The sequence below is a fragment of the Lipophrys pholis genome (genome assembly GCF_963383615.2).
Source record: "Lipophrys pholis genome assembly, chromosome: 17".
In the NCBI taxonomy this organism is placed as follows: Eukaryota; Metazoa; Chordata; class Actinopteri; order Blenniiformes; family Blenniidae; genus Lipophrys; species Lipophrys pholis.
In genome coordinates this window covers 26572790-26700216 of record NC_137643.1, presented here as the reverse complement: position 1 = coordinate 26700216, position 127427 = coordinate 26572790, and the positions used below count along the sequence as shown (strand labels likewise).

Sequence of the window (127427 nt, the reverse complement as noted above, 5' to 3'; positions counted from 1 at the left end):
CAGACAATGAGTTAATTGTGAAGACATCAAAGACTTGCCTGACACGATCCGACTTCCTGACCCTGGGCCTATCGCAAGACATGGAGGCCACTGTGAGTTTATTAACAACATATTTAAAATATGGCAGCATGCATGTTGTTTTCCAACTATTCGCAAACTTTTGTTTGTTTGTTTTTTTAGGTTGGAAATGCTTGCCTTGAGTTCATAGAGAAGATTGCTCTTTCTAAGGTACTGTGTCCACTTAGTGAGTTTATTGTAAATCTGTATGAATTGTAAGATAAAACTTTATTCATCCCACATGGAGAAATAGTATAATGGCGTTTCCTTCAACTGCTTTGCAACTGTTGCATTTTCTCTGCAAATATATATGTGTATATATATCTATTTTTTTTTTGTTTGTTTGTTTTTTTAATGGGGGCTCAGGGCAAGAATATCTACATAGTGGATCTGTATATCCCTCCCCCCTGGCTGCCACCCTGTAATAATGATCCCATGCCAAGTCTACCCCTAAGTATACTTTGTGCATTTTCGATGTTATACTTGACATTCACATATTCATCTGAAATATTTCACTGTTATCCTTTAACAGAATGATGCTCATCAGAAAGATGCCATTTTTATCCCTCTGTGGATACCTGGTCATTTCCAGCTGTGTGTAAGTCACTGTTTCCATATTTGGGTATTGGTGCTATGTTGTTTGTTCTAACTAAAGTGAATACTTTGCTGGGGAAAAGGCAAAATATAATTTCTGTTGTGTTTGTTCATTTTCACTTTTTTCTAAAATATTCAGTGGTCCATAAAGTCTCAACTTTGGTTATGGGCCCTTTCTCCTCAAATGCACTGTGAATCACTGTATCATTATGCTGATGTTCCTTGGCTATAGGTCATCAGGCCAGCTCAGAAAGAGCTCTTCTTTCTGGACTCTCTTTACTCACAAAGCGAGTCAGGATTTACAGGCCAGCAGTACAAACCGCTCTTGAGGTTACCCATCCACAATGAAAAGAGAGCGTTCTGGTGACATCTGCATGTTGTTTGGTCGCGTTCTGGTGACATTTGCATGTGTGTGGCACACATTCTTGAATCCTCTGAATTTGGAGGGACTGCTGGATTATTGACTGATTTGTGTTTTTCTGTTGTCGTCACAATTTACAGGAATATTGCTGCAAAGATTGTGTCGGGCACCTGGACTGTGAAAACGGGCAAGGATTTGAAGGTACTCATATTTCACTTGGGAAGAAGGATATTGTATGTGGAAAAGGATTTGTTTAGATTTTTGTTTTTCTCGAATCAGGATTACCCGAAGCAAACGTTTGGACGGGACTGTGGTGTGTTCATGCTGATGGTAGGTCACAGGTTCCTTGTTTCACAAAATGTTTCTTTGTTTGCAAATTAAAGTTGACAATTCTTTTGTTTTTGTTACAGTCCACTTCATACATCTCTTTGGATGCACAGTTTGACTATACAGTTGTAAGTGTATTTCTCCACTTAATTTGCATATGCTTGCATTGTGTGTTGTGCACTGAGGTTGATTGCCAGTTAGAATTTCAGCAGGACATGCCAGTTTTATGGAAGTGGTGGTGCCTGCTGCTCCTGGAGAACTGGGCGTTGAACAGGTCTGCTTCTACATGCATGCTTTGAGTGCTCTTGCCCTATCAGAATCCAATAGAATGATTAAAAACTGTTTCTGAAAACTTCTTAGGGCCTTGTCTTTAGTTTCTCCCCATCTTTTTTCACTTTTTATTGAATAAGTGTATTTAGGACATCATGCAATTTTGGAGTTTACTCAGATGTCTGTCTAGTCACTGTAAATGGGATATTAAAATAAAAACCTTGGAAAGTAAATAAAAAATTTACTTTGCAATGTCTGTATTTTGTTTTTTCATGTAATATCTTTTCAGTTATGGGAAAGTATTTGCTCATTGGACAAATGAATGCAAAAAACTTCTCAAGGGGCAACATTCTCCGGTCTTCAGGCTGAAGAGAAAGCTAGACCACGACACTGCGGTTAGTTAACACACAAATGAGATATTAGAAACTTAAGTACTATGAACAGACAGTTTGACATGATGTATTCCTTAAATACAGAAGATTATTATGATTATGGTTTTTGTTCCGTGTATGTAAGATAGACGTGGATATAAATGGTTCAAACTGACTTGTTCAGGCAACCATGGCAAAGAAGGCCGCTTCCAGCCAACGTGAGTGCATGGCTGACGTGATGCAGTTCTGCATCTTCCAGAAGTCCAGGAGCACAGGAAGAAGGTGGGTTGAAAAGCTGTTTGTTGAAAATAAAAGAAGTGGCAAAAGGACCTTCTCACTCCTTCAACAGCATCACTCAGTCCTCCAGCATGGAGCCAGACTCTGCTCAGCCTGGTTGGCTTTTAGTTTGAAATAACAACATGTAACACCTGAACCATCACTCCTCCACCTACATATCTCCCATGAACCATCACTCCTCCACCTACATATCTCCCATGAACCATCACTCCTCCACCTACATATCTCTAATGAACCATCACTCCTCCACCTACATATCTCCCATGAACCATCACTCCTCCACCTACATATCTCCCATGAACCATCACTCCTCCACCTACATATCTCTAATGAACCATCACTCCTCCACCTACATATCTCCCATGAACCATCACTCCTCCACCTACATATCTCCCATGAACCATCACTCCTCCACCTACATATATCCCATGAACCATCACTCCTCCACCTACATATCTCCCATGAACCATCACTCCTCCACCTACATATATCCCATGAACCATCACTCCTCCACCTACATATCTCCCATGAACCATCACTCCTCCACCTACATATCCTCTGATAAAAAGATCACACCTAGTCCATCTCATTCCTCAGCCTCGGCCTCCTGAAATGATGTTAGAGTATTACTTTGTCTCCAGCCATTGGTTCATAGTGTGTGTGTGTGTGTGTGTGTGTGTGTGTGTGTGTGTGTGTGTGTGTGTGTGTGTGTGTGTGTGTGTGTGTGTGTGTGTGTGTGTGTGTGTGTGTGTGATTCAGATAACTATAAAATTGTTCTTCTCTCCTTTTCATCCATTCATATTAAGTTTTTTGTCTGTTTCTTTATCTATAAGACATAAAGGAAACTTTTTTTTGAAATTACGTGAACACATCTTTTGTTTTGCAGGATTTTATATCCAAACGTTGACATTGTGGAATGGGTGGAGAATGGGTGGAGAATGGGTGGAGGTCACAGTTTGCAGAGGCTGGCTTCATGTCCATTGTGCTGGAAAATCCACCAATGTTCCCAAAGCATCATTCAGCTGTGGATCAACCCCCAAACAGAGAGTACAGGTACTACAGTAGTTGGTTCAGTACTTCAATAGATGCAGGAGGTACGGCAGAATGAGAGAAACACCTGGTGACATATTGAGCTGCTCTCCTTTATGTTGACTAGAACAGTTTGATGATCACCTTGTGAAAACAACATGTCAGCTGATTCCTGTTGTTAAATGACAGGAAGAAATAAACTCCAGTAGTTTTGACTTTAATCAAAGTGTAAATGTCACAGTTGGAGCTGCTTTTTAACTCATTTTAACTCATTTTAATCTGCAGGATGATTGAGGTGTAGAAGGGTGGAGATCCTGACTGGATTCTCCAGAGAGCAGATCAAGGAGAGTGAAACTAACTGTGCTGTTAGTGGTTCTATTCTCTAGAGCTGCTCTATGTTCTCTCTTTGCTCTTTGTCTTCAGATCTTCCATGATGATGTCATGGAGTCGAGGGTCTGTTCAGACAGAATAAACCTCTGGAAGATGTCGTCAGCATCACTTTCCCTGAAGCAGCAGCTCAAACTGAGGAGGTTTCCTTTCAGTTTCTACCTAACATAAGCTGGATTTGTCTACTTGTCTTCCTCTGTATTGCAGCAGATGTTGGAGATGCTGAAGGAGATGGAGGAAGTCCCAGGAATCCGAAGGAGGACCAGAGACTCGTCCGTTACCTTTTGATGTTTTGCTCCCAGAAGTAAGATGATGAATGGAATGGAGGACATCATAGAAGTAGAGTACTCAATACTGTGAGTCTTTGTAAACCTCTCTACCTGCACCTTGTCAAGGTCTTTCAGATCCTCATCATCATCCTGATGAAGGTCCTACAAGGCCTGAGGCAGAGGTCATCATAGCCAGAGGGAGAACGTTCTAACATGTTCTCACAGGGGAACCGACCGGACATGATGAAGAGAGTCTGAAGGCCTCAGGGGAGGTAGTAGTAATCCTATATCTTCCTACTACATCCGGTGATGTAGTAGTAATCCTATATCTTCCTACTACATCACCGGATGTAGTAGTAATCCTATATCTTCCTACTACATCACCGGATGTAGTAGTAATCCTATATCTTCCTACTACATCACCGGATGTAGTAGTCATCCTATATCTTCCTACTACCTCCGGTGATGTAGTAGTAATCCTATATCTTCCTACTACATCCGGTGATGTAGTAGTAATCCTATATCTTCCTACTACATCCGGTGATGTAGTAGTAATCCTATATCTTCCTACTACATCCGGTGATGTAGTAGTAATCCTATATCTTCCTACTACATCCGGTGATGTAGTAGTAATCCTATATCTTCCTACTACATCCGGTGATGTAGTAGTAATCCTATATCTTCCTACTACCTCCGGTGATGTAGTAGTAATCCTATATCTTCCTACTACCTCCGGTGATGTAGTAGTAATCCTATATCTTCCTACTACATCCGGTGATGTAGTAGTAATCCTATATCTTCCTACTACATCCGGTGATGTAGTAGTAATCCTATATCTTCCTACTACCTCCGGTGATGTAGTAGTAATCCTATATCTTCCTACTACATCCGGTGATGTAGTAGTAATCCTATATCTTCCTGTGTTCATCTGATAGTAGAGAGAAGCTGCACTGCTGTCGCTCATCACCATCTAATCTACTGGAATCTGTACATTATATTTACATAATGTCTCTAAAATCAAGAATATATTGATAGAGTGACACTGAGAAGTTAATCCATGTATTTACTTCCAGAGTAACTATTGTACCTCCCTATTATCAGGGGGTCCAAGTCACTGCTTAAAAAGTCTTCAACTAAATCTAAAGATCTTAAAGACCTGCTGGTCCCAGATCTCCCCAGAAGAACTCTTGGTTCTCAGAGTGCTGGCTTACTGGAGGTTCCTAGCTTTTCTAAAAGTAGAATGGAGGCAGAGCTTTCAGCTTTCAGGTTCCTCTGATGTGGAACCAGATCCAGTTTCAGTTAAAGAGTCTGACACAGCCTCTCATGTTCAGGTTAGGATGAAGACTTTTCTATTAAAGTTTCCAGTGAGAGCTGCTTCAGGACACCTGAGACCATTTTCTAGTGAAGCTGCCAGAGGTTCAGACTGCTGGAGGACCGAAACTGAGCTTCTGTCCTTTTTATTCACCTCTATTACATGTCACTATTACATGTCACTATTACATGTCACTATTACATGTCACTATTACACGTCACTATTACATGTCACTATTACATGTCACTATTACATGTCACTATTACATGTCACTATTACACGTCACTATTACATGTCACTATTACATGTCACTATTACATGTCACTATTACATGTCACTATTACACGTCACTATTACATGTCACTATTACACGTCACTATTACACGTCACTATTACATGTCACTATTACATGTCACTGTTACACGTCACTATTACACGTCACTATTACATGTCACTATTACATGTCACTATTACATGTCACTGTTACATGTCACTATTACACGTCACTATTACATGTCACTATTACATGTCACTATTACATGTCACTGTTACATGTCACTATTACATGTCACTATTACATGTCACTGTTACATGTCACTATTACACGTCACTATTACATGTCACTATTACACGTCACTATTACACGTCACTATTACACCTCACTATTACACGTCACTATTACATGTCACTATTACACGTCACTATTACACGTCACTATTACACGTCAATATTACACGTCATTATTACACGTCACTATTACACGTCACTATTACATGTCACTGTTACATGTCACTATTACATGTCACTATTACATGTCACTATTACATGTCATTATTACATGTCACTATTACATGTCACTGTTACATGTCACTGTTACATGTCACTATTACATGTCATTATTACATGTCATTATTACATGTCACTATTACATGTCACTATTACACGTCACTATTACATGTCACTATTACATGTCACTGTTACATGTCACTGTTACATGTCACTATTACACGTCACTATTACATGTCACTGTTACATGTCACTGTTACATGTCACTATTACATGTCACTATTACACCTCACTATTACATGTCACTATTACATGTCACTATTACATGTCACTATTACACGTCACTATTACACGTCACTATTACACGTCAATATTACATGTCATTATTACACGTCACTATTACATGTCATTATTACATGTCACTGTTACATGTCACTATTACATGTCACTATTACATGTCACTATTACATGTCACTGTTACATGTCACTGTTACATGTCACTATTACATGTCATTATTACATGTCACTGTTACATGTCACTATTACATGTCACTATTACACGTCACTATTACACGTCACTATTACATGTCACTATTACACATCACTATTACACGTCACTATTACATGTCACTATTACACCTCACTATTACATGTCACTATTACACATCACTATTACATGTCACTATTACACGTCACTATTACACCTCACTATTACATGTCACTATTACACGTCACTATTACATGTCAATATTACATGTCATTATTACACGTCACTATTACATGTCACTATTACATGTCAATATTACACGTCACTATTACATGTCACTATTACATGTCAATATTACATGTCACTATTACATGTCACTATTACATGTCAATATTACACGTCACTATTACACGTCACTATTACATGTCACTAACATTTACCTTTCTCTCCTGTAGTCTGTCTCTCAACCTCCCTGCTGGATGTCTGACAGTGGAGCTGAAGGTGGATTGAAGCCTCCTGTCCTGATCAGTCTTCACAGAGTGGATCTCTCTCTTATCTATCTGTCTGTCCTCTCCTCTCTCCTCTCCTCTGTCCTCTCACCCCAACCGGCTAGCAGAAAGCCGCCACCTCTGAGTCTGGTTTCTGCAAAGGTTTCTTCCTGTTAGAGGGAGTTCTTCCTTTCCACAGTCGCTCACGCTTGCTCATGTGGATTTGTTGGGTTTTCTCTGTTAAAGTGATTGTATATATAAAAGAATAAAACCATCATAAATCTTGTCATTGTTCTTTATTAAACAGATGTGAAATGTAAATGTAAAGCAGAATTTAGAATCGAGCAGAGAGGAGTTAGATGAGACACTTTTCTTATTTTGACCTGAAGGTAAGGAAACATGACAAATAGACATCCTGAACTAATTCTACCTTGTTTCATTGTCATACATTAAGATAAGATAAGATATCCCTTTATTTATCTCGCATGTGGAGAAATGTGCAGTGGTACAGCAGGATAGTACAGAGAAAGAAGCACACATAGCAGGAACTAAAAAAAAAAGCAGATAAAAATACAATATAGAAACAATATGCACACGGTGCCTACAAGTGTGGACATGTACAGAGTATGGGGGTGGATGTATTATACATAGTAAATACGTTCTTATAGTTCTAGCACCACTTCTTGTCCAGGGGGCAGCCCAGGACAGAGCTGGCCTTCCTCACCAGTTGGTTCAGTTGGTTCCTGTCTGCAGCCGTAGAGCTGCTGCTGCTCCAGCAGACCACTCTATAGAAGATGGCTGATGCCACCACTGAGCCATAAAAGGACCTCAGGAGCGCCCCCTGCAGTCCAAAGGACCTGAGTCTCCGCAGCAGATGGAGTCTGCTCTGGCCCTTCTTGTAGAGAGCGTGGGTGGTGTCAGACCAGTCCAGTTTATTGTTCAGGTGAACACCCAGGTACTTAGAAGAGTCCACTATCTGCCTTTTAAATATGGCGGCAACCATAAACAAGTATGACGACACCCTTACACCGCCATTATTTGATACCGCACTGGCGGGGTTTCAATTTTGAGAATAGTATGGCGCTGTCCGTGCGCCATTATGGCGGCGACTGCTAACAAGTATGTCAGCGCCCGCCAGCCACCATACTGGCGGGGTTTCAATTCTGGAGAAGCAAGGTCGCACTGCGGATCATGTACTCCTGCCTCCCACCGACGGTGGCGCTGTGATTGTGCTTTGGAACAAAATGGCGGCGACCTGCAGGAAGCGGCCATATTTCATGTACTACCGCCTCCCACCGAGAGTGGCGCTGTGGTGGTGATTCAGAACAAAATGGCGGAACAATGTGGCGGCGATCTCAAGGAAGCAGCCATATTGTTTTAAATAGTGATATTTTGGATTCCCCACTGGCAGCCTCTCGATATTTACATTCTGTCACTAAGCTAATGTCCTGGTTCTGGATACGAACTCTGAATTGTTGCAGGTTCCATTTTCTAACTGAGAAGCACATGGACAGTGTTTCCTGGAGGTTCAGAAGTAGATGGTTCCTGCTGGAGTCTGGCATGTAGACTTGTACTGCAGACTGACCCACTGTAGACTGGGTTAGGCTGGGTTAGATTGCTAACAGGGGTACAGACTGCTAACAGACGGTACAGACTGCTAACAGAAGGGACAGACTGCTAACAGACGAGACAGACTGCTAACAGAGGGGACAGACTGCTAACAGAAGGGACAGACTGCTAACAGATGGTACAGACTGCTAACAGAGGGGACAGACTGCTAACAGACTGCTAACAGAGGGGACAGACTGCTAACAGATGGTACAGACTGCTAACAGAAGGGACAGACTGCTAACAGACGGGACAGACTGCTAACAGAGGGGACAGACTGCTAACAGAAGGGACAGACTGCTAACAGATGGGACAGACTGCTAACAGATGGTACAGACTGCTAACAGACGGGACAGACTGCTAACAGACTGCTAACAGAGGGGACAGACTGCTAACAGATGGTACAGACTGCTAACAGAAGGGACAGACTGCTAACAGACGGGACAGACTGCTAACAGATGGTACAGACTGCTAACAGACGGTACAGACTGCTAACAGATGGTACAGACTGCTAACAGACGGGACAGACTTCTAACAGATGGTACAGACTGCTATAAAAGGGGACAGACTGCTAACAGATGGTACAGACTGCTAACAGAGGGGACAGGCTTCTAACAGATGGTACAGACTGCTAACAGACGGTTCAGACTGCTAACAGAGGGGGCAGACTGCTAACAGACGGTACAGACCGCTAACAGAGGGGACAGACTAATAACAGATGGTACAGACTGCTAACAGAGGGGACAGGCTGCTAACAGATGGTACAGACTTCTAACAGAAGGGACAGACTTTAACAGATGGGACAGACTGCTAACAGACTGCTAACAGAGGGGATAGACTGCTAACAGGGGTACAGACTGCTAACAGATGGTACAGACTGCTAACAGAGGGGACAGACTGCTAACAGACGGTACAGACTGCTAACAGAGGGGACAGACTGCTAACAGATGGTACAGACTGCTAACAGAGGGGACAGACTGCTAACAGATGGTACAGACTTCTAACAGAAGGGACAGACTTTAACAGACGGGACAGACTGCTAACAGGGGTACAGACTGCTAACAGATGGTACAGACTGCTAACAGAGGGGACAGACTGCTAACAGAAGGGACAGACTGCTAACAGATGGTACAGACTGCTAACAGAGGGGACAGACTGCTAACAGAAGGGACAGACTGCTAACAGACGGGACAGACTGCTAACAGATGGTTCAGACTGCTAACAGAGGGGGCAGACTGCTAACAGACGGTACAGACCGCTAACAGAGGGGACAGACTAATAACAGATGGTACAGACTGCTAACAGAGGGGACAGGCTGCTAACAGATGGTACAGACTTCTAACAGAAGGAACAGACTTTAACAGACGGGACAGACTGCTAACAGACTGCTAACAGAGGGGACAGACTGCTAACAGGGGTACAGACTGCTAACAGATGGTACAGACTGCTAACAGAGGGGACAGACTGCTAACAGACGGTACAGACTGCTAACAGAGGGGACAGACTGCTAACAGATGGTACAGACTGCTAACAGAGGGGACAGACTGCTAACAGATGGTACAGACTTCTAACAGAAGGGACAGACTTTAACAGATGGGACAGACTGCTAACAGGGGTACAGACTGCTAACAGATGGTACAGACTGCTAACAGAGGGGACAGACTGCTAACAGAAGGGACAGACCGCTAACAGACGGTACAGACTGCTAACAGATGGTACAGACTGCTAACAGACGGGACAGACTTCTAACAGATGGTACAGACTGCTATAAAAGGGGACAGACTGCTAACAGATGGTACAGACTGCTAACAGAGGGGACAGGCTTCTAACAGATGGTACAGACTGCTAACAGACGGTTCAGACTGCTAACAGAGGGGGCAGACTGCTAACAGACGGTACAGACCGCTAACAGAGGGGACAGACTAATAACAGATGGTACAGACTGCTAACAGAGGGGACAGGCTGCTAACAGATGGTACAGACTTCTAACAGAAGGGACAGACTTTAACAGATGGGACAGACTGCTAACAGACTGCTAACAGAGGGGATAGACTGCTAACAGGGGTACAGACTGCTAACAGATGGTACAGACTGCTAACAGAGGGGACAGACTGCTAACAGACGGTACAGACTGCTAACAGAGGGGACAGACTGCTAACAGATGGTACAGACTGCTAACAGAGGGGACAGACTGCTAACAGATGGTACAGACTTCTAACAGAAGGGACAGACTTTAACAGACGGGACAGACTGCTAACAGGGGTACAGACTGCTAACAGATGGTACAGACTGCTAACAGAGGGGACAGACTGCTAACAGAAGGGACAGACTGCTAACAGATGGTACAGACTGCTAACAGAGGGGACAGACTGCTAACAGAAGGGACAGACTGCTAACAGACGGGACAGACTGCTAACAGATGGTTCAGACTGCTAACAGAGGGGGCAGACTGCTAACAGACGGTACAGACTGCTAACAGAAGGGACAGACTGCTAACAGATGGTACAGACTGCTAACAGAGGGGACAGACTGCTAACAGAAGGGACAGACTGCTAACAGACGGGACAGACTGCTAACAGATGGTTCAGACTGCTAACAGAGGGGGCAGACTGCTAACAGACGGTACAGACCGCTAACAGAGGGGACAGACTAATAACAGATGGTACAGACTGCTAACAGAGGGGACAGGCTGCTAACAGATGGTACAGACTTCTAACAGAAGGAACAGACTTTAACAGACGGGACAGACTGCTAACAGACTGCTAACAGAGGGGACAGACTGCTAACAGGGGTACAGACTGCTAACAGATGGTACAGACTGCTAACAGAGGGGACAGACTGCTAACAGACAGTACAGACTGCTAACAGAGGGGACAGACTGCTAACAGATGGTACAGACTGCTAACAGAGGGGACAGACTGCTAACAGATGGTACAGACTTCTAACAGAAGGGACAGACTTTAACAGATGGGACAGACTGCTAACAGGGGTACAGACTGCTAACAGATGGTACAGACTGCTAACAGAGGGGACAGACTGCTAACAGAAGGGACAGACCGCTAACAGACGGTACAGACTGCTAACAGATGGTACAGACTGCTAACAGACGGGACAGACTTCTAACAGATGGTACAGACTGCTATAAAAGGGGACAGACTGCTAACAGATGGTACAGACTGCTAACAGAGGGGACAGGCTTCTAACAGATGGTACAGACTGCTAACAGACGGTTCAGACTGCTAACAGAGGGGGCAGACTGCTAACAGACGGTACAGACCGCTAACAGAGGGGACAGACTAATAACAGATGGTACAGACTGCTAACAGAGGGGACAGGCTGCTAACAGATGGTACAGACTTCTAACAGAAGGGACAGACTTTAACAGATGGGACAGACTGCTAACAGACTGCTAACAGAGGGGATAGACTGCTAACAGGGGTACAGACTGCTAACAGATGGTACAGACTGCTAACAGAGGGGACAGACTGCTAACAGACGGTACAGACTGCTAACAGAGGGGACAGACTGCTAACAGATGGTACAGACTGCTAACAGAGGGGACAGACTGCTAACAGATGGTACAGACTTCTAACAGAAGGGACAGACTTTAACAGACGGGACAGACTGCTAACAGGGGTACAGACTGCTAACAGATGGTACAGACTGCTAACAGAGGGGACAGACTGCTAACAGAAGGGACAGACTGCTAACAGATGGTACAGACTGCTAACAGACGGGACAGACTTCTAACAGATGGTACAGACTGCTATAAAAGGGGACAGACTGCTAACAGATGGTACAGACTGCTAACAGAGGGGACAGGCTTCTAACAGATGGTACAGACTGCTAACAGACGGTTCAGACTGCTAACAGAGGGGGCAGACTGCTAACAGACGGTACAGACCGCTAACAGAGGGGACAGACTAATAACAGATGGTACAGACTGCTAACAGAGGGGACAGGCTGCTAACAGATGGTACAGACTTCTAACAGAAGGGACAGACTTTAACAGATGGGACAGACTGCTAACAGACTGCTAACAGAGGGGATAGACTGCTAACAGGGGTACAGACTGCTAACAGATGGTACAGACTGCTAACAGAGGGGACAGACTGCTAACAGACGGTACAGACTGCTAACAGAGGGGACAGACTGCTAACAGATGGTACAGACTGCTAACAGAGGGGACAGACTGCTAACAGATGGTACAGACTTCTAACAGAAGGGACAGACTTTAACAGACGGGACAGACTGCTAACAGGGGTACAGACTGCTAACAGATGGTACAGACTGCTAACAGAGGGGACAGACTGCTAACAGAAGGGACAGACTGCTAACAGATGGTACAGACTGCTAACAGAGGGGACAGACTGCTAACAGAAGGGACAGACTGCTAACAGACGGGACAGACTGCTAACAGATGGTTCAGACTGCTAACAGAGGGGGCAGACTGCTAACAGACGGTACAGACTGCTAACAGAAGGGACAGACTGCTAACAGATGGTACAGACTGCTAACAGAGGGGACAGACTGCTAACAGAAGGGACAGACTGCTAACAGACGGGACAGACTGCTAACAGATGGTTCAGACTGCTAACAGAGGGGGCAGACTGCTAACAGACGGTACAGACCGCTAACAGAGGGGACAGACTAATAACAGATGGTACAGACTGCTAACAGAGGGGACAGGCTGCTAACAGATGGTACAGACTTCTAACAGAAGGAACAGACTTTAACAGACGGGACAGACTGCTAACAGACTGCTAACAGAGGGGACAGACTGCTAACAGGGGTACAGACTGCTAACAGATGGTACAGACTGCTAACAGAGGGGACAGACTGCTAACAGACAGTACAGACTGCTAACAGAGGGGACAGACTGCTAACAGATGGTACAGACTGCTAACAGAGGGGACAGACTGCTAACAGATGGTACAGACTTCTAACAGAAGGGACAGACTTTAACAGATGGGACAGACTGCTAACAGGGGTACAGACTGCTAACAGATGGTACAGACTGCTAACAGAGGGGACAGACTGCTAACAGAAGGGACAGACCGCTAACAGACGGTACAGACTGCTAACAGATGGTACAGACTGCTAACAGACGGGACAGACTTCTAACAGATGGTACAGACTGCTATAAAAGGGGACAGACTGCTAACAGATGGTACAGACTGCTAACAGAGGGGACAGGCTTCTAACAGATGGTACAGACTGCTAACAGACGGTTCAGACTGCTAACAGAGGGGGCAGACTGCTAACAGACGGTACAGACCGCTAACAGAGGGGACAGACTAATAACAGATGGTACAGACTGCTAACAGAGGGGACAGGCTGCTAACAGATGGTACAGACTTCTAACAGAAGGGACAGACTTTAACAGATGGGACAGACTGCTAACAGACTGCTAACAGAGGGGATAGACTGCTAACAGGGGTACAGACTGCTAACAGATGGTACAGACTGCTAACAGAGGGGACAGACTGCTAACAGACGGTACAGACTGCTAACAGAGGGGACAGACTGCTAACAGATGGTACAGACTGCTAACAGAGGGGACAGACTGCTAACAGATGGTACAGACTTCTAACAGAAGGGACAGACTTTAACAGACGGGACAGACTGCTAACAGGGGTACAGACTGCTAACAGATGGTACAGACTGCTAACAGAGGGGACAGACTGCTAACAGAAGGGACAGACTGCTAACAGATGGTACAGACTGCTAACAGATGGTACAGACTGCTAACAGAGGGGACAGACTGCTAACAGACGGTACAGACTGCTAACAGAGGGGACAGACTGCTAACAGATGGTACAGACTGCTAACAGAGGGGACAGACTGCTAACAGATGGTACAGACTTCTAACAGAAGGGACAGACTTTAACAGACGGGACAGACTGCTAACAGGGGTACAGACTGCTAACAGATGGTACAGACTGCTAACAGAGGGGACAGACTGCTAACAGAAGGGACAGACTGCTAACAGATGGTACAGACTGCTAACAGAGGGGACAGACTGCTAACAGAAGGGACAGACTGCTAACAGACGGGACAGACTGCTAACAGATGGTTCAGACTGCTAACAGAGGGGGCAGACTGCTAACAGACGGTACAGACCGCTAACAGAGGGGACAGACTAATAACAGATGGTACAGACTGCTAACAGAGGGGACAGGCTGCTAACAGATGGTACAGACTTCTAACAGAAGGAACAGACTTTAACAGACGGACAGACTGCTAACAGACTGCTAACAGAGGGGACAGACTGCTAACAGGGGTACAGACTGCTAACAGATGGTACAGACTGCTAACAGAGGGGACAGACTGCTAACAGATGGTACAGACTGCTAACAGAGGGGACAGACTGCTAACAGATGGTACAGACTGCTAACAGAGGGGAAAGACTGCTAACAGATGGTACAGACTTCTAACAGAAGGGACAGACTTTAACAGATGGGACAGACTGCTAACAGGGGTACAGACTGCTAACAGATGGTACAGACTGCTAACAGAGGGGACAGACTGCTAACAGAAGGGACAGACTGCTAACAGATGGTACAGACTGCTAACAGAGGGGACAGACTGCTAACAGAAGGGACAGACTGCTAACAGACGGGACAGACTGCTAACAGACGGGACAGACTGCTAACAGATGGTACAGACTGCTAACAGAAGGGACAGACTGCTAACAGACGGGACAGACTGCTAACAGACTGCTAACAGAGGGGACAGACTGCTAACAGATGGTACAGACTGCTAACAGACGGTACAGACTGCTAACAGACTGGACAGGCTGCTAACAGATGGTACAGACTTCTAACAGAAGGGACAGACTTCTAACAGAAGGGACAGACTTTAACAGACGGGACAGACTGCTAACAGACTGCTAACAGAGGGGATAGACTGCTAACAGAAGGGACAGACTGCTAACAGATGGTACAGACTGCTAACAGAGGGGACAGACTGCTAACAGAAGGGACAGACTGCTAACAGACGGGACAGACTGCTAACAGACGGGACAGACTGCTAACAGATGGTACAGACTGCTAACAGAAGGGACAGACTGCTAACAGACGGTACAGACTGCTAACAGAGGGGACAGACTGCTAACAGATGGTACAGACTGCTAACAGAGGGGACAGACTGCTAACAGATGGTACAGACTTCTAACAGAAGGGACAGACTTTAACAGACGGGACAGACTGCTAACAGGGGTACAGACTGCTAACAGATGGTACAGACTGCTAACAGAGGGGACAGACTGCTAACAGAAGGGACAGACTGCTAACAGATGGTACAGACTGCTAACAGAGGGGACAGACTGCTAACAGAAGGGACAGACTGCTAACAGACGGGACAGACTGCTAACAGATGGTTCAGACTGCTAACAGAGGGGGCAGACTGCTAACAGACGGTACAGACCGCTAACAGAGGGGACAGACTAATAACAGATGGTACAGACTGCTAACAGAGGGGACAGGCTGCTAACAGATGGTACAGACTTCTAACAGAAGGAACAGACTTTAACAGACGGACAGACTGCTAACAGACTGCTAACAGAGGGGACAGACTGCTAACAGGGGTACAGACTGCTAACAGATGGTACAGACTGCTAACAGAGGGGACAGACTGCTAACAGATGGTACAGACTGCTAACAGAGGGGACAGACTGCTAACAGATGGTACAGACTGCTAACAGAGGGGAAAGACTGCTAACAGATGGTACAGACTTCTAACAGAAGGGACAGACTTTAACAGATGGGACAGACTGCTAACAGGGGTACAGACTGCTAACAGATGGTACAGACTGCTAACAGAGGGGACAGACTGCTAACAGAAGGGACAGACTGCTAACAGATGGTACAGACTGCTAACAGAGGGGACAGACTGCTAACAGAAGGGACAGACTGCTAACAGACGGGACAGACTGCTAACAGACGGGACAGACTGCTAACAGATGGTACAGACTGCTAACAGAAGGGACAGACTGCTAACAGACGGGACAGACTGCTAACAGACTGCTAACAGACGGTACAGACTGCTAACAGAGGGGACAGACTGCTAACAGATGGTACAGACTGCTAACAGAGGGGACAGACTGCTAACAGATGGTACAGACTTCTAACAGAAGGGACAGACTTTAACAGACGGGACAGACTGCTAACAGGGGTACAGACTGCTAACAGATGGTACAGACTGCTAACAGACGGGACAGACTTCTAACAGATGGTACAGACTGCTATAAAAGGGGACAGACTGCTAACAGATGGTACAGACTGCTAACAGAGGGGACAGGCTTCTAACAGATGGTACAGACTGCTAACAGACGGTTCAGACTGCTAACAGAGGGGGCAGACTGCTAACAGACGGTACAGACCGCTAACAGAGGGGACAGACTAATAACAGATGGTACAGACTGCTAACAGAGGGGACAGGCTGCTAACAGATGGTACAGACTTCTAACAGAAGGGACAGACTTTAACAGATGGGACAGACTGCTAACAGACTGCTAACAGAGGGGATAGACTGCTAACAGGGGTACAGACTGCTAACAGATGGTACAGACTGCTAACAGAGGGGACAGACTGCTAACAGACGGTACAGACTGCTAACAGAGGGGACAGACTGCTAACAGATGGTACAGACTGCTAACAGAGGGGACAGACTGCTAACAGATGGTACAGACTTCTAACAGAAGGGACAGACTTTAACAGACGGGACAGACTGCTAACAGGGGTACAGACTGCTAACAGATGGTACAGACTGCTAACAGAGGGGACAGACTGCTAACAGAAGGGACAGACTGCTAACAGATGGTACAGACTGCTAACAGAGGGGACAGACTGCTAACAGAAGGGACAGACTGCTAACAGACGGGACAGACTGCTAACAGACGGGACAGACTGCTAACAGACGGGACAGACTGCTAACAGATGGTACAGACTGCTAACAGAAGGGACAGACTGCTAACAGACGGACAGACTGCTAACAGACTGCTAACAGAGGGGACAGACTGCTAACAGGGGTACAGACTGCTAACAGATGGTACAGACTGCTAACAGAGGGGACAGACTGCTAACAGATGGTACAGACTGCTAACAGAGGGGACAGACTGCTAACAGATGGTACAGACTGCTAACAGAGGGGAAAGACTGCTAACAGATGGTACAGACTTCTAACAGAAGGGACAGACTTTAACAGATGGGACAGACTGCTAACAGGGGTACAGACTGCTAACAGATGGTACAGACTGCTAACAGAGGGGACAGACTGCTAACAGAAGGGACAGACTGCTAACAGATGGTACAGACCGCTAACAGAGGGGACAGACTAATAACAGATGGTACAGACTGCTAACAGAGGGGACAGGCTGCTAACAGATGGTACAGACTTCTAACAGAAGGAACAGACTTTAACAGACGGGACAGACTGCTAACAGACTGCTAACAGAGGGGACAGACTGCTAACAGGGGTACAGACTGCTAACAGATGGTACAGACTGCTAACAGAGGGGACAGACTGCTAACAGACAGTACAGACTGCTAACAGAGGGGACAGACTGCTAACAGATGGTACAGACTGCTAACAGAGGGGACAGACTGCTAACAGATGGTACAGACTTCTAACAGAAGGGACAGACTTTAACAGATGGGACAGACTGCTAACAGGGGTACAGACTGCTAACAGATGGTACAGACTGCTAACAGAGGGGACAGACTGCTAACAGAAGGGACAGACCGCTAACAGACGGTACAGACTGCTAACAGATGGTACAGACTGCTAACAGACGGGACAGACTTCTAACAGATGGTACAGACTGCTATAAAAGGGGACAGACTGCTAACAGATGGTACAGACTGCTAACAGAGGGGACAGGCTTCTAACAGATGGTACAGACTGCTAACAGACGGTTCAGACTGCTAACAGAGGGGACAGGCTGCTAACAGATGGTACAGACTTCTAACAGAAGGGACAGACTTTAACAGATGGGACAGACTGCTAACAGACTGCTAACAGAGGGGACAGACTGCTAACAGACGGTACAGACTGCTAACAGAGGGGACAGACTGCTAACAGATGGTACAGACTTCTAACAGAAGGGACAGACTTTAACAGACGGGACAGACTGCTAACAGGGGTACAGACTGCTAACAGATGGTACAGACTGCTAACAGAGGGGACAGACTGCTAACAGAAGGGACAGACTGCTAACAGATGGTACAGACTGCTAACAGAGGGGACAGACTGCTAACAGAAGGGACAGACTGCTAACAGACGGGACAGACTGCTAACAGATGGTTCAGACTGCTAACAGAGGGGGCAGACTGCTAACAGACGGTACAGACCGCTAACAGAGGGGACAGACTAATAACAGATGGTACAGACTGCTAACAGAGGGGACAGGCTGCTAACAGATGGTACAGACTTCTAACAGAAGGAACAGACTTTAACAGACGGACAGACTGCTAACAGACTGCTAACAGAGGGGACAGACTGCTAACAGGGGTACAGACTGCTAACAGATGGTACAGACTGCTAACAGAGGGGACAGACTGCTAACAGATGGTACAGACTGCTAACAGAGGGGACAGACTGCTAACAGATGGTACAGACTGCTAACAGAGGGGAAAGACTGCTAACAGATGGTACAGACTTCTAACAGAAGGGACAGACTTTAACAGATGGGACAGACTGCTAACAGGGGTACAGACTGCTAACAGATGGTACAGACTGCTAACAGAGGGGACAGACTGCTAACAGAAGGGACAGACTGCTAACAGATGGTACAGACTGCTAACAGAGGGGACAGACTGCTAACAGAAGGGACAGACTGCTAACAGACGGGACAGACTGCTAACAGACGGGACAGACTGCTAACAGATGGTACAGACTGCTAACAGAAGGGACAGACTGCTAACAGACGGGACAGACTGCTAACAGACTGCTAACAGAGGGGACAGACTGCTAACAGATGGTACAGACTGCTAACAGACGGTACAGACTGCTAACAGACTGGACAGGCTGCTAACAGATGGTACAGACTTCTAACAGAAGGGACAGACTTCTAACAGAAGGGACAGACTTTAACAGACGGGACAGACTGCTAACAGACTGCTAACAGAGGGGATAGACTGCTAACAGGGGTACAGACTGCTAACAGATGGTACAGACTGCTAACAGAGGGGACAGACTGCTAACAGACGGTACAGACTGCTAACAGAGGGGACAGACTGCTAACAGATGGTACAGACTGCTAACAGAGGGGACAGACTGCTAACAGATGGTACAGACTTCTAACAGAAGGGACAGACTTTAACAGACGGGACAGACTGCTAACAGGGGTACAGACTGCTAACAGATGGTACAGACTGCTAACAGAGGGGACAGACTGCTAACAGAAGGGACAGACTGCTAACAGATGGTACAGACTGCTAACAGAGGGGACAGACTGCTAACAGAAGGGACAGACTGCTAACAGACGGGACAGACTGCTAACAGATGGTTCAGACTGCTAACAGACGGTACAGACCGCTAACAGAGGGGACAGACTGCTAACAGAAGGGACAGACTGCTAACAGATGGTACAGACTGCTAACAGAGGGGACAGACTGCTAACAGAAGGGACAGACTGCTAACAGACGGGACAGACTGCTAACAGATGGTTCAGACTGCTAACAGACGGTACAGACCGCTAACAGAGGGGACAGACTAATAACAGATGGTACAGACTGCTAACAGAGGGGACAGGCTGCTAACAGATGGGACAGACTGCTAACAGACTGCTAACAGAGGGGACAGACTGCTAACAGGGGTACAGACTGCTAACAGATGGTACAGACTGCTAACAGAGGGGACAGACTGCTAACAGACGGTACAGACTGCTAAAAGAGGGGACAGACTGCTAACAGATGGTACAGACTGCTAACAGGGGTACAGACTGCTAACAGATGGTACAGACTGCTAACAGAGGGGACAGACTGCTAACAGAAGGGACAGACTGCTAACAGACGGTACAGACTGCTAACAGATGGTACAGACTGCTAACAGACGGGACAGACTTCTAACAGATGGTACAGACTGCTATAAAAGGGGACAGACTGCTAACAGATGGTACAGACTGCTAACAGAGGGGACAGGCTTCTAACAGATGGTACAGACTGCTAACAGACGGTTCAGACTGCTAACAGAGGGGGCAGACTGCTAACAGACGGTACAGACCGCTAACAGAGGGGACAGACTAATAACAGATGGTACAGACTGCAAACAGAGGGGACAGGCTGCTAACAGATGGTACAGACTTCTAACAGAAGGGACAGACTTTAACAGATGGGACAGACTGCTAACAGACTGCTAACAGAGGGGATAGACTGCTAACAGGGGTACAGACTGCTAACAGATGGTACAGACTGCTAACAGAGGGGACAGACTGCTAACAGACGGTACAGACTGCTAACAGAGGGGACAGACTGCTAACAGATGGTACAGACTGCTAACAGAGGGGACAGACTGCTAACAGATGGTACAGACTTCTAACAGAAGGGACAGACTTTAACAGACGGGAAAGACTGCTAACAGGGGTACAGACTGCTAACAGATGGTACAGACTGCTAACAGAGGGGACAGACTGCTAACAGAAGGGACAGACTGCTAACAGATGGTACAGACTGCTAACAGAGGGGACAGACTGCTAACAGAAGGGACAGACTGCTAACAGACGGGACAGACTGCTAACAGATGGTTCAGACTGCTAACAGAGGGGGCAGACTGCTAACAGACGGTACAGACCGCTAACAGAGGGGACAGACTAATAACAGATGGTACAGACTGCTAACAGAGGGGACAGGCTGCTAACAGATGGTACAGACTTCTAACAGAAGGAACAGACTTTAACAGACGGGACAGACTGCTAACAGACTGCTAACAGAGGGGACAGACTGCTAACAGGGGTACAGACTGCTAACAGAGGGGACAGACTGCTAACAGACGGTACAGACTGCTAACAGAGGGGACAGACTGCTAACAGATGGTACAGACTGCTAACAGAGGGGAAAGACTGCTAACAGATGGTACAGACTTCTAACAGAAGGGACAGACTTTAACAGATGGGACAGACTGCTAACAGGGGTACAGACTGCTAACAGATGGTACAGACTGCTAACAGAGGGGACAGACTGCTAACAGAAGGGACAGACTGCTAACAGATGGTACAGACTGCTAACAGAGGGGACATACTGCTAACAGAAGGGACAGACTGCTAACAGACGGGACAGACTGCTAACAGATGGTACAGACTGCTAACAGACGGGACAGACTGCTAACAGATGGTACAGACTGCTAACAGAAGGGACAGACTGCTAACAGACGGGACAGACTGCTAACAGACTGCTAACAGAGGGGACAGACTGCTAACAGATGGTACAGACTGCTAACAGACGGTACAGGCTGCTAACAGACGGTACAGACTGCTAACAGACGGGACAGACTGCTAACAGACGGTACAGACTGCTAACAGAGGGGACAGACTGCTAACAGACGGTACAGACTGCTAACAGAGGGGACAGACTGCTAACAGATGGTACAGACTGCTAACAGAGGGGACAGACTGCTAACAGACGGTACAGACTGCTAACAGACGGTACAGACCGCTAACAGAGGGGACAGACTGCTAACAGATGGTACAGACTGCTAACAGACGGTACAGACTGCTAACAGAGGGGACAGACTGCTAACAGACGGGACAGACTGTTAACAGTAGATACAGACTGCGAACAGAGGGGGCAGACTGCTAACAGAGGGGACAGACTGCTAACAAGGGGTACAGACTTCTAACAGAGGGGGCAGACTGCTAACAGTACATACAGACTGCGAACAGAGGGGGCAGACTGCTAACATGGGGTACAGACTTCTAACAGAGGGGACAGACTGCTAACAGTACATACAGACTGCGAACAGAGGGGGCAGACTGCTAACAGACGGTACAGACCGCTAACAGAGGGGACAGACTGCTAACAGAGGGTACAGACTGCTAACAGAGGGGACAGGCTGCTAACAGACGGTACAGACTGCTAACAGACGGGACAGACTGCTAACAGACGGTACAGACTGCTAACAGAGGGGACAGACTGCTAACAGACGGTACAGACTGCTAACAGAGGGGACAGACGGCTAACAGATGGTACAGACTGCTAACAGAGGGGACAGACTGCTAACAGACGGTACAGACTGCTAACAGACGGTACAGACCGCTAACAGAGGGGACAGACTGCTAACAGATGGTACAGACTGCTAACAGACGGTACAGACTGCTAACAGAGGGGACAGACTGCTAACAGACGGGACAGACTGTTAACAGTAGATACAGACTGCGAACAGAGGGGGCAGACTGCTAACAGAGGGGACAGACTGCTAACAAGGGGTACAGACTTCTAACAGAGGGGGCAGACTGCTAACAGTACATACAGACTGCGAACAGAGGGGGCAGACTGCTAACATGGGGTACAGACTTCTAACAGAGGGGGCAGACTGCTAACAGTACATACAGACTGCGAACAGAGGGGGCAGACTTCTAACAGAGGGGGCAGACTGCTAACAGTACATACAGACTGCGAACAGAGGGGGCAGACTGCTAACATGGGGTACAGACTTCTAACAGAGGGGGCAGACTGCTAACAGTACATACAGACGGCGAACAGAGGGGGCAGACTGCTAACAGAGGGGGCAGACTGCTAACATGGGGTACAGACTTCTAACAGAGGGGGCAGACTGCTAACAGTACATACAGACTGCAAACAGAGGGGACAGACTGCTAACATACATACAGACCGCGAACAAAGGGGGCAGACAGCTAACAGAGGGGACAGACTGCTAACATGGGGTACAGACTTTAACAGAGGGTACAGACTGCGAACAGAAGGGGCAGACTGCTAACAAAGAGGACAGACTCCAAACAGAGGGGGCAGACTGCTAACGGGGGGGCAGACTGCGAACAGAGGGGACAGACTGCTAACAGTACGTACAGATTACTAACATGGGGTACAGATTGCTAACATGAGGTACAGACTGCTAACAGTACGTACAGACTTCTAACAGATGGTACAGACTGCTAACAGACGGTACAGACTGCTAACAAAGGGGGCAAACTGCTAACATGGGGTACAGACTGCTAACAGAGGGTACAGACTGCTAACAGAGGGGACAGACTGCTAACAGTACGTTAAGATTTCTAACATGGGGTACAGACTGCTAACATGGGGTACAGACTGCTAACAGAGGGGGCAGACTGCTAACATGGGGTACAGACTGCCAACAGTATGTACAGACTGCTAACATAGGGGGAAGACTGCTAACAGAGGGGGCAGACTGCTAACATGGGGTACAGACTGCTAACAGTACATACAGACTGCTAACATTGGGTACAGACTGCTAACATGGGGTACAGACTGCTAACAGAGGGGGAAGACTGCTAACAGAGGGTACAGACTGCTAACATTGGGTACAGACTGCTAACATGGGGTACAGACTGCTAACAGTACGTAGACTGCTAACAGAGGGGACAGACTGTTAACAGAGGGGACACACTGCTGACAGAGGGGACAGACTGTTAACAGAGGGGACATACTGTTAACAGAAGGGACAGACTTCTGACAGAGGGGACAGACTGTTAACAGAGGGGACATACTGTTAACAGAAGGGACAGACTTCTGACAGAGGGGACAGACTGTTAACAGAGGGGACAGACTGGTAACACAGGGGACAGACTGCTGACATAGGGGACAGACTGCTAAAAGGGGGGGCAGACTGCTAACAGAGGGGACAGACTGCTAACAGAGGGGACAGACTGTTAACAGAGGGGACATACTGTTAACAGAAGGGACAGACTTCTGACAGAGGGGACAGACTGTTAACAGAGGGGACATACTGTTAACAGAAGGGACAGACTTCTGACAGAGGGGACAGACTGTTAACAGAGGGGACAGACTGCTGACATAGGGGACAGACTGCTGATAGAGGGGACAGACTGCTGATAGAGGGGACAGACTGCTGACAGAGGGGACAGACTGCTGATAGAGGGGACAGGCTGCTATTTGAACCAACAGACCGCTAAACGAAGTTACAGACATTGAAAAGCTGGAGGAGGGTGAAACGTGTGCTCCCCGGCCCCCCCCCGTGCCCCACCCAGGGGGAGGATCCAGGAACAGCCAGCTGCTGGCAGAGCCGCTGATCCACCGACACTCAGCAGCAGCAGCAGCGCGACGCACCTCCGAACCGAACCGAACCACCGCAGACATGAGTCAGGTAAGAAACATTTATTCCCGGGACACATAAAACGAGGCGCTGGACGTTTGCGCTCGCTTACAGCTGGAGAACAGACTTCCCGGTCGGTTCTGCTGGTCGGTTCTGCTGGTCGGTTCTGCTGGTCGGTTCTGTTTGCGCTCAATAAAAACGCGGATCTGAAAGCGCGCGGTGGTGATCGGACGACTTTTCAGCGAGTTTCAGGAAATCCCGTGTTTCACAACTCCAACAGAAAGTTTCCAGACGGCCCCGCCCTGAGAACAGGGAGCGCCCCGCGGCGCGCCACCGCTGCATGCACGCGCTTTTCGCGCGCTTTGACGAGGTTGAGCACGTGGCTTCTCACACTTCCTGGGTGTTCTGGCCTGGAGCGGGAGAGTCCAGTGAGGAAGAGGATGGAGTGAGGAAGAGGATGAGAGCAGGAGTGTCCAGTGAGGAAGAGGATGGAGTGAGGAAGAGGATGAGAGCAGGAGTGTCCAGTGAGGAAGAGGATGGAGTGAGGAAGAGGATGAGAGCGGGAGAGTCTAGTGAGGAAGACGATGGAGTGAGGAAGAGGATGAGAACAGGAGTGTCCAGTGAGGAAGAGGATGAGAGGAGGAGTGTCCAGTGAGGAAGTTGATGAGAGCAGGAGAGTCCAGTGAGGAAGAGGATGGGGTGAGGAAGAGGATGAGAGGAGTGTCCAGTGAGGAAGAGGATGAGAGCAGGAGAGTCCAGTGAGCAAGAGGATGAGAGCAGGAGAGTCCAGTGAGGAAGAGGATGGGGTGAGGAAGAGGATGAGAGGAGTGTCCAGTGAGGAAGAGGATGAGAGCAGGAGAGTCCAGTGAGGAAGACGATGAGAGCGGGAGAGTCTAGTGAGGAAGACGATGGAGTGAGGAAGAGGATGAGAACAGGAGAGTCCAGTGAGGAAGAGGATGAGAGCAGGAGAGTCCAGTGAGGAAGAGGATGAGAGCAGGAGTTTTGTCTCATCATTCTGTGAGACGTTTCCCTGAGAGCACAACACCTTGTCACTCTTCTTCTGTGGTGGATCGCTGGGCGTCTGTAAAGTCTTTCTTCTTCTGTGGTGGATCGCTGGGCGTCTGTAAAGTCGTTCTTCTTCTGTGGTGGATCGCTGGGAGTCTGTAAAGTCTTTCTTCTTCTGTGGTGGATCGCTGGGCGTCTGTAAAGTCTTTCTTCTTCTGTGGTGGATCGCTGGGCGTCTGTAAAGTCTTTCTTCTTCTGTGGTGGATCGCTGGGAGTCTGTAAAGTCTTTCTTCTTCTGTGGTGGATCGCTGGGCGTCTGTAAAGTCTTTCTTCTTCTGTGGTGGATCGCTGGGAGTCTGTAAAGTCGTTCTATTGCTCGTCAGACTAAAGAAGAAAACATTTTGTCACATTTCCCTGAACCTGTTTGTTCCTGCTGGAGGCTGAACCAGGAACCTGTTTGTTATTTGACTCCCAGGGGGCTTTTCCTCTGAAAAGAACCAGGTTCTAGTTCTGGTCCAGGACCAGCCTTAGCACCGGTTCTTTGTGTTTCCACTGCCAAAGAGTTATCTCTGGAGTTATCTCTGGAGTTATCTCTGGAGTTATCTCTGGAGTTATCTCTGGAGTTATCTCTGGAGTTATCTCTGGAGGTATCTCTGGAGTTATCTCTGGAGGTATCTCTGGAGGTATCTCTGGAGGTATCTCTGGAGGTATCTCTGGAGGTATCTCTGGAGTTATCTCTGGAGGTATCTCTGGAGTTATCTCTGGAGGTATCTCTGGAGGTATCTCTACCTAAAAGGCGGAAGTGAGGTTGAACCAGCTTTCTGAAAACTCATGTTAACACAGAGCCCCAGAGTGGTTCTAGAGAAAAGAACTTCTTTCTAATGAAGCCAGACTTCTGGTTCCTCAGGAACTACTAAACAAACTACAAACTACTGGAAATGAATCTTGGAGTTTCTAGAGCTAAAAAGAGCTTTTTAATGGCTTCATGTGAAAGAGAACTTTAATCAGAGTGGTTACCTAGGTTACCATGGAAACGGCTGTAGAGCAGTTCTATCATTCTACACCTCCATTCCTCCATGTTGAAGCTTTTGATTCAGACACGTCCAGAAATAAAGTGAAAGGAGCAGAAAGTCACTATGGAATGTTGGAACGGTGGAAAATAAGAGCCAGGATCTTTCACACCTTATTATTCCCCTCTATGTCCACTCTGGAGCTCTGGACTAAAGCAAGACGGACGTGAAAAAACCCCAACAGAGAGACAAGAGACATAATGTCTTCTGGCTCTTTGGTGCTTCAGAGGTTCAGGTCAGACTAGATGGAGCGACCCGGACTAAACCACTGGTCCAGTCCGTCTCCTGGTTCCTGGATGAGCCTTCAGTGCTACATTGGTGAAATCAGTGACGTATCACGTTTTGGAGTGACGCAGTGACGTAGCTCTACTGGCTCCGCTAACGGTGGAAAAAGAACCGGTTCTTTGGTGGTGCTCATTTAAGAACTGAACTAGAACCTGAACTAGAACCTGGTTCTTTTTGGTGGAAAAGCCCTAACAGAGAAAAAATTTAGAAGTAAGAAACTTCAGCTGAACCAGTTTTCAGCTGCTGTCATCCTCTGAGATGATGGTCTCTGTCTGTCTGTCTGTCTGTCTGTCTGTCTGTCTGTCTGTCTGTCTGTCTCTCTGTCTCTCTCTGTCTGTCTGTCTCTCTCTCTGTCTCTTTGTCTCTCTCTCTCTCTCTCGCTCTCTCTGTCTCTCTCTGTCTGTCTTTCTCTGTCTCGCTCTGTCTCTGTCTCTCTCGCTCTCTCTGTCTCGCTCTCTCTCTCTGTCTCTCTCTGTCTCGTTCTTGCTCTCTGTCTCTCTCTCTTTCTATGTCTCTCTCTCTCTGTCTGTCTGTCTCTCTGTCTCTTTCTCTTTGTCTCTCTCTCTCTGTCTCTCTCGCTGTCTCTCTCTCTGTCTCTCTGTCTGTCTTTCTCTGTCTCGCTCTCTCTCTGTCTCGCTCTCTCTTTCTGTCTCTCTTTGTCTCGTTCTCGCTCTCTGTCTCTCTCTCTTTCTATGTCTCTCTCTCTGTCTGTCTCCCTCTGTCTCTGTCTCGCTGTCTCTCTCTGTCTCTCTCTCTTTCTATGTCTCTCTCTCTCTGTCTGTCTCTCTCTGTCTCTCTCTCTGTCTCTCTCTCTGTCTCTGTCACTCTGTTTCAGCCGTTCACTGTCTCTGTTTCAGCCGTTCACTCTGTGTTTCAGCCGTTTACTCTGTTTTAGCCGTTCACTGTCTCTGTTTCAGCCGTTCACTCTCTGTTTCAGCCGTTCACTCTGTGTTTCAGCCGTTCACTCTGTGTTTCAGCCGTTCACTGTCTCTGTTTCAGCCGTTCACTCTCTGTTTCAGCTGTTCACTCTGTGTTTCAGCCATTCACTCTGTGTTTCAGCCGTTCACTCTGTGTTTCAGCCGTTCACTCTCTGTTTCAGCCGTTCACTCTGTGTTTCAGCCGTTCACTCTGTGTTTCAGCCGTTCACTCTCTGTTTCAGCCGTTTACTCTGTGTTTCAGCCGTTCACTGTCTCTGTTTCAGCCGTTCACTCTCTGTTTCAGCCGTTCACTCTGTGTTTCAGCCGTTCACTCTCTGTTTCAGCCGTTCACTCTGTGTTTCAGCCGTTCACTCTGTGTTTCAGCCGTTCACTCTCTGTTTCAGCCGTTCACTCTGTGTTTCAGCCGTTCACTCTCTGTTTCAGCCGTTCACTCTCTGTTTCAGCCGTTCACTCTCTGTTTCAGCCGTTCACTCTGTGTTTCAGCCATCAGACCTGGAGAATGCCATCAGCACCCTGGTCGGTCAGTTCCACTCTGCTTCAGGAAACAACAGCGGGACGCTGAACACCAACGAGTTCAAAGGCCTTCTGTCCTCACAGCTGCCCAACATGATGAAGGTGATTCACACGTTCACACAACCTGATGAAGGTGATTCACAGGAAGTGGCCAAACAGACTTTCAAAATAAAAGGAGTTCCAGGTCTTTAGTCTCAGTGGAGGAAGTGGAGCAGCTGGTGTTTCTGTGACCTCTAACCTCTGGCCTGCACTTGGTCCTGCTCCAGAGTCGATGCTGCGACTTCCTGCCTGAACCCGAGTCAGAACAGGGTCAGAACTCGGTCAGAACCGGGTAAGAACCAAGTCAGAGCCCATTTAGAACTGAGTAAGAATCGGGTCAGAGCCGAGTCAGAACCGGGTAAGAACCGGGTCAGAGCCCAGTCAGAACTGAGTAAGAATCGGGTCAGAGCCGAGTCAGAACCGGGTAAGAACCGGGTCAGAGCCCAGTCAGAACTGAGTAAGAATCGGGTCAGAGCCGAGTCAGAACCGTGTCGAGGGCAAACATTTAAACAACCAGTCCACAGAGCTGATGAGGGACCAGAATCTGAACGGGTCTTGTAGAGACCAGGTCTTGTAGAGAACCGGTTTGGTTTCAAGTGGTTTCAATTCCTTTGAGTCGTTTCAAAGTTCAACGCCCTTTTTGATCCCAACGGGTGTGAATGGCGTGATTCGCTTACAGAAGCTACGCCAGGTGTGTGATGACATCATTCCCTTGCGCCGCGGCAGGAAACAGAAACGCTCCAAAGAACCGGGACGTTTCAACATGGATAATTTGTTCTGGGCCAGCGTTGGTCACGGTTCCTGCTGGCATCTTGTCGTTGCAGGGCCCGAACCTAGAGATGGGGGACGTCCTGAGGAAGATGGGCGTCTGTGAGGGGGAGGGGATTTCCTTCAAGCACTTCTGGACCCTCGTCCAATCGCTCGCCGGGACCCAGTTCAAAAACGTGGCGAGTGAGCAGAGGGGCTGTACCTGCATGCTCCTGTGAGGAGGCTACTCCTCCGGTGAGGAGGCTCCTCCTCCGGTGAGGAGGCTCCTCCTCCTCCGGTGAGGAGGCTCCTCCTCATCCGTTAAAGAGGCTCCACCTCCTCCGGTGAGGAGGCTCCTCCTCCTCCGGTGAGGAGGCTCCTCCTCCTCCGGTGAGGAGGCTCCTCCTCATCCGTTAAAGAGGCTCCACCTCCTCCGGTGAGGAGGCTCCTCCTCCTCCGGTGAGGAGGGTCCTCCTCCTCCGGTGAGGAGGCTCCTCCTCCTCCGGTGAGGAGGGTCCTCCTCCTCCGGTGAGGAGGGTCCTCCTCCTCCGGTGAGGAGGCTCCTCCTCCTCCTGTGAGGAGGGTCCTCCTCCTCCGGTGAGGAGGCTCCTCCTCCTCCAGTGAGCCAGCCACCGGTCTCTCTCCACTCAATCTTAATAAAACACTACCAACATGCACGTGGCTCTCTTGATGTTATTACATCATGATGTGTTATTACATTGTAATGACATTCAATTCAATTCAACTTTATTATAGAGCACCAAATACAACAGAAAAACCTGCAGAACCAGACTCAGGGGTTGAGGCTTTCTGCTGACCAGTTGAGGGGGGGGGGGGGGGGGGGGGGGTTAGAGGAGATGAAAGGATTGGATAGACAGAGAGATGGATTGGGGGAAACAACCCTTTGGGAGGTAGAGAGAGGAAGGGAGGAATAGAGGGAGTGGAAGAGAGGTAGAGAGTGGGGTAAAGAGGGAGTGGAAGGGAGGAAGAGAGAGAGAGGTAGAGGTATGGAGAGGTAGAGAGGGAGTGGAAGGGAGGAAGAGAGAGAGGTAGAGGTAGGGAGAGGTAGAGGGAGTGGAAGGGAGGAAGAGAGAGAGAGGTAGAGGTATGGAGCGGTAGAGAGGGAGTGGAAGGGAGGAAGAGAGAGAGAGGTAGAGGTATGGAGAGGTAGAGAGGAAGAGTGGTAGAGGAAGAGAGAGAGAGGTAGAGGTATGGAGAGGGAGTGGAAGGGAGGAAGAGAGAGAGAGGGAGAGGTAGAGAGAGAGTGAAAGTGTCTTGAAACAGTCCTAACTTTAGTAAATAGAAAAGTCTTTAGTAGAACCTTAACAGTAGAGCCTGTTTCAGCCTCCCTAACTGAAACTGGATCTGGTTCCACATCAGAGGAACCTGAAAGCTGAAAGCTCTGCCTCCATTCTACTTTTAGAAAAGCTAGGAACCTCCAGTAAGCCAGCACTGTGAGAACCAAGAGTTCTTCTGGGGAGATCTGGGACCAGCAGGTCTTTAAGATCTGATGGAACCTGGTTGTTCAGAGCGTTCTAAGTTAGAAGGAGGATTTTAAATTCTCTTCTAGATTGAACAGGGAGCCAATGAAGCGAGGTTAGTATTGGAGTGAGCTGATCTCTGGTGCTGGTTCTGGTCACGACTCTGGCTGCAGCATTTAGAACCAGTTATTGTTCCACCCTGATTACAGGGAGTTACAATAGTTACTCTGGAAGTAACTAATGATGGATTACTTTTTCAGCATCACTCTGAGTCAGCATGTTTCTAATGTTGGAAATATTACGGAGGTGAAAAAAGGCAGTCCTGCAGATTGTTTAATGGTTCCCAGGTTCCTCACAGTGGTACTAGAGGACAAAGTAATACCATCTAGAGGTACTAGATCTTTACATCATTTCTCTCTCATGTTTTGGACCAAATATAATAATTTCAGTTTTATCAGAGTTCAGGAGCAGGAAATTACATCTCATCCAACCTTTATGTCTTCAAGACGGCTTCTAGTTTAGAACGTTTTATTACATCCAGCTAGTGAGACGTGATCTCTGTCTCACAGGTCAACATGTGGTCATCCTACCCAGCATGCTTTGCAGCAGCTCAGATTCAGCTGATTCAGACCCGGGTCTGATTGGGTCGGATTCCTGGAGCCGCATCCCTCCACTTCCTGCCAGGGTCCCTCCACTTGTCCCTCCACTTCCTGCCGGGGTCCCTCCACTTGTCCCTCCACTTGTCCCTCCACTTCCTGCCGGGGTCCCGCCACTTGTCCCTCCACTTGTCCCTCCACTTCCTGCCGGGGTCCCGACACTTGTCCCTCCACTTGTCCCTCCACTTCCTGCCGGGGTCCCACCACTTGTCCTACCACTTCCTGCCAGGGTCCCGCCACTTGTCCCTCCACTTCCTGCCGGGGTCCCGCCACTTGTCCCTCCACTTCCTGCCGGGGTCCCGCCACTTGTCCCTCCACTTGTCCCTCCACTTCCTGCCAGGGTCCCGCCACTTGTCCCTCCACTTGTCCCTCCACTTCCTGCAGGTTCAGCGTGCAGAGGATCGGTGTTTGACTTGTTTGCGGGGCTTCCAGCTCACTTCTACGTGGGATTCTATTTATTGACAAAGAAAGGCTTCATGTTGTTTGTAGAAAGAATAAAACCCGGCGGTGTTTCGTTCCTTCCTGCTTATCAGCTGCATGTTCACCGCCGAGGCTTCGGGTTTCGTCCTGAGCTGCTCTGCTTGGACGTCCTCAGCTGTGGGACAGCTCGTTCACAGACAGCGCCCCCAGAGGACAACTCGTCCATGGATAAGATTTCAGAAAATCAATCCTGTACAATGTACCTTTACATCTTGTTTTTTCTAATTCACGTTTTCTATATTTTCCATATATCTAGTACATGTCCATATATATCTAGAATGGTATCATATGGCTTTGTTTACCTTTGTTTACCATTCTCTTAATGGTAAACAAATTGAACAAGTGCATGTAAATATTTTTATGGGAATTACTTTAAATGAAACGCTCAGTGTGAAGCCACATACAAACATCCTGAAGTCAAAATTGAAAAAGAATATTGTCATAATGTGTAAAATCCGATGAGTATTCGATCAAAATTCACTCAACTTATTATATAAGGCCCTCATTCTGCCATATCTGAGTGATGTGAGGTAATCTGGGGAAATAATGATAAAACAAACACTAGTATTATTTGTTTTACTGCAGAAGAGCTTTGGAATCATGAATCAAGCTGATTATTATTTTGCTCCAACAAATCCTCTGTTTGCCAAATCAAAGACCTAAAAATACACAATATTGTCGACGAGCATGTCTTTGTGTCAAATGTACTTTATAATCCTTCCAAATGTGTCAAGTATACTTCGAAATTCTTCAAATCAATACTGCTGAAAGAAGTAGTCGTATGCGAGTTGTGGAGGGTTGCAGTTTTGAGGACGAGATGCTCGTGGACCAACTTCCTGTGGAGACAGACGGTGCTGACCGCCGCCGGCCACTTCTGTTCTGCAGTGAAACACTCGTGAGTCGATGTTCGTTTCAGGATCACAATCAAACCATCCACCAGACCTTCGTCTCCTGGACTCAAGCTGCTGCTCCTCTTCCTCTTCTGGAACCGCCACCACAACAAGGGCATTGAGAGAGTGTCCAGGGACTCTCAGCACCTGGTCCGTCCAATACTTGGTCTGTCCGGGTGACTTCCAGGTCACCTCCAGGTCACCTCCAGGTCATCTCCAGGTCACTTCCAGGTCACCTCCAGGTCACCTCCAGGTCATTTCCAGGCTTCTCTGCAGGAATAAGAAAAAGATCAGCATCAGACTGATGTTGATCATATTTGGTCCATCAATACTTCTTCAATACTTCTTCAATACTTCCAAACTGTCTGTCTGCTTCCTCTTATAGTTTCTCCCCTGACAGCTGCTTCCAGACGTGTACTTCCATAGTAAGGCTTTAACCAATCACAGTCCAGCCATCACCTGTTGCCGGGTAAAGAAATCTGCCTGAGGCCTGCAGTCTGCAGTGTAAAATAAGAGTCGGTCGCTGCTGCTTCAACCAATCAGATTTAGATATTCACGACTCAGGACCTTCTAGAAGGCCTAGGATGATGTCAGCATATTCAAGCCCTCTGATTGGATGGTCAGAGTTCACTCTCCAGCTAGCTGAATGCATCTGGAGCAGCTGCAGGAACAAAATATAGTTGTGTTGATTTAATAGAGGTTTAGTCAAACGACAATGGCTGAAGGAGAAGATGAAGACGTTCCATTGTAGAGTTATTGTCAAAACTATTTCCAAGAGGTCATTGAACGCACCGCGGCACTGGAGCGGAGGTCTGGTGCACTTTACTTGTGCTCACTACAAACTCCATGGCAGGATTCAGGATTCTATTATTTTCAAGACCATGAAAAGCTGACGTTTGTCTCCGTCCTCGACCCCCAGAAGTTTTTCATGCAGCTGCAGCAGGAGAGACGTGACCTCGGATTGTTTTCATCAGTAAAGGTATTTAGTCTGACTACACGAGTATCTATCTGTAATACAAAGGCTTTTTATTGAAAGGTAATAACAGAAAATAGCTTGTACTGTACTGTACTGTACTGTACTGTACTGTACTGTACTGTCCCCCCGCCTTAACAAGAACACTCACACAGGCCGCAAGACATCCAAACAAGAGTCCGGCCTAATCCAGAGGACCTCTAAGTCCCATTGTGAGGAGTAAAGGTCAAGGTCCACAGTACACATGTGTACAGACAATCCTTCCTACCAACTCACCTTAAGAACTATGTTGGGATGTGGGACGCAGTAAGACACACTAAACAGACCCCACCCATCAAAGTACTTGGAAGAAGAGAAAAAATTATTCAAATAAATAAATAGAAAAATGACAAAGAAAATGCCAGAAATAAATAAATTATATCCAGAAAAATAAAGAGAGAATTAAAAAAAGAAGCTAAACTAAAAGACAGTAGAAGACACCTCAGACAGGACAGAAGTGGGTCTCTCAAAGACTTTCAAGAAGAGGTCCCACAGCTGATGGAATTTGCTTTCCGTTCCCCGTTCCGTCTTTTCTCTAGATTCAAGCAGATCATCAGCCCTCTTATCCAGCGCGAGACGGACGGCGGGAGATGATCTGTCCACGAGACGTGAGCGCCAGGACATTGAGTTTGGCTTCCATCTGGAGACATGCCAAAGACAGCGGTCAAAGGGTTTGGCTGATATTGGTGGTGAAGTATCTCTGACATATTTTGGAAAAATGATGTCCAAAATAGATCAAGTGGGACAAGACCGGGACAAGACTGGGACAAGACTGGGACATGTGAATGAGTGGACCAGGAGCACCTCTACATTGATCACTAGTAGGGTCCACATCTGGAGACATGCCAGCCAGTTTGGTTTTACATATGTGAATGTGGTGAAGTACTTTAAACTGCAAAAGAGCACGACGGGCACATGAGGAAGTAGAGTGCTACTTCAGGGTTGCAGGGTTGAATCCCAGACGTTGTCTGGAAAAGAAAAGCCTGGGTCCAGTTCCCAAGTGGTTCTGACAGCAGCCATAGAGGGACGGTTCCATTTAGAGATCTGGTTGTATAGGTTAGACATTATCCCTTTAGACATGGGACAGAGAGACGGAGAGACAGAGACAGAGAGGACTGCATCAGCAGGATTGACTGGTGGCTGAGAAGGGAACCGTGGAATTAAACCCTCTACATAATCTGCCTAATCTGTAAAAAACAGACCAAATGTGTTCTCGGGATACCAAACATGCAAACTGATTATGGAGGAACAGATCATCAGAACATCTCAAGCCTTTATTAGGTCCAATCTGGAAGGGACAGAGGGACAGAGGGACAGAGGGACAGAGGAGATGAGCTGCAATCGGGCTTTGCAGAGAAAATGTCTGCTGTCCAACATGTTGAGGACATTTGGTCCAGATGTGCAGAGACTGTCTCACTGAGGAGTACTATCAGGAGGAGCAGAGACTGTCTCACTGAGGGGTACTATCAGGAGGAGCAGAGACTGTTTCACTGAGGAGTACTATCAGGAGGAGCAGAGACCTTCTCACTGAGGAGTACTATCAGGAGGAGCAGAGACCTTCTCACTGAGGAGTACTATCAGGAGGAGCAGAGACCTTCTCACTGAGGAGTACTATCAGGAGGAGCAGAGACTGTCTCACTGAGGAGTACTATCAGGAGGAGCAGAGACTGTCTCACTGAGGAGTACTATCAGGAGGGGCAGAGACCAGTGGCAGTGCAGCACCCAGAAGACAAAGAACCTGGAGCACCAACACAACACCCAACACAACATCCAACACAACACCCAGCACAACACCAAACACAACATCCAACACAACACCCAACACAACATCCAACACAACACCCAGCACAACACCAAACACAACATCCAACACAACACCCAACACAACACCAAACACAACACCAAACACAACACCAAACACAACACCCAACACAACATCCAACACAACACCCAACACAACATCCAACACAACATCCAACACAACACCCAGCACAACACCAAACACAACATCCAACACAACATCCAACACAACATCCAACACAACACCAAACACAACACCAAACACAACATCCAACACAACATCCAACACAACACCAAACACAACATCCAACACAACATCCAACACAACACCCAACACAACACCCAACACAACACCCAACACAACATCCAACACAACACCCAACACAACACCCAGCATAACACCAAACACAACACCCAACACAACATCCAACACAACATCCAACACAACATCCAACACAACATCCAACACAACATCCAACACAACACCCAACACAACACCAAACACAACATCCAACACAACACCAAACACAACACCCAACACAACATCCAACACAACACCCAACACAACATCCAACACAACACCCAACACAACACCCAACACAACATCCAACACAACATCCAACACAACATCCAACACAACACCAAACACAACACCAAACACAACATCCAACACAACATCCAACACAACACCAAACACAACATCCAACACAACATCCAACACAACATCCAACACAACATCCAACACAACACCCAACACAACACCCAGCACAACACCAAACACAACATCCAACACAACATCCAACACAACACCCAACACAACATCCAACACAACATCCAACACAACATCCAACACAACACCCAACACAACATCCAACACAACATCCAACACAACATCCAACACAACACCCAACACAACATCCAACACAACATCCAACACAACACCAAACACAACACCAAACACAACATCCAACACAACATCCAACACAACACCAAACACAACATCCAACACAACATCCAACACAACACCCAACACAACACCCAGCACAACACCAAACACAACATCCAACACAACACCCAACACAAAACCCAACACAACATCCAACACAACATCCAACACAACATCCAACACAACACCCAACACAACACCAAACACAACATCCAACACAACACCAAACACAACACCAAACACAACATCCAACACAACATCCAACACAACACCAAACACAACATCCAACACAACATCCAACACAACATCCAACACAACACCCAACACAACACCCAACACAACATCCAACACAACATCCAACACAACACCAAACACAACACCAAACACAACATCCAACACAACATCCAACACAACACCAAACACAACATCCAACACAACATTCAACACAACACCAAACACAACATCCAACACAACATTCAACACAACACCCAACACAACATCCAACACAACACCCAACACAACATCCAACACAACATTCAACACAACACCCAACACAACATCCAACACAACATCCAACACAACATCCAACACAACATCCAACACAACACCCAACACAACATCCAACACAACATCCAACACAACACCAAACACAACACCAAACACAACATCCAACACAACATCCAACACAACACCAAACACAACATCCAACACAACACCCAACACAACACCCAACACAACATCCAACACAACATCCAACACAACACCAAACACAACACCAAACACAACATCCAACACAACACCCAGCACAACACCAAACACAACATCCAACACAACACCCAACACAAAACCCAACACAACATCCAACACAACATCCAACACAACATCCAACACAACACCCAACACAACACCAAACACAACATCCAACACAACACCAAACACAACATCCAACACAACATCCAACACAACATCCAACACAACACCCAACACAACACCCAACACAACATCCAACACAACATCCAACACAACACCAAACACAACACCAAACACAACATCCAACACAACATCCAACACAACACCAAACACAACATCCAACACAACATTCAACACAACACCAAACACAACATCCAACACAACACCCAACACAACATCCAACACAACACCCAACACAACATCCAACACAACATTCAACACAACACCCAACACAACATCCAACACAACATCCAACACAACATCCAACACAACATCCAACAATATGAGCTGCTCAGGAGTAGTACTGGCAATGAGGGAGAGCCAGCTTCACGGTGATCATCCTGATCAATGTGATCACCATCCTAATCCCTCCAGCCCTAATCTTAATCTCTCCTATTCCAACAACTACCCGTTTTCGTGACGTCACAGAAACCACAAACAATTAAGTGACTCCGGCACTTCCTGTCAGGACCCGGACCAAGGAACTTCCTGTCAGGACCCGGACCCAGGAACTTCCTGTCAGGACCCGGACCAAGGAACTTCCTGTCAGGACCCGGACCCACTCATCACTTCATCCCTTCACTCTTCATCCCTTCACTCATCTCTTCATCCCTTCACTCCTCATCCCTTCACTCATCTCTTCATCCCTTCACTCCTCATCCCTTCACTCATCTCTTCATCCCTTCACTCCTCATCCCTTCACTCATCTCTTCATCCCTTCACTCATCTCCTCATCCCTTCACTCATCTCCTCATCCCTTCACTCCTCATCCCTTCACTCATCTCCTCATCCCTTCACTCATCTCCTCATCCCTTCACTCTTCATCCCTTCACTCCTCATCCCTTCACTCATCTCTTCATCCCTTCACTCTTCATCCCTTCACTCATCTCTTCATCCCTTCATTCCTCATCCCTTCACTCCTCATCTCTTCATCCTTTCTCTCATCCCTTCACTCATCCCTTTATCCCTTTACTCCTCATCCCCACATCCCTTCACTCCTCATCTGATCTCTTCATCTCTTCACTCATCTCTTCACACATTTTGATGATGAGGCCTTTAGTGACCAGGTGAACAGAATTCAGGCTGCAGTTTTTATTTCACCATTTTAGAAAAATACATTTCAAAGATTCTAAACTTTTGCAGAAACTAATTCAATAAACATTTTGTCAGATTTTTTCTTTCTACAGAAATGTGTGAACGTGTGAATCAGTGAACAGACAGCACTGTGCAGAGTGAACGGCCAGTGGACGTGTGTGTGCAAAGTCTGAACTCCGACGGTTTCAACGTTCTGCCTGAAGAGTCGGCTGGTGAGACTGAAGATGTTGTTTTTGCTTCCAAAGGGGAACTTGTGATTGCTCTGTTGCCCTCTGCTGGCGGCTTCAGGAACTGCTGCTCAGGCGGCGCCGCAGCAGCGAGGCGGTTTTGGTCTCCGTGTCCTCAACATCACTTTCACACTGTCTCTGCAGAACACACACACACACACACACACACACACACACACACACACACACACACACACACACACACACACACACACACACACACAGTCACAATGTGAGGAGTGTTGAGTCTCGATAACCCAATGTATAACTTAGAGAGGAGCATTATCACACGCAGTACACACAGTACACACAGTACACACAGCCAGTACTCTCCAGTCAAGATGTTTTTCCTTCTTTGAACCAGTGACGAGGAGACGAGCTCCTGAACCTTAAGGGTCCGCCATGCTACCAATGTCCGCGTGTGTCGCGAGTACGCTCGTGCCTGCGTGTGTCCGCGGAGCGCACACAATTGCATCCATATTGCATCCTCCACTCTGGTGTCACTTCCGTGCACGTTCCATAACGTAACATAAGGATCCATAACGTAACGTAACGATCCATAACGTAACGTTCCATAACGTAACGTAACGATCCATAACGTTCCATAACGTAACATAAGGATCCATAACGTAACGTAACGATCCATAACGTAACGTTCCATAACGTAACGTAACGATCCATAACGTTCCATAACGTAACATAAGGATCCATAACGTAACGTAACGATCCATAACGTAACGTTCCATAACGTAACGTAATGATCCATAACGTAACGTTTCATAACGTAACGTAACGATCCATAACGTGACGTTTCATAACGTAACGTAAGGATCCATAACGTAACGTTTCATAACGTAACATAAGGATCCATAACGTAACATAAGGATCCATAACGTAACGTTTCATAACGTAACGTAAGGATCCATAATGTTCCATAACGTAATGTAAGGATCCATTCCGTAACGATCCATAACGTAACGTAAGGATCCATAACGTAATGATCCATAACGATCCATAATGTTCCATAACATAACGCAACGATCCATAACGATCCATAACGTTCCATAACATAACGTAACGATCCATAACGTTTCATAACGTAACGTAAGGATCCATAACGTAATGATCCATAACGTTCCATAACGAAACGTAAAGATCCATAATGTAACGATCCATAAGGATCCATAACGTTTCATAACGTAACGTAAGGATCCATAACGTTCCATAACGAAACGTAAAGATCCATAATGATCCATAACGTAACGTAAAGATCCATAATGTAACGATCCATAATGATCCATAACGATCCATAACGTAACATAATGATCCATAACGTTTCATAACGTAACGTAACGATCCATAACATAACGATCCATAACGTAACATAAGGATCCATAACGTTTCATAACGTAACGTAACGATCCATAACATAAGGATCCATAACGTAACATAAGGATCCATAACGTTTCATAACGTAACGATCCATAACGTAACGATCCATAACGTAACGATCCATAACATAAAGTAACGATTCATAACGTAACGATCCATAACGTTTCAGAACGTAACGTAACGATCCATAACATAACGTAAGGATCCATAACGTTTCATAATATAATGCAAGGATCCATAACATAATGATCCATGACGTTTCATAACGTAACGATCCATAACGTAACGATCCATAACGTTTCATAATGTGACGTAAGGATCCATAACGTTCCATAACGTAACGTAAGGATCCATAACGTAAGGATCCATAACGTTTCATAATGTGACGTAAGGATCCATAACGATCCATAACATTTCATAACGTAACGATCCATAACATAACGTAAGGATCCATAACTTTTCATAACGTAATGCAAGGATCCATAACGTAACGATCCATAACGTTTCATATCGTAACATAACGATCCATAACGTAACGTTCCATAACGTAACGTAAGGATCCATAACGTAAGGATCCATAACGATCCATAACGTTCCATAACGTAACGGAAGGATCCATAACGTAAGGATCCGTAAGGATCCATAACATTCCATAACGTAACGATCCATAACGTAACGATCCACAACGTGACGATCCATAACGATCCATAACGTTCCATAACGTAACGATCCATAACGTGACGATCCATAACGATCCATAACGATCCATAACGTAACGATTGTTAAGATATTCATTCTCAAAATAACTTTTCCACTTAAAAACTGTGTGAAAAATACTAACTTGTTATGAGGAAATCTGCTAGCGCAGTACTAACAATCTGCTCTAGTGATAAACAACTTTAGATGCAGTGATCACGGTGGATCACAGTGGATCATGGTGGATCACGGTGGATCACGGTGGATCACGGTGGATCACAGTGGATCATGGTGGATCACGGTGGATCACGGTGGATCACGGTGGATCATGGCACAACGCCGTCTGTAAAATCTGCTTGTCTGAGTGTTTGTATGAAACAGGATCTCGTCCGGTTGGCTCTGGCCCACTCACAGTGGGCGTGTACAGGTTGCGCGGTCCACCGCCGCGGGGTTGGAGCAGACAATCGCGCACGGGGCGGATGACGATTTTGACGTCACGAGTGCCGCGTGCACCGGCGGCGGACACCGGCGGCGGACACCGGCGGCGGACACCGGGAACATGAACAGGCCTTCAGATGTTTGTTTCAGATCTCTGAACAAAGAAAAGTAATCCTGGTCCGCAGCCTGGTTCTGAAACGGACCTCAGGTTGGACTCTGGAAACATCTCGGGTGTTGAACTCCAGGACACCGACAAGTTTCACTACGTGCTGGACCTTCAGTGTAAGAGACATTCTGAAGCTGAAGAGTTTTAATTTGAAGAATCAACAAACATTAAAGAGCCGACCTGAAGCTTTTTATTCTTTCTGGTAGAAAACAGCTTGAAGAAATGAGAAGATGAAGGAGAGCTGACGAGGAGATTCCTTAGTTCCTCGGTTCCCCAGTTCTCCGGTGTGATGGAGCAACTCCGTCATTAATGGGGCAGCAGCACACACACATACACGTCACACACAGTTCCTCACTGGGCTCCATGTTGGTTCCAAGTCATTCATCTAGTTCATCTCGCTCTTCCTCAACTGTTAAAGTCGGCCAGGGCTGCACACCTGACTGCTCTGTGTTTGGCTGCTCTGTGTTTGGCTGCTCTGTGTTTGGCTGCTCTGTGTTTGGCTGCTCTGTGTTTGACTGCTCTGTGTTTGACTGCTCTGTGTTTGGCTGCTCTGTGTTTGGCTGCTCTATGTTTGGCTGCTCTGTGTTTGGCTGCTCTATGTTTGACTGCTCTGTGTTTGGCTGCTCTGTGTTTGGCTGCTCTATGTTTGGCTGCTCTGTGTTTGGCTGCTCTATGTTTGGCTACTCTGTGTTTGGCTGCTCTATGTTTGGCTGCTCTGTGTTTGGCTGCTCTATGTTTGACTGCTCTATGTTTGGCTACTCTGTGTTTGGCTGCTCTATGTTTGGCTGCTCTGTGTTTGGCTGCTCTATGTTTGACTGCTCTATGTTTGGCTGCTCTGTGTTTGGCTGCTCTGTGTTTGGCTGCTCTATGTTTCACCCCAAATAAAGAACAAGACGACTTGTCATATGGATCGTGGTGGTTATTATTCTGAACTGGAGAAGAACCCCGCCACACCTGGTTCTCTAGTTCTCCGTTTTTACCATTCCCTAGTTCCCCATTTCCCCGGTTCCCTGGTTCCCCAGTTCTCCAGTGAAGGACTGACAAGAAGTATCTCACCTGCAGTGGATCAGGTTCTGAGCTGTTCTGACTGCGGCGCAGGTTCCAGTTTGCCAGCCGGTTACAGACCGACACCATGTTGTAGGACATCTGCAGGAGGAACCATGTGGACAAACGTTATCGCAAATGTTAGGATTAAACTGAACTGAATTCAAACTGAACTGATTTAACGTGAAGTGAATCCTGTCGCTGTGATCTCACATGATCACTGATCCAGACGGGATCCACTGGACTCACCTTCCACTTCCTTCTGGCATTAAACTTCTTGAAGTTCTTCATATTGATGGACGATCGGTTCCTCTTGGCCGCCTGCTTGTGGGTGATTGGCTGCAACAGACGAGCACAGAGTTGTTAGGGGGAGTTGGTTCTCTCTGGTTCTGTCAGGTTCTTTCTTGTTCTCTCTTGTTCTGTCAGGTTCTCTCTGGTTCTGTCAGGCTCTCCCAGGTTCTCTCAGGTTCTCCCAGCAGTCATTGCTAAAGAAAACCAGTGGAGTTTAAACCAGGTACCAGAGCAGGTTCGAGCGTAGAACCACCTGGAGTTTGTCTGGTTGAAGGACGACCTTCGTTCACCTTCAAGGTCAATATTCTAGAACATTTCTTCTAGATACCAGGGACTGGGACCCGCACAGACCAGAACCACCCAGTCTAGTCCTGACAAATCAGAACCAATCAGTCCGGTTCAAATAGACCAGAACAAACCAGACCCGGACCGTGACTGTCCACAGGCCACTAGGTACCGGAGCCAGTCTGTGTTGGTTCTAGGCTCAGCAGGATGACGAAAGAGTCGGTACCTTGATCCAGGGATGATCCAGACTCTCCTGGGCCGTCATCCTATCCCTGCAGAACAGACAAACACAAACACCTTATCTTCTGCACCCTCCATCATCTCAATCGCTTCAGATTAAGATTCCTAATCCCTTTGGATTAAGATTCCTAATCCCTTTGGATTAAGATTCCTATTTCTATTCTTCTTGTTTTCTTTTAATTTGCTTCCTTGTGAAACACTGACTTGTGACTCAACAGGGAGAGAGAAATAGATTTGCCTTGAGTTACTAAAACAGGTGAAAAATGAAAATGAGTATTACATATTTAAAGAATACGTTGTAGTGATGACGCAGCTTGAATTAGTGATGAATTAGTGACACACGAGCAGATAAAGCAGCTCTTCTAACATTGAAAGTTCCTCTCCCAGAATCCTCTGGGAACCAAACTAGGATCCAGTTCTAGTTGTCGACGTTCGTCTCTAATAAAAACTTCCTGAAGGAAGTTCCTCTTCACACTCAGACTAACTGGTATTTAAAGCATTTTATTTTGGCGGGACATCCCCGGTTTGTTGACGTCGCAGCATCACAGAACCTCCTGAAGGTTCCCGAGGCTTCGTGTCACAAGATCCCGTTTGTCCTCTGGATCTCTGCACATCTGGATTCTCTGAGGAAAAACCGTCATGCGCATGTGCTCCATACGGCACAGCCCTGAAGGTCACATGACCAGACGAGCTCCTCCACCACGACAAGGCCACAGCGCTGGAAGGACGAGGGATTAAAGCAAATAAAACCAAACCAGAACCTCTCCTCTCATTCCAACCTGCAGGTTCCTCAATCCTTCACACCAAAGTCCAGAAGTTTCCAGACAAACCATCAAACTGTTGATGTTTCCTGACTGACGCCATCTTGGGAAACCTGCCCCAAGGGATTGTGGGATATCCAAGATGGCGGCAGCTCCAGCCAGAACATCAACATTTGAAAAAGCTCCAGACTTTGTCAAAGAAAGAGTCTTGAATCCTGGAGAAGGTCTGGATGGAGTGAAGCTGATGGCTGGTAGGGTCACATGCTCCTGGTAGTTCAGGTTCTAGTCCAGGTTCTAGTCCAGGTTCTAGTCCAGGTTGTAGTTCAGGTTGTAGTTCAGGCTCTAGTCCAGGTTCTAGTCCAGGTTCTAGTTCAGGCTCTAGTCCAGGTTGTAGTTCAGGCTCTAGTCCAGGTTCTAGTCCAGGTTCTAGTTCAGGCTCTAGTCCAGGTTCTAGTTCAGGCTCTAGTCCAGGTTGTAGTTTAGGTTCTAGTCCAGTTCTTAATGAGCAGCTCCAAAGAAGTGGTTGTGTTTCCATTGTCATGGAGCCAGAAGAGCCACATCATCACGTCACTCCAGAACGTGGTACGTCACTGGTTCCACCAACGTAGCGCCGGCAGGATCCAGAAACCACATCTAATACACCAGGGGGCGCTGTGCATATTTGAGCTTGAGCAGGAGAGACATGAGGGACAAAGCAGCTCTTTAGAGGTACTGAATAATGTTTTTACCTCCTGTAGCTGGACTATGGTACCGCCCTGCTCTCTGGTCTGGTCTGATCCACTCCACCTCCTACAGAACCCTGCTGCAGGGGTACACGAGGACCAGAGGGCGGCCCACATCACGCTTGTTTTAAAATCACTGCATCGGCTCCCGGTTCGCTTCAGGGTGGATTTTAAGTTCTTTTATTAGATTTTAAGTGTCTGAACGGTTTTGCACCCTCCTATTTATCTGGCCTGATTCTACCGTACCGACCCTCACTGACCCTGAGTTTAATTGTTCCTCAAACCAGGACCAAGACCCCCGGGGGGGCTGCATTCAGCTCCTATGGCCCCCGTCTGTGGAACAGCCTGCCGGGGAGCCTCGGAGACCCCAGAGGTTTTTAAAAAAAGGTTTCAAACTCTAATTAATCAGGCTTTTAACTGATTTCTGTATATGTATATATGTATATATGTATATATGTATATATGTATATATGTGTATATGTATTAAGGTGGCCCTTCCCGAGGGGTACATTTTCAAAATAATATTTTTTCAGCTCCAACCCCCTAAATTTGTTGGAATAGCTGGAAAAACTCTCCTGGTGAATTATTTCCCAATTCCAACAACATTTAGCCCTCCCTCAATGAGACTGACGTTTAGCCTTATCTCGTCAAGGTCCTAGCTCCAGGACCCAAGCACCATGCAAGGTGGATGTCCAAAGCCATCTATGCACTGAAGGTATGGATGTTCCGGAGCCAATTCAAGCTCACAGCAAGAGAGGAGGAGGGCCTGCGGCAAATCGCTGTCTTCGTATGTCTCCTGTATGCTAAAGCATGGACACTGGCACCAGATGCCGCCGCCGCCCCAAGACAGGACTTGATGGCCTACCCCGACCCTCAATCCAGCCGGGACTTAGCTAAGGCAGCCCTGAACAAACTCGGAGGGCATCTGTGGTATCTCTCAGAGGAGCTTGTCGCTCTGGCACTTTTTGACCCACCTCATCACAGTGGAGGAAAAGAGGCAAATCCTCACCACACTTCATGCCACAGTGGGAGATGAATCTCCAGAAAAGCACCCAACACCCCCAAATCAAGCTCTTTCTGAACTCCAGCTGAAAGACTTGGCAACAACCAACACAGGACAATTCTTCCAGAAGCTGAGTTTGGAAGACGGCTTCCTGGACCCTGATCCTGCTCCTTGGCAGCAGCGGGAAGACTTCCAGACATGAAGACTTCCAGACATGGAGACTTCCAGATATGGAGACTTCCAGACATGGAGACTTCCAGACATGAAGACTTCCAGACATGAAGACTTCCAGATATGGAGACTTCCAGATATGGAGACTTCCAGATATGAAGACTTCCAGATATGAAGACTTCCAGATATGGAGACTTCCAGATATGAAGACTTCCAGATATGAAGACTTCCAGATATGAAGACTTCCAGATATGGAGACTTCCAGATATGAAGACTTCCAGACATGGAGACTTCCAGATATGGAGACTTCCAGATATGAAGACTTCCAGACATGGAGACTTCCAGATATGGAGACTTCCAGATATGGAGACTTCCAGATATGAAGACTTCCAGATATGAAGACTTCCAGATATGGAGACCTCCAGATATGAAGACTTCCAGATGTGAAGACTTCCAGATATGGAGACTTCCAGATATGAAGACTTCCAGACATGGAGACTTCCAGATATGGAGACTTCCAGATATGGAGACTTCCAGATATGAAGACTTCCAGATATGAAGACTTCCAGATATGGAGACCTCCAGATATGAAGACTTCCAGATGTGAAGACTTCCAGATGTGAAGACTTCCAGATATGAAGACTTCCAGATAACAGCAGCAGCAGCAGCAGCAGATAGCGGTCATCAGTCACCATGCTGAGCGCAGTGTTGCCTTAATCCAAGAATACAATGGAAAGCTAACTCCAGTAGCTGCTAGTATGGTGTCTCAGTAGAAGAACTGCTGGTATGGTGTCTCAGTAGAAGAGCTGCTGGTATGGTGTCTCAGTAGAAGAACTGCTGGTATGGTGTCTCAGTAGAAGAACTGCTGGTATGGTGCCTCAGTGGAAGAACTGCTGGTATGGTGTCTCAGTAGAAGAGTTGCTGGTATGGTGCCTCAGTAGAAGAGCTGCTGGTATGGTGTCTCAGTAGAAGAGCTGCTGGTATGGTGCCTCAGTAGAAGAGTTGCTGGTATGGTTCCTCAGTAGAAGAGCTGCTGGTATGGTGTCTCAGTAGAAGAGTTGCTGGTATGGTGTCTCAGTAGAAGAGTTGCTGGTATGGTGCCTCAGTAGAAGAACTGCTGGTATGGTGCCTCAGTAGAAGAGTTGCTGGTATGGTGTCTCAGTAGAAGAGTTGCTGGTATGGTGCCTCAGTAGAAGAACTGCTGGTATGGTGTCTCAGTAGAAGAGCTGCTGGTATGGTGCCTCAGTAGAAGAGCTGCTGGTATGGTGCCTCAGCAGAAGAGCTGCTGGTATGGTGCCTCAGTGGAAGAACTGCTGGTATGGTGCCTCAGTAGAAGAGCTGCTGGTATGGTGCCTCAGCAGAAGAACTGCTGGTATGGTGCCTCAGTGGAAGAACTGCTGGTATGGTGTCTCAGTAGAAGAACTGCTGGTATGGTGCCTCAGTGGAAGAACTGCTGGTATGGTGTCTCAGTAGAAGAGTTGCTGGTATGGTGTCTCAGTAGAAGAACTGCTGGTATGGTGCCTCAGTAGAAGAGTTGCTGGTATGGTGTCTCAGTAGAAGAACTGCTGGTATGGTGCCTCAGTAGAAGAACCAGGTAAACAATAGACGGCTCAGCAGCCTTAAAGGAACATAAACAGATATTTGGGACAGAGACTGAAAGTTGGATAATGGATATGGAATATGAATATTACTTTTTATTTAATGATTAAAGGTCACTGAGGGAGGGGTCAAGGTGGTCCAATTGAGAAAAAAATTCACAAGGAGAGTTTTCTCAGTTAATCCAACAAATTTCATGGGTTGGAGCTTAGAATGTCCAACTTCCATATTTAAGGACCACCCCTAATATGTGTATATGTATATATGTGTATATATGTGTATATATGTATATGTGTATATGTGTATATATGTATATGTGTATATGTGTATATGTGTATATGTGTATATGTGTATATGTGTATATGTATATTACCTATTTATTGACCTTCTTTTACCTACTTTATCTATTAATCTACTGTTATCAGGTTGTTAACTGAATCTTTTATCTCCAGTGGTTCCTCTCAGGGGGCGCTACACTGGAGGGACGTTCTCGTGGGTTCCCCCGTCCCGGGAACCTGCTTGGTCCCCCACGTATGTTGTGGGACTTGCCTGTCTGCCCGGGCTGGGGGGGATCTGTGGGGCAGCGCCCCCTGTGGTCAGAGGCTGTGCCACTCCCAGTGTGGACGGCCCCCAAATGTGTCCTGTCCTCAGTGTCCTGCCATGTGTGTGTGTGTGTGTGTGTGTGTGTGTGTGTGTGTGTGTGTGTGTGTGTGTGTGTGTGTGTGTGTGTGTGTGTTCTATTGTATCTTTGTACTGTTTTTAAATCATGTTAAACACTTTGTTTTTCATCAATTGTAGAAAAGAAGTGCTATAAAAATAAAGTTGATTGTTTAATAGAACCGTTCGAAGCTCGTCTGAAGAGCCACGACTCTGTACCACCGCACGTTCAGTGACCACCGCACGTTCAGTGACCACCGCACAATCAGTGACCACCGTACGTTCAGTGACCACCGCACGTTCAGTGACCACCGCACAATCAGTGACCACCGTACGTTCGGTGACCACCGCACGTTCAGTGACCACCGCACGTTCAGTGACCACCGTACGTTCAGTGACCACCGCACGTTCAGTGACCACCGCACAATCAGTGACCACCGCACGTTCAGTGACCACCGCACGTTCAGTGACCACCGTACGTTCAGTGACCACCGCACGTTCAGTGACCACCGCACAATCAGTGACCACCGCACGTTCAGTGACCACCGCACAATCAGTGACCACCGCACGTTCAGTGACCACCGTACATTCAGTGACGCCCGTACGTTCAGTGACGACAGTACGTTCAGTGACGACAGTACGTTCAGTGACGCCCGTACGTTCAGTGACGACAGTACGTTCAGTGACGCCCGTACGTTCAGTGACCACCGTACGTTCAGTGACGCCCGTACGTTCAGTGACGACAGTACGTTCAGTGACGCCCGTACGTTCAGTGACGACAGTACGTTCAGTGACGACAGTACGTTCAGTGACGCCCGTACGTTCAGTGACGACAGTACGTTCAGTGACGCCCGTACGTTCAGTGACGACAGTACGTTCAGTGACCACCGCACGTTCAGTTACGACCGTACGTTCAGTGACGACCGTACGTTCAGTGACCACCGTACGTTCAGTGACGACCGTACGTTCAGTGACCACCGTACGTTCAGTGACCACCGTACGTTCAGTAGGTTCAGTGATGACAGTACGTTCAGTAGGTTCAGTGACGACCGTACGTTCAGTGACCACCGTACGTTCAGTGACCACCGTACGTTCAGTAGGTTCAGTGATGACAGTACGTTCAGTAGGTTCAGTGACGACAGTAGGTTCAGTGACGACAGTACGTTCAGTGACGACCGTACGTTCAGTGACGACCGTACGTTCAGTGGGTTCAGTGACGACAGTACGTTCAGTAGGTTCAGTGACGACAGTACGTTCAGTGACGACAGTAGGTTCAGTGGGTTCAGTGATGACAGTAGGTTCAGTGACGACAGTACGTTCAGTGGGTTCAGTGACGACAGTAGGTTCAGTGGGTTCAGTGACGACAGTAGGTTCAGTGACGACAGTAGGTTCAGTGACGACAGTAGGTTCAGTAGGTTCAGTGACGACAGTAGGTTCAGTGACGACAGTAGGTTCAGTGACGACAGTACGTTCAGTAGGTTCAGTGACGACAGTACGTTCAGTGGGTTCAGTGACGACAGTAGGTTCAGTGACGACAGTAGGTTCAGTGGGTTCAGTGACGACAGTAGGTTCGGTAGGTTCAGTGACGACAGTAGGTTCAGTAGGTTCAGTGACGACAGTACGTTCAGTGACGACAGTAGGTTCAGTGACGACAGTACGTTCAGTGACGACAGTACGTTCAGTGACGACAGTACGTTCAGTGACGCCCGTACGTTCAGTGATGACAGTACGTTCAGTGACGCCCGTACGTTCAGTGACGACAGTACGTTCAGTGACGACAGTACGTTCAGTGACGCCCGTACGTTCAGTGACGACAGTACGTTCAGTGACGCCCGTACGTTCAGTGACCACCGTACGTTCAGTGACGCCCGTACGTTCAGTGACGACAGTACGTTCAGTGACGCCCGTACGTTCAGTGACGACAGTACGTTCAGTGACGACAGTACGTTCAGTGACGCCCGTACGTTCAGTGACGACAGTACGTTCAGTGACGCCCGTACGTTCAGTGACGACAGTACGTTCAGTGACCACCGCACGTTCAGTTACGACCGTACGTTCAGTGACGACCGTACGTTCAGTGACCACCGTACGTTCAGTGACGACCGTACGTTCAGTGACCACCGTACGTTCAGTAGGTTCAGTGATGACAGTACGTTCAGTAGGTTCAGTGACGACCGTACGTTCAGTGACCACCGTACGTTCAGTGACCACCGTACGTTCAGTAGGTTCAGTGATGACAGTACGTTCAGTAGGTTCAGTGACGACAGTAGGTTCAGTGACGACAGTACGTTCAGTGACGACCGTACGTTCAGTGACGACCGTACGTTCAGTGGGTTCAGTGACGACAGTACGTTCAGTAGGTTCAGTGACGACAGTACGTTCAGTGACGACAGTACGTTCAGTGACGACAGTAGGTTCAGTGGGTTCAGTGACGACAGTAGGTTCAGTGACGACAGTACGTTCAGTGGGTTCAGTGACGACAGTAGGTTCAGTGGGTTCAGTGACGACAGTAGGTTCAGTGACGACAGTAGGTTCGGTAGGTTCAGTGACGACAGTAGGTTCAGTGACGACAGTAGGTTCAGTGACGACAGTACGTTCAGTGGGTTCAGTGACGACAGTAGGTTCAGTGGGTTCAGTGACGACAGTAGGTTCAGTGACGACAGTAGGTTCAGTAGGTTCAGTGACGACAGTAGGTTCAGTGACGACAGTAGGTTCAGTGACGACAGTACGTTCAGTAGGTTCAGTGACGACAGTAGGTTCAGTAGGTTCAGTGACGACAGTACGTTCAGTGGGTTCAGTGACGACAGTAGGTTCAGTGACGACAGTAGGTTCAGTGGGTTCAGTGACGACAGTAGGTTCAGTGGGTTCAGTGACGACAGTAGGTTCAGTAGGTTCAGTGACGACAGTACGTTCAGTGACGACAGTAGGTTCAGTAGGTTCAGTGACGACAGTACGTTCAGTGGGTTCAGTGATGACAGTAGGTTCAGTGACGACAGTACGTTCAGTAGGTTCAGTGACGACAGTAGGTTCAGTAGGTTCAGTGACGACAGTACGTTCAGTAGGTTCAGTGACGACAGTACGTTCAGTGGGTTCAGTGACGACAGTAGGTTCAGTGGGTTCAGTGACGACAGTAGGTTCAGTGACGACAGTAGGTTCAGTAGGTTCAGTGACGACAGTACGTTCAGTGACGACAGTAGGTTCAGTGACGACAGTACGTTCAGTAGGTTCAGTGACGACAGTAGGTTCAGTAGGTTCAGTGACGACAGTACGTTCAGTGGGTTCAGTGACGACAGTAGGTTCAGTGACGACAGTAGGTTCAGTGACGACAGTACGTTCAGTAGGTTCAGTGACGACAGTAGGTTCAGTAGGTTCAGTGACGACAGTACGTTCAGTAGGTTCAGTGACGACAGTACGTTCAGTGGGTTCAGTGACGACAGTAGGTTCAGTGGGTTCAGTGACGACAGTAGGTTCAGTGGGTTCAGTGACGACAGTACATTCAGTAGGTTCAGTGACGACAGTAGGTTCAGTGGGTTCAGTGACGACAGTAGGTTCAATGACGACAGTACGTTCAGTGGGTTCAGTGACGACAGTACGTTCAGTAGGTTCAGTGACGACAGTACGTTCAGTAGGTTCAGTGACGACAGTAGGTTCAGTGGGTTCAGTGACGACAGTAGGTTCAGTGACGACAGTAGGTTCAGTGGGTTCAGTGACGACAGTAGGTTCAGTGGGTTCAGTGACGACAGTACGTTCAGTGGGTTCAGTGACGACAGTAGGTTCAGTAGGTTCAGTGACGACAGTAGGTTCAGTGACGACAGTAGGTTCAGTGGGTTCAGTGACGACAGTAGGTTCAGTGGGTTCAGTGACGACAGTACGTTCAGTGGGTTCAGTGACGACAGTAGGTTCAGTGGGTTCAGTGACGACAGTAGGTTCAGTGACGACAGTAGGTTCAGTGGGTTCAGTGACGACAGTAGGTTCAGTGGGTTCAGTGACGACAGTAGGTTCAGTGGGTTCAGTGACGACAGTAGGTTCAGTGGGTTCAGTGACGACAGTAGGTTCAGTAAGTGCCAAACGGCTATGAGAGAACCTGACAATACGCCTCTGCTGTTTCTCAGGTTCCTGGTTCCACCGTTGAGAAGCGAGGCCGTCAGAGGGAGGCTGACGTCTCTCCTGCCCCGTTTGGAAACGTGAAGTCAGATTGTATTTTGATCCTTTTTTTGCAGGCGGACATGAAAGTGAAAAAGTAGTTCCTCTTTAGGTTTCTTTTGAGTTCTGTTACAAAATGTTCATCCTGAATAAGAAAATGAAAATGCAGTTTGGATGATGCATTAATCATTTTAATTTCTGCTAATGCTTTTTAATTTTCAAATTTGACATTTTAAAATGAATTTTAGTCTATTTGCTGGAGCATCTTTTGAAAATTAAAACTTAAACGTCATTCCCTTTTTCATTTTAATTAAGGCTCAGGATGGGCAGTCTGTATAAGAAGATTAAAATGCAGTTTGGATGATTGATTAATAATTTTTATTTATGAGTCAAAAAATGCAGTTTAATCCTAAAATGAAAAAGTATTTCTGTTAAAACATTTCAAATTGATTTTTGAGCCTCATTGGCTTCCATAATAAACCACTGCCACGACCTTTGACCTGGTTGGTGTTTCTCTGAAGCGTCTTGAGCTTTAGGATTAAAAGAGAACCCGTTGGGGTCAGCAGTGTCCCGCAGGACACCAGCTGAGTGAGCAGGGAAATAATCCTCAAGCAGAACACTGAAACTTTTAGAGTTTCTTCTTGGTTTTGTTTGACTCCTCAATCTCGTCATTGATCCAGCAGCAGCCCGGCCTCCTACCTGGGGCTCCTCACCAGGAGCTTCTGGATGAAATCTTTGGCCATGGAGCTCGTCATGCTGAAGTGCCCATCATCAAACTCATACTTCATGTCCAAGATGTTCTTCAGGGTGTCTTCGTCAGTGTGGTCCTGGAACGGGGACAAACCACTCAATCTGAGGGCAGAGGAAAAACAGAGGACTGAACATTTAATCTGAGGACTGAATGAAATCAATCCGTCCTGCGGCCTATACGACAACACTGGATTAACATACCAGGATATCTCTGTTACCTGGATTATCATACCAGGATATTTCTGTTACCGGGATTATCATACCAGGATATCTCTGTTACCGGGATTAACATACCAATTCAATTTCAATTTCAATTTTTTTATTTGTAAAGCGCTAAATCACATCAACAAACATCTCAAAGCCTCTTACAATGATAGAGAACAACAGAACCCAACTAAACCTTCCAGAACCTCTTACAATGATAGAGAACAACAGAACCCAACTAAACCTTCCAGAACCTCTTACAATGATAGAGAACAACAGAACCCAACTAAACCTTCCAGAACCTCTTACAATGATAGAGAACAACAGAACCCAACTAAACCTTCCAGAACCTCTTACAATGATAGAGAACAACAGAACCCAACTAAACCTTCCAGAACCTCTTACAATGATAGAGAACAACAGAACCCAACTAAACCTTTCCAAAGCAAGCAGATGCCAGGGTATCTCTGTTACCAGGATTAACATACCAGGGTATCTCTGTTACCAGGATTAACATACCAGGATATCTGTTAGCTGGATTAACATACTAAAATATCTCTGTTACCTGGATTAACATACCAGGATATCTGTGTTACCTAGATTAACATACCAAGATATCTCTGTTACCTGGATTAACATACCAGGATATCTGTGTTACCTGGATTAACATACCAAGATATCTCTGTGACCTGGATTAATATACCAGGATATCTGTTACCTGGATTAACATACCAAGATATCTCTGTTACCTAGATTAACATACCAAGATATCTCTGTTACCTAGATTAACATACCAGGATATCTGTGTTACCTAGATTATCATACCAGGATACCTGTTACCTGGATTAACATACCAGGATATCTGGGTTACCTGGATTATCATACCAAGATATCTCTGTTACCTGCATTAAAATAGCAGAATATCTGCGTTACCTAGATTAACATATAAGGATCTCTGTGTTACCTAGATTAACATACCAGGATACCTGTTACCTGGATTAACATACCAAGATATCGCTGTTACCTAGATTAACATACCAGGATATCTGTGTTACCTAGATTAACATACCAGGATACCTGTTACCTGGATTAACATACCAGGATATCTCTGTTACCTGGATTAACATACCAGGATATCTCTGTTGTCTGGATTAACTAACCCAGACATTCTGGATCCTGATCAGCATTAACAGGAAGCAGGTTATCACCTCACTAGTTCAACCAGAGTTTCCCTCCAGGATCAGAGCGTTCACCTGAAAGGGGCGGAGCTTGCAGCATGTGACCAATCACAGAGGGAGAAACCCTGCAGAGCAGCTGACTCTACCATAGAGGAGCAGTTAATCTCTGAGATTATGAAGAATTCCAACCCATCCAGCAGCTCAGAGCAACACTGCTGCTGCAGCCAGAACCAGAACCTTCCTGACTTGTTAATGCTGACTTGGTGAGATTAGAGCAGATTAATTCATGGGACAATAGAACCGGAGTCACTTTCACTTTATTCCAGCAGAACGGTTCCAGGCAGAGCTTCCTCACTGCTCTGCTTTTACTTTACATTTTACCTCCACTGGTTCTGAGGCGGAGGTTCTGAGGAGGAGGTTCTGAGGAGGAGGTTCTGAGGCGGAGGTTCTGAGGAGGAGGTTCTGAGGAGGAGGTTCTGAGGCGGAGGTTTTGAGGAGGAGGATCTGAGGCGGAGGTTCTGAGGAGAAGGTTCTGAGGCGGAGGTTCTGAGGAGGAGGTTCTGAGGAGGAGGTTCTGAGGCGGAGGTTTTGAGGAGGAGGTTCTGAGGCGGAGGTTCCTCCATGTGAGTGTGGTTCCTGTTGGAATATTAATTCATCACCGTGACGACAGGAGAAGTTCTGCTTCCATTAATTCATGGTTCTGCAGTTCTGTCAGCGTCAGCATTATTATTAAGATCATTATTCCAGATCAACCCTCGAGGAGCCAAACAGACTTGGAACAAGTCAAGAACAAGAACAAGAACAAGTCAAGAACAAGAAACAAGAACCAGAACCAGAACCTCCTTCAAAGCTCAGAGACCAGGATTTATTGGGTTCTGTCAAAAAGATTGTTCTAGATACTTTCTCTTCTCCTCTCCACTGCAGCTCAGAGCTGAACCTGCCCACCAATCACCATCATTTAAGAATAGGCGGGGCATTTTCCAGGAGATCTGATTGGTCAGGAGGCGGAGCTTTACACTCACTGTGATCTTATCCAGAACATATCCTGCTCCAGAGCAGGTTAGACATTCAGAGTCAGTTACCATGGTGATATATCCTGGGAAGAAGTGAACCAGCATCATAATAAGGAAAACCAAAGTTAATCCTGAAGTTCCCAAGATAAGAGAAATCCAGAGTTAGTCTTGAAGTTACCTGGACAAGATAAAACCAGAGTTAATCCTGAAGTTACCTGGATAAGAGAAAACCAGACTTAATCCTGAAGTTATCTAGATAAGAGAAAACCAGAGTTAATCCTGAAGTTACCTTCAGAAAAGAAAACCAGAGTTAATCCTGAAGTTACCTGGATAAGAGAAAACCAGACTTAATCCTGAAGCTAACTATATAAGAGGAAAACCAGTGTTAATCCTGAAGTTACCTAGATAAGATAAAACCAGAGTTAATCCTGAAGTTAACTGGATAAGAAGAAACCAGAGTTGAAGTTACCTGGATAAGAGAAAACCAGAGTTAATCCTGAAGTCACCTGGATAAGAGAAAACTAGAGTTAATTCTGAAGTTAACTGGATAGGAGGAAACAAGAGTTAATCTGGAAGTTGCCTCGATAAGAGAAAACTAGTGCTAATCCTGAAGTTACCTGAATAAGAGAAACCTAGAGTTAATCCTGAAGTTACCTAGATAAGAGAAAAGTAGAGTTAATCCTGAAGTTACCTGGACAAGAGAAAACCAGAGTTAATCCTGAAGTTACCTAGATATCAGAAAACCAGAGTTAATCCTGAAGTTTACTGGATAAGAGGAAACCAGAGTTGAAGTTACCTGGATAAGAGAAAATCAGAGTTAATCCTGAAGTTACCTGGATAACAGAAAACTAGTGTTAATCCTGAAGTTACCTGGATAAGAGAAAACTAGAGTTAATCCTGACGTTACCTCCATAAAAGAAAGCCAGAGTTAATCCTGAAGTTACCTGGATAAGAGAAAACCTGAGTTAATCTTGAAGTTAACTGGATAAGAGAAAACTAGAGTAAATCCTGAAGTTACCTGGATAAGAGGAAACTAGAGTTAATCCTGACGTTACCTAGATAAGAGAAAACCAGAGTAAATCCTGAAGTTACCTGGATAAGAGGAAACTAGAGTTAATCCTGACGTTACCTAGATAAGAGAAAACCAGAGTTAATCTTGAAGTTAACTAGATAAGAGAAAACCAGAGTTAATCTTGAAGTTAACTAGATAAGAGGAAACCAGAGTCGCAGCCCTGGTTCTTCACCATCAGACCAGATGAAACAGAGACACGTCTTTCTAATAAAGCCTGAGTTGTTTCCTCAACAACCACAAACTCAACATGTGGTTGAGAACCTTCTGGATTTTAACTCCCCCCCCCCCCCCCCCCCCCCCCCAAAAAAAACTCAAGACCCCCCGACCCCCCCAGGCCCTCTCGGAACACTCAGACACTCCGGACCCCCCAGACTCCCTGGACCCCCGGACTCCTTGGAATCGCAGGACCGCCTGGATTCCCTGGACCACCCGGACTCCCTAGACCCCCGGGACTCCCTGGACCCCCCCAGACACCCTGCTATTCCCTGGACCCCCCACATAACATGCCCCCTGCAAAGTGAAGAGCTTTACTTACAGGATGTAGGTGATGACTCCGATGCTCCTGCAGAAAGATGAACAGAGGTGGAGGGTTAGAACCCGAACCCGAACCTGAACCTGAACCTGAACCTGAACCTGAACCTGAACCTGAACTGGCAGACTCACCACATGTCGGCTGCGGTGCTCAGAGGCTCCGAGTTGATGACCTCCGGAGCTGAAAGCAGCAGAGAAGAAGGTGAGAAGGTCAGAGAGACGAAGCTCCACCAACATGAAGCGCCGTGAGGAAGACGTACGTCTCTCGTGAGGAGGAGGTACGTCTCCCGTGAGGAAGACGTATGTCTCCCGTGAGGAGGAGGTACGTCTCCCGTGAGGAGGAGGTACGTCTCCCGTGAGGAGGACGTACGTCTCCCGTGAGGAGGAGGTACGTCTCCCGTGAGGAAGACGTACGTCTCTCGTGAGGAGGAGGTACGTCTCCCGTGAGGAAGACGTATGTCTCCCGTGAGGAGGAGGTACGTCTCTCGTGAGGAGGAGGTACGTCTCCCATGAGGAGGAGGTACGTCTCCCATGAGGAGGACGTACGTCTCCCGTGAGGAGGACGTACGTCTCCCGTGAGGAGGACGTACCTCACGGTGCTTCATGTTGGTGGAAGAGTGCTGGAGTTTTCTCATCATTCAGACGTCTTCTGAACAAGTTGTGGAAATTGTCAATGTGACGGAGCACTCTTGAACGCACCGTCATGCCCCGAGCGGTGCGCCTTTCCTCTCTCCGCTGGCCGGAGAGTACCAGCGCTGGGGGCACGCACACACGGCGCTGTCAATCTTATGGTGGAGATCAACTCCAGAAACTGGTTCCCGGGTCCAGGGACATGTTTCCCTGCTGTAGGCAGACGAGGGTGCACACTCGCTGCCTACACGTCACTCCTACATTCACACACACACACCTTCTCTCACCCTCCAGAGTAGCGGAGGGCAGTACGTGGTAATTTGTATTTAATTATGGAAAGATAAATGATAGAAAATCTGTTTATTTATGTGTTAGAATTTGGGTTTAAGAATAAAATAATGAACTTTGTTGACGAAAGGTTCCGCCCAGTGGGAGGGGCTAAACGGATAAAACGGGCCGCTCTGGGCCAGATGGGGGGGTTGGACTCTGGTTAGAGGGGGGGACCGGTAATGATCTGTGGAGCTTTATTGGTATATCCTGAAGTTGAGGAAGAACCCTTATGTATATAACCTGTACAGATTTGTATATAGAGTTTTCTTTGCTTTGATTATTTTCACATTTGGGTATTTTTCTTTTTATTTGCACTTTGTAAATATTCTGATTCACTGTTTGGAGAGGCCTGAAAAATAAATTGAAAAACAACAAACACAGCTGACGACTACGCCATCGTTTTTCCCAGTTTGGGAAGGTCGTTGAGAGGACCCCGCCACAGTCAGCGTGGTCCAAATGAATTTGTGCCATTTTCTAACAAACTCCCAGTTTTCATTAAATGCTGACATTTTCTCGCTCTTTCTTTCACGAAGGCTCCAGAAGCTCAATACGCTGAGTCATTTGGTTTTTCAGTAAACTGCAGCTTGTTGAACGACATGGTTTTCCTCTAGTCTGGATTATGTCAGGATTATATTCTGGTTCCATCTGAGGCTTCAGGAGTCACAGAGCGAGTCCCCTGTCAGTTCGAGTAGCAACCTTCTGCAAACTGAATAAAGATCAACAGTTTGTCCTCACCGATGTACTGAGGAGTTCCGCTGCTGCTCCTGAACTCCTCCCCCGGACCGAGGAGGCGCGCCAGGCCGAAGTCGATGAGCTTGATCCTGGGGTGAGGCGACGCTCTGTCTGACAGCATGATGTTCTCCGGCTGAACACAGAACAGGAGAAGGCTGAAGATGGTCCTGTGGCGGTGGTTGGTGTGCTGGCGGCTGCTGGCGGCTGCTGGCCTGTACCTTCAGGTCGAAGTGGGCGATGTTCTTGCTGTGCATGAACCCCAGACCTTCCAGGATCTGCTGCAGGAACTGGATGGCTTCACTCTCCAGCAGGTTCTCCTTCTCTGCTATGAAGTCAAACAGCTCTCCTCCGCTCACCCTGAAGGACCAGAAGACAGGTCAGAGTGACGTCAACACGGAGACACTACAACATGGAAACACTACAACATGGAGACACTCCAATATGGAGACACTTCAACATGGAGACACTTCTACTTCAACATGGAGACACTTCAACATGAAGACACTTCTACTTCAACATGGAGACACTTCAACATGGAGACACTCCATGGAGACACGCCTACTCCAATATGGAGACACTACAACATGGAGACACTACAACATGGAGACACTCCAACATGGAGACACGCCTACTCCAATATGGAGACACTTCAACATGGAGACACTTCAACATGGAGACACGTCTACTCCAATATGGAGACACTTCAACATGGAGACACTTCAACATGGAGACACGTCTACTCCAACATGGAGACACTTCAACATGGAGACACTCCAACATGAAGACACTTCTACTTCAACATGGAGACACTTCAACATGGAGACACGCCTACTCAAATATGGAGACACTTCAACATGGAGACACTTCAACATGGAGACACGTCTACTCCAACATGGAGACACTTCAACATGGAGACACTCCAACATGAAGACACTTCTACTTCAACATGGAGACACTTCAACATGGAGACACTTCAACATGAAGACACTTCTACTTCAACATGGAGACACTCCAACATGAAGACACTTCTACTTCAACATGGAGACACTTCAACATGGAGACACTTCAACATGAAGACACTTCTACTTCAACATGGAGACACTCCAACATGAAGACACTTCTACTTCAACATGAAGACACTTCTACTTCAACATGGAGACACTTCAACATGGAGACACGTCTACTCCAACATGGAGACACTTCAACATGAAGACACTTCTACTTCAACATGGAGACACTCCAACATGGAGACATGTCTACTCCAACATGGAGACACTTCAACATGGAGACACTTCTACTCCAACATGGAGACACATCTACTCCAACATGGAGACACTTCAACATGGAGACACGTCTACTCCAACATCGAGACATGTCTACTTCAACATGGAGACACGTCTACTCCAACATGGAGACACTTCAACATGAAGACACTTCTACTTCAACATGGAGACACTTCAACTTCAACATGGAGACACTTCAACATGAAGACACTTCTACTTCAACATGGAGACACGTCTACTCCAATATGGAGACACTTCAACATGAAGACACTTCTACTTCAACATGAAGACACTTCTACTTCAACATGGAGACACGTCTACTCCAACATGGAGACACTACAACATGGAGACACTTCTACTTCAACATGAAGACACTTCTACTTCAACATGGAGACACGTCGACTCCAACATGGAGACACTACAACATGGAGACACGTCGACTTCAACATGGAGACACTTCAACACGGAGACACGTCTACTCCAACATGGAGACACTTCAACATGGAGACACTTCTACTTCAACATGGAGACACGTCTACTCCAACATGGATACACGTCTACTCCAACATGGAGACACTTCTACTCCAACATGGAGACACTTCAACATGAAGACACTCCAACATGGAGACACGTCTACTCCAACATGGAGACACGTCTACTTCAACAAGGAGACACTTCAACATGGAGACACGTCTACTTCAACATGGAGACACTTCTACTCCAACATGGAGACACTTCAACATGAAGACACTTCTACTTCAACATGGAGACACGTCTACTCCAACATGGAGACACGTCTACTCCAACATGGAGACACTTCTACTCCAACATGGAGACACTTCAACATGGAGACACGTCTACTCCAACATGGAGACACGTCTACTTCAACATGGAGACACTTCAACATGGAGACACTCCAACATGGAGACACGTCTACTCCAACATGGAGACACTTCAACATGAAGACACTTCTACTTCAACATGGAGACACTTCAACATGAAGACACTTCTACTTCAACATGGAGACACTTCAACATGGAGACACTCCAACATGGAGACACGTCTACTCCAACATGGAGACACTTCAACATGAAGACACTTCTACTTCAACATGGAGACACGTCTACATCAACATGGAGACACTTCAACATGGAGACACTCCAACATGGAGACACGTCTAATCCAACATGGAGACATTTCAACATGGAGACACGTCTACTCCAACATGGAGACACGTCTAATCCAACATGGAGACATTTCAACATGGAGACACGTCTACTCCAACATGGAGACACTTCAACATGAAGACACTGGAGACACGTCTACTCCAACATGGAGACACTTCAACATGGAGACACTGCTACTCCAACATGGAGACACATCTACTCCAACATGGAGACACTTCAACATGGAGACACGTCTACTCCAACATCGAGACACTTCTACTTCAACATGGAGACACTTCAACATGAAGACACTTCTACTTCAACATGGAGACACTCCAACATCGAGACACGTCTACTCCAACATGGAGACACTTCAACATGGAGACACGTCTACATCAACATGGAGACACTTCAACATGGAGACACTCCAACATGGAGACACGTCTACTCCAACATGGAGACACTTCAACATGGAGACACTTCAACATGGAGACACTTCAACATGGAGACACGTCTACATAAACATGGAGACACTTCAACATGGAGACACTCCAACATGGAGACACGTCTAATCCAACATGGAGACACTTCTACTCCAACATGGAGACACTTCTACTCCAACATGGAGACACTTCAACATGAAGACACTGGAGACACTTCAACATGGAGACACTTCTACTCCAACATGGAGACACTTCAACATGGAGACACGTCTACTCCAACATGGAGACACTTCAACATGGAGACACGTCTACTCCAACATGGAGACACTTCAACATGGAGACACTTCAACATGGAGACACGTCTACATCAACATGGAGACACTTCAACATGGAGACACTCCAACATGGAGACACGTCTAATCCAACATGGAGACACTTCAACATGGAGACACGTCTACTCCAACATGGAGACACGTCTACATCAACATGGAGACACTTCAACATGGAGACACTTCTACTCCAACATGGAGACACTTCAACATGGAGACACTTCTACTCCAACATGGAGACACTTCAACATGGAGACACTTCTACTCCAACATGGAGACACTTCAACATGAAGACACTTCTACTTCAACATGGAGACACGTCTACTCCAACATGGAGACACTTCTACTCCAACATGGAGACACATCTACTCCAACATGGAGACACTTCTACTCCAACATGGAGACACTTCTACTCCAACATGGAGACACGTCTACTCCAACATGGAGACACTTCTACTCCAACATGGAGACACTTCTACTCCAACATGGAGACATGTCTACTCCAACATCGAGACACTTCTACTCCAACATGGAGACACTTCAACATGGAGACACTTCTACTCCAACATGGAGACACATCTACTCCAACATCGAGACACTTCTACTCCAACATGGAGACACGTCTACTCCAACATCGAGACACTTCTACTCCAACATGGAGACACTTCAACATGAAGACACTTCTACTTCAACATGGAGACACTTCAACAAGGAGACACTTCAACATGGAGACACGTCTACTCCAATATGGAGACACTTCAACATGAAGACACTTCTACTTCAACATGGAGACACTTCAACAAGGAGACACATCTACTCCAACATGGAGACACGTCTACTCCAACATCGAGACACTTCTACTCCAACATGGAGACACTTCAACATGAAGACACTGGAGACACATCTACTCCAACATGGAGACACTTCAACATGGAGACACTTCTACTCCAACATGGAGACACATCTACTCCAACATGGAGACACTTCAACATGGAGACACGTCTACTCCAACATCGAGACACTTCTACTCCAACATGGAGACACTTCAACATGAAGACACTCCAACATGGAGACACGTCTACTCCAATATGGAGACACTCCAACATGGAGACACTTCAACATGGAGACACGTCTACTCCAACATGGAGACACGTCTACTCCAACATCGAGACACTTCTACTCCAACATGGAGACACTTCAACATGAAGACACTGGAGACACGTCTACTCCAACATGGAGACACTTCAACATGGAGACACTGCTACTCCAACATGGAGACACATCTACTCCAACATGGAGACACTTCAACATGGAGACACGTCTACTCCAACATCGAGACACTTCTACTTCAACATGGAGACACTTCAACATGAAGACACTTCTACTTCAACATGGAGACACTCCAACATCGAGACACGTCTACTCCAACATGGAGACACTTCAACATGGAGACACGTCTACATCAACATGGAGACACTTCAACATGGAGACACTCCAACATGGAGACACGTCTACTCCAACATGGAGACACTTCAACATGGAGACACTTCAACATGGAGACACTTCAACATGGAGACACGTCTACATAAACATGGAGACACTTCAACATGGAGACACTCCAACATGGAGACACGTCTAATCCAACATGGAGACACTTCTACTCCAACATGGAGACACTTCTACTCCAACATGGAGACACTTCAACATGAAGACACTGGAGACACTTCAACATGGAGACACTTCTACTCCAACATGGAGACACATCTACTCCAACATGGAGACACTTCAACATGGAGACACTCCAACATGGAGACACGTCTACTCCAACATGGAGACACTTCAACATGGAGACACTTCAACATGGAGACACGTCTACATCAACATGGAGACACTTCAACATGGAGACACGTCTACTCCAACATGGAGACACGTCTACATCAACATGGAGACACTTCAACATGGAGACACGTCTACTCCAACATGGAGACACGTCTACATCAACATGGAGACACTTCAACATGGAGACACTTCTACTCCAACATGGAGACACTTCAACATGGAGACACTTCTACTCCAACATGGAGACACTTCAACATGAAGACACTTCTACTTCAACATGGAGACACGTCTACTCCAACATGGAGACACTTCTACTCCAACATGGAGACACTTCTACTCCAACATGGAGACACATCTACTCCAACATGGAGACACGTCTACTCCAACATGGAGACACTTCTACTCCAACATGGAGACACTTCTACTCCAACATGGAGACACGTCTACTCCAACATGGAGACACGTCTACTCCAACATCGAGACACTTCTACTCCAACATGGAGACACTTCTACTCCAACATGGAGACACATCTACTCCAACATGGAGACACTTCAACATGGAGACACGTCTACTCCAACATCGAGACACTTCTACTCCAACATGGAGACACTTCAACATGAAGACACTTCTACTTCAACATGGAGACACTTCAACAAGGAGACACTTCAACATGGAGACACGTCTACTCCAATATGGAGACACTTCAACATGAAGACACTTCTACTTCAACATGGAGACACTTCAACAAGGAGACACATCTACTCCAACATGGAGACACGTCTACTCCAACATGGAGACACGTCTACTCCAACATCGAGACACTTCTACTCCAACATGGAGACACTTCAACATGAAGACACTGGAGACACGTCTACTCCAACATGGAGACACTTCAACATGGAGACACTTCTACTCCAACATGGAGACACATCTACTCCAACATGGAGACACTTCAACATGGAGACACGTCTACTCCAACATCGAGACACTTCTACTCCAACATGGAGACACTTCAACATGAAGACACTCCAACATGGAGACACGTCTACTCCAATATGGAGACACTCCAACATGGAGACACTTCAACATGAAGACACTTCTACTTCAACAAGGAGACACTTCAACATGGAGACACGTCTACTCCAACATGGAGACACGTCTACTTCAACATGGAGACACTTCAACATGGAGACACTCCAACATGGAGACACTTCAACATGAAGACACTTCTACTTCAACATGGAGACACTTCAACATGGAGACACATCTACTCCAACATGGAGACACGTCTACTTCAACATGGAGACACTTCAACATGGAGACACTCCAACATGGAGACACGCCTACTCCAATATGGAGACACTTCAACATGGAGACACGTCTACTCCAACATGGAGACACTTCAACATGAAGACACTTCTACTTCAACATGAAGACACTTCTACTTCATCATGGAGACACTTCAACAAGGAGACACTTCAACATGGAGACACGTCTACTCCAACATGGAGACACGTCTACTTCAACATGGAGACACTTCAACATGGAGACACTCCAACATGGAGACACTTCAACATGAAGACACTTCTACTTCAACATGGAGACACTTCAACATGGAGACACATCTACTCCAACATGGAGACACGTCTACTTCAACATGGAGACACTTCAACATGGAGACACTCCAACATGGAGACACGCCTACTCCAATATGGAGACACTTCAACATGGAGACACGTCTACTCCAACATGGAGACACTTCAACATGAAGACACTTCTACTTCAACATGAAGACACTTCTACTTCATCATGGAGACACTTCAACAAGGAGACACTTCAACATGGAGACACGTCTACTCCAACATCGAGACACTTCTACTCCAACATGGAGAAACTCCAGGATCAGGGTTAGTTAAGGTCGGGGTTAGTTACGTCAGGGTTAGTTGACTCACAGCTCCAGGCTCAGGGTTAGTTACGTCAGGGTTAGTTGACTCACAGCTCCAGGATCAGGGTTAGTTAAGTCAGGGTTAATTCACTCACAGCTCCAAGCTCAGGGTTAGTTAAGTCAGGGTTAATTCACTCACAGCTCCAGGCTCAGGGTTAGTTACATCAGGGTTAGTTGACTCACAGCTCCAGGATCAGGGTTAGTTAAGTCAGGGTTAATTCACTCACAGCTCCAGGCTCAGGGTTAGTTACATCAGGGTTAGTTGACTCACAGCTCCAGGCTCAGGGTTAGTTACGTCAGGGTTAGTTGACTCACAGCTCCAGGATCAGGGTTAGTTAAGTCAGGGTTAATTCACTCACAGCTCCAGGCTCAGGGTTAGTTACATCAGGGTTAGTTGACTCACAGCTCCAGGATCAGGGTTAGTTACATCAGGGTTAGTTGACTCACAGCTCCAGGCTCAGGGTTAGTTAAGTCAGGGTTAGTTGACTCACAGCTCCAGGATCAGCACCACCTCAGCGCGGCTCTCAAACACGTCCTTCAGCAGCACCACGCTGGGGTGCTGGATGGCGTGCAGGATGTCCACCTCGCGCTCCACGCTGCTGCGCTCCACGCCCATGCGGCTGCAGGCGCTTCTCCGGATCTTCAGGAACTTTGCGGCCCAGCTCGTCCCCGAGACTCGCTCACACACCTGGCGAACCTGTCCGAAGTGGCCACTGCGGGTGGGGACAGGGAGTCAGCGTGAGGCTTCACCTGGTCGCCACATCAGCAGACTGCTACGTCAGGGGAAACATTCTCATGCAGCTCTAGAGCTTTCTGGATCAACAGGTGGAATGAAAATGAGAAACATGTACCGTAGTTCCTGGACTAGAAGTCACACTTTAGTCTGTGAACAAATACAAGGTGAAGAGAGAAAAACATGTGACGAGTCTCACTGCTCTAGCTCAACTTTTATTTTTATATTTCATCACTTTTACTTTGAAGGATGTGGACAATTTTCTTTTTGGAGACATTTTTCTGTCTCTGTCACTTCCTGCAGTCATGGAGGTTTTAAAGTGGCGCTGTAGCAGCTTCCTGCTGGCACACAGAGACATCTAGTGGTCAGTGATGGTATCTACCATATATCTTATGTTCAAGTCGCTACTTAATACACACGGCTCAAACACTAAAGGAGCGCCTCAACAAACCAATGTAACTCCAAGTGTGTCACACTGGTGTGACATCAGCCTGTCCAGGTAGGAAGCAACACTAACAGTGAACCAGTTTCACTTGTTGTTGTTGTACCATGACGCTGTTCTCCTGGTTCCTGGCTGAGGTTCTGCTCACTGGTGAATGTTGTTAGTGTTCTCCGTCCTGGAGGCAGCAGGAGGCGAGTCGACAACCAACACAAGTTGCTCAGGTTGAGCAACTCATCCGACATGGAACATCAATGTGAGCTGTGGTGAGGTCTGCTGTGTCTCCCAGCACAGTGTCCAGAGCATGGAGGAGACACCAGGGGACAGGCCAGGACACCAGGAGACGTGGAGGGGGGCGTAGGAGGGCAACAAGCCAGCAGCAGGACCTCTACCTCCTCCTTTGAGCAAGAAGGAACAGGACCTGCAACATGACCTCCAGCAGGTCACTAATGTGATGGTTCTGCTCAAACGGTCAGAAACAGACTTCCCCAGGGTGCTATGAGGGCCTGAAAGAACAACAGACTGAACGACAGACTGACAGAACGACAGACAAAATGACAGACTAAAAAGAACGACAGACTGAATGACAGACTGAAAGAACGACAGACTGAATGACAGACTGAAAGAACAAAAGACTTAAAGAACGACAGACTGAAAGAACGACAGACTGAAGGAACAACAGACTGAAAGAACGACAGACTGAAAGAACGACAGACTGAATGACAGACTGAAAGAACGACAGACTGAAAGAACGACAGACTGAATGACAGACTGAAAGAACGACAGACTGAAAGAACGACAGACTGACAGAACGACAGACAAAACGACAGACTAAAAAGAACGACAGACTGAATGACAGACTGAAAGAACAACAGACTGAAAGAACGACAGACTGAAAGAACGACAGACTGAATGACAGACTGAAAGAACAACAGACTGAAAGAACGACAGACTGAAAGAACAGACTGAAAGAACAACAGACTGAAAGAACGACAGACTGAAAGAACGACAGACTGAATGACAGACTGAAAGAACGACAGACTGAATGACAGACTGAAAGAACGACAGACTGAAATAACGAGAGGCAGAATGACAAACAGAAGAAGAGACAGACAGAACTACCGACAGAACGAGAGACAGACAGAATGACAGACAGAACAACTGACAGACAGAACGACTGAAAGACAGAACGACAGTCATATGAAGAAAGAGTTGAGATGTTCTTACCTTCCCAGAACTTCTCCAATCTCATAGAAGTCCTCCACGTTCTCCGGCTTGAAGACGGCCATGCTGCTTCACTCCTCCTCCTCCTCCCTCCTCCTCCCTCCTCCTCCTCTTCACTCCTGTAGGTCCACACACACACACACACACACACACACACACACACACACACACACACACACACACACACACACACACACACACACACACAGTGACTGAGTTCCAGTCTGACAGCATGTCATTCCTCCACTTCCTGTTCCAGGAGCCATTAACCCCTCGGTTAATTCACTGGAAACTCAAACATTTCAAAGTAGCTGAGTTTTTGTTGTTTGGTTCTTTGTTCAAACCAGAGTTGCCCACCAGGGGGCGCCACCCCAAAACGGGAGCTTGTGAATGTTGTCAACAATATCATAATAGCTGATATCATAAACCGCCTCTGGTAAATGTAGCCGCTAAACGCTAGCAGGACTAGTATAAACATTAGAAAAACATTTCATTGTAAACCTCCGGGGGGCGTCGCTCTGCGGCTGGAGCTTAGTAGACACTGAACCATCTGATTTTTCGTGTGAGCAAAGGAGGCTATGCTATCACTATGCTATCACTATGCTATCACTATGCTATGGCTATGCTATCATTATGCTATGACTATGCTATCACTATGCTATCACTATGCTTTGGCTGTCCTATCATTATGCTATGGCTATGCTATGGCTATGCTTTGGCTGTGCTATCATTATGCTATGGCTATGCTATCACTATGCTATGGCTATGCTATCACTGTGCTATGGCTATGCTATGGCTATGCTTTGGCTGTGCTATCATTATGCTATGGCTATGCTATGGCTATGCTCTCACTGTGCTATGGCTATGCTATCACTATGCTATGGCTATGCTATCATCATGATTGACAGTTCCTACGGCCAATCAACACGCACCACATCATTACCAGTCAAAACATCACATGATGAGGAAGCTGACACATGAAACAGGGTCAGAACCAGGTCCAAGTTGGAACAGGGTCAGAACAGGGTCAGAACCATGTCCCTGTTGGAACCGAGTAAGAACCAGGTCCATGTTGGCACAGGGTCAGAACCAGGTCCAAGTTGGAACAGGGCCAGAACAGGGTCAGAACCATGTCCCTGTTGGAACCGAGTCAGAACCAGGTCCATGTTTGCACAGGGTCAGAACCAGGTCCAAGTTGGAACAGGGTCAGAACCAGGCCGATGTTGGAACAGGGTTAAAACCAGGTCCATGTTGGGACAGGGTCAGAACCAGGCCGATGTTGGAACAGGGTTAAGACCAGGTCCACATTGGAACAGGGTTAGAACCAAGTCCATGTTTGAACAGGATCAGAACCAGGTCCATGTTGGAACAGGGTCAGAACCAGGTCCAAGTTGGAACAGGTTCAGAACCAGGTCCATGTTGAAAAAGGATCAGAACCAGGTCTACGTTGGAATAGGGTCAGAACAGGGTCAGAACTAGGTCCAAGTTGGAACAGAGTCAGAACCAGGTCCATGTTAGAATAGGGTCAGAACCAAGTTTGATTGAAGTTTGATTGTTGAGAATTGATCAGCAGTAACCAGCAGGGGGCAGTAACCAGGGGGCAGAACCTACAGGAGATAGAATCTACAGGGGGCAGTAACCACAGGGGGCAGTAACCAGGAACATTAACCGGGGGGCAGTAATCAGCAGGGGGCAGTAACCAGGGGGCAGAACCTACAGGGGATAGAACCTACAGGGCGTTACTGCTACCAGGAACAGTAACCGGGGGGCAGTAACCAGCAGGGGGCAGTAACCAGGGGGCAGAACCTACAGGGGATAGAACCTACAGGGGGCTACTGCTACCAGGAACAGTAACCGGGGGGCAGTAACCACAGGGGGCAGTAACCAGGAACAGTAACCGGGGGGCAGTAACCAGCAGGGGGCAGTAACCAGGGGGCAGAACCTACAGGGGATAGAACCTACAGGGGGCAGTAACCACAAAGGGCAATAACCAGGGCCCCTGCAGACTGAGGTCCAGATTGAGGTGGAGAACCGTCAAGCTTTCAGTTCATGATTCAGGTGATTTCCCGACAACAACATCCTGACAGAGCGACGCTCAGCTGGAGACAAACGATGGCAGCTGATGGTCACAAAGTCCAACTTTAAAGTAAATCCAGAATGAAAGCTCTTCATGGTCTCCAGCTTGAAGGAGCGCATGGTCAGTGAGGAACGGTATCAGAGTACTTTAAATTTGGATGGAGCACCGACTCATTCCAACGAGAGAACCGACTGAACAGACCAAGATGGAGGATTTAAACTGTGGCGTTCAAGGTGAGAATCTGGGACGTGTCCAGCGCTGTACTGACCAGACGGAGCAGTGAGGACGATGGACGGACTCACGAATAACAAAAGACATTTTGTCCAGTGAAGTAGAGGGGTCCATGTCCAGTGGTGTAGAGGGGTCCATGTCCAGTGGAGTAGAGGGGTCCATGTCCAGTGGAGAAGAGGGGTCCATGTCCAGTGGTGTAGAGGGGTCCATGTCCAGTGGAGTAGAGGGGTCCATGTCCAGTGGTGTAGAGGGGTCCATGTCCAGTGGAGTAGAGGGGTCCATGTCCAGTGGAGTAGAGGGGTCCATGTCCAGTGGTGTAGAGGGGTCCATGTCCAGTGGAGTAGAGGGGTCAATGTCCAGTGGTGTAGAGGGGTCCGTGACCAGTGCAGTGGGGGTGTCAGTGCAGCCTTACTAATCAGTGAAGCTGTTGGAGTCATTTCCAAGTCAAAGTGCCCCCCCCCCCCCCCCCCCCCCCAACCTGTTGTAACCTGTTGTGCCATAAACCGCCTCAGTCCTTCCGTTTTAACCAACTAAAGCTTCACAGAACAAAGTTAGAGCAGCGAACCTCTCACTGGTCAAATCATCTGATCAAACATCTGGTCACAAACATCTGGAGTACTGACCGTGGAGCCTGACCGGGGAGAGGAGCTCAGCGGCGGGCTGAGCAGCAGCCGCAGTCCGCTGCTCGCTGCACGGATGTCCGCTGATGTCCACCGACAGTCTTATCCCATGGAGGGCTCCGGTCCCGGGCTGCTCTCTTTCCGGGCTGGGCTGCGGTGCGGTGCGGTGGAATGCGGAAAACACGCGCACTTCGCTGTGATGTCCCATTCACTGTCAGTAGGAGTTGATCGAGGATGCGTTCAGGCCCGTCCTCCTCTTATGGTGCGTTCAGGCCCGTCCTCCTCTTATGATGCGTTCAAGGCCCGTCCTCCTCTTATGGTGCGTTCAGGCCCGTCCTCCTCTTATGATGCGTTCAAGGCCCGTCCTCCTCTTATGATGCGTTCAAGGCCCGTCCTCCTCTTATGGTGCGTTCAAGGCCCGTCCTCCTCTTATGATGCGTTCAAGGCCCGTCCTCCTCTTATGGTGCGTTCAAGGCCCGTCCTCCTCTTATGATGCGTTCAAGGCCCGTCCTCCTCTTATGGTGCGTTCAAGGCCCGTCCTCCTCTTATGATGCGTTCAAGGCCCGTCCTCCTCTTATGGTGCGTTCAAAACCCGTACCTCTTGTGATGTGATCAGTCACCATAATAACAATCCAACTTGGTAGTTTTATTTTGACAGTCACTGTAAAAACAATCTAACTGGTAGTTTTATTTTGACAGTCACCATAATAACAATCCAACTTGGTAGTTTTATTTTGACAGTCACTGTAAAAACAATCTAACTGGTAGTTTTATTTTGACAGTCACCATAATAACAATCCAACTTGGTAGTTTTATTTTGACAGTCACTGTAATAACAATGTAACTGGTAGTTTTGTTTTTACAGTCACCATAATAACACTCCAATTTGGTAGTTTTATTTTGACAGTCACCATAATAACAATCCAACTTGGTTTTATTTTGACAGTCACCATAATAACAATCCAACTTGGTGGTCTGTCCACCAGAACGTCCATGTTCTCCTAGTTTTAATCTTCCTCTTATGTTAACGGGTCGGTTCTGACCCGTGTCTATAATCAGCCATAAAATACCCTAAAACAATTATTCATCACCCAATTTGTTTCTCACCTCTTGGTTCCCTTGTTAGACGTGTTAATATTTCTGTTGTGGCCCCCTGGGCCTTTATTTTAACAGCATTCCCCTCAGTTTCAATATAAAAAAAAGTGGTCAATTGAACCTCAAGAGAATAATGTAAACAAATAAAAGGTTGTTCTGTTACCTGACTACTACTGATTGGTATTAGATCATATCACTTAAATTAAAAAAAAAAAAAAAAGAGATTTTAATTTTATCTATATTAACTAGAGTAACATCTATGGTGTTTCGGGTCAATTTCCACCCATATATATTTACTTCAAGAAAACGGCAAAAAACAAGTTTTTGAAAAATAAAAAATAGAACTGAAATACATATAAATGAAAAGCAGAACTAGAAATAAATTATAATTAAAGGTAGATTTGCAAGGTCAAACAAACAATCGAGCAAATCACACCTAAGAAGTCAAGAAGTTCTACAAAAACATGCGTGTGTGTGTGTGTGTGTGTGTGTGTGTGTGTGTGTGTGTGTGTGTGTGTGTGTGTGTGTGTGTGTGTGTGTGTGTGATAAAGTGACAGTGTGTTCTTGCAGATATATTGCTGATCTATATTTAGCATCTGATATGTGTTGGTCTTTCTGTCCTGACAGGGCAGACCTGACCTCCTCCCTTTGGAAGCAGCTGGTCTCACTGGGGCTGTTGTTGATGCTGAGGCAGGGCTGGCTGAGGAGGAAGCTGCTGCTGCTGCTGCTGCTGAAGCTGCTGCTGCTGCTGCTGCTGCTGAAGCTGCTGCTGCTGCTGCTGCTGAAGCTGCTGCTGCTGCTGAAGCTGCTGCTGCTGCTGCTGCTGCTGAAGATGAAGATGATGCTGCTGAAGCTGAAGATGATGCTGCTGAAGCTGCTGCTGAAGATGATGCTGCTGAAGATGATGCTGCTGACGCTGATGCTCTTGCTGTGATCCAAGGGCTCATTTTGATGCCATTAGCCGCAGCTGTCCTCCCAGGTACCTCGGGAGGTACTGACCTCCAACTGATGCTGCCACCTTTGGATTTGAATGTTTCAGCAGCAGCAGCAGCTTCAGCAGTGACCTCCTGATCAGACGTGTCTGTGTCTTCCTGTTGATGCTCCACCTCATCTTCCTCCTCAGAGACCTGCTCTTCTCCCTCACCATGCTGCTGGGTGTCCTGGGCCTCATTGGGAGTAAAGCTATGATCCAGAGCTCGTCTTCTCATTGTGGCCGTGTCCTCTGCAAGTCACCAACTAGAAACTCAGCTGGTCTTCCATGTCTGGACACGTCTCTTTGTTTGTTCTGTCCAACAGGCAAAGAGAAAAGCCCCAAACTGAAGCTGGGCTGGCTGTGGGCTGATTGTGTGTTTATGAATTCAGTTCTGCTATTTATTATTGTTTTATCATCTTATATTTTAACGGAGTGGAAACTGACCCGAACAACACAAACCCCAGAATTTTCACCAGAGGATTTTATAATTTAGTAAAATATTTTTATTTTGTTTAAATAGAAGTTCCTGACAAAGTCAAATCGTCTTGATGCAAAGAACTAATTTATGTAATGCTTTTATGCACGCTAAACCTAAGAGTGTTCCTCTGACACGTTGCCATGGAAACGGACCTGATGTTTCACTACAACCAAGAGAAGAAAGTTGAGGCGTTTAAAAAAACACCTGGATTTTATTCAGTAAGAAGTGGGACCGTTCACTTTGGAACAGTTACAGAAAAGCACAGGCCGTCACCCCCCCTGCCTGACCCAGCAACCCCCCCTCACATCACAGGACCTCTGGATGAGAGTGTGTGTGTGTGTGTGTGTGTGCGTGTGTGTCTGTTCCCCCCCATGTTTATAAAATCATGTTCTTGGTCGCTGCACGTTTCTTCCACCACAATATGGGTCATTAAGCTCCTGAGATCCCCCCCCCACTAGACCCCCCCGCCCGAAGACTCAGTTCTTCTTGGCCTTCGGGGAGTCGTACTTCCTCTTGCTAGAGTACCAGAGGAGCAGAGGAATACCGATGGAGGGAAGAGTCATCACACCGAACGCTGCCCAGTCCAGCTGGAGAGAGGAGAGGAGAGAGAATGAGTGGAGAGAGGAGAGAGAGTGGAGGAGAGAGTAGAGAGAGAGAGGAGAGCGAGAGCGTGGAGAGAGAGACAGCAAGAGAGAGTGGAGAGAGAGTGGAGGAGAGAGAGAGAGAGTGGAGAGAGAGTGGTGAGAGAGCGAGAGAGAGAGGAGAGCGAGAGCGTGGAGAGAGAGACAGCAAGAGAGAGTGGAGAGAGAGAGAGTGGAGGAGAGAGAGTGGAGGAGAGAGAGAGAGAGTGGAGAGAGAGTGGTGAGAGAGCGAGAGAGAGAGGAGAGCGAGAGAGTGGTGAGAGAGCGAGAGAGCGGAGGAGAGAGAGAGGAGAGGAGAGCTTGGAGAGAGAGACAGCAAGAGAGAGTGGAGAGAGAGAGAGTGGAGGAGAGAGCGAGAGAGAGAGAGGAGTGAGAGCGAGGAGAGGAGAGGAGAGAGGAGTGAGAGTGGAGGAGAGAGAGAGAGTGGAGAGAGAGAGGAGTGAGAGCGAGGAGAGGAGAGGAGAGGAGAGAGGAGTGAGAGTGGAGGAGAGAGAGGGAGAGAGAGAGAGTGGAGAGAGAGTGGAGGAGCGAGGAGAGAGAGAGCGAGAGACTTACATAGTGGGGGGAGAAGCGGCGGTCGAACTCCCTCTGGGCCAGGATCCCCCCCTGCCCTGGAGCGCTGGTGTAGCCCACCTACGAGACCAGAACAAGTTCAGGTCCAGGAACCAACCCCCCACCACCACTCCGCCCCCCCACTTACCACCACCGCTCCGCCCTCCTGGGCCACGTAGCTGACGGAGGCCGAGGTGAAGTTGAAGTACCCGGCCTTCAGGGGGCGCAGCACCACGGTGTGGGACACGTTGCTGGCTCTGAGGACCCAGTTAAAGTCCACAATGCTCTGCACGGCACAAGGAGTCTACATCCCACCAGAGTCCAGGACCAACACCGAGCTGGTCTCAGTCCAGGTCCCCTCAGGGTCCAGGACCAACACAGAGCTGGTCTAAACTACCACCCAGAGTCCGGGTCCTAGACGCCGAGACCTGGTCAAAGGATACGGAGCGATTCTGTCCCACTTCACATTCAGCATCCCGGAGACGATCCCGAAGTCCTCAGGGGGGAAGGAGTCGTCAGACAGCTCCACCTCCAGGGCAGCACTGGAACAGACCAGGGCCACAGTCACAACTGGTCCACAGCCGGTCCAGGTCAGGACACCTGGAGACTGTGTTCTGAAGGTATCGACTCAGCTACCGAGGAAACGGGTTCCTGTTCCAACACTCGCTCAGACATGGTCTGGAGAGTATCAGCCTGGAGCAACCAACCAACCCACATGGAGCGACTGACCGACCCACATGGAGCGACTGACCGACCGACCCACATGGAGCAACCGACCGACCGACCCACATGGAGCAACCGACCGACCGACCAACCCACATGGAGCGACCGACCGACCCACATGGAGCAACCGACCGACCGACCAACCCACATGGAGCGACCGACCGACCCACATGGAGCAACCGACCGACCGACCAACCCACATGGAGCGACCAACCGACCGACCGACCCACATGGAGCAACCGACCGACCCACATGGAGCAACCGACCGACCCACATGGAGCAACCGACCGACCGACCGACCCACATGGAGCAACCAACCAACCCACATGGAGCGACTGACCGACCGACCCACATGGAGCAACCGACCGACCGACCCACATGGAGCAACCGACCGACCGACCGACCCACATGGAGCAACCAACCAACCCACATGGAGCGACTGACCGACCGACCGACCGACCCACATGGAGCGACTGACCGACCGACCGACCCACATGGAGCGACTGACCGACCGACCGACCGACCGACCGACCGCCCGACATGGAGCGACCGACCGACCGCCCGACATGGAGCGACCGACCGACCGCCCGACATGGAGCGAGCGACCGACCGCCCGACCCACCCACATGAAGCGACCGCCCGACATGGAGCGACCGACCGACCGCCCGACCCACCCACATGGAGCGACCGCCCGACATGGAGCGAGCGACCGACCGCCCGACCCACCCACATGAAGCGACCGCCCGACATGGAGCGAGCGACCGACCGACCCACCCACATGGAGCGACCGACCGACCAACCGACGTGGAGCAACCAACCGACCGACATGGAGCAACCGACCGACCAACCGACATGGAGCAACCAACCGACCAACCGACATGGAGCAACCGACCGACCGACCCACATGGAGCAACCGACCGACCAACCGACATGGAGCAACCGACCGACCGACATGGAGCAACCGACCGACCGACCCACATGGAGCAACCGACCGACCGACCCACATGGAGCGAGCGACCGACGTGGAGCGACCGACAGACCGACATGGAGCGACCGACGTGGAGCGACCGACCGACATGGAGCGACCGTCCGACATGGAGCGACCGACCGACATGGAGCGACATGGAGCGACCGACCGACATGGAGCGACATGGAGCGACCGACCGACATGGAGCGAGCGACTGACGACGTTAAGAGCAGTTGAGTGAACAACTAGTTTCAGATTTGTAAACGTTGCGGACGTGTCCGTGTCCCGGAGGAGCTCGGCCTCTGACCTGGAGCCCACGTTGTAGATGTTGTACTGCAGGGTGAGGTCCCGGCCCTCCACGGCGTAGCGGTTCAGCAGGGACTTGGAGGCCAGCAGGCGGGCTCCTTCTTCCCCCAGGGCCAGGCCGAGCAGAGCCAGGCCGAACAGGGCCAGGCCCACCGACACACGCTGCATCCTCATCGTCATCTGCAGGAGAACACAACTGACGTTTACGGACCTGACAGGAGCTTCCCAGGTGTTCCAGGTGTTCCCAGGTAACGTCCAGCCACAGCTCGGATTCTACCGCACATATTTCTTCTGTCCAGCCTTTTATTTTGAAACGCTACATGATGCAGTTCTTCTGAAGCACGAGGCCAAATGCAAAGCAAGGAGCAATAAATACACAGACGAGCCGAGCAGCCAACCGACAAGGAACCCCGAAAGCCCAGATCTACTAAAGGACAATTTATTCTTTTATGAAATATATATATATATTTAGAACTGGAGGCATTTTCACATTTGACTCAACAGAAACACTGAATTCAACCAGTTACAACACATAGAACCCTGAAACACAAACTTCAAACTTCAGTTCAGGCATGGTAAATTAATAATCCAATGTTTTAAAGATTACAGACCAAGCTATCGTGTATTGAAACATGTTCATAATCCCGGTTGTTCAGATTACAGACGCTGACGTGGACCTCTGTGGCTGTAAACATTAAAACACTCGGATTATCGCCGTTTGTCTGAATAAAAAGCACCGACTCGACCCGGGCAGAGCTCACACACTCCTGCTGTCAATCTACGGTTCGTTTGTTGGATTAAATCTCCTGAAAAGTGATTCAGTGTGAATGAAAAGCAGAGACTCACCGTTCAATACGATCCACACCGCAGATAGAAGACAGACACCACGCATGCGCACTGTTATAAAGATGCTGGTAGCATGACGTGGACTGAGGAGAGCGGAGAGACTGCAGCGCCCCCGAAGGCCCGGAGGAGGCACTGCAGCACCCCTATGACGCTGTCGGCATCATAGACATGGGCCGTTTTCCAATTCTTAGAGCGCCAGTGTGTACTCGCCTACGTCACGAGTAACTACTTGCAAGGTATCCTCGGAAGTGCGGAAATGCAAATTTACAAGGACGCATCGGCGTTAATGGAGAATTGGAACACGAGTACTTGATGACGCGGTGGCTGTCATGGCTGGATGAAGGACCCTGAAGCTAAGGAGGAAGAGGAGGAGGAGGAGGAGGAGGAGGAGGAACCTGTTGTCTCTCAGGTTCAGCAGGAAGGTGATTTGTACATGATATTTTATATGATGATCTAAATTTTAGAAGATTATTGTAAAATAGTACCTTTTCTGTTGCATACATGCTGTGTATATTACAGTGTATTGTACCGTGTATAGTACAATGTACAGTACTGTGTTTAGTACCATGTACAGTACTGTATAAAGTACAGTGTACAGTTCTGTGTATAGGACAGTGTTACTATTACTTCTACCTCCTATACAGCCTTTATTTTACTCTTCATCTCCTTGAACTATGAAAGCAGCTGATCAGAAATGTTCTACTACTACAAACTAGTATTTTACTGTTTTACTGAAGACCCCTGATGTTTATTAAATGAAGTAACCAGCTTTTCACATTCCTGCTGCTTGTTGTCATTAATATGTACTCTATTACATTTGTCTAATATACATCCTACAGTTAATCACTCCAATCATTAGCTGTAATTTATCTTTAGAATAAATACATAAATGGCTTATACTTTGTGAGAGTAAATACATAAATACACACATAGCTTATACTGTCGAGTAAAGAAAGATATCAAGCAGAAGATAAAGGAAACTTTAATTAATAAACTTCCGCAGAACCTACAACAGTAAAAACACAAGTTAGAAACATTATGTACAGAGAAAAATGACATTGTTTTGTAAAATTCTAAAGTTCTTTCTAACCTCATATATTATAGAGTATTTTTTAACCACAGGTAGATGCAGGAAAGATTCTACCTTGCTGACATGTTTCAGCTTCATCTGTAGTCTTCCTCAGAGCCTCATCTGGCCGGTCACCTGATAAAGACCGACATGTCATCACAACCAGATGATGAAGCTCTGAGGAAGACTACAGATGAAGCTGAAACATGTCAGCCAGGCAGAATCTTCCCTGCATCTACCTGTCGTTAAAAAATACTCTATAATATATGAGGTTTATTGACGTGTACATTGACAACTGGGAATCTGTGCAGGATGCTCTTGTCCTGCACAGATCCTCCATGTACCAGTAAGTACTGGTACCAGCTGGATACTTTCTGCTGGGTGATGGAGGAAGTACTGTATCCACCAAGTACTTTCTGCTGGGTGACAGAGGAAGTACTGTATCCATACCTGCAGTGCACAGTTGTTATTATTTCACTGTACTGGCAACCTGCTTTATTTCAATAATCACAATCATGAACACGAAGGAAACAATAAATTCTGATTCATGATTACATCAAAATAAATCAAATGTTTTCATGTGAATTTTAACTGACAGGCAGGATGAAACCCAACAGAACCAGGACAAACCTGCTGGTGCTCCGTCTTTCTGAGAGCCTGGAGAGACGTCCTCTGGATGCTGTCTGTCTGTGTGGCAGCGGGTGACATCATGGAGGTGGAGAGGGAGGTCCAGGGAGGAGGAGGAGGAGGAGGAAGGTCCAGGGATGATGGTGGAGATGACCAGGTGACACTGAGGGCACCCAGAGGGACCTGGCAGGAAGTGATGTGCGAGCGAGACTCACTGTCCAGCTCCCTGCTCCTGAAGAACGACCTCCTCAGAGAGGAGAACCACATCTAGACAGGAAGCTCTCCTCATGGAGTCATGTTCTCTACTCATGTTCTCTACTCATGTTCTCTACTCATGTTCTCTACTCATGTTCTCTAGTCATGTTCTCTAGTCATGTTCTCTAGTCATGTCCTCTAGTCATGTTCTCTACTCATGTTCTCTACTCATGTTCTCTAGTCATGTTCTCTAGTCATGTTCTCCAGTCATGTGTAAATATATGTAGATAGATGGATAAAGACAGAGATCAACAGACTGTAAATGATTGTTTATGACTGTAAAATATAGAACTTAATATTTCTCTGTTATTTGATAAACAATGTAATGTTGCTTTAAAGGAGAAATTGTCTCGGAGGAATTTAAACAATTATGAGGTCTATGAGGAGAACATAGAACAAAAAGAATGACACACTACCAGTTCAGTAAGTTATTAACTGTATGAATAAAATATATACATGTAATAATTCAAACATCAAAAACAATCCTCACTCCTCATCTGGAGGAGTTCCTCTTCTCCTCTGGACCAGGCTTCAGGTTCCTCAGGAGTCCTGGATTACAATAGTGCATGGTGTTAGTTTGAATCCACAGCATCCTCCAGTAGAACCAGTAGAACCTCCAGTAGAACCTCCAGTAGAACCTCCAGTATAATGGGTAGAACACTTTAGTGTAATTGAGACAAAACACTATGGCCAGTAGAACCTCCACCTCTCAGTCAAGTTGAATAGTTTTAAACAGGATCTTTCCCCTCAGCAGCAAATATCAAAGTACATGAACACTGTTAGATTTACACTAGAACATTTAGATCTCATGAAAACCTCAGAACAAATGTTTAAGTAAACGTGATCTTGAAATATCAACCTCATAACAACATTTTAAACTACTATATTCTCGCCTAAAATACTCTTAAAACTGCACTCTGTTGAACAATGACGCTAATATTTCAGATTTTTACGCACTGTTGTGTTTCCTCCTCCTCGATCTCCTCCGGCTTCTCCTGCCAAATGCATTATGGGTAAATTGTCTTCCGAAGCCTGCACAGGTCAGTGTCGATGGATCCTCGAAAATGTGGGCGGAGCGAGGATACATCCGGGTATTCCATGTGTACTCGGTGAGAAACGGCCTAAGAATTGGAACAGTACTTGGTCTCCCACTGATGACGTTTCACGAGTGCACGAGAGCACAAGTATAGACAAGTATGGGTATTGGAAAACGGCCATACTGTATATAATGAAGGCTTTATTTTAAGGCTTTGAGCCGAATGCTAAGTTGCCAGCTCTCACGGCAGCATCAACAACATCTCAGCGCGGGTCTCAGTTTGGCGTTTTGTCTCCTTCCATGAAGAAATGTGTTTCAAAACATCAGAGTTTTCTGTCAAATGTTTACCATGAGCTTGGTGGTTTGGTGGCCAGGTTTAGGCCCACGGGCCTGATGTTTGACACATCTGCTAAACACTCATAAACTGACTGACATTTAAAATACTTTAACGCGGGCGGTGTGCATACAGGGAGGTTATTGCTGGAATGCCTTTATTTGGAGACACCCTTACATGCCCCGCTCCGCGGGGGGCGCTCACCAGCCACCTCACCTCGGCTCAGGGTGATACACACAATGCACGTAAATCCTATGTAAGAAAAGACACACAAATACATAAACTATAACTAACTATAACAGTACAACTCAAACACAGAACTACAAAATGTAACTAGGGCAACACATAAAGTTCTGAGGAGCATTTCCCATGATCCTTTGCAGATCTTTCACAGGTAACATATTGCAAAGTGTTTTAAAATAATACAGCATTAATAAAAAGAGATTGAGTCACTACATATGAATAAGAAGAGCAGGAACATAAACACACAGAATCACATAAACCTCAATCAAATAAAATATAATAAGTATATTCATCTTAGCTGTGTCCTAAAATGATCAACAGATGATCTCCGGTTGAACAGAGTGTGAAGAATTACCAAATGCCCCATCCATCCATCCATCCATCCATCCATCCATCCATCCATCCATCCATCCATCCATCCATCCATCCATCCATCCATCCATCCATCCATACATACATACATACATACATACATACATACATCCATACATACATACATACATACATCCATACATACATACATACATACATACATACATACATACATACATACATACATACATACATACAGTGGGGCAAAAAAGTATTTAGTCAGCCACCGATTGTACAAGTTCTCCCACTTAAAATGATGACAGAGGTCTGTAATTTTCATCATAGGTTCACTTCAACTGTGAGAGACAGAATGTGAAAAAAAAATCCAGGAATTCACATTGTAGGAATTTTAAGGAATTTATTCGTAAATTATGGTGGAAAATAAGTATTTGGTCAATAACAAAAATTCAACTCAATACTTTGTAATATAACCTTTGTTGGCAATAACAGAGGTCAAACGATTCCTAGAGGTCTTTACCAGGTTTGCACACAGTAGCTGGTATTTTGGCCCCTCCAGGCAGATCTTCTCGAGAGCAGTGATGTTTTGGGGCTGTCGCCAAGCAACACGGACTTTCAACTCCCTCCACAGATCTTCTATGGGGTTGAGGTCTGGAGACTGGCTAGGCCACTCCAGGACTTTCAAATGCTTCTTACGGAGCCCCTCCTTGGTTGCCCGGCGGTGTGTTTGGGATCATTGTCATGCTGGAAGACCCAGCCACGTTTCATCTTCAATGTTCTCACTGATGGAAGGAGGTTTGGGCTCAAAATCTCACGATACATGGCCCCATTCATTCTTTCCTTAACACGGATCAGTCGTCCTGTCCCCTGAGCAGAAAAACAGCCCCAAAGCATGATGTTTCCACCCCCATGCTTCACAGTAGGTATGGTGTTCTTGGGATGCAACTCAGTATTCTTCTTCCTCCAAACACGACCAGTTGTGTTTATACCAAAAAGTTCTATTTTGGTTTCATCTGACCACATGACCTTCTCCCAATCCTCTGCTGGATCATCCATGTGCTCTCTGGCAAACTTCAGATGGGCCTGGACATGCACTGGCTGAAGCAGGGGGACACGTCTGGCACTGCAGGATTTGATTCCCTGTCGGCGTAGTGTGTTACTGATGGTAACCTTTGTTACTTTGGTCCCAGCTCTCTGCAGGTCCTTCACCAGGTCCCCCCGTGTGGTTCTCATGATCATTTTGACCCCACGGGATGAGATCTTGCGTGGAGCCCCAGATCGAGGGAGATTATCAGTGGTCTTGTATGTCTTCCATTTTCTGATAATTGCTCCCACAGTTGATTTTTTCACACCAAGCTGCTTGCCTATTGTAGATTCACTCTTCCCAGTCTGGTGCAGGTCTACAATTCTTTTCCTGGTGTCCTTCGACAGCTCTTTGGTCTTGGCCATAGTGGAGTTTGGAGTCTGACTGTTTGAGGTTGTGGACAGGTGTCTTTTATACAGGTAACGAGTTCAAACAGGAGCCATTAATACAGGTAACCAGTTCAAACAGGTACCATTAATACAGGTAACGAGTGGAGGACAGAAGAGCTTCTTAAAGAAGAAGTTACAGGTCTGTGAGAGCCAGAGATCTTTCTTGTTTGAAGTGACCAAATACTTATTTTCCACCATAATTTACGAATAAATTCCTTAAAATTCCTACAATGTGAATTCCTGGATTTTTTTTTCACATTCTGTCTCTCACAGTTGAAGTGTACCTATGATGAAAATTACAGACCTCTGTCATCATTTTAAGTGGGAGAACTTGCACAATCGGTGGCTGACTAAATACTTTTTTGCCCCACTGTACATCCATCCATCCATCCATCCATCCATCCATCCATCCATCCATCCATCCATCCATCCATCCATCCATCCATCCATCCACCCATCCATCCATCCATCCATACATCCATCCATACATCCATCCATCCATCCATACATACATCCATCCATACATCCATCCATACATCCATCCATCCATACATCCATCCATCCATACATCCATCCATACATCCATTCAGGGTGGCCCAGAGGTCAGTGTCAGTTACCAGGTGATTTATCCCGGTAAGAAGTGAACCAGTGTCGTAGTACGGAAAACCAGAGTTAATCTTGAAGTGACCTGTGTTGAGGTCCGCAGCCTCACCAGCGCTGAACTGGAGAAGTAAAGAAAAACTTGACGGAGACAATAAAAATGGTTTCTAGTTATGAGGCGTATCTATTCCACGAGAGTTTACGTCTACATTAGAAGTTGATGAGGAGGGTATAAAAAAACTTAACATAGAGCTGGAACTGATAGAACACGACGGGGCGTGTCTATAACAGAGATGTGAATGACACAACATACCTGCGCCCCACAGTGGTGAACATCATATACTGCATCTCAAAAAAAACAGTAACATCACACACAACACGAGTACACAATATATCAGTGCCTCTTAACACCCCCACTTGTACTCGGGTTTGCTGAAATTCGAACGAAAATCACGAAGAACACTATAATACAATACAGGTGTGTCTTCCACTCTTTTAGACACCAAACATAAGATTTACAAACTTTCTCAGTTTCAGTTTAGTGACGGGTTTAGTCATGACGTCTGCCACCATCTCTTCAGTAGAGCACTATATCAGAGCCCTTTTCCCCTCTTTCACGATGGACCTCACTAAGTGATGTTTTATGTCCACATGCTTACGTCTCTGCCTGCTGACAGGGTTTTTGGCTGAGGCCATAGTTCCCTGCTTGTCTTCGTACACCACTGTTCGGTTGTATCTGTAGTCATCAATACTTCCAATAGCTGTTCTAGATATATACACTCTTGCATAGTAGAGGCCAGAGCCATATATTCTGCTTCGCAGGTTGAGAGTGCTGCGAGGCTGTTTCTTTGTTTTCCATGAGACTGAGGCTCCGTTTACACCACAACGAATTCCAGTGTATCCGCAAAACTTCCTTCACTTTTGGGGGGTCCGTTTACACAGCGCCAGTGTTCTGATCCTCTGTATCCACAAAGTTTTAATCCGGCTCTCAAGGTGGAAAGATTCTTTCACGGTGCAAATCCCTCCTGCAGAGACTGATGGAGGCTCCAGAGCCTGTTACTGCTCATCTCCCCCTCCCTCCCCCTCCTGCTCTCCAGTTGTAAACAAACATGGCCGACCCGTGGTGGTACGACCCGTAGTGGTACGACCCGTAGTGGTACGACCCGTAGTGGTACGACCCGTAGCGGTACGACCCGTAGCGGTACGACCCGTAGTGGTACGACCCGTAGCGGTACGACCCGTAGTGGTACGACCCGTGGCGGTACGACCCGTAGCGGTACGACCCGCAGCGGTACGACCCGCAGCGGTACGACCCGTAGTGGTACGACCCGTAGTGGTACGACCCGCGGTCCATATTCTAGTTTTATGGTCCAGATCAGTAGTTTAATAGTTGAGACTCTCCCTGATATCATCCGGTTCCTCATCAGTCCACTAGGATGTCAGGTTCTCTCCATTTTCTTCACCTTTATAGTGTTTTGTTCTCTGCACACGTCTGTGTAGTTTCATTACAAAATCAAGCAACAGCGCCCTCCAGTGGCCCGGCAGACTAACTACATCGTTGTCTCTGTGTCTGCTGCTGCAGTGGAAACACTCTCCTTTTTTTTAGGTGTTGTCAGGTGAAACGTTGTCGTGGAAACGGGGCCTAAGGAAGTGTTTTTACCTGGGCTTCCACAGTGACCTGTGGTGCTGCGCCTGTCTGAGCTGTCTGCTGCCCCGGCAGCATCACTGGAGGCTCCTAGGCCCAACGTCTCATTGTCGTTTGGTCTGAAACACAGTTCTTTGTTTGTTGTGCCTCTGAGGTATCTTAGTACATGCTTCACAGTTACCCATTGCTCCTCTGGTGGTTCATAAAAATACTGTGAAAGTTTACTTACCACAAAACTTAAGTCTGTACTTGTACATGTAGGATAGATAAGGCTGCCCACAGATACTCGGTACATCTTAACATTACACACCTTGACTGCATCTTCTGTGTAACACAGTTTCTGATCACAAGGAGTCTCTCTGGGCTCACAGTTTTGCATTTCAAACCTCTCCAAGATCTTCTTGACACAGGCTTCCTGTGACATCTTTACACAACCATCAGACTGAGTGAAGTCAATACCAAGAAAATGCTTGAGTTCATTCAAATCTTTCATTTAAAATTTTTCAGAAAGCTTCTTTTTGCATTCTCCGTGACGCTTTCATTGCTTGGTCGGGGGGGCAGGTGCTGGGCCCTGGTTGATTCTCCAAGGCTGCGCTTCACTCTCTCCTCTACGTGAAAACGGCACACAGATTGGCAGAAGAAAGGATGGTGTCAGAACCTGTGGCAGACTCCTCCTCCCCGGCTTCACATTGCGGGTCCCTGGGCGGTAGGAGAGAGTGAAGTTGAACCGCCTGAGGAACAAGGCCCACCGAGCCTGCCTCGAGTTCAGTCTCTTTGCCGACCGTACTCTAAGTTCTTGTGGTCGGTCCAGACCAGGAACGGCTGTGTGCTACCATCCAGCCAAAGGCACTACTCCTCTAGTGCCAGCTTGACTGCCAGTAACTTGTGGTTCCCAATGTCATAGCTCCTCTCGGCAGGGGAGAGTTGCAGAGAAAAGAAGGCGCAGTGGTGGAGCTTCTGGTCGTCAGCTGCCCGCTGGGAGAGGACCGCCCCCACCCCAACATCTGAGGGATAACATACAATACCCTTGTTGTGCTACATATATTATTTGCAGTTATCACACTGATCCAAATACTTTACAACTGTTATTGGATTAAATCAGCCTGAGCAGCTCTATCTAGACAGTAAGATGATTTCTTAGATTAACCAGCCTGAGCAGCTCTATCTAGACAGTAACATGATTTCTTAGATTAACCAGCCAGAGCTGCTCTATCTAGACAGTAACATGATTTCTTAGATTAACCAGCCTGAGCAGCTCTATCTAGACAGTAACATGATTTCTTAGATTAACCAGCCTGAGCAGCTCTATCTAGACAGTAACATGATTTCTTAGATTAACCAGCCTGAGCAGCTCTATCTAGACAGTAAGATGATTTTCTAGATTAACCAGCCTGAGCAGCTCTATCTAGACAGTAACATGATTTCTTAGATTAACCAGCCTGAGCAGCTCTATCTAGACAGTAACGTGAAGCAGGAACATGAATTTTAAAGTTTGAGCAAATGATGATAGAGAACAAGCAACTTCAGAAGCACCTCCCGTGAGGAGTGGAAGAGTGTGTGTGTGTGTGTGTGTGTGTGTGTGTGTGTGTGTGTGTGTGTGTGTGTGTGTGTGTGTGTGTGTGTGTGTGTGTGTGTGTGTGTGTGTGTGTGTGTGTGTGTGTGTGTGTGTGTGTGTGTGTGTGGTTTGTCCACTGGGTGTGACCGGAACTGTTGTGGGGGGACCCGTAGCGACAACCCGGGGTCCGAGGCCATCGGGCCCGGACACCGCCACCCTGGCAGACGGCAGCCCCCCAGGCCCGGGGAGACCCCAGCGAACCACCCCAGAGAGCCACGCCCCGCCCAAAAAGCACCCGACGGAGAATGCAGAGAGGAATCCCCCCCAGGCAAGAGGGGCCCACAAGAGAAGGATAAAGGGCACAGGGCCCCAGGCCCCGACCCAGGCCGCCAAGCCGAGAAAAGGCCGGAGCAGGGCCCCGGGCCGAGCGGGCCCAGAGCCCCCCCAACTCCGGCGGCGAGTCCACCAACCTGGCAAGGCAGAGACGGCCCCAGCCGCCGTGCCCCGGACCAGCCCCGCCCCCAGACCCAGGAAAGCGAAGGCCCGTACAGGCCCCGGTCGGAGGACAGTCAACTCTACACCCCCAGGAGCCTCGGGGGGGTGATGACTCTCGCCCCCCAGGCCGCCAGCCGGGCCCCCACCCGGCCACCGCGATATCCCATCCTTGACTAATCCAACAGCGAATGGGGAAGGAGCACCGCACCCCAGCCCCCCCACGAGAGCCACGCCTGAGGGAGCGCGCCCCCCGCATTCCAGCCGCACTCAGGGTGGGACCCCAGCGGGAGGTGCTGGGGGCGTCCACTTCCACAACAAACTGTCTCTCAGGGTCTGGCATGTGAAGGATTGGGGCCGAGGTGAAGCGGGCTTTGAGGGTGTTGAAGGCCGCAGTGGCAGCTGGGGACCAGCAGAAGGGCACCCTGGAAGAAGTGAGGGTGGTGAGAGAGGCTGGTACCGTGCTGTACCCCCGGATGAAGCAGCGGTAGAAATTGGTGAAGCCAAGGAACCTCTGTAGCTGCTTACGAGATTCGGGGGTGGGCCAGGCAGCGACAGCGGAGACCTTGGCTGGATCCATCTGGAGGTTCCCCAAGCCAATAAAATATCCCAGGAAGGAGACAGAGGAGGCATGAAACTCACACTTCTCGGCTTTCACAAAGACGGAGTTCTCCAGTAGCCATTGGATGAGCACCTGGACATGGTGGACATGGTCCTCCTTGGTTCTGGAGTAAAGGAGGATGTCATCCAGTTAGACAAAGACATGTTTGCCGAGCATGTCACGGAGGGCGTCATTGAGAAGGGCTTGGAAGACATTAGTGGCATTAGTGAGGCCAAATGGCATAACCAGGTATTCATAGTGTCCGGTAGGTGTGTTGAATGCCGTCTTCCACTTATCCCCCTCTCGGATATGGACAGGGTGGTAGGCGTTGCGGAGATCTAGTTTAGTGACGATGGTGGCCCTTTCCAGGAGCTCGAAGGCTGACGAGATGAGAGGGAGGGGGTACCGGTTCTTCAATGTAATGTCAATTCGGGCCCGGTAGTCAATGCAAGGCGTCAAGGTCTTGTCCTTCTTCTCCACAAAGAAAAACCAGCACCAGCACGGGATGAAGATGGGGGGATGACGCCGGCTGCCAGGGAGTCATTAATGTACGTCTCCATGGCCTCTCTTTCAGGTGCAGACAGGGAGTACAGGCGAACTTGAGGTGGACTGGTGCCGGGTAGAAGGTCGATTGCGCAGTCATAGGGACGGTGAGGGGGAAGTGAAGTGGCCTTGGCCTTGCAGAAGTCCTCTCAGAAGTGATGGTACTCTGGTGGAATCCCAGAGAGCTCCAGAGATGGGATGGTACTGGTCGCGGACAGAGGAACTGAGGCTTGCTTCAGGCAGACTTGATGGCATGCAGATCTCCACCCCAGGATGGACCCCGTGGCCCAATCACTGTGGGGGTTATGGAGACAGAGCCAGGGGTATCCCAGAATGAGAGGGAGACGGGGCGACCTCAGGATGTGAAAACGTATTGTCTCGTGATGGTTCCCGGAGATGAGCATCTGTAACGGTCTCGTCTGATGGGTGACAGTGCCCAGAAGATGGCCATCCAGGGCGCTGGCGGGGACCGGCTGGGGCAATGGAACCCTGTTGACGATGCAAAGCTGTCGGGTGAGTTCATCATCCATGAGGGAGACATCCGTCCCAGAGTCAATGAATGTCGCTAGAGTGTGTGACCTCCCTGCCAGCAGTAAACGGGTGTGACTTAGGGGCCACCTCTTGGGGAGTAGTCCAACCGTTGGGCACACCAGTATCTCCCCAGCTCAGTAGCTCGCCAGTGCGAGCCTGTGCTGGACTGTGGGAGACGAAGTGACCAGCTCGACCGCAGTACAGGCAGAAATTCTCCTGACGACGACGTTGGCATTCCTCTGGCATGAGGCTGGTTCTGCCAACCTGCATGGGCTCGGGCTCTCCTCCCAGGGGCGCGGCCGTGAAAGCTGGGGTCTCTGAAGAAGGACGAGACTGTGAGACTTGGTGAGACTCGTTGCCTCTCCTCCTGTCTAGCTTGGATACGTCGATCCACCCGTGTCGTCAGTTCGATCAGCCCATCCATTGACCCAGGAAGGTCATAAGAGACCAGCTCGTCCTTAATATGATTCCTCAAGCCCTGCAGGTAAGCCTCACACTGGGCTTCGGCACTCCAAAGTCAGTGGAGTAGTCTACCACGGACCAGCCTCCCTGGCGTATGGTAAGTAGACTTCTAGAGGGATCTGGACCCTGGACCGCCACCCCGAATACCTTGCAGAGCTCAGCTCTGGAAAAGGCTTGGAAGGAGGTGCAGACTGGAGTCCGACACTCCCATTCCTTTGTTCCCCACAGGCGAGCCCTTCCTGTAAGGTGGTTAATAGTAAAGCCACCCGGGCCTCCTCTGGAGCGAAGGTGTGCGGCTGCAGGGCAAACAGGATCGAACAGTTCATGAGGAATGGTTTACAGCTCTCAGGATCCCCTGCATAACGCTTCGGGACCCCCATTCGTGGCTTAGAGATTACCGTGGGACTCGCTGGTGGGGGTGTTGCAGATGAGGGTGTTGCAGATGAGGGTACTGCAGAGGGCGCTGTGGCTGCCATCTGTGAGAGGGCAGTAGTGAGCTGCTGGACCTGTGTGGTGAGCGCAGCTAGTGCCTGCTGCTGGCCAGCCGTAGCCTGATGCCTGCTGCATCTCTGCAATGGTGGAGGTAAACAGATCCTGGTGCAGCTGAGAAACACTCTCCACCCTCTCCAGGCGCGACTGTGGCGGAGGCGGAGTTTCCTCCCTGTGAGTGCGTTTCATGTTGGAATATTAATTCATCACCGTGTCGACAGGAGTGCATGTGAGGTTAATTGGTGACACTAAAATGCCTCTCGGTGTGAATGTGAGTGTGTGTGTTTGTCCTGTGATGAATTGGCGACCTGTCCAAGTGTATCCTGTCCTCACCTGTCCCCACCTGTCCAGGTGTATCATATCCTCCTCTGGGGTAAACTGGGACTGGTTCCAGCATTTCGCTACTCTGACTACCGTATTTTCACGACCATAAGGCGCACCTGCTCATAGGGCGCGGGTTCCATGCCCACACTTCCCCCTTTAACGTTCTCATGGTGTCCGCATTACAACAACAAGCATACAAGTGTGCGTATTTAAAAATAGAGCGGGAGCAAAACTGAGTTTGGTTGTGCTTTATTTAAGTATTGATTACAAAGTACTAACATTTTTTTTACCTGTAATCGTCATCAATCAAACCCGTCGAACTCCTCGTCCTGTTTCTGAATTGAACAGCTGCGCTAAATCTCCATCAAACATACCAGGTTCATGTTCTCCACTGTCAGAGTCACCTTCTGGGCCGTGCGGCTCCTTGGAAATGAAGCAGGAACCACAGTGTCAGCAGACACGCTCGCCCAAGCATCTACAATCCATTTGCAAATTGTGGCGTAACTCGCCCGGCGCTGCCTTCCACTCTGAGTGAAACTGTGGTCTCCATCGGTCATCCATCGCTCCCACGCCGCTCGCAGCCTTACTTTGAACGGCCGGTTCACACCGATGTCCAGCGGTTGGAGTTCCTTTGTCAGGCCTCCCGGAATGACGGCAAGCTCAGAGTTCATTTGCTTCACTTGTTTCTTCACATCGGCTGTGAGATGGGCACGCATAGAGTCACAGATCAACAGCGATGGTGATGCGTGGTGATGCGTTCTCCTTACATACACCTCCCTCAGCCACTCTTTCATCATTTCCTCATCCATCCAGCCCTTTTGATTTGCCTTAATGATGACTCCTGATGGAAACGTCTCTTTAGGCAAAGTCTTTCTCTTAAAAATCACCATAGGCGGCAGTTTCTGTCCATTAGCATGGCAGCTAAGCACAACAGTAAAAGAAGACTGTGCCCCGTTGTGCGTCTCGCTACCGTGCCGGTCCCCTTCTTCTCCACAGTGTGACTCACCGGGATGTCGAAAGTTGGCGGCACCTCGTCCATGTTAGTGATGTGGCTGGGCTGGGTGTGTTTGTCAGCGATGTGTTTGCTGCAGTAGGAGTGGAAGATGGCCAGCTTTTCATTATAATCCGCTGGAAGTTGCTGCGCTACCGTAGTTCTGGCCCGGATGGAAAAATGGCACCGTTTCATGAAACGAAAGCACCAAGACGGACCTCCTTGGAAATGTTCAATTTTCATTTCTTCTGCTAGCGTTACTGCTTTTAGTCGAATGGTGACCGTCGAAACGCTTCTCCCACTCGTTCTTTGTGCGATGATCCACTGCTCGAGTCTTTCCTCCAACTCGGGCCACCTCGCCTTATGTCCGCGGAAACTCAGCTGCGTCTTCTTCACCTGTCGGAGCTCGTTTTCCAGCTTCCTCCACTTGCGAACCATTGATTCATTAATCTTAAATTCTCTCGCGGCTGCTCGATTTCCATGTTCCTCCGCGTAGCTGATGGCCTTCAGTTTAAACTGCTTCATAAGCGTGTCTCTTCGCCCTTTTCAGGGTTGTTAAAACAACGATGTTCTGCATAACGCACATACCCGTTCATTTATATACAATCCACGCCCACACTTCCCCCTTTAACGTTCTCATGGTGTTCTCTACTACGTCCGCTTTACAACAACAACACACACATAGGGCGCACTGCACCATAGGGCGCACTGCACCATAGGGCGCACTGCACCATAGGGCGCGCCGCACATTTTGAAGAAAATCTAAGACTTTTATGTGCGCCTTATAGTCGTGAAAATACGGTAGTTTTAAAATTATTAGAGCATCTTCCGCCTCTAACATCCCTATTATAGAGTATCTTTCTCCTCGAACATCAGATTATAGAGCATCTTCCTCCTCTAACATCAGATTATAGAGCATCTTCCTTTTTGACTCAGAAATGACTACTGAAGAAGAATTTGAAACCAGTTGCTGTAATCCAGCAGTTGTGATGACGTGTCTTGTTGTTTCCTTCTGATTGGAGCAGAGGTGGTTGCAGGTGTGTGAGTACAGGTGGGCGTGTCCCGTTTCTTCATAAAGTGTGGTGCAGGTATAAAGGTGTACAGACACGCACCTGCCCCAGGTTGGATGCTCCTCGGTGTCACTGACAGTTCACAGCTCCCTCGAGACTGCGCCATGCTCCGTCCTGTCCTGCTTCTCCTGCTGCTGCTCAGCACGCGCACAGCGGCTGTGAACAATGACGCCACCGAGTCCATCAGCCTCCAGCCGCAGCTCCACCTGCACGAGCAGCCTGCGGAGGAGGAGGCCAACCAGGCCCGCAACGGAGGGAGGAGGCTGCCGGAGGCCGCCGTGCGTAACGGTGAGTCCAGACCCCCGCGCGTAACGGTGAGTCCAGACCGCCGCGCGTAACGCGCGTAACGGTGAGTCCAGACCGCCGCGCGTAACGGTGAGTCCAGACCGCCGCGCGTAACGCGCGTAACGGTGAGTCCAGACCGCCGCGCGTAACGGTGAGTCCAGACCGCCGCGCGTAACGCGCGCAGCAGTGAGTCCAGACCACCGCGCGTAACGGTGAGTCCAGACCCCCGCGCGTAACGCGCGTAATGGTGAGTCCAGACCGCCGCGCGTAACGCGCGTAACGGTGAGTCCAGACCCCCGCGCGTAACGGTGAGTCCAGACCCCCGCGCGTAACGCGCGTAACGGTGAGTCCAGACCCCCGCGCGTAACGCGCGTAACGGTGAGTCCAGACCGCCGCGCGTAACGCGCGCAGCAGTGAGTCCAGACCACCGCGCGTAACGGTGAGTCCAGACCGCCGCGCGCCTCCAGCAGACGATGGTGGATAGAAAGGGATGGTATTCCGTTTATTTGATATCAAGCACGCCAAGAAAGACAAATAAATGGACTTATCTTTAACAATATTAATATATTGGAAACAATTGATTTCAAAGTGAAACTTCTTTGAAGCATAATTAATATTGTAGAAAAAACCTTCTGGATGTTTTTGTTTGTATGTTGATTGACTAGAAATAAACAACAATGAAACTAAGTGATCAAATCAGAGTGTCTTCCTGCCAGGCTGGTACTGGTGAATGACTGATGTCCAGAAGTTTAACACCTGGGTTCACTGGCGCTGCCCTGCCAGATTATAAAGGACCCGTTTCAGGATCACCTGTTCCTGGTGATTTCACCTTTCCACCTCAGTGACCATGTGAAATGAGCTGAACCAACCTGAGCCTGTGCCAGTCATCAGAACAGCTGATGGAGAAATGATGATGAGGTGATGAAGCAGCTGAGATCTCTTCCCTTCAGTAATGTGGCTCCGTCCAGCTGACGGATCAGGAGAGTTCAGCTCAATCCAAACTCCCGCACAACATATCCTCTGACACAAAACTGCTGCTTCAGCAGCCTTTTCTCTTCTTTTTTTTTTTATTGATTCCACAAAACATCTTCCCATCAACAATTTACATCTTATGTACACGTTTTCCAGATATACTTTATACAGACGTGGTGAAAACCACATTTTTATTGAGAATGATCCAAAACAATAATATTCCCAACTGATTTTCTCCTCATTTCTTTTTAGTAATAAACAAACGAGCAAACAAAGGAAAAAAACTTGACGAAGTTTCAAAAATATAAAAACCAAGTAAAAAAAAAAAAGTACAATAGAATATATATATATTTACAATATATAACAGAAGCTTTTTTTCCAAATTCCAACAGAAGGTGAAGTGAAAAAGAAAAGAAAAGGAGAAACGATGTTTCAAGTTTGGTGAAGAAGAAGAACGGTTAACATGTGTTTGTTCCTGACGGTGTGGAACAACACACTCACTCTCACTCTCACTCACACTCACTCTCACTCTCACTCACACTCACTCTCACTCTCACTCTCACTCACTCTCACTCTCACTCACACTCACTCTCTCTCTCACTCACTCACTCACTCACTCTCTCACACACACACTCACTCACTCTCTCACACTCACACACACACACACACACACACACACACACACACACACACACACACACACACACACACACACACACACACACACACACACACACACACACTCTCTCTCTCTCTCTCACACACACACACTCACTCACTCACTCACTCACTCACTCTCACTCTCTCTTTGTCACACTCACACTCACACTCTCTCTCTCTCTCTCTCTCTCTCTCTCTCTCTCTCTCTCTCTCTCTCTCTCTCTCTCTCTCTGTCACACACACCCTCACACACACCCTGACAGAAGTGTGTTTGCTGCAGGTCCAGACCAGAGCCAGGTGGGCTGCAGGGAGCTCCGGTCCACCAAGTACATCTCTGACGGACAGTGCACCAGCGTCAAGCCCATCAAGGAGCTGGTGTGTGCGGGGGAGTGTCTGCCAAACCACCTGCTGCCCAACTGGATCGGCGGCAGCGGGCGCTACTGGAGCCACCGCGACGCCCAGCAGTGGCGCTGCATCATCGACCGGAACCGGACCCAGCGCATCCAGCTGCAGTGCCACGACGGCAGCTCCAGGACCTACAAGATCTCCGTGGTGACCTCCTGCAAGTGCAAGCGCTCCAGCAGGGAGCAGAACGACTCCGGCCACCGGGTGGCGCCGGGCGCCGGCGCCAGCCCCAGCCCCAGGAAGAACCAGGACCGGGCTGCGCCGCCGGAGGAACTAACACAGTCCCACAACTAACAAGCATCTCACTGCTGCTGCTCTCCAAACATCTGAGAGGAGCAGCTCCACACACATCCAGACGTCTGAGTCCTGCTTTGAACCGTGACTCGCATTCTGAAACAGCTTTTTATATTTCTTCTGAGCAGCGGTCAGTGGAAGGACGTTCAGAGTCCGAACCCTCAGCAAACGTTCACATTAGATTAACATCGGGTTTCTGTGGTGAAAAGATGAAAGTGATTGAAGACAAACACATCAGAGTGAAGACAGAAAGGACTGATGAAGGACAGCAGCCGGACTGAGGTCTGAACTCAAAGTGGTTTAATGTTTCCACTGTTTAAACCTGAATTCAAAGCGGTTTAATGTTTCCACTGTTTAAACCTGAATTCAAAGCGGTTTAATGTTTCCACTGTTTAAACCTGAACTCAAACCTTCTGCTCACGTCTCTGACTCAATCAGGTTCATGTAAAGAAAAGCTGATGTCACTGGAACCTTCTGATGAGCTGGTGTGAACGCACCGGGAAGCTCCCCTTGTTCCGGATCACATGGAAACGGATGTTTAGCTGCAGTGAACTTTCATTTAACGAAGGTTTGATTCGATGTTGGCTGTGAGAGGAAATGCTTGTAGAAAACAAGAACTTTCAAATGTGAAGTGAGTTATATGGAGATGTACAGCAGCGTGTAGACGACAGGGGGTCTTAGTTTGTGGGGCATAGGCGGCGCCAGGGGGGCCTTGGGGGTGCTGGAGCTCCCCCTGGGATAGCCACAGCACCCCAAAGCACCATTATAGCGCCATCATAGCACCATTATAGCACCCCCATAGCACCATCATAGCACCCCATATCACCATTATAGCACCACTATAGCACCACTATAGCACCACTATAGCACCATCATAGCACCATTATAGCACCCCATATCACCATTATAGCACCACTATAGCACCACTATAGCACCATCATAGCACCATTATAGCACCCCCATATAACCATTACAGCATCCCCACAGCACCATTATAGCACCATTATAGCGCCCCCATAGTACCATTATAGCACCCAAAGCACCATTATAGCACCCCTATAGTACCATTATAGCACCCAAAGCACCATTATAGCACCCCTATAGCACCATAAAGAAATATATATATATATATATATATATATATATATATATATATCTTTTAAGTGGTTCATTTAAATAGTTTTTAATGTGTGAATATTATATTTTGTTGTCTGGTTAATTAATAAATACACCAATAAACATGTATTTATTTCTTTACTAAAAAGCAGTGTGATCTGATTCAGCCAATCGGTGCAGTGGACACATTAACCTTTCAACTTATCACTTCCTGTTACTGAGATTGCATTTTTCCTGGTGGCTGCCGAACTTACTTATAGTAATAAAACACGGCGCGCTTTTTAAATCAAAATGTGACCAAATCATTGATGCCTTGGCTCTCGAGCACAACAACTGAGGTCTGCTTTTATTGTGACATCTGATGGTGAGGAAGGACTCTTTCCTGTTTGGGGGTTGACAGCTGAACTCTGACTACTTCTGATTGTCTCCTAGCTGTTTCTTCATGCCATGAGATCCATTGAAGCCAATGTTTGTCTTCCAGTGGAGGTTTTGCTGACAGGAGTCAGTGGTCTGTCAGTGGTCTGTCAGTGGTCTGTCAGTGTCTGTCAGTGGTCTGTCTGTGTCTGTCAGTGTCTGTCTGTGTCTGTCAGTGGTCTGTCAGTGTCTGTCAGTGGTCTGTCTGTGTCTGTCAGTGGTCTGTCAGTGGTCTGTCAGTGTCTGTCAGTGGTCTGTCTGTGTCTGTCAGTGTCTGTCTGTGTCTGTCAGTGTCTGTCTGTGTCGTATTTTGAGGTTTGGCGCCATGTTGTCAGAGTAGAGATCAAAAAGTAGAGATCCTACATTCCAGCAGCAGCAGAACTAAAAACCAGTGTGGTTTTAAAATAGGATGTCATTTCTTTAGTTTCCATGTGTTATTGTGTTATTTGGGACACAATGCCTCACCACTTCACTACAAACAGGAACTCCCAACAACAGAGGCTTTAGTCGGCGGCGAGGCTCCGCCCCCGCCTGCAGGCGCCGCTTGCAGCTGCGGCAACATGTTAAGACGCTTCATTGTCTGGTGTTTCCGCTGATTCTGCCGGGGAGAAGGCAGGGCGGTGCTGCGGTGGGGAGACTCACCTGTGCTGGAGGACAACAGGATGTTTGACCTGTCCCTCTGAGGGTGTGTCCTGCAGGGAGAGTAAAGATGCTTCGCCAGGTGAAGCTGAGGAACGGTGAGGAACAAGAAGCAGAACACAGAGTCCAGCTTTTCACAAACTTTCACAGGATTCATCAATCAGAGCTGAAATAAAGTCTCACAGCTGAATGGTAAAGGTGTTTCTCTTCTGAGCTTCAGGATGGGATCGTTTAGTGAACAAAGTCTTGATGTCAGAGTGATTTCCTCCAAGCTTCAGGCCAAACATCATCATCATCATCATCATCATCACTCTCACTCTCTCACACACACCCTCACACACACCCTGACAGAAGTGTGTTTGCTGCAGGTCCAGACCAGAGCCAGGTGGGCTGCAGGGAGCTCCGGTCCACCAAGTACATGTCTGACGGACAGTGCACCAGCGTCAAGCCCATCAAGGAGCTGGTGTGTGCGGGGGAGTGTCTGCCAAACCACCTGCTGCCCAACTTACTTCTAGTAATAAAAGACGGCGTGCTTTTTAAAGGCCTGTGGCCTCCTGCCCTGCAGAGGAATCCCGGGCCGCCCTGGCCGGCGCCGTTTAACTGCATTTACAATAAAGTTTTGAAGTGAGTCTCATTTGAACATCTGCAGTTCTGAGCAGTGAAGGTGGTCACCATTAAACCGGGAATCCAGTTAATCCGAAACACCGGTGTCAGTCTGGCAGCTCCACAGTATTCCTGACAATGAGCACGCCATGGTTCAGCTCAAGGGAAAACAAAATGGAGGAGGAAGGACAGTGTAAGGCTGAAGGTAAGGCGTTAGGTGGGGACGTTGGCGGATCGGAGGTTTAATTTCAGTTTTCACAGGATGGACGCTAGGCTAGCCCCGGAAAAATGTTGGCTAGCTGCCCAAGATTCATACATCAAATGAATATGTCACATGACCGGACAGTGAGTGCTGCTATGGGACCGACTGACCGACTGACTGATCAACCGACCAACTGACCGACTGACCGACTGATCAACCGACTGACCGACTGATCAACCGACCGACCGACTGACCGACTGACCGACTGACCGACTGACCGACTGATCAACCGACTGACCGACTGATCAACCGACCGACCGACTGACCGACTGACCGACTGACCGACTGACCGACTGATCAACCGACCGACCGACTGACCGACTTCAGCGTCTGGACGTCTGAGGGAATCTGAATGGACATCAGATTTGTTTTGGGTCAGGACGTCTTCGTCTTTCTCTCGTCCTTCAGTCTCTGGTCTCCATGCTGCTCCTAATCTGTGGCCATTTTTTAGGGTTCCAGCTGAATTCTGAATTTCTCCAGGTTGGTTTCCATTCCTCATATACGCTGAAGAGTCACGTCCTGTGTCCTCTTCAGTTGGTTTATCACATGAGTGTGAGGGTTCAAAGTCCTGCAGTCCCTCAGGGACGATTGGCAGCCGTCCCAATGCAGCTGCCAGCGTCTTCTCCACTTGATGATAGATCAGGAACCCAGCAGCTCCAATCAGCAGCAGACCTGTTATCATGAACCCATTATGGAGAGGTCTTCCACCTCCTCCATGGAAAGGAAGAAAGATAAGGTTATCATGGTAGGAGACTTCAATGTTCATGTTGACCTAGAAAATGATAGTTTCAGTGCAGCTTTAGATCTACACTTGACTCTCTAGGTTTCTCTCAGGTAGTAGACGGGCCTACCCAGAAACATCTCCACACCCTAGACCTTATTCTAACTTATGGTTTGAATATAGAGCATCTGACCATCTCTCCTCACTATGATTTCCTGTCAGATCACTTCTTAATAACCTTTGACTTTGTTCTAAATAGTTCTAACCCTTCGGTTAAAGCCGCGTTAACCAGGTCTCTCTCTGATAACATAGTAACTAAATTCAAGGAAAGAATTCCCTCTGCTATAGAATCAGTAGTGGATCTTCCTGACCCGTATACTGTTGCTAGCTCAGACATTGAATACCTAACAAACAGTCTGACAGATATGCTAAAAACAACGCTAGACGACATAGCTCCTCAAAAAATGAAACTGAAAAAACAGGAAAAGTCATCCCCATGGTTTAACTCATCAACCCGCCAGCTTAAACAACGCTCCCGTAGATTAGAAAGAACCTGGCGTTCAACAAAAACAGAGCTAGATTATATAGCCTGGAAGGATAGCTTCAAAACTTATAAGAAAGCTCTGAGTAGAAGTAGAACTAATTACTACTCATCCTTAATAGAGGAAAACAAAAACAAGCCTCGCTTTCTTTTCAGTACTGTAGCCAAACTGACCAAGAACCAAAATAGTGTTGAGCCCACCATTCCTATCAATATATGTAGTGAGGACTTCATGAAGTTCTTTCAAAATAAAATGACAAGGCTTAGGGATAACATCCATCAAACCCTACCGTCCGTTAGCCCCATAACAGAGGAACTGGTTAAACCTTTTTTTTTTTTTTTTTTTTTTTTCTGCCCTTGTCCTGTTCGGCAGCTTGGGCCAACAATATGATGTGATCTAGAACCTTCGGAGTCAGAACAGTTTTTGGTCTTGAACAGGGAGAGACCTGGAGTCTCCTCCTGTTGCCTTCTCCGTCAGAAGATGGCATGGCTGCCGTACACGACCGGGGGGGAACGCTCAAAGAGAGAGAGAAGAGAAAAGAGAGAAAAAGGTTGAGGGGGGAGGGGGGAGGGGGTAGGGGGATAACATACAATATCCTTGTTGTGCTACATATATTATTTGCAGTTATCACACTGATCCAAATATTTTCCAACTGTTTTTGGATTTAACCAGCCTGAGCAGCTCTATCTAGACAGTAAGATGATTTCCTAGATTTAACCAGCCTGAGCAGCTCTATCTAGACAGTAAGATGATTTCCTAGATTTAACCAGCCTGAGCAGCTCTATCTAGACAGTAAGATGATTTCTTAGATTAACCAGCCTGAGCAGCTCTATCTAGACAGTAAGATGAAGCAGGAACATGAATTAACAAAGAGGTGACAACAAAAGAGGAACATGATTTTTAAAGTTTGAGCAAATGATGATAGAGAACAAGCAACTTCAGAAGCACCTTTCGTGAGGGGTGGAAGTGTGTGTGTGTGTGTGTGTGTGTGTGTGTGTGTGTGTGTGTGTGTGTGTGTGTGTGTGTGTGTGTGTGTGTGTGTGTGTGTGTGTGTGTGTGTGCATGTGTGCGTGTGGTTTGTCCACTGGGTGGGACCGGAACTGCTGTGGGGGGACCCGTGGCGAGACCCCGGGGTCCGAGGCCATCGGGCCCGGACACCGCCACCCCGGCAGACGGAAGCCCCCCAGGCCCGGGGAGACCCCAGCGAACCACCCCAGAGAGCCACGTCCCCGCCCAAAAAGCACCCGACGGAGAATGCAGAGAGGAATCCCCCCCAGGCAAGAGGGGCCCACAAGAGAAGGATAAAGGGCACAGGGCCCCAGGCCCCGACCCAAGCCGCCAAGCCGAGAAAAGGCCGGAGCAGGGCCCCCGGGCCGAGCGGGTCGAGAGCCCCCCCAACCCCGGCGGAGAGTCCCGCCGCACCCCCGGGAACAGGCCCACCCACCGCCCCCCCCCAACCCGGCAAGGCAGAGACGGCCCCAGCCGCCGCGCCCCGGACCAGCCCCGCCCCCAGACCCAGGAAAGCGAAGGCCGGCGCAGGCCCCGGTCGGAGGACAGTCAACTCTACACCCCCAGGAGCCTCATATCCCACCCGCCCCATGATCCTCCCCCCGGTTTTAATTGAAATACCCAACCCCTGACCCACCCCCCACAGACACCCACCCCTGACGCAGACACAGACGCACACACACACACACACACATTCACACACACTCGGGACGGTGGGGGAGTGATGACTCTCGCCCCCCCAGGCCGCCGGCCGGGCCCCCACCCGGCCACCGCGGTATCCCAACCTCCACTAATCCAACAGCAAATGGAGAAGGAGCACCGCGCCCCAGCCCCCCCACGAGCGCCATGCCCGAGGGAGCGCGCCCCCCGCATCCCAGCCGCACTCACCCCGGGCCGGGGCGGGACCCCAGCGGGAGGTGCTGGGGGGAGCCACGTCTCCCGCCCTCCCCCCGCCCTATATGTGTGTTGGATGTATGTAAGGGTGTGTCTTTGTGTTTTGAAGAGGTGGGTGCAATGTGTGTGTCTATGGTGTGGTTTAAAATTGGGGGGTAGCGGGGCCCGGGCGTTCTACCGCTGACAAGCGGCAGAACCCCGAAAGCGGCTTACCCCCTCAAGACCCTGCGTGACTAAGTGTGGTTAAAATTGTGGGTGGTGCAAAGTCGGGGGAGGACCCAGACCGCAATTAAGTAGCCCGGACCCCCCACCTAGGCACCGCCCCACTGTTCCCTATTGTGGAGTAATATAAGGTGAGGTAAGGCAGGGAGGGTTCTGAGGGAGGGGGTCCCCCCGTCGCTAGGACCTTGGCCCAGCTGGACCCCCCGCGCTGCCCCACCCCACCCCCGAGCGGCCGGCCTAGGACCCGGGGAGCCACACCCCCCCCAACAAGGCGCCGTAAGGGGACCCGGGCAGGGAGCCCCCACCCCACCCAACGGCCAGACAGCAGAGTCTGAGACCCGCAGGGCCCAGTGCGAGCCCAGCCGGAGGCCAGTGGTCAGGGCACCCCCCCTCATTCGCCCACACAGCCCCACCCCCCAACACACACACACACACACACACCCCAACACACACACACACACACACACACCCCAACACACACACACACACACACACACACACACACACACACACACACACACACACACACACACACACACACACACACAAGGCCCTGGAGGTCACTCTCAGTCAACCGTCCATCCAGAACCCGGAGCCCCCCCGTCCCCCGCTCCCCCTAATCCAGGAATGAGGCAGACCCGGAGCGCGGCAGCAGGGGCCAACCCGCCCCACCGGGGGAGGGGGCCAGAGGGAGGACCCACCCCCAGCGCCGCAGCGGGCACCCCCGCCGGAAAGGGAGAGGCCCCGCACCCCCAGGGCCCGGACGACCCGCCCCCAACCCCCCCCAGCCGACAGCCAAGCCGGGGCCCGACGCCCAGCCCCCCCACCCCACCCCAGCGGGCCCAACCCCCTCCCAGGGCAGAGCCCCCCCCCCCACACCCCCGCCCAGGACTGGTTAAACCTAACAGTCATCTGGAATGCTTTCAGCAAATACAACTAGTCCAACTAAACCCCCTTATTTCTTCTGCTAAACCAACTACTAGCCTGTTGGACCCAATTCCTACTAGAATTCTGAAAGAGGCACTGCCACTAATCAATAATTCTATACTGGCAATTATTAACCAGTCTCTAACAATAGGCTATGTGCCACAATCCTTTAAACTAGCAGTTATTAAACCTCTCATTAAGAAGCCAAACTTAGACACAAGCCTTCTCTCAAACTACAGGCCCATCTCCAACCTTCCTTTCCTGTCAAAGGTTCTGGAGCAAGTAGTGGCTAAACAACTCCAGGATTATCTGCAGGAGAATAATCTGTTAGAGGACCTTCAGTCCAGCTTCAGAATGAACCACAGTACAGAGACTGCACTGCTAAAAGTTACTAATGACCTTCTAATGGCCTCAGATAGAGCTCTTCTATCTGCTTTACTTCTTCTGGACCTTAGTACTGCATTTGATACTGTCCATCATAATATACTCTTAAGGAGATTAGAAGATGCCGTCGGCATTAAAAACTTAGCCTTAAACTGGTTTAAATCATATTTATCTGACCGCTTTCAATTTGTTCATGTAAATAACAAATCTTCAATACATGAACGGGTCCTGTGTGGAGTACCACAAGGCTCCGTCCTCGGACCCATATTGTTTAATCTCTAGATCAGGCCTCTTCAATTGGCGGCCCGCGGGCCAGATCCGGCCCCCGAGACAATTTCTACCGGTCCCCGGAATGTAGCGTAGATTGTGGCGTGTGCTCGCAAGAGCCAGACTGGCGATAGCTTTTGTGTCTTTTAATCAAACTGCAAAACAGGTCAAATTAGGACTTGTTTTAGCCGGACGTATATTTTGAGGGACAACACTTGACCAATCAGCTTTTTGGATCGGTGCCAACGTGCTGCGCTCTGATCTTCCGACTCATTTCTATGAAGCTGCGCCGGTAACCAGCCAAAACGTCCCTCTCTACTTTAAAAAAAAGAAAAGTCGACTCAGAAAATAGGCAGTTCAACAGCGAATGGACTGAAAAATATGCCTTTATTGCGCTGGAAAAGAATCCGGTGTGTTTAATCTGCAATGAGTGTGTCGCTGTTTGTAAGGAATACAACTTGAAAAGGCATTTCACGACAACGCGTGCGAACTTTGACGCCACTTTCCCGCGGGGCTCTGCTGCTCGGAGGGAAAGGTTATCAAGTCTTACATCTTGTTATGACCAAAGACGTCGCATTTTGTTTCGTGCCTGTTCGGATCAAGAGAGAGCAACTGCGGCATCCTTACGAATCTCATGGATCTTAGCTAAAAAGAAAAAGCCGTTTACTGACTCGGAGACAGTGAAGGAGTGTCTGCTTGCATCCATTGAGGAGGTGGTAACCGATGAGAAATCCCGAAAAACCATCATTGATTCCGTCAAGCAAATTCCAATATCTGACACGTCTAATATGAGGAGAGTGGAGTCCCTGGCATCTGACGTTTTCGAGACGCTTTTGGACAAGCTGAGGAAGGCCAAGGTGATGTCTCTGGCCGCGGACGAGTCGGCGGATAACAGCGATGTTGCGCACTACGTGCGATTTTTTGATGGGGAACGTTTTCACGAGGATCTGCTTGGACTAATCCCCATGGAAGGACACACTACCGGTGACATTCTTTTCTCCAAAATTGTCTCGTTCTTTGAGGAGAACAACTTGGATTTGTCGCGGATCAACCTGTTGGTGACGGATGGTGCGCCCTCCATGGCCGGCAGGCACCGCGGGCTGGCCGCCAGAATGGCCGCCAGAATGGCCGCTGCGGCTCCGCTGCGGCTCCGCTGCGGCTCCGCTGCGGCTCCGCTGCGGCTCCGCTGCGGCTCCGCTGCGGCTCCGCTGCGGCTCCGCTGCGGCTCCGCAGATCAGAGCGCTACATTGGCTCATCCACCAAAGCGTCCTGTGCGCTAAACTCAGTGGTGAGTTAAAAGAGACCATGGATTCTGTCATGGCAATCATCAACTTTATCCGTGGTACATCCAGCTTACAACACCGCCTTTTCCACAAACTGTTGACGGACACGTCTGCTGAATATAAAGATTTGCTTGTTCACAATGACATTAGATGGCTGAGCAAAGGTAATGCATTGAAACGTTTCTGTGAACTAAGGGAGGATATTCTGATGTTTCTGCGAACTTCAACATTACAAAAAGCTGGCAAGTTTCTGTCTCTGATGGAAAATGAGGAGTTTAATGCGGCTGTTTGCTTTCTGAGCGACATTTTCCATCATTTGAACCAACTAAACATGGAGCTGCAGGGCAGAGAGAAGACAGTAGCAGAGCTTGTTGAGAAACTTCATGCATTCCAAAGAAAGCTCTCCCTCTTCTCTGCTGATCTTTGTCCTGGGAGGATGCTTCACTTCCCCACATTGAGGAAATCTGGTCTGAAAATTACCAAGGTGATGTCAGGATTTATAGAGTCATTGAAAAGCAACTTTGCCAGTAGGTTTGATGACTTCAACATCGCCACTGAAGTTATGAGATTTGTGAAGGACCCTTTCTGTGTCAATGTGGAGTCAGACTTTGCATTGAGAGGAAAGGAGCTGGTATCATCATTGGATGAGGCGTCTTTACAACTGGAACTCATTGACATTCAGTCATCAGATGACTTGCAACAGTCATTTCAGAAGGCAGGTTTTGAAAAATTCTGGACCTGTGAAGTCAGCCAAGAGAAATTTCCACACTCAAGGGATCTTGCACTTTTTCTTTTGACAATGTTTGGTTCAACATACACTTGTGAGTCGTCATTCTCACATATGAATGCAATTAAAACTCATGACCGCATGTCCCTTACTGACCAGCATCTGCAAAACTGCCTGCGCATTGCCTTGACAACCTATACACCTGACTTCACTGGTCTTGCGAGGTCAAAAAAATGCCATTTTTCCCATTAGATGGCAAATCTTTTCGTGTTGTATGTAAGTGATCAGTCAAGCAAGCAATGAGTATTGTTTTATGTTTACTGTTTGGCTCAGCTGGACTGACATTTGGGGTGTCTGATGCAATTCCATCAAAGAAAATGTAGTGAAAAGCCCTCAGCAGAGGAACTGCTGAACACTGGCATTGTAGAGAGGCCAACTGAGGGACGGTCACAGTGATTATTCTGTCTTCAAATAGATGATGGTTATATGTTATTTGAATCATTTTGTCTTGATAAAGTATCTTGCACTTTTATTTTGTTATAATTATATTTGGAGGCATACTATGCACTTTTGTTTTGGATTTGTTGGTGCACTAGGAGGTTGTTTGCCTGTTTGATTAATTCCATTCTAAATGACTGATTTGGTGCTTCAGTTTGAAATACCATGCACTGCTGTGTTGCTGCAGTTCTCTTTATTTTGCACTTTGTTACTTTTGTTGTTATTTTTGGTGGAGATACATTTGATGTTGCCTGTTAATCAAATGACTGGAATCATAAATCTTGAGGATAGCGACCTGTAAAGTTGTGTTGGTACAGTTATGTTCAATAAAGTGATGTTTACTGTTGGTTAATTGTTTTTCTCTAATTGCCTGTTAATATGGCCTGGATATTGCTCGCCTGGTCAGATTTTTTAATATTTAAACCAGCAATTTAAGTGTCACAATGGCAGTATGTGTCAGTGTAGCACAAAGTACATTGTTAAATACTTGCAAAATACAATACATTGATTTCTTCAATATGTTGTAATTTTTTCTTTATTTGTTACTGTAATTACTCATTTTGTCCGGCCCCTTACTTTTCATCAGTTTCATGAACTGGCCCCGATTCCAAATTAATTGAATAGCCCGCTCTATATGTTACCACTCGGAAATATTATTAGGAAACACAACATTAACTTTCATTGTTATGCAGATGATACTCAGCTCTATTTATCAGTTAAAGCCAATCAGGCCGACCAACTTGTTAAACTAGAGTCCTGCCTCAGGGACGTTAAGTCCTGGATGTCTATCAACTTCTTAATGCTCAACACATCCAAGACTGAGGTTCTAATCCTAGGTCCTAAAAAGCTCAGGGATTACTTTTCAGATAGTCTGATTACCTTAGATAATATTACCTTAACCTCTAACAGTGATATTAGGAACCTGGGTGTTATTTCTGATCAGGATCTGTCCTTTATGTCCCATGTTAAACATGTCTCCAGGACAGCCTTCTTCCATCTAAGGAATATTGCAAAAATGAGAAACTTCTTGTCCTTCAAAGATGCAGAACAAATGCTTCCTGCCTTTGTGACTTGAAGATGAGATGATTGTAACTCCCTAATGTCAGGATGTCCAAACTCCTCTGTTAGGATCTTCCAGCTAGAGCAGAACGCTGCTGCAGGTTTACTAACCAGAACTGGAAGAAGAGAGCACATCTCCCCAGTCTTAGCATCCTTACACTGGCTTCACATCAAATCTAGAATAGAATTCAACATCCTTCTGATCACATCTAAAACTCTTCATCACCAGGCTCCGTCCTATATGGAGAAACTTCTAGAAGGGTCTCACCCTCCACGAGCCCTTGGCTCTGAGGATGCAGGACTGTTGGTAATCCCTAAAGTCCTTCAAAGTAAAAGAGGAGGCAGGAGTTTCAGCCATATGGCTCCTTTACTCTGGAATCAACTAGCAGCCTCGGTCCGAAGGGCCCACACCATTAGTTTATTTAAGAGGAGACTAAAAAGCTTCCTCTTTGATAGAGCTTCTCATTAGGAATAAAATAGGAGCACTAAGTTGAGCTGCTCTAGGCCTGGACTGCTGAGGGGATTTCCTCTCTCCCGTTAAAGGGAGGAACTCTACATTTGGAGCTTCTGTTTCTTGTCTTTCTTTCTTTCTCTCTGTGTAACAACATTACTGGAGCCACCAGATCCTGACAGGAGGGGAGCAGGATCCAGGGGATCAGACCCAAGACTCCCAGAGTGGAGTTACCACGGTCCTACTACCCGACCCCCCCCACAGCACCGGGACCCCCCCACAGCACCGGGACCCCCCCACAGCACTGGGACCCCCCCACAGCACCAGGACCCCACCACAGCACCGGGACCCCCCCCAGCACCGAGCAGGGAAGACGAGGGAGGACAGGAGAGAGAAGCAACCGCCTTCACTGAGTGCCGGAAGACTGACCGAATGACCGCCTTGGTGGCTGACCAAACAACCGACCGACCGACCAACTGACTGACCAACCCATTGCCTTACTGACCGACCAACTGACTGACTGACTGTTATCAACTCACTGGTTCAACCCAGACCTAGGTGTGTGCGTTCACCTGAAAGGGGCGGAGCTTGCAGCGTGTGACCAATCACAGAGGGAGAAACCCTGCAGAGCAGCTGACTCTACCATAGAGGAGCAGTTAATCTCTGAGATTATGAAGAATTCCAACCCATCCAGCAGCTCAGAGCAACACTGCTGCTGCAGCCAGAACCAGAACCTTCCTGACTTGTTAATGCTGACTTGGTGAGATTAGAGCAGATTAATTCATGGGACAATAGAACCGGAGTCACTTTCACTTTATTCCAGCAGAACGGTTCCAGGCAGAGCTTCCTCACTGCTCTGCTTTTACTTTACATTTTACCTCCACTGGTTCTGAGGCGGAGGTTCTGAGGCGGAGGTTCTGAGGAGGAGGTTCTGAGGCGGAGGTTCTGAGGAGGAGGTTCTGAGGAGGAGGTTCTGAGGCAGAGGTTCTGAGGCGGAGGTTCTGAGGCGGAGGTTCTGAGGAGGAGGTTCTGAGGCGGAGGTTCCTCCGTGTGAGTGTGGTTCCTGTTGGAATATTAATTCATCACCGTGACGACAGGAGAAGTTCTGCTTCCATTAATTCATGGTTCTGCAGTTCTGTCAGCGTCAGCATTATTATTAAGATCATTATTCCAGATCAACCCTCGTGGGGCCAAACAGACTTGGAACAAGTCAAGAACAAGAACAAGAACAAGAACAAGAACCAGAACCAGAACCAGAACCAGAACCGGAACAAGAACAAGAACATCCTTCAAAGCTCAGGTTAATCCTGAAGTTACCTCAATAAGAAAAAATCCAGCGTTGTAGTACAGGCCTCTGGTGTTCTGAACGTTGTGGTGTGGTGTGTTGGTGTGCCCTGGTGTTCTGAACGTTGTGGTGTGGTGTGTTGGTGTGCCCTGGTGTTCTGAACGTTGTGGTGTGGTGTGTTGGTGTGCCCTGGTGTTCTGAACATTGTGGTGCGGTGTGTTGGTGTGCCCTGGTGTTCTGAACATTGTGGTGTGGTGTGTTGGTGTGCCCTGGTGTTCTGAACGTTGTGGTGTGGTGTGTTGGTGTGCCCTGGTGTTCTGAACGTTGTGGTGTGGTGTGTTGGTGTGCCCTGGTGTTCTGAACGTTGTGAGCATCCTTACCTCACATCCTGGCTGAAAGAGCAGCAGGTGTGTCTGCAGCAGAGCTTAACCTCTCTTTGACTCTGGAGGCTGTTGACTGTGAGCAGCAGCTCCAGGCCTCACGACTCATTGTGTCAATCTGTTTTGGACCTTTTCTATAGTATGTTTGCACACGAGGACTTTCTGCAGCCTTTGATGTGGCCGCTGCTCGCTCTTTGATGTATAGCCTACAAAATGCACACGATTCACAATATTGGCAAAGGGAGATTAGGTGTTACGGTAGAGGGGCTTTGTGAGCTGCTGTGTCTGAGACCCGACAGCAGCAACACATTGTCTCCTCTGGGGTTTCTGCTTGTTCGGGTGGGGTTGTTACCACATGGCTTCCTGACACCTTGTTGTGAGCTTCCTTGTTAAGAAGCCAGCATGTGACTGAGTGTGCTCTAATCCTTTTATTTAGCGACGTGTGAACGCTGCTGCTCAGCATTCCTTTGTTCACAGAGGGTTTGGCAGGATGTAGACTCTGTTCACAGAGAGCTGAACCATCCTGTGGTTACCACACCAAGACATCACACCTTTGAAGGCTGTAAGCCCTGATGGAGCAGTGGTGGAGCAGTGGTGAAGCATCTTATTGTGGTGGGTGGAGCAGTAGTGAAGAATCTTACTATGGTGGAGCAGCGGTGAAGCATCTTACTGTGGTGGGTGGAGCAGTGGCGGAGCATCTTACTGTGGTGGGTGGAGCAGTGGTGGAGCATCTTACTGTGGTGGAGCAGTGGTGAAGCATCTTACTGTGGTGGGTGGAGCAGTGGCGGAGCATCTTACTGTGGTGGAGCAGTGGTGAAGCATCTTACTGTGGTGGAGCAGTGGTGAAGCATCTTACTGTGGTGGGTGGAGCAGTGGTGGAGCATCTTACTGTGGTGGGTGGAGCAGTGGTGGAGCATCTTACTATGGTGGAGCAGCGGTGAAGCATCTTATTGTGGTGGGTGGAGCAGTGGTGGAGCATCTTACTGTGGTGGGTGGAGCAGTGGTGGAGCATCTTATTGTGGTGGGTGGAGCAGTGGTGGAGCATCTTACTGTGGAGGGTGGAGCAGCGGTGAAGCATCTTACTGTGGTGGGTGGAGCAGTGGTGGAGCATCTCACTGTGGAGGGTGGAGCAGAGGTGAAGCATCTTACTGTGGTGGGTGGAGCAGTGGTGGAGCATCTCACTGTGGTGGGTGGAGCAGCGGTGGAGCATCTTACTGTGGAGGGTGGAGCAGCAGTGAAGCATCTTACTGTGGTGGGTGGAGCAGTGGTGGAGCATCTTACTGTGGAGGGTGGAGCAGCGGTGAAGCATCTTACTGTGGTGGGTGGAGCAGCGGTGGAGCATCTTTCTGAGATGACTCACTGAGTGCACGCTGTCCCAGTCAGTTAGGATGCTCGGTCTGTTGGTCCGTGTCTTCAGGGTTTAATCCAGCAACACTATTATATAGTTATTATCACTATTATATAGTTAATATCTTCACTATTATATAGTTAATATCTTCACTATTATATAGTTATTATCACTATTATATAGTTATTATCACTATTATATAGTTAATATCTTCACTATTATATAGTTATTATCACTATTATATAGTTATTATCACTATTATATAGTTATTATCACTATTATATAGTTATTATCACTATTATATAGTTATTATCACTATGATATAGTTAATATCTTCACTATTATATAGTTATTATCACTATTGTATAGTTATTATCACTATTATATAGTTAATATCTTCACTATTATATAGTTAATATCTTCACTATTATATAGTTATTATCACTATTATATAGTTAATATCTTCACTATTATATAGTTAATATCTTCACTATTATATAGTTATTATCACTATTATATAGTTATTATCACTATTATATAGTTAATATCTTCACTATTATATAGTTATTATCACTATTATATAGTTATTATCACTATTATATAGTTATTATCACTATTATATAGTTATTATCACATTATATAGTTATTATCACTATTATATAGTTATTATCACTATGATATAGTTAATATCTTCACTATTATATAGTTATTATCACTATTGTATAGTTATTATCACTATTATATAGTTAATATCTTCACTATTATATAGCTAATATCTTCACTATTATATAGTTAATATATTCACTATTATATAGTTATTATCACTATTATATAGTTAATATCTTCACTATTATATAGTTATTATCACTATTATATAGTTAATATCTTCACTGGTATATAGTTAATATCTTCACTATTATATAGTTATTATCACTAGTATATAGTTAATAACTTCACTATTATATAGTTAATATCTTCACTATTATATAGTTATTATCACTATGATATAGTTATTATCACTAGTATATAGTTAATATCTTCACTATTATATAGTTAATATCTTCACTATGATATAGTTATTATCACTATGATATAGTTATTATCACTAGTATATAGTTAATATCTTCACTATTATATAGTTAATATCTTCACTATGATATAATTAATATCTTCACTATTATATAGTTATGATCACTATTATATAGTTAATATCTTCACTATTATATAGTTATTATCACTATGATATAGTTATTATCACTAGTATATAGTTAATAGCTTCACTATTATATAGTTAATATCTTCACTATGATATAATTAATATCTTTACTATTATATAGTTAATATCTTCACTATGATATAGTTATTATCACTATGATATAGTTATTATCACTAGTATATAGTTAATATCTTCACTATTATATAGTTAATATCTTCACTATGATATAATTAATATCTTCACTATTATATAGTTATGATCACTATTATATAGTTAATATCTTCACTATTATATAGTTATTATCACTATGATATAGTTATTATCACTAGTATATAGTTAATAGCTTCACTATTATATAGTTAATATCTTCACTATGATATAATTAATATCTTTACTATTATATAGTTATTATCACTAGTATATAGTTAATATCTTCACTATTATATAGTTAATATCTTCACTATGATATAATTAATATCTTCACTATTATATAGTTAATATCTTCACTATGATATAATTAATATCTTCACTATTATATAGTTATGATCACTATTATATAGTTATTATCACTATTATATAGTTAATATCTTCACTATGATATAGTTATTATCACTATGATATAGTTATTATCACTAGTATATAGTTAATATCTTCACTATTATATAGTTAATATCTTCACTATTATATAGTTATTATCACTATTATATAGTTATTATCACTGTTATATAGTTAATATCTTCACTATGATATAATTAATATCTTCACTATTATATAGTTATTATCACTATTATATAGTTAATATCTTCACTATGATATAGTTAATATCTTCACTATTATATAGTTATTATCACTATTATATAGTTAATATCTTCACTATTATATAGTTAATATCTTCACTAATGTATAGTTATCTTCACTAATGTATAGTTATCTTCACTATTGTATAGTTATCTTATTCGGCAGCACTTTGATTATCTCTTTTCTTTTCCAGATGTGCTGTTGTATAATACTGTAAGAATGAGTGTACATGTGTGTCAAAGAGGTGGAGGTCACCTGCTGATCAGCTCTAGAACCAAAATAGAGGTTTTAATGTATATCAGAATAACCAACACACACACACACACATACTAACACACTGGCACCCACCCACCCACACACACACACACACACACACACACACACACACACACACACACACACACACACACACACACACACACACACACACACACACACACACACACACACACACAGACACACACTGTAGCGTCACCAGGGGACGTCTCTAGCTGCAGATGACAGGGATGTGAGACCAACGACACCGAGACAGTTCTGGTTTTCAAACAAACAATTCGGGCTTTATTTCTTCCCGTACCGGCCAGTTAATCCAAAAGGAAAACAGAAAGATCTTAACTCAAATCCAGGCTTTCAACTCCAGCGTCCTTTCTTTGCCTCCAACATAAATAGTCCTTTCCAAAACGTCTTCCTTGGTTGTCCAGAGATCTTGCTTCTCTCAGCTCCAGCCCAGCTCTCCCCCTTCTTCCTTCCCACCCTCCCTCTTCACTCAACCCCAATCATGGGCACCTGACAGCCTCCAGTGTGGCTGCAATGCCTTCTGGGTGCTGTAGTCCCCTTTAGCCGCCATTTTGCCCTTTACTGGTTCTCTGTGGAAGGGAATGTACCTCCCTTCCACCACACAGCCTCTGGTGGCGCCACAACACACACAATAACAGACATTCACACACACACACAAACACTGGCACACATACACACTAACACACACACACTAACACATTCACACACACACACACACACACACACACACACACACACACACACACACACACACACACACACACACACACACACACACACACACACACACACACACACAATAACAGACATTCACACACTAACACACACACACACATTCACACACACACACACACACACACACACACACACACACACACACACACACACACACACACACACACACACACACACACACACACACAGCAGACAGGAGCAGAGGAGAGCCGCTACTGGTGGTTCTCAGGGTTCTCCATGTCTTCAGCCTTGTTGTTCTACTCATGATGTCACCTCTTCACCGGTACCACCACGGTCTAAGATTTCAGCTCCAAACACAGATAATGCTCCTCTGGGACCTTGGTTTGTAGAATATCTCAGATTACACAGGGCATCTGCTGGGATTACCTCCTCAGGCCTGAACACGTAATGACTGACGCCAGGACGTATTTCACAGGATTTCTCTTTGAGCTGATTCAATAAACACCAACAGTACAGGTACACTGTCTTCATCGCACACGTATAAATGAACCATTTACACACAAGAGACACAGTGAGGAGGGACACTTCGCACGTACCCTCAGTCTGCCACACTGAAGCTTACAACTGATCAGATGATCATATTAACATGAAATATACAGCTGATCTGGAAAAGATATAAACAAGATGAAGAATCTGGAGACGCAGGCTCACAATGGAGGGTTTGCAGATTCTATTATCAAAATCGACAGGTCACCACTGTGGGTCCCTGAGCATGACCCTTGACCCCATCGGCTCCCACTGAATCCTGGAAACAGGACGGGTCAATGCAGAAAGAGTGAATCCCCCAAGGGGATTGGAGGATGACTGGTTTAGTTTAGAGTTTAGAGAAGTTCAAAGGTCGAGGATACCTGCCAGGATTCAAGAATACTCTTCATTTCTTCAGCTGTTTTTTGACTTAAAGGGGACATATCATGCTAAATCCACTTTTTTAGCCCTTAAATGCATGTTGTTGTATATTTAGAGTGTTTAGAAGTACAGAAAAGTTCAAAGTACTCTCTTCAGGTGCTCCGTTGATATCTTTATATTCTGTTTTGGTCATATTTTGCGATCGGTTTCGATTTTTCTATTCTCTATTACGTTTTTTTGAACAATGACGTCACAGTATTCGCAGCGGAACTGCCAAATTAGGACATCGACGTTTCGAGCAATCCGCCATTTTGGTTTCTCGCTGCGATTTTGTAGTCCAACCGAAGTTACGAGAGGATAAGTGGAAATGTTCGGTTGTTGGATGTAGTAACCCACAAGCTTCGTTACACCGTCTCCCAGCATCAGAACCTTTTCGAAGTGCCTGGTTGAGTTTTATTTTTCACAGAAATGTACCCACATCTGTGGGTAAGGTCATTTTTGTGTGCGCGAATCACTTTAAGGACGACTGCTTCAGCAACCTCCGCCAGTATAAAGAAGGATTTGCCGAAAGACTTGGTCTGAATGAGCGGTCAGTTCCTTCTATCTATGGAGACGACGAACAGAGCACTTCGGTAAGCTGTATATAACGCTAAAAAGTGTGATGATAAGACGTCCCTGTCATTGTTTTGTTAGCATTAGCAGTTGCACCGTCTTCATATGTTAGCGCTGTGTGCTCGTTTTAGATTATAATGTAACTTCTGTGTTAAATAGTCGTTGTAATACAGGCAGTATTGTAGTAGTGGGCATGGATGGAGAAGTTAGTGTAAATATAGTAACACACCATTGCGTTACATCCATATGAAGACGTTGTTCTGCAGGTGCATCATGGTCATTTTCATCTCGCTCCGCCGGGTCCGACTCTGGCTCCAACATGTATGGCTGGATGGACAAATCTTCCCTTGTTGACATTTTGTAAATAATGTGTGAATATAAAGTTTCTGCGCCGCTAGATAATTGTATCTGTTCTATCAAACTACAAAGATGGCCGAACAGGGTGGAGTTGAACCGAGTGTCACCTCTGCAACCTGGAGAGGAGGCGGGGTATGAAGAGACCGCCCCAAAACGAGTTGCTCTCAGAAGCACATCAGAAAAGGGGTTGAAAAGGGGCCTGTGGAGCTCTAATAATGAGGAATTCAGACCCAAGCATTGCAGTTCCGCTTTATATAGACCACAACTGTATGATTTATATGTAAAAAGGAAGGATTTAAAAGCATGATATGTCTCCTTTAAGTTTCAGTCTTAATCCTGTTTCAATTGGCTTCGTTGTCATTTTAGTCTTTAAGTCCAAGAAAACGGGAACTATTTTAATCTAATATTAATCAACAAAATAAGTTATTTATATTAAGTTTAGACCATGAATATATGACATTTTACTCTTTTTCTGAACCTTCTACAGCAGAGCAAGCTGCGTGTGTGTGTGTGTGTGTGTGTGTGTGTGTGTGTGTGTGTGTGTGTGTGTGTGTGTGTGTGTGTGTGTGTGTGTGTGTGTGTGTGTGTGTGTGTGTGTGTGTGCGGGTGTGTGTGTGTGTGTGTGTGTGCGCGTGTGCGTGTGTGCGTGTGCGCGTGTGTGTGTGTGTGCGTGTGTGTGTGTGTGTGTGTGTGTGTGTGTGTGTGTGTGTGTGTGTGTGTGTGTGTGTGTGTGTGTGTGTGAGACAGTAATGAAGAGCGCGGCAGTAATTACTGGTCTTATCAGTGTCGACTGGACGCGGCAGCTGAAGGTCAGCCCGCCTCTCATCCGTGATAAGGCTCCACCCCCATGTCTGATCGCAGCCTCATCAAAGGTTCCTGCAGGAACATCTGCAGGCCTCCACACATCTCTCCATCCTCCTCTGACTGCCCCCGGCCGTTTTAGCCGTTGAACACTAATTTGTGTCGGAGGAGGCCACAAGAGGAACCAGATCAAGAAACGGTTCAGAGATTTTCTCCGCCAGTTGCGAGTTGGGACGGACCGCACCGGATTCACTAAAAAATACACAAGCGGAAGAAATGGCGGCTTGAGCTCCATGCTGCATCACGGCGGCTAGCTGATGCTATGCTAACTGCCGGTTTCTGCCAAAATAAAGGTTTAACAGTTCAGTTTCCCAGAGTGTCTCAGTCCAAACTCGCGTTTAACAAACAGCTGCAACTCCACTATAGACTAATCCTCCATACACCCTACTACTACTACTACTACTATTACTACTACTACTACTACTACTACCATAGTCTTCTGAGACTGACGGATGCCAACAACATCAAACATAAAGAGAAAGCAACGGGCCGCCGTCCTGGATGTCTTTGTTGGTGCGTCCTAATGGTCCCTCCTATCTCCTTTCCTATCTCCTTTTCCTTAACATCCAGGGAGTGTTTAATTCTCACTAAGCTAAGGAAAGGAGGCTCAATGATTCCTTTAGAACCTCCTTTAGCCTAGGACCCAAAGGAGACCAGATCATGCTGCCCCACAATTTCTTGCGGTGACAACATTTAAACACTTATCGAAGTGTTCAGGGAAACTCACGATGACTCAACACAGATCATATAAAGTTACCAAAGCAATAATATCTTATGAACAATTTTAAATAATCTAAAACCATTCTTAACCCCGCCTACATTTTTACCATACTTTCTGTGGTGGGACCGCGCGACAGTTGGGCCTGGGTGCATTCTGCCGTACCGTAACCTCCTGCTCCGCGCCGCTCCGGCACGTACTGCGCGGTGGAACAGCAGCTTTAGCAATCCATTACTGAAAGTAATAAATCACTGGAAGCAATTTTATGAAAAATTTTAATTATTAATGGAAGTAAACTGTCATTCACTTATTAACAACTCCTAAAGCAATTAAGTAATTACTTAGAGTTAATTAAGAATTATTAATTTGAATAAATTAGTTTTTTATTCATTCATAATAAAAGGGGCACCACCAGTCCAGAAACACAGATGAAAACAGCCTCAGCAAAACGTTATGGTGACGGCGCACCAGGCAGAGACTGAAGCAAACACCCCTTTCAAAATAAAACATTTTCACACCTTAAAAAAGGGATTCCGGCTGGCGCCGCCACTGTGTGTATGTGTGTGTATGTATGTGTGTGCAGTGATGTGCGGTCAGGTGAGGCAGTGCCTCACCTGCCATCATGATAAAAAAGAAAAAAGTACATAAAATAAATATTCATATTTTCCACTGATTTGTGTTAAAGATTCAGGATGACTCTACACATTTTTGACATTTTATTAAGTAAAATTCGCAGAATTTGAGTATTTTGCGATCAAATCCAGGGCAGAAATCCCGGGTGAGGCAGTGGAGAGCTGTGCCTCATATCTGACTGGGCGATCCAAAACAAACTGGGTCACATGACGCTGCCTGGTTCTGTTCCTCAGCAGATCACCAATATGAACTTTACAGAACTCTTTAATGCAGCATGACTCTCTACAGTCTGTGTAACGTCTTTAATGTGTGTGTGAGAGAACCGCTCCTGCTGAGCTGCACAATAAAGTGAGGCGAGGCAGGCAGTACTCTGCCTCACCTCAAGTAGAGCGGCCTCTAGCGTCGCTCTCCTGCGCCGCTTGGAAATGCCAAGTCCAACTGAATTTTGATCTTTTTGTTGCAGGCGGACATGAAACTAAAAAGTAATTCCCTCTCTAGGTTTTCTTTTGCGTTCTGCCAGAACATGTTCAACCTGAATAAGGAAATGAAGATGCAGTTTGAATGAACTAATATTAATTTCATGTATGAGTCAGATAACGCTGCGATATCCTTCAAATCAAAAAGAATTTTTGCAAATTCATTTTGATTTTCAAATTTGACCATTCTAAATGAATTCTGGTCTCTATTTGCTGGAGCGTCTTTTTGAATTAAATCTTAATCATCATGTTCTTTTTCTTTTTAATTAAGTCACAGAATAAGCAGTCTTGTCAAAGAAAATTAAAAAGCAGTTTGGATGATCGATTATTAATTTTATTTATGAGTCAAGAAATGCAGTTTAATGTGAAAAGGAAAAAGTATTTCTGTTAAAACATTTCAAAATGATTTCTGAGCCTCATTGGCTTCCATACTGAACTACATGACACCAGTAATTTGGCTCCAGCTTGGGACGATCCACAATTGTTCACGGGACTGATTGGCATGTTGGCAGACTTAACTACGCATTACCTGATTTTTATTGGGGGCATGAATTTGGTATTTGAGCCTTTTCTCGATGGGTCCAAACCACATGGGTCTGCTGAGGTTTCCAGTTCACCACATTTCTTCCAAGCTATGGTATCTCTGACCCACTGCATGTCTCTCAATCCACTGCAAAATACTACTCTTTTTTTTCTCCTGTACATCATTCGTACTCGTGAATAGATTATATTCTTTTGGACAATACTTTCATCCCAAATGTTACCATGTGTAAATACCATACAATTCTGATTTCCGATCATGCAGGTTGATATTTTATTTCCAAATGTGCGTTCCACGCAGCGCTCTTGAAGATTTGACTCTACATTAGTCAGAGGACTTTTGTAAATTTCTTACATTTCATATAGAGTTTTTTCTTGAGGTGAACAACACTCCCGATGTTTCAAAATGTACTCTTTGGGAATCGCTCAAGGCATATCTCCGTTGCCAAATCATTTCTTTCTCTGCCCGAAAAACGAGAAAGCGAGATGAGAGATTAGTTGAACTGACAGAGCTCATAGCAAACCGTGATGCACAATATGCAAATAGGGTTCAGGTTACTGCGGATTTATATAAACACAAGGTCTTGTTACAGTCCCAATTTGAAACACTTGGATCAAAGAAATGGAGAAGCTCTAACTCACAACAAGAAACCATGCATATGAACCCGGGGAGAAATCAGGAAGACTTCTCTCCCGTCAGCTGCCTCAGTCTATTTCACACCACTTAATATCAGATATAAGGTTCGATTCAGGTCAGGGGGCTTCAGACCCTAGACAGATTAATGTGGTTTTCAAGCAGTTCCATCAGGATCTCTATACATCCCAATCTACTGTAATTACTCACAGGCTGACTGGGACAGGGTAAACATCCCAACTCTTAATCCAGAGCAACATGACCTACTCCAAAGACCCATTACAACGGGGGAATTATTAAAAACTATCAAATCCTTGGTAAAGCACTGTTAAGATATTAATTCTTAAAATAACTGCTCCGCTTAAAAACTGTGTGAAAGAAACTAGCTTGTTATGAGGAAAGTTGCTAGCGCATGACTAACAATCTGCTGAGGTCAGCTCTAATGATAAACACCTTTAGATGCAGTGATCATGGTTGCACAATGCAACTCGCTGGAATATGGCGGACACAGAGTTTTCATTTTTCCCCGACGACACCGCGGAGGTTATGGAGCAACGGCGAAGCTTCGGTGAGGTGCTGCAGCGGCTGAGAGGGAAGGAGAAGCGTCACTCACTGCGCTTCCCCGCCAAGCTCCACATACACACCAAGAGCAGGAGAAGATACTCAGCCACCCGGTGGACGCCCACAAGTGTGTAGATAACGATGTGTACAACGCAGTGAGAAAGAAAGAGTTCAGCTTTTTACTGAGCGAACTCCATTCATAGCAGTGTGTGTGTGTGTGTGTGTGTGTGTGTGTGTGTGTGTGTGTGTGTGTGTGTGTGTGTGTGTGTGTGTGTGTGGGTGTTTGTGTGTGTGTTTGTGTGTGTTTGTGTTTGTGTGTGTGTTTGTGTGTGTGTGTGTGTGTGTGTGTGTGTGTGTGTGTGTGTGTTTGTGTGTGTGTTTCATGTGTTCGTTGATAGTCACATACTCTGTTCTTTGTTTTCCTGCCAGTTGGAACTTTTGCTGGTTTTTTCAATATGTAACCGTGCTTAGTGGCCCTCTGCTCGTCTTCATCACTTACTGAGGTACTTAGAAATGAATAATAAGTTTGATTCCTTGTCATTGGTCTCTTGAAATGTCCGAGGATTGGGACACCCAATCAAGCGGGGCAAAGTTTTTGCACATTTGAAATCACTGAAATCTGACATTACATTATTATGTTCAGATTTACCTTTGCCCCACACTGGTCGGGCCTGTTACATTACGTTTAGGCCTCTCGTTAGATTGAGTGTTGTTAACGCTAGTGGAGTGGTTGTTCGCACAGGAAATCTGGTAATTACCCTTGTGCTTCTCCAGGGCCTTTTCCCTAGATTGTTTTTCCCACCAGAAAATGGGACCGACTATCAGCATTGTAATAACCGTCAGGGTGATCAGACCTGAGTGGGTACCACAACCGAGTCTTCTGAACAGTTTATCATACTTCCTGCGAGGTCTGTCCATTCCCATCTCTGTCATCTCCATCCTCCAAATCACTATGAATCTCCATCCGGTGTTGTCGTATGTTAGTCAGGGATCGTTCAGTTGGGGGGTCAGTCTTGGCACACGGTGTCTTGTGCCACCAGTTGCTCAGCCTGTGGGGGTCGAGCCAGACTTCACGCTGTAGTCAGTTGCTTGTGCAACTTGAAATGGTCCGAGCTAACGGGACTCGTTCCAGTGTCTCCTGTGTCGTTTCCGGAGGACCCACTCTCCTGGTTGCACCAGGGTTGGTTTCACTTCATCTGGGTCGTGGAGCAGTACATCCTGCACCTGAGAAGAAAGACACCTGACAGCTGGATTCAGAATCTTAATATAGCCACTAAATTCTTCAGTCTGTGTCTTCAATGTCATTGTATCTTCTGTAGCGCATGTCACAAAAGGACAGGGCATTTTTCTTCCTGTCAGCACTTCATGCCACCGCATGAAGAACCATGTGTTGCATTTGGTTGTGAACGCATGTTGAACAGGACAATGGGGAGAGCCTCAGGCCATTTCATTTTTGTTGCTGAGAAAGATCTTTGATAATTGCTCCTATTTGCTCTTTCCACTAGTCCTTGGGATGCTGGATGATACACCGAACCAAATTTATGTTGTATGCCAAAGCATTTTTCCACTTCCGAAAGGTGCTCATTTGTGAAATGTGTTCCATTGTCGGACCTGATTACTTTTGGCAGTCCGAATCTGGGTATTATTTCATTTGTTAACCATTTTGCAACTTCCTTTCCAGTTTCATGTCTAGTTGGCTTTGCTTCCACCCATCTTGAAAAGGTGTCAATAGCCACAAGGATGTATCTGTCATGAGACGGAACTCAGGCTCAGGCTCAGACGGCAAAACAGGAGACACAGAAATTCAGTCCACTGATTTATTTGAACAAAAAGAAGAAGCGGAGTCAACAAAAACTACCAGAGCCCCTAGCAGGATGGTGGGGCAACTATAGGTAAAATAAGCTACTAAGGCAAAAACGAACACTAAGATTTAAACAGAAAACGATCAGGAAGCTACTGGAAAAGTAAAAACAACTAAGCAGACTCTGGGTGGGCTAAACTACCAACATAAAACATCGAGTACTAACGAGAACGAATCGCAGCCAAAGAGGACGGACGGAGGAGTCTGGCACAGGAGTGGGGAGGATTGAATGGCCTTATCTATTTTTTTACACTTCAAAGGTTCGGCTTCGGTGACAAATTCATGGAATGGATTAAAATATTATATACTGACCCACAATCAGTTGGTGCCTCTGTCAGACCGCATTTGCTTTGCTGGGCCTCGTATTGCGAAAAATATGCGAATCGCATTTATGCAGCTGCAAGTGTCCATAGATTCAATGACTTCGATGTGTAAGCCTCTCGTGGTCATACACGTAAAGAGTATTGCCCACCTTTTGCTTTGTGCCGCACCGCCTCGAGTGCGCCAAGTGACAACTGACCATGGGCCAAATACGTCCAACCCGGCATATGAAATATGAGTCTTTCAAGTGGGAGATCTGCCATTTTCTGTGTCTCCAGTTTTCCTCTAAGTTTCCTGCATATTACACAATGGTGGATGATGGATGAGAGAAGTCTTTTGCAACTTATGATCCCGAGTCTGGCTTGCCGAATCACGCTTTCTGTGAACTGTCTTCCTTGATGCACAACCTTCGCATGATAGTGTCGGACAAGCAGTTTTGTGACGTAATGCTTGTTTGGGAGAATGATTGGAATCTTGGATGCTGTGTTCAATGAAGCATGTTTGAGGCGACCTCTGACCTTGATGAGGCCTTCACTCATGAGAGGATCGGGAGCTACGATTGGACTCGAGCTGCGGACAGTTATTGTCTTTGAGAGCAGTCGTCAAGAAAAGCGTCCTTTTGAACAGACTGAAGGATGAGGTTACTGGCGCCGTCCAGTTCCTCTGGAGTGCGTGGCTTATGACACTGATGCCAGCCTCTGCGTGAGTGATTTGATAAGTTGCGTGATGAGTGCCAACGAGCTTGATGAATTAAGAATGCAATGGCACGTACCAGAGAGTTCCAACTTGAGAAGCGTTGGAAGCGTTCTCGTGCAATTCCATTTTTCTGAATGTGTGTTGTGAAAGTAGCAACTTGTCTGTTTTCAGCATCTACTTCAGGCTCGATTAACTCGAAGGATTCAGATGTCTCAAGTTCAGGTAGTTTGTAAAGGAAGTCTGGTCCCTTAAACCACTTTGTGTCCATGAGCTGTGATAGAGGTATTGACCTGGTGGCGAGATCAGCTGGGTTTTGCTCTGAAGTGACGTAGTGCCACTGTTCAGGAGCTGTGGACTGACGTATACGATGAACGCGATTATGTACATATACATAGAAGCGCTTTGAGTCATTGCAAATGTACCCAAGGACCACCTTGCTGTCGCAGTAGAATTTAACAGCTTCCGGTTTGTGATCAAGTTCATCCAAAATCAGCTCCGTCATCTCAACCTCTAGAACTGCTCCGCAAAGTTCAAGGCGAGGTATTGTGGGCTCTGGTTGTGGTGAAAGTTTTGCTTTTCTGAGCACAAATCCAACTTCACATTGCCCTTCCGCATTGACTGTTTTCAAATATGCTACTGCTGCAATAGCCTAGCTTGAGGCATCGGAAAAGATACACAGTTTGGTGTAAGTGGCCTTGGAAAGGGAAGCTTTTGGATAGCAGCGCGGCTTTCACATGTTTCCCATGTGTCCATAGTGTCTTGAGGGAGAGGAGTGTCCCAATCTTGGACTCCCTTTGACAGTTCATGTAGCAAGAGTCTACCTTTGATTGTCACTGGTGCTGCTCGTCCCATGGGGTCAAAGATACTGTTACTTACTGGGAGAAGCCCGCGGAGAGTATAGGGTGTGTCGTTAACAGCTCCCTTGAATGTGAAAGAATCTGTGTTTATGTCTCAGCACAGCCCTAGGCATCTCTGCGCTGGTAGAGTGTCATCACCGAGACTCCAGTCTTTGATACTGCTGGCCAGGTCCTCTGGGACACTGTTTGAGAAGATTTTGTGGAGTTTGACATTGGACTCGGCCAAGGATGCACATGTGCGCTTTAGCAGACCTATGGCTGCAGACTCTGTGGGAAGCAAAATCAACCTGTCATCTACATAGAAATGTCTCTCAACAAAGTGCCTTGTGTCCGCTCCAAAGTTTGATTCGCCCTTCTGAATGGCTCTCCGCAGGCAATAGATAGTGACGGGCTATTTCAAAAACATGCACCCGCATGCGGTACTCGTTCACCTCTTTTGACATGTCATTGTCCTTTTGCCACAAGAACCTCAAATAGTCTCTGTGGTCTGGTCTGACCAGGAACCCGTAAAATATTTGCTGGATATCTGCAGTGATTGCGAGGAGCTCCTTTCTGAATCGTACCAGCACACCGAGGAGGGTATTATTGAGATCTGGTCCGGTTAACAGTACTGAGTTGGGTGACACATCCAATTGCTTGGCACTTGAGTCGAAGACAACCTGTATCTGACTGGGCTTCTGTGGATGATATACCCCGAAAATGGGCAGGTACCAGCACCCAGTGTCGTCGTTGATGGGAGGAGCAATCTCTGCATGATTGTTTTCGTACAGCTTGTCCATAAACTCTGAGAACTGTTCCTTCATTTGAGGAGTTTTGGTTAACTTGCATCTTCGTGAGCTAAGTCTGGACAGAGCTTGGTCTCTGTTATTTGGGAGAGGCAAGAGAGGGGACTTGAAAGGAAGACGAGCGATCCAAGTTTCATTAATGTCCTGGTGGACTTCTTTCTCCGTTATCTTTAGAAAGGTCTCTTCCTCGAAAGACATGGCACACTTGTCATCAATCGCTGTGTGTTCAAAAACCTTGTCCCCAAGCCCTTCTTCTGCTGCCTTGGGTTTTGGGCTGCGTTGAGAGAAGCCATTCTTGTGCTCCTTGCCGTAACATGGTAGCTCTTTGATGTTAATGCTGTTGGGACAAGGAGTGAGGAGAGATAGACGTCCGTTGGAGAGCATGTGGGTTTTATAGACATTGACAGTTGGCTTATGAGCACTGAGGCACACTTCCCCCACTACTACCTGGCCTAAATCCAGCTGCTGAGCAAAAGAAGCATTGTCAGGTCCGTTGACTTGTTGCCGAGCCTTGTGTACTCGTATAATGTCTCTGCCAAGTAAAACAGCTATCTGTGCTTCTGGATCATACTTAGGAATGAGAGGAGTGAGGTGTTTCAAGTGGGCTTAAGCAAGAGCGAGTTCAGGTGTGGGTATTTCATCTCTGTTGAACACAATCTCGTTACATTCAATGAGAGATGGGCGGTCTAGACATGGGCCTCCACCAACTGGCTCGATTTGAAACCCTACTGCTTTTCTGCCAAGCATTTCAGTTAGACCAGCACATGTTCTCATATGGTATGTCAGACGGCGACCTTTGATCCCAAACAGCTCAAAGAATTCGGGACGGGCCAGCGAGCTATTGCTCTGATCGTCAAGGATTACGTCCATCTTAACGGAGCGTTGTGGTTGGCCTTTAGGGAAAATTCAAACAAGCCATACCTTTGAGCAAGAACGCAGAGGACTGCCTTCACCGTTACCTCGGGTGGCATGTTGTCTTGGGGCTGAGGCTCTGGTTCAGGTTTGTTTTCCAGTTGAGGTTGCTGACTTGTGTCGTGATGAATGGCAGAGCAATGTTTTCCACTTTGACACTCTTCGCATTGAAGCTTCATGTCGCAGTCCTTTATTGAGTGTGTGGGTGAGCAGCAACGAAAACACGGCTTGTGTTTCGTCTTTCTTGTAGTGGTTTGATCCGGAAGGCTCTACATTTTGCAAGAGGAGGAGTTTTTGTGTGGACCGGGCAGTACCGCGTTTGATCGTCCTCTTTAGTACTGGCAGGATCATTTGTGTTGACCTCTGTTTTATTTACAGTTCGAGGTGTTTTGTGGCTGGTTTGTTTGAGAGGTGGTTTCTCACCTTTACTGAAGGGCTGACTGCTGCATGTCACAAAACTTGCTTCTGGCTTTTGCCTCATCTTGGACAAACTTGACAAAATATGAGAATGGAGGGAATGTCACATCATATTTCTGTTTATATTTTGAGCCTGTATGTAGGTCATCGCAGTACAACTACAACCCTATGTGAGGTGTACCACCGCCGCCTTACCACCAGCCCGTCATTGCCCACATCCACCCCACGGTGCCCCAGGAGCCAGAATGTCCACAGATGCCATTACCGCCGCAGATGATCGACCCTACCCCCCCTCATAGCTGCCCTGCCTCGTGTTGCCACACCAACACGTGAACAGGCCGCTACACCGCCATATGACCCTGTCGCTACACCACTACGTGAGCTTGACGACGACAGCAGCAGCACTTCCTCATCTGAATCCATGGATGAAGCCTTGGCCATACGTGGCCACAGATACACGGTGCCCCAATTGGCTGCTATGCCGAGCTACAAGGTCAGAGACCTCCTGGCAAATGTGCCGCTACCGTATATGAGAAGATGCTGGCTGCTCCGGCTGTGTACAAATGACAATTGGCCAACAGGCGCCTATGGCACAAGCGTCAACATCTCATCAGAGGGCTGTCCTTAGAAAACTGCAGCATGAGGGTCCACATCAGCGAGCTGGAGAAGACGGTGGACCTCCTTCGCACTGCCCTTCGCCGCTACCATTCTCTGCATGTGCATCCCAGCCTGGACCTGAGAATATTCCAGACAATGTTGCTTGAAAATGCTTCCAGCTATGTATTAATCATTCTCATATTCTAGCACACTGCTTATTGCTGTAGTAGCGTCACAATGTTTTTTATTAGTTCATCATTATATTAATAATACCCAATGTTGATTATCATATAAGTGTGTACAAGTTCAAACTCAGTTTGACACTGATGATGCATGCTTACATACATCTGCAATTGTGATTTTGATTATTGTGTTTGTGAGACTTTGCAAGTCTCAAAGGGAGGACATGTAGAGGGAAAATCTACAAGTTATGCCTGAAGAAAATGACAAATGGACTAACTTATACGGAGCCTTTTGCTGACAGCAGCTCATCACATTCACCCATTCACACACCATTGGAGGCTGCAGCCGCGCTGTCACTTTAAATGGGGCCAGTTTGGGGTTCAGTGTCTTGCCCAAGGACACTTTGGGATGTAGGCAGGCAGAGATGGGAATCAAACCTGCAACCTTTTGATTGGGAGACGACCGCTCTACCAACTGAGCTATGCCAGGTAAGGTTAAAAGCCCAGGTGAGAGGCCAGGGCCGGCCCGTGGCATAGGTCGTATAGGCAAATGCTAGGGGCACCGCCATCATAGGGGGCGCCAGCGCCAAGGGGGAAAGAGAAGAAGAGAAGAGGAGGAGAAACATCATAAAGAAAGAGGTTATTTATCATTTGCATTCGCAGTTATGCTGATAGTTCCGTCAGTGACTACGTAACTCCTAACTTTGATCAAGTTAACGTAAGTTATTTTCACTGCTTTTACATTAGATAAGTATTTTTCACATGTTAAGAAATAACCAGTGATACAATTAAAAAGTGTGTTCCGTGAAGTATGTCCTATGGTAGGCTAGGTAAGACCTACATATCTTTCTTATTGAATTTATTGTCGATTAAAAGTGTTTATTTTCTATCACCTGCTGATTAATAGTTTGAAGCACTTGCCGTGCTCTGCTGCTTTGTAGAGAAAACATGATGCGCTGCTATTTCTTGAACTGGAATTAAGCTTTTTATAAGTGTGTGTTTTATTATCAATCGTGAACTGAGCTTATCTTGAGCAGATTTTGTATATTGTTCCATGACACTACATGTTTAGCATGAGCTGTTTAGGTGGCTACATGTTTAATGTTAGCTGGAGACAATATGTTTAATACTAATCCAAAGACATGAATATCATGGTGTGTGTGTGTGTGTGTGTG

The 127427-nt window shown here is 47.1% G+C and overlaps 4 protein-coding genes and 1 long non-coding RNA gene across 10 annotated transcripts; 3 read left to right on the top strand and 2 right to left on the bottom strand.

Annotated features, from left to right (window-relative positions):
- The first annotated feature begins 1960 nt into the window (after positions 1-1960).
- Positions 1961-3308, top strand: LOC308122388. The gene is made up of 3 exons (XR_013936140.1): positions 1961-2004; positions 2165-2262; positions 3164-3308. It is a non-coding gene; the product is annotated as an uncharacterized lncRNA (long non-coding RNA).
- Positions 3309-24832: 21524 nt separating this feature from the next.
- LOC308123010 (protein S100-A13-like) lies at positions 24833-30166 on the top strand. 2 transcript variants are annotated; one of them, XR_013936186.1, is made up of 4 exons: positions 24833-24945; positions 28676-28807; positions 29569-30065; positions 30113-30166. XR_013936186.1 is itself a non-coding variant. In XM_080485229.1 (3 exons), the coding sequence occupies exons 1-3, from the start codon at positions 24937-24939 to the stop codon at positions 29728-29730; spliced, it is 303 nt and encodes a 100-aa protein (XP_080341355.1). In that variant the 5' UTR covers positions 24833-24936; the 3' UTR covers positions 29731-30166. The 2 variants fall into 2 exon arrangements, 1 of the variants encoding a protein (XP_080341355.1); XM_080485229.1 differs by having other exon boundaries at positions 29569-30166.
- An 8617-nt stretch (positions 30167-38783) lies between these two features.
- LOC308123008 (death-associated protein kinase 2) lies at positions 38784-71905 on the bottom strand. 5 transcript variants are annotated; one of them, XM_080485225.1, is made up of 13 exons: positions 71426-71664; positions 68341-68613; positions 67380-68013; positions 66590-66811; positions 59311-59449; positions 59096-59225; positions 57533-57581; positions 57405-57431; positions 53352-53504; positions 43586-43631; positions 43033-43122; positions 42796-42885; positions 38789-39185 (listed from the first exon to the last, which is right to left on the bottom strand). In XM_080485225.1, exons 4-13 carry the CDS (start codon positions 66712-66714, stop codon positions 39105-39107), a joined length of 930 nt encoding a protein of 309 aa, XP_080341351.1. In that variant the 5' UTR covers positions 66715-66811; positions 67380-68013; positions 68341-68613; positions 71426-71664; the 3' UTR covers positions 38789-39104. The 5 variants fall into 5 exon arrangements, with proteins under 5 accessions (XP_080341349.1, XP_080341351.1, XP_080341350.1 ...); XM_080485224.1 differs by having other exon boundaries at positions 67380-67776; positions 68498-68613; positions 71426-71652; XM_080485226.1 differs by lacking the exon at positions 67380-68013 and adding an exon at positions 66950-66981 and having other exon boundaries at positions 68498-68613; positions 71426-71638.
- Positions 71906-74147: 2242 nt separating this feature from the next.
- Positions 74148-78082, bottom strand: ssr2 (signal sequence receptor, beta). The gene is made up of 6 exons (XM_080485228.1): positions 78004-78082; positions 77159-77337; positions 75605-75703; positions 75310-75418; positions 75165-75242; positions 74148-74555 (listed from the first exon to the last, which is right to left on the bottom strand). The coding sequence occupies exons 2-6, from the start codon at positions 77335-77337 to the stop codon at positions 74445-74447; spliced, it is 576 nt and encodes a 191-aa protein (XP_080341354.1). The 5' UTR covers positions 78004-78082; the 3' UTR covers positions 74148-74444.
- Positions 78083-92777: 14695 nt separating this feature from the next.
- LOC308123275 (sclerostin domain-containing protein 1-like) lies at positions 92778-95289 on the top strand (the record flags this gene model as incomplete). The annotated part of the gene is made up of 2 exons (XM_080485685.1): positions 92778-92961; positions 94871-95289. The coding sequence occupies 2 exons, from the start codon at positions 92778-92780 to the stop codon at positions 95287-95289; spliced, it is 603 nt and encodes a 200-aa protein (XP_080341811.1).
- Between the last annotated feature and the right edge of the window lie 32138 nt (positions 95290-127427).

What these genes read in the sequence shown, in the direction of transcription:
- LOC308123010 (XM_080485229.1), top strand. An exon ending in AGCTGCCCAACATGATGAAG is followed by an intron (nt 28,808 to 29,568) that starts GTGATTCACACG and finishes TTGTCGTTGCAG; the next exon opens with GGCCCGAACCTAGAGATGGG.
- LOC308123008 (XM_080485223.1), bottom strand. Translation starts at nt 68,559, where the DNA reads ATGGCCGTCTTCAAGCCGGAGAACGTGGAGGACTTCTATGAGATTGGA. An exon ending in AGCACCGCAGCCGACATGTG is followed by an intron (nt 57,432 to 57,532) that starts GTGAGTCTGCCA and finishes ATCTTTCTGCAG; the next exon opens with GAGCATCGGAGTCATCACCT. An exon ending in CAGAACCTGATCCACTGCAG is followed by an intron (nt 39,186 to 42,795) that starts GTGAGATACTTC and finishes TGTGTTCTGCAG; the next exon opens with AGACAGTGTGAAAGTGATGT.
- ssr2 (XM_080485228.1), bottom strand. Translation starts at nt 77,337, where the DNA reads ATGACGATGAGGATGCAGCGTGTGTCGGTGGGCCTGGCCCTGTTCGGC. An exon ending in ATCTACAACGTGGGCTCCAG is followed by an intron (nt 75,704 to 77,158) that starts GTCAGAGGCCGA and finishes GGTCTGTTCCAG; the next exon opens with TGCTGCCCTGGAGGTGGAGC. An exon ending in GCCGCTTCTCCCCCCACTAT is followed by an intron (nt 74,556 to 75,164) that starts GTAAGTCTCTCG and finishes TCCTCTCTCCAG; the next exon opens with CTGGACTGGGCAGCGTTCGG.